This window comes from Narcine bancroftii, chromosome 9 (genome assembly GCF_036971445.1).
Source record: "Narcine bancroftii isolate sNarBan1 chromosome 9, sNarBan1.hap1, whole genome shotgun sequence".
In the NCBI taxonomy this organism is placed as follows: domain Eukaryota; kingdom Metazoa; phylum Chordata; class Chondrichthyes; order Torpediniformes; family Narcinidae; genus Narcine; species Narcine bancroftii.
Window position 1 is genome coordinate 32,382,439 of NC_091477.1, and position 123,448 is coordinate 32,505,886.

At 38.6% G+C, this 123,448-nt stretch overlaps 2 long non-coding RNA genes across 5 annotated transcripts; one reads left to right on the forward strand and one right to left on the reverse strand.

The window, feature by feature from the left end:
- Positions 1-3,577: 3,577 nt before the first annotated feature.
- Positions 3,578-25,176, reverse strand: LOC138742874 (uncharacterized). Of its 4 annotated transcripts, none has more exons than XR_011344474.1 (5): positions 24,851-25,057; positions 23,313-23,441; positions 9,251-9,415; positions 7,478-7,586; positions 3,578-3,759 (listed from the first exon to the last, which is right to left on the reverse strand). It is a non-coding gene; the product is annotated as an uncharacterized lncRNA (long non-coding RNA). The 4 variants fall into 4 exon arrangements; XR_011344472.1 differs by lacking the exons at positions 3,578-3,759; positions 24,851-25,057 and adding exons at positions 4,780-5,692; positions 25,084-25,176; XR_011344471.1 differs by lacking the exon at positions 3,578-3,759 and adding an exon at positions 4,780-5,692.
- Positions 25,177-27,133: 1,957 nt separating this feature from the next.
- LOC138742876 (uncharacterized) lies at positions 27,134-120,176 on the forward strand. The gene is made up of 3 exons (XR_011344476.1): positions 27,134-27,503; positions 27,592-27,678; positions 120,115-120,176. It is a non-coding gene; the product is annotated as an uncharacterized lncRNA (long non-coding RNA).
- Positions 120,177-123,448: the final 3,272 nt, after the last annotated feature.

Genomic DNA, 123,448 nt, shown 5'->3' on the forward strand with positions numbered 1-123,448 from the left:
AGTAGAAATCTATGATGAACCAAATGCATCTCAAGAATCAGAATCTGCTCCATCTCCACATTCTGTCCTCTTGTTTTCCAACAAATTCAATATCAAGGTGGCAGATTTGTCTCCAATTCCATGCAGTTAGTGTTTTTTTTAAAATAATCTCAGGAGGAAACACAAATAAGGCATTTTTCTTTGCTAGATACCCCTGAGAAGAAATGAATAGAGCCCTTCAGTGTGGTGAACTTACTTCCAAGTGCTCAAAATATGAAGCTTTTCCTTTGGAAAGGCAAACATTTTTTTTAATTTGATGGTTTTTTTTAAATTTTACAGATCAAGATTTGTCTTTTTTTTCTCATTTCTTTCATCTTTACATCAAAATGTATATTAATATTTTTTCCCATTATGGAAGCAAAATGGAATACAACTTTTGGATAGGAAAGAAAAAAATTCCTTTGAAGTTATAAATGTCAACAGGGAATCAACAAGACTATTTAATAGACTGAACAATAATCATTGTGTAATCAATAGAGAGTAAAACTTTATGGCTAAAGTAATCTGTTTCAGAACTTCTCTCACAAGATATTTCAATGGGGAAAATCAGACAAGATCAGGCAAACAGCAGAGATTTCGTTGTGTCAGCTCTTCACCTGGATTAGCATTACCCAGGCATCTTATAAAATTGTGCCCTTAAATTTCATTGATTGAAAATAGTTTGAGCCACTTTCGAGCACTCACTGAATCAGGAATTTACTAATTTGAGGTAGAACAGTGATTGAGTATGTGGCTGATATCTACTTGGATCCACTGTCACTTCCCTGTGTCCCCTCTCAAAGCTTCCTTGCTGTGTTTGCAATAGCAATGAGCTAATTTCGAAAGGCTCTCAGATAAACATTCACCCTCTACCTTTTCCAAAGCCCACCTCACTGACAAAAGGCAAAGGAGGAAAAACCCAACCCCAACCAACCAATTTTCCCCTGCAACCGCTGCAACCGTGTCTGCCTGTCCCGCATCGGACTTGTCAGCCACAAACGAGCCTGCAGCTGACGTGGACATTTACCCCCTCCATAACTCTTCGTCCGCGAAGCCAAGCCAAAGAATGTTATCACATGTGTACATAAATCTTGCTTAGAAACTTTAGTATCACTGATGAAACTGAAACTCAGAAGCAGAATTCAACACAAATCCATTACATCAGGGACGAGCACTTGCATTGGTTGACAGAAAAATGAGTGAAAATCAATTGGGTTGCAATGGAAGCAGAAAAACCAATAATAATTTACCTCCATCAATGGTAGGTCCACAATATATTTATTGGACATATCACTGAAAACCAGCCATCTGTTCCCCACTGACTGGTGAAATTGCTTACACCATCTGCATCTTATCAATCAGGAGAGATTGTGTGATGAGGGAGAAGAGGAGGTGAGGAAGAAACATAGATGACCAACTTGGCCCCACTGTTGGCCCCAGAGAGAACTTGCAAACTCTGCACTGACAGATCCCAGGTCAGGATTGAAACTTAGAACCCCTTAACTGAAAGGCTGCAGCATCAACTGATGAACCACAGTGATTTAGCATAAGGTCAAAGGGATGCAACCTTTTACCAATTTTGAAGAATCACACAGGCTATAATTTGTTGCTCATCTCAAATTGGCCACAAGATGGTGACCACTTGCCTTCTTGAACCATCATAGACCCTTGGTTAAGGTCCAGCGACATGACGTTGGGGAGAAAGCTCTCGGAACCAGACAGTGGACAGTGATGACATGTTTTGAGGCCAGATGCTGTGTGACATGTAGGAGAAACTATACGTATTAGTATTCCCATACATCCACTCCCCTTGTTAGTAGAGATCATGGGTGGGGAGGTGCAATCAGCAAGTATTGGCAGTGCACTTTGCAGATAACACACACTGCAGAAATGGCTGCCTGTTTAATCCTGACACTGGGTGCTGTCTGTGTAGAGTTGACACATTCCTCTCCCCTCCATGATCAAGCAGTGGGGTTGATCCAATACCATCAATGCCTGATTGAGATAATCATCTGCAGTAAAATTCCTGTTATCTGGAATTCAAGCAACTGGGAGCCTCAAGCCATTGGCAAAAATATTGTGGAAAATAATGAGGTAAAAAATACAGGTTTAAAATTGGTGTACCTTGCCGTTTGCTTGAGATTGTGTCTTGTGTTGATAAACTATCAGAAAATTCACTTATTTAGCATCAACCAATCGGTGCCGTATACTAGGGTTTTTACTCCACTTTTATCTATTCTTGAGTTGTTGAGATACAAAAGAAGTGTGCCACCCCATCCTGGATGGTGTTGAGCTCCTTGTGTGTTATTTGCACTACTGTCATCTAGGAAAGTGGAGAATATTCCATCACAACTCCCAATGTATTCCTTGTGAATGATGAAAAAGCCTTGGAATATCAGGAGATGAATTGTTTTCCACAGATAAACCAGCCCCGGACCTGTTCTTGCAGCTATAGTATTAATGTTATTGATCCTGTTGAGTTCCAGATTTTTGCTGATGTAGATCTTGACAATGGTAACACAAATGAATGTTAAGGGTAGATAGCTAAAGTTTCTCTTATTGGAGATGACTGCTGACATGAATATGGCTAACCACATCAGTTTATGCCTGCATGTTGTCTTGGTCTTGATCCATGCAGGCACCAGTTGCTTCATTTGCTGAGGCGCTACAAATAAATTTGACCATAGGCTAAGATGGTTGGTTCTGAAACAGTCCTGAGGAACACCTGCAGTGGCACCTTGGACAATTGACTCCAAGAACCAGGATCATTGTATTTGTGCAAGGTGCGGCTCTGACCACAAGAATGCCTCCCCTCTGATGCCTATTGACCTTTACTTTACCAATATGCTTTGCTATTCATTTTATTTTAAATTTCAAGATACAACACAGTACCAGACCCTTATGGCCCAAGATCCCACACCACCCAATTTCACACATATGATCAAATAACCTTATAACCCCCTATGTCTTTGGAACACTGGAGGAATAGAGAATTCAAACCTAGGTTACTAGCGCTGCAATGGTGTCGTGCCAATTGCTACACCATGTCATCATACTCGGTCAAATGCTCCCTTGATGCGAAGGACAATCAATCTCACCTCATCTCTCCTCTAGAGTTCAGCTCTTTAAGTACAAGTCTGCACTGAGGTCTGAATGTGAATAGTTCCTGCAAAACCCAAACAGGGCATTGAGGAGAAGGGATTGGTTAAGTATAGTTTGAGATACTGGCATCTAGATAGGTCCAGCAATAAGTGAGTATCAGAATGCCAGAGAATTAAAGGCAATAATGCACGAAGTTTGATGCATGTGTTGCAGATGTGGTGAGTGAAGAGCTTGGACACATATTCTAGCCAGGGGCCTGGGAAGGTTGGGGGAGGAAAAGGCAATGAGTTTGCTGTTCTGTCTTATTACAGTTCTGTCACGAATCAGCCTGAAGAAAAATTGCCAAAGAGTGGCTTTTACCCAGGAAACAATTTTAAAGAAGATACACCAATAAGACAAGAGATCGTGAACACCATAGCATTAACTTTTTTTAATGTGCACAAAGTCAAAAGCTCTTCAGCCATGATCAGCTTCAGTGCAGTGGCTGCCACTACTCTTTGCCTTCAAATGCCCAAAATTTCATACATGACATCAAAAGAAAAATAACATATAATTTAAGAAATAACATCACAATATTCGAACAAATTTGGGAACTGTACATGGAACACACAGAGAAGTCCTACCGCGGACCTCCACCACCTAAAATGACAGAATGAGAAGACGAAATGAATTGACCCAGTATGTAAAAGTAGAAGACACAAATTTCTTGTTTATTTTCATTGTGTGATGACATTGTTTAATGGGTTTAATGTATCATATATGTTGAACGTTGAGTGGGTGGGGAGGGGGGTAAAGGAGGGAGGGAAGGGAGACAGGGAAGAAAATGACACTGTGTATATTCAAGAGGGAAATGTTTGTGTGTATTTTGGTCAGTATGGTTCATAGTGTAAAAAATTTTTTAAAAAGATGACTGTTGACTCTGAGGCATGCACCTATGCTCGGTGTATATGCATCATATCCAAGGAGAATGGAGTCAAATTTCCAGCCATGTGCTCCTCACTTACCAAGGATTTGATTGTATTCATAATATTCACACATTGTACAAAAATGCCACAAACCAGATGATTGGCACCCAGTATCTCTCTTTTTACTCTTTCAAAACCTTCACTGCATAAACACACCTTAATTATGCAATGCTATGCCTCAAAGAGTGCCTTTCAAAAGCCAATAGCTTTTAGCTTGCTTTGTTTTAATCCCTCTATTGCAGAGGCGGCAGCTTGTCATTCACCACCTACTCTCATACTTTCTGCATTCAAATTCCTTGCGTGACACCATTGGCAATTTAATCCCCTGATTGTTGATTTCCTCCACCATCTTATCACCATAGGATGTGGATAGAATGCACAATACATCTTCCACAAAAATAAGCCATTAATTGTGATGAACTGAAAAGTTGTAAGCAAAAAAGCAGCAGGATGGCTTTCTTTTGAGGTGGAGGGATGCATGCCTTCTCTTTAATTCATATTTCATAACAGTTAATATTTAATATGCTTGAGGAACTGGAGAAAAAGTTGGATTGTGGTGAAAAATGTGCAGTGGAAACAACATGCCTACAGCGCATACTTCTTTCTGAAAGCATGCAATCCAACCGGACAGGTAATGCATGGAGCATGAATATACAAGTATAATTTAACATTCAAATTCAAGCAAATTGACATCCATGGCTCTAGGGAAAATATTGCTACTCAAATCATTTTCTAGGTATTGTTTACTTCTGGCAATTATTTGGCAAAAAGGTAAATGTTCAGAGTGGAGAATGTTAATGTGAAAATGGTATACTTAGATGCAAAAATAAAATATCGATCATGTGAATGGGAAAACAAACTATTTGGAAATGCGACAATGTCCACTTCAAATGGCCATAGTGATCGTATTCTATACAACTCCTGCTTTCCTCTGTGGGATGGTGGATTTAAGTTTTCAATGAATAGCGTATACAGTACTTCATTGCCACACACTTTCAGACTATAGAATTGCTTGGCTGGAAATTTATGTCCTATTTATGCCTGGAAGAATAATCATTTTGCTTGCATCAATTCACTTATTGAAACTAATTGCACACTGATGGACTAATCATCACCAATGGTTTACATCCAGCTGGGTTCCTTCCTAATCTCACCCTCACATTTATCTACCTTAATATTTTGAGAAAAGTTTCAATTATGCAGCAATGATCTGTATCTGTCAACAAATATACAAATATATATTGCTCAGTCTAGTCAATGTTAATAACAAGTGACCTTCTTGAAACTCCATTACCCCACACCTGCACATTTAAAGGACATGATATTTTGTGTCACAAGTTGCTGGAAGTACTGGTACATTCAAATTGCATGTCATTTCCTCCAGGATATTTGAGATCAGAGGGAATAAGACTAACAATATGCATTTTCTTAACCGGTCATAGAATAATCAATGCTCTGAACAAGGAGAGAATGAGTTCAATATCAATTCAGCTGCAGAAAGAGAGGAAAGCAATATTTTATTGCAATAAAGAAAATAGTTTATTTTTTATGTCTGGTAATGCATGTGGAATAAACTTGTAGAGATGAACTTATGTCATTCAGAAAGTCTGTAAAATTGAATAAGAACCAAGTTAACAGAAAAACACCAACATTTCATGAAAGATCTAGCACAAAAGGTTCTTGTTTTCATCTTCCACAGAGTTTACAAGGATCTAGGAACTGAATTTGCAATGTCAATATTTGATGTGGATAACTGATGCAAAGTTGGAAAATAAAACTTCTCAGCAACTATGATCATTTTATTTTTCTCCCAACAGACACTTTCTCCTGTTCATTTGAATGGGACTGCTGCACTTGTGACTGGTGTAAATGAGCACAGGCTCACCAAACAGGCATCATGGCCTAATAGCTGGAAAGTATCCAAAGTTCCTTTGCCTCATTTGACTACAAGGAGTCTACCTGTGCAAAGCAGTTTCTGCTGGTAGCTCAGGAAACAGATCAGATGATGCCTCTGCCCAGGTCATTGCTGGAAATGGAAACTTAGATGAAGAAATAGGGCTCCAGCGATGGCATTGGGTCAAAGCACCTGGGCTATTGCACCCATTCATTACAAACTTAATCTCATTAGTAAAGAAGATGTGAATGTAGAGTGAATTACAATTTTATGCAACGAAACAATTACAGTTGGCTCTAACTAAATCATAATAAAATTACACAGAATGAAAAGCATCCAGTTCACAATTACAGGAAAACGAATGCAGCTTCTGTGAAACCAGCACGATATAAATATAATCTTTTATCTACAATATCAATTATCTTGAATGTGCACAATTTTAAAGTGTTGTAAAAAAAAAACCAACTTTTATTACTGGAATATTTTCTGAAATGAACCTAATCAGTCTCATTAGTTAAATGTTCTATTTATAATGGCAGGGTAACAAGAAAATGTCCTCCAGCATATTTATTACAGACTTAAGTGAGAAAATATTTTAGATCGCCTGTAGAAGTCAAGTATATTGAATTAAATCCATCTTCAATTTGTCACTTTGCATTTTCACCATGATTTTTTTTTCTTTAACTCATCCATAAAGGTTAGAAAGGGCCAGTGGAAGAGGATAATGCAAACATTATTTAAAACTGTCGTGTAAACTTTCACATAAATAGCATACCAGTATTGTGCCTAACTGTTAAATATTGGATGCAAATTTAGAGGAAATCCCAGCCCAATATGCAAAATCTGATTCAAAATTATCAAGGAACTATGTTTCACAAGGGTATTTTTTTTTTAAACCAAATACTATTGGTTCTTTTTAATCTTAAAGATTTCCCACTTTCTCTTCAATGTGCCATTTTCTGGGAGATTTGATTACTAAAATAAACCAAATTTTGCACAATAATGATGGTGTAAATGTTTAAAAGATTTTATTTTTGTGCTGAGTTATTTCAGATTTTCAATTTTATTATTGTTCAAATGGTTCTGAATGTTTCTACCCATTAACTTGTATCTTGGCACATGTTAACAGGTAGGGAAATCTCAGCAGATGCCAGAATCATTTTGGCAGTCAAGTCTCCTTTATGTGTTCACTCCCAATACAACTGTTAGACAAGGGGAAAGTCTGACAGAACATTGACTTAACATTAGCAAGTAGTTGCAGCTTAAATAACATTGGCGTACATTGTGTAGACAATGAAGGGTATAGTTTGAGAGCATAAGAAATTGAAGGGTGAGCTATTTGGCCTCATGCCCCTCCTTTATGCTTCAAGACTACTTTCCTGCACTAATTTACTTAAACAGGAAAGTCAGCACATGTTGTGATTGTAGTGTAATACACAAAAGTGCTGAAGAAACTTCGGTCATCCAGCATTTTCCTTAACAACCTCAGCATACTAACCTGCACAGTCCTCTTGAGTAAAGTTTTGCATAGACTCACTGTTCTCTCTGTGATAAAAATTTCTTTTCATCTCACAATCTGAATGGCTGATCCTTTATTCTGGCTGACTCTACAAAATGAGAATTTGGTGAAAGAAACACGAACAGTAATTCAGATCACTTTGAAGACTTAAATGCCAAAGAAACAATTCATCAATAGTGGTAAATATGCCTCAAGCTTTACTTTAACCCTGCTGGATGCATGAAATAACTTTTCTTGATTATTCAGTACGTTAGATTTAAAGTGTGCTAAAATTCTCATATGCTCCCACTTGGTAATGCTGAAACCATCACAAACTCTCAGTTTCCAAACTCCAGCTTTTTGTGCATCCCTTTTTCTGCTGGAGTGGATTTAGACAGGAGCACAAATCTGAGAGGCTAAAGAGGAAGATGATGAATGTGTATATTGGAATGTTTTCTGGATTTATTTAAAGTTTAGAATCAGTGGTTCTCAACCTTTTTCTTTCCAAGCACATACCACTTTAAATAATCCCTATGCCATCAGACCTCTATGATTAGAAAGAAATTGCTTAAGTTAGTATGCGAGTGGGAAGGAAAAGTTGAGAATCACTGCTCTTAACCCAATTGCTACTGAAATATTTTGATGAATAATTGTCATTGGCCCATTTCCTTTGGTCATTGGCCCATTTCCTTTGGAGTTATGAAACCATGCACATAATGAGTCCATTAGGTACAAATAAAACAATGGTTTTCAAACTTTTTCTTTCCACCCATATACCACCTTAAACAATCCCTTACTAATCGCAGAGCACCTACAGCATAGGAAATACTTAAAATGGTATGTGAGTGGAAAGAAAAAGGTTGGGAACCACTGGTTTAGATGAATGAGGGACATCTTATTGAAGCACAAGATCCTTGGAGATCATAACAAGGAAGATATTGAAATCTTTCTACCAATGGGAGAATCTCAAAGGTAGGGTTTGGGGAAGAATGGTCATAAAGTAAAGGGATAGTCATTTAAACTTGAAGTGTGATCATAGTGAATGTCAGAGCAGGCTTGAGGGGTCAAGTGGCTGTTTCCTACTTCCTTGTATTTCATGACAGCCGCAGACTTAATATCAAGGAGCAGGAAGAAACCTGTCAACACTATACAGGGAATTGGTACCCATTCATTCCAGTATCAAAGTGATGGGCAACTCCATTCATCTTTCTCATACACTATGATGTCGCACTAGATAGCAGAGGCTGCAAATCTCACTGCTGCACATACCACTAAGTAATTCCTATGCCATCGGTGCTCTGTGATTAGTAAGGAATTGCTTAAGGTGCTATGTGAGTGGGAAGGGAAGATTGAGAATCACTGCTCTAAACCCAATTGTTACTGAAATATTTTGCTTCAGAAAAATTGTCATTGGCCCATAAGGGTTATTGCAATGGAATATCAGGGTGCTGTTCAGGAAAGTTTGCTGCCTTTAGATTAAAGCAGCATCACTTCTACAACAGATCATTAAGACAAGTAGTAAAAATTCAGGATTGAATGGTGCCTATTCAAAACAAAGTTTATGGAGGAATTTCTTGAGCCAGAGAACGGTGAACCTCTGGAATTTTGTACCATGGGCAGCTGTGGAGGCAAAGATTGATAGGTAAAGGAGTGGAGCTGGGTGGGAAAATGGATGACCTCATGATGGAATGGCGAGTAGACTCGATGAGCCAAATGGCCTACTTCTGCTCCTATATCATATGGTCTTATGGTCTAATACATTCTTTCACATGCCTTTTGTAGGACACCTCTTGCCACGGATAGAAGTTGGGTGTAAATTGTGCTCAGCAGTTTGGATCCATATTATCACAAACAATGTTTGTGTCTTGAACTAACACTGTCCTTTTTTTTTTATTATTGGAATTGCTTCTTGAAATATCTTGCTTGAATTTTCAGCACCTTAAAGAAAAATAAAGCCCATAAACATGACAGACAATGAAGCATTTGCTATTTAGAAATGAAATGGCATAATCACCAAACCTGAACTCACTAAATTGATATTTTCTTCAGTTATTTCAAAGTTTTCAGCATTCATCTCAATGAGCCGCAATGTGGAATGATAGTTAGAGACAAATTCATTCCAGAAGATTGTGCCATGTAAAGATGACTACAAACAAAAACTTAATTGCAACCAGTAAGTTTTTGTAATTTATGAAAGACAAAATGCTTAGCTTAGACTTAAAGAAACACTAAGAAAGATAATGTTTGGATATTTTTATGATCTTTCTGTTCAAGATTATTTAATCTCTGCCTCACTAACATTCCACTAATTCACACTTCAAATGCACATGAACATATTGCATGCAATCTTAGGACTTAAATGACAACAGAGCTAAAAAGAAGAACTTGGATTAATGATCCATCAACTAATCCAAAGTTATTAGTTATTTGGTCCTGCAGAAATTATATGTAAAGTAATTCAAACCATCTGCCTTTAATGAGAACAAATAGTTATTTTAGATTCAAATGTCAGAAATTGCAGAATTGTGACCGTTTCTCAGGCCATCATGCAAACCAACCTCCTCCCCATGAACATCGCTTCACATCCTGCTACTTAGGGAAACAGCCAATATTTTTAATATCTCACCCAGACCACACTCTTATCCCCTCTCTTGCTCTTGTCGGACAGAAGACAGTAGTTTGAAAACAAACATCACCAGATTCAAGGACAATTTCTTCCACAACATTAGCAGACTATTGAACTCATCTCAGGCATAATTCCAATGTCATCCATAAATTTGCCGATTACACGATGGTTGTTGGCAGAATCACAAATGGCAATAAGGAAGCATACAGGAGGGAGATAGATCAGTTCATTGAATGCTTGTACTCAACGTTAGCAAAGCCAAGGAGATGATTGTGAACATCAGGAAGAAGTCAGGAGAACATGAACCAGGCTCATCGAGGGCTTAGCAGTGGAGAGGGTCAATAACTTCAAATTCCTGGGTTTCAACATCTCTGAGGATCTGTCCTGGAGCCTCCATGTTAATGCAATCACAAAGAATGCTCACCAGCAGCTATATTTTGTGAAGTGTTAAAGGAGATTTGGTATGTCACCAAAGACCCTCAAAAACTTCTACAGAAGTACTATGGAGAGCATTCTCGCTGGTTGCATCACTGGTACAGAGGTGCGAATGATCAAGACAAGAAAAAACTCCAGAGGATTGTTAACTCGGCCTGCGACATCATGGGCACCAGACTTCACTCCATTGAGGACATCTACAAGAGGCGGTGTCTTAAGAGAGCAACCTCTATCCTCAAGGACCTCATCACCACCCAGGTCATTGCCTCTTCACTGCTACCTCATGAAAAAGGTACAGGGGCCTAAAGATGAGCACTCAGTGCCACAAGGACAGTTTCTTCCCTGCTGCCATCAGATTCCTGAATGATCAATAAACCAAAGACACCACTTTACTTTGACTTTTCATGCACTATTTTTTATTTATTTTTGTCAGGTGATTTATATCAATGTGATGCCTCTGCAAAACAACAAATGTTGTGACTTGTTCATGACAATAAATTTTGATTCTGATCTCTCATAAATAAAATTGCACTACTTAATTTTTTCATTACAACACCAAACATTGAATTTTTGTTCTATTTTGTTATATAGAGATACGAGTTAACCTGCTTGGATAGCATGCAGAACATTATTTTCATTGTACTTGGTATGCATGATAATCAACAATTCAATTCAGTGGAGCTGGACAAACAAAAAATACATTTCCTATTATAAGATACAAATAGGAATGATAGATCATGAGAATTTATTCTCATTAATACAAGTAAAATTGTACTGAAAGCTGCTCTATAGTAGACTTAATAGTTCAATGAGGAGGTAAAGAGTTCAGCTAAAGAAATTATTCAAATTCTGAAACATCAAAGCCAGCTTGACAATGAACAGTGTTTTGAACAGGAGTACATTTTTTAAAAAAGCTTTCAAATTGTCATGAGAAGTTTTGTTTTGCCTCAGTGTTTGGTTGTTTAATATTTGTTTTCCAGACAACCTCTTAATTACAATGCAATTGGGAGGTCAGTTCACTAGCTCGAGTGGTTCCTTTTTTATGGTATCTAATCAATGACTTGCTGCCTTATACTGCAAGCAAATATTCTGTTGATCACCATTGTAGTGGTTCTCAACCTTTTTCATTCCACTCACATACCACTGAGTAATTCCTATCAATGCTCTGTGATTAGTAAGGAATTGCTTAAGGTGGTATGTGAGTGGGAAGGTTGAGAATCACTGCTCTAAACCCAATTGTTACTGAAATATTTTGCTTGAGAAAAATTGTTATTGGCCCATTTCCTTTGGAGTTATGAAACCATGCACAGAACGAGTCAAATTAGGTACAATTAAAACAATGGTTTTAAAACTTTTTATTTCCACCCACATGCCACCTTAAGCAATCCCTTACTAATCGCAGAGCACCTACGACATAGGGAATACTTAAAGTGGATATGAGTGGAAAGAAAAAGTTGAGAACCACTGCCATAGAGGGATTATTGATTCAGTGTAGCAACATTCCTGAAATTACCCTGATAATTTCTCTTTATTAATGATACTCAGAGCTTCTTCGTGCCAAAATAAGGATCCTCCAACTACTTATCATATCATTTGATCCTGAAAAATGTCTGCTCTTGCAGATTTCACACTAATTTTTTAAATTTTGTTTGATAGAATTAGGTGTTTTAAATTAAAATAATAGAGCATATTTGAACTTGTTTTGAAAGAAAACATAAATAGCATCAAAGAACAATTTTTTTTCAAGCTGCAACCATAAGCCAGTAATTTATACCATCCGAAAGCAAAAAAAAATGCTACTCAACTCTCCGAAGAAATCAGAATATAACAAACGATTTATATGGAATTGCAATAGAGACATTCTCAGTATCCAACTCAACATCCAACAATTTTGTCTGTGTATTTTCAAAGACTGGAAGTTATTTCATACCATTGGTACATTCAAACTTTAGCCTGCATCTGTTCTTGTCCCTCAGGGAAGATTGAGTTAATGTTAGAACAAGACAGATGGGCTGTAGAGAGATTGGGCTCAATAGACTAAAATTTGAAAATATAAACTGACATTATACTGAACATTAGCTTTGCAGGAGAAGCCAGAGAGTGGTAGTAGATGTTTGCTTCTCTGACTTGAAGCCTAAGACAGGTAGCATGCCTCAGGGATCAGTGCTGGATCCATTGTTGTTTGTCATCTATGTCAACAAATCTGAATGTTACAAATGTGGTCTATTTGAACAAGAAGTATGCATGTAACAAAAAGATTGGAGGTGTAGTGGACAATGATCAAGGCTTTCAAAGCTTGTAGCAGTATCTGGATCAGCTGGAAAAATGGGCTGTGAAATGGCAGATCGATGTGAGGTGTGGCACTTTGGCAGGACAAACTAAGGACATACACAGTAAACAGTAGGGCACTGAGGAGTCCAATGGAACAGAGGGATCTGGGAACACAGATACCCAATTTCCTTAAAATGGTGTCACAAGTAAAGAGTGCTTTTGGCACAGTGGCCTTCATAAATCAAAGTATTGAGTGTAGGAGTTGGGATGTTCTGGTGAAGTTGTACAAGACATTAGTAAGACCAAATTTGGAGTATTTGTACAGTTTTGGTGACCTACCTGCAGAAAAGATATCATTAAGATTTAGAGTGCAGAGAAGATTGACAAGGATAATGCTGGGACATGAGGAACTGAATTACAGGAAAAGGTTAACCATGTTTGGACTTTGTTCCCTCATGCAAAGAAGAATGCAGGGAGATTTGATGGAAGTGCATAAAACAATGATGGGTATAGAGAAAGTAAATGCAAGTAGGTTCTTTTCCTCTGAAGTTAGGTGAGACAAGAACCAATGGACATTTGTTAAGGGTGAAAGATGAGATGTTTAGGGGAAACATTGAAGGAATTTCTTCACAGGGAGAGTGTGGAATGAGCTGCCAAATGAACTGGTGAATACAGGCTTTATTTTGACAATTAAAATTTTAAACAGGTACATGGATGGGGGTATGGAGGGCTGTGGTCTGGGTGCAGGTCACTGGGACCAGGGAGTGTAATAATTTGGCATTGACTAGATGGGCTGAAGGTCCTGTTTCTGAGCTGTAATGTTTGATGGTTATGAAAACTTTATGCATCACTTTATTTCATTGTCTTTCCCATTTTATTTCACTTTCTTTCTATTTTAATTTATCTTGCTCACTGATGTGAAACTAAGCATTCCTTTCCGCTACAGCTCAGAAAGCATACATCATTATCAAGTTTATTAGTCATTCCACAACATACAGGAGAAGAAATTAATCAGCATTTCAGGTTTTCACTCATTGTCACAAGTGGAAGGTTGTGAAAAACAAGCCATATTTTGAAAAGTAGAACAAGGGGAAAATGAGTGAGAAAAGACTTCAGTCATACCTAGAAAAAGAGACAGAATAACCTTTGAAATTCTAATATGGAAAACAAGATGCAGTTAAATGACTGACATCATGAGATGCATGAGAATAACAACACGAGACCATGAAGACAAAGAGAAATTAAAAGAGCACGTCAACTACAAAAAGGGGCTAGGTAGAAATGGACATGTGAAGAAAATACTGGAATTTAGAATTCACTTGGGTTTGATTCAAATTTCACCCCTCCTTGACCTTTAAAGGACCATCATCCTACTCCCACAACCAGATAATTTATGCCTTTTGCCCAAACTGTTCTGATTGTAGTTCATTTTAAAGTAACGTTTAGCTTTGACAAGGGTACAAGCCGAAACCATTTAAATCATACCTGTTTATTTTTCAGATATGCCTGATCTGAATAATCTAGCATGACAGACCATTTGCAGCATTAAAACCTTATTGTTGTACAATATTTTATCATGACATACTGTTCAGCAAAAGAGATTTGCACACTTGGTAAATGAAAAATCTGTTCATTAATGTAGGTTTAAGTGAACAGTTGACGATAGACTTATTATTGTGTTTGTACAAAATTATTCATTATTAACGACTGACAAGCAGGACTTCAATCAAGTTCATATTTATGACCAAACGCAAGTTAATATTGGTAATCCAACAATTAGGATTTAGCAGAAAACTAACAGTGCCAAATATTAATTGAATTTTCTATGTACATGAAGCATTATGCATCAAAAAGATCACACACAACATTTCAGTCTTCATTTCCAAAACATTTATTTGAATTATAACCTTGGAAGGATTATAAATTTGTCTTTGGTTTTTTTGTGGCAAACATTCAAAGGGTCTGACAATTGGGAGAGTAGTACAATAAAGCAATGAGAGTTTAGCACCATAAATTTAACTTGAATTTCTGGGCCTTGACAGTCATGCGAAATAATAAAATCATTCATTCAATGACTTGGCAGTGGTGCAACATGTGCAACTTGCAAATTCTTTCATTATACCAATGTGGGTTATGCAAATAAAGAATGTGAGTAAAACAAATGGGTTTCTCTTCAGATTGATAACAATTGTTTCAAGGTCTTCTAGTAGTCAATAAAAGGGAAATTATAAAATTAAAAACATTTGAAAACCCCACATACATTTCCTCAAATATTTTACAACAAATTAACCAAAACTTTGGAGACAGCATATTAGAAAATGGAATCACATCAAATACACATTTCAATTAAACTTTGGTTGGTTTAAAAGTATTCAGCCAGAAAATTACTAACTTTTTAATTGCTTAGAACAAAAAGAAAGGAATTTTCCAATAAAGTAACAATGAAATATGCTTTTGGAACTATCAGAAAAGGCCAGTGGTGCCTCTCAGCATCCAAACCAGGCGAGTGCGGGCATGCAGCAAGTGGTTCAAGTTTTGTACAGAATGGTTTAGACCGTTTTATATTCTAATGGACATATCTTTATCACAGGTCACCTGTTAGTAATTGTGTTGGACTGTTCTCACATACCACCATTGTGCATGCATTTCTTGCTCCAAGCCACAATGCACACAAGCCATGGCATCAACATTTAATATCTACATTAATGTTCTCCTTACTGGCTTTCGAGGAAATGCAGCAAAGGTTAACTCGACCATCAAAATAGGAGAGATTTAGCAGAATATGTCCGTATTTAGAGTTTAGAATGTAGTTGGACTTGTTCATTAAAACAAAGTTCGAGCAGCGCTGGGCAGAATGGAAGAAGGAAGGATGCTTCCGCTGGCTGGAGTATCGAAAATAAAGGATTAACAATCTCAGGGTTATGGAATAAGACAGTTAGGACCAAGAAGAGACATTGCCTCACTCAAAATGGTGAACCTGCAGAATTTTCCACCAAATAATGGAGTAGAGGGCAAGTTATTGGATCCATTTTGGAGGAGTTCTACACATAAAATGGGTGTAGGATGACGGAGTATGGTACTGAATAGAGAATTATATTAAATGGTGGAGCAGTCTCAAAAATCAACATGGCCACTTCCTCCTTTTCCTTCCCCCCCCCCCCCCATGTTTCTTTGGGTCCACTTCAGAGGTTTGGAGCAATGCTTGACATGCATCATATTGAACTAATCTAAGTACTCCCGTCCACATAAATGTTTGGAGTTCAAACACCCACTGATGGCTGTATTAGCATTTCAGTTATGACACCCATCAGCATTGATCAGAACAATTGTAAATCATGGCAACAATTGTTCTCTGCCCTGGCCCACCTTCCCACACAACAACCCCCCCCCCCCACCACCAATTATGATAACCAGTGTCATATTGTGTCTGTATCTTTTATCCTATTCCAGCCTAGAAAAAGAATGTTCACTCCATGTATATATTGAAAAATAAATACAATGCTGGAGAAACTCAGCAGATTGAACCACTTACTTTATATGGCTAAGATAAAGATACATAATCAATGTTTTGGGCCTGAGCCCTTCACAAAGGTATAACCAAAATGTAGACAGGCACCTGAATAAAATTGTGGGGGGAGGGACAGGGGAGGAGCACAGGCAAGAAGTAATACTGTAGGTGGATAAGAGAGGGAAGGCATAACAGCAAACAGGGGGAAGGGTGATGCCCCTGTGAATGGATAGGGAAGGGAGTGGAGAGCTGTAGGAAAGGAGACAGAGGGATAGGAAAGAGAGGGTGAATGGTGAGTGGTGTAGCTAGCAGAGTCCAGTCAATGTTAATGCCATCCAATTGGAGAGTGCCCAGAAGGAATATTATCTGTTGCTCTTCGTTGAGTTCAGAATAGGTTTGACAGGTTCAAAGAGAATCAAGGCTGCACATGTGTTATTAACAAACAGTGGGCTTTATTTATGTACAGGGAAATTCACAAAAGGGCACACACTCACACAGACTAAGCTAGAATAATACACAAATAACTACACATCTGGTGCAAATGAATCACTGCTAAACATTCTCAACTCCTGTTTGGGAACACAAGGGTTAAGCACACAATGCCCACCACTCCTCTCTATCTCCAGCAATCATAAAAGTAAATTAATTACAGCTAACAAATATATCAAATGAACCTTGTCTCCAGCATTTCCCACAGCTCAGAATCCAGGATGGGTCCATCACAGTCAGCCCTCGGGAGGTGCCTGTGGCCCAGAGTTTAGTGATGGTCTCCATGCAGCAACAAGAACAAAGAGAGGGAGAGAAATGCAGAGCCCATCCTTGTGACCTTCGAGGACCAATCACATGTCAGCCTCACCTGTAGGCAGATCTTACCATTGATTGGCAGGTGAGGCAACTTCCAACTAGATTCCAGCCAGAGGGCCACATGACACTGCAATTCACATTCCAGCAAGGTTCCAGTCAGAAGTCACATGACCCTCCACAATTCACACTACATTCCATCCCTTGGAAGTCACCATACCAATCTAATTATAGGCTCGTACCCAGTGGACACATTTACATTACATGCAGCCCACACCCACTGCTGACCCATCAACTTCTCCCCAGGTCCACCAGATTCCTCATGGGGAATTCTGTTCAAGGTACTGGCCCCTGTCTCATTTAATTTTTTTCCACAGACTCACGTGGTGAGCGAGTGGTTTTCCCCGACTGGCCCAGAATTTAAGTGCAGCACTTCTTATCGACAACATCACCTCTGTCTGCATGCAGTTAGTCCAACGCCATCCTGACTCTACCTTTTGCCTAAGTGCTACAGTGACCTCATTGCCCAGTGTCTCCACCATGGTGGCCATTTATCCTGCTGCTCCTCTAGATTTGTAAGGCATATGGTGGCACACATCCCAGATAGCAGCTGCCATACCATTCCATGTATCGGACCAGCAGCCATGCATCCAGGACATACCATTTAGTCCACAAACAGCACCCACCTTCACTGGGATATCATCTCCAGCCACTCTCATGTTGGGATACTGTTCCTGCTCGAACTCTCACCAATTGCTTGGACCAGAGCTGATTACGCCATCTGCACAAACATTCCCAAGACCTGCGCACCATTTGGGGACTCACTCGGAGAGGAGGGACATTGCATTGGCCACATTGTGCATAGGGAAAGACCTGCCCTTGAGCCACCCACCCCACTGAGGATCACCATATACGAGGTTGTTTCTGGTGTGTGATGAAGTTGGCTAGTGATCATTACCTCCCCAACACAGGAATCTTAAAACACCTGGAGCCGGACAATTCTTCTCCCCCACCCCCCCAGTCTCTTTTTTTCAGTGTCAACAGGACCAGGATTCATGGCAGCCCTTCGGTAGCATTCAAATTGATGGGGGGGTGTGTGTGTGTGTGTGTCTCTGTCTGTGTGTGTGTGTGTCTCTGTCTGTGTGTGTGTGTGTCTCTGTCTGTGTGTGTGTGTGTCTCTGTCTGTGTGTGTGTGTGTCTCTGTCTGTGTGTGTGTGTGTCTCTGTCTGTGTGTGTGTGTGTCTCTGTCTGTGTGTGTGTGTGTCTCTGTCTGTGTGTGTGTGTGTCTCTGTCTGTGTGTGTGTGTGTCTCTGTCTGTGTGTGTGTGTCTCTGTCTGTGTGTGTGTGTCTCTGTCTGTGTGTGTGTGTGTCTCTGTCTGTGTGTGTGTGTCTCTGTGTGTGTGTGTGTCTCTGTGTGTGTGTGTCTCTGTGTGTGTGTGTCTCTGTGTGTGTGTGTGTGTCTCTGTCTGTGTGTGTGTGTGTGTCTCTGTCTGTGTGTGTGTGTGTCTCTGTCTGTGTGTGTGTGTGTGTCTCTGTCTGTGTGTGTGTGTGTGTCTCTGTCTGTGTGTGTGTGTGTGTCTCTGTGTGTGTGTGTGTGTCTCTGTGTGTGTGTGTGTGTCTCTGTGTGTGTGTGTGTGTCTCTGTGTGTGTGTGTGTGTCTCTGTGTGTGTGTGTGTGTCTCTGTGTGTGTGTGTCTCTGTGTGTGTGTGTCTCTGTGTGTGTGTGCGCACAATAGGCCACACACAACAGGGAGTTCACACACAAATGATGGCTTTCCCAGTCCATGCACTACATAACCCCCCACCCCCATGCCCCCCCCCATGCCCCCCCCCCAACCACCATGCCCCTTTCCTGGCCAAGAGACTCAATGCTCCACCTGACCACAGGCCTCTCCATCTGACCACCTCTCACTAAGTGTGCACCACAGGAAACATACACACAATAGGTAATCCACATGCACATTTCATTTCAGGGAAAAGTTAAATGGGTTAGTATTGTGCAAAAACATAGTGACCACAAGGTCTAGTTGAAACTTCTTAAACACTGCTCACAGCACCAAATGTCGTTTTCAGAATAGTTCCAACGATTTCAAAGAGAATCAAGGCTGGACACATATTTACAAACAGTGGTCTTTATCTAATTCACAAGGGAATTCATAAAAGGGCACACACTCACACAGAATAACCTGGATTAATACACAAGTAACTACACATCTGGTGCAATTAAAATCACTGCTAAACATTCTCAATTCTTGTTTGGGAACACAAGGGTTAAACACACAATGCCCACCACTCCTCTCTACCTCTAGCAATCATAGCACACAAATAAATCGTAAATTAATTACAACTAACAAGTATATTAAATGAACCTGGTCTGCAGCATTCCCCATAGTTTGGGATTCAGGACAGGCCCATTACAGTTGGCTTTTTTTTGGAGCTGACTGTGGGCTCCAGCCTGGAATTCAGTGAGGGTTTCCATGAAGCAGCAGGAAAAGAGAGAGGGAGAGAAACTCCACACTGCTTTTTCAATGCAGAGCCTGTCCACGTGATCTGCAAGGACCAATCGCCCTGACAGCCTCACCTATGGGCAGATCTAATCCTTGATTGGCAGATGTGATCACCTGATCTCAGGCTTACTAGAGAGGCCACATGACCATCCATAATCCACATTCCAACCAGGTTCTATGCAGAGAATTCACATGACCTTCCCCAATCCATCCAGGTTCCAGGCAGAGAGGTCACATGACCCTCCATAATTCACACTACACTCCTCTAATTTGCAAGTGACCTTGGTTTGGCAGTGCAAGAGGCTACAGACAGACATGTCGACATGGGAGTTGGGCACAGATTTTAAATGGTTGGGACACTGGCAGTTCCCAGTCATTGATGTGGACAGAGCAAAGATGTCGTTGAAGTGATCTCATCGTCTGCATCTAGTCTCCCTGATGCAGGGAAGACCACAGTGGGAACACCAGTTGCAGTAGATGACTCCTGCAGATACACACATGAAGCATTATTTCACTTTTCCGGCCCCAAAATATTGGTCTTGTAACTTTATCTTTGCTATATGAAATATGAGGTTTGACCTATTGAACTTCTCCGGCTTTTTATTTTTTACTTCAATCACGGTGTTTGCAGACTTTTGTGTTTTACTCCATTGTAGCAACTGTGTCGCAGTAGAGAAATGATCAGTGGAGTCGAAGTTCAGTAAAAGTCGTTACTCAAATAGTCACCTGCAGCTTTTTAAAACCCCCATGTTCCAAATGACATCATCGCATTGTGACATAATGTCATTACTCAAATAGTCACCTGCAGCTTTTTAAAACCCCCGTGTTCCAAAGTGACATCATGTCGTTACTCAAATAGTCACCTGCAGCTTTTTAAAAACCCCCCATGTTCCAAATGACATCATCGCATTGTGACATCATGTCGTCACTCGGAACCTCCCGAGCCGGTTCAATTAAGCATCCTGTGAGCTGCTACACCATGTATACTTTGGTTCTGTTCCATCCTTAAAGAACGATGTAAAAAAAATGGTTCAGAAGCTGGTAGGTGTGTGAGAGGAAGAATCTTTCTATTGATCATTAAGCAAATGATAAAGTGAATAGTTCCAAACAACAGAAAGTTTTACAGCATTCTAATTACTGAACTACATTGAAGTAGAGGGGCAAGCATTCCATAACATTCTAAGGCAGATTCGACACTACGACAACCGATGGAAAATCTGTGCAGAAGCTGATGATCCTGCGATATCTGACTCTGAAGACAATGTCAAAACTTTGTTCAAGAGGGAGAACCCTCACAAGGTATCAGGCCCTGATAGCATACCTGACAGGGTACTGAAATTCTGTGCCAACCAACTAGCCGGAATGCTCATGTAAATTTTCACTCTCTCATTGCTATAGTCTGAGATTCCTACTCATCCCCGGAGCCCCATGAAGAGCAGAGTGAGCTGCCTCAATGATTATTGCCCAGTAGCACTCTCATCGACTGTGATGAAATGCTTTGAGGTTGGTCATGGCCAGTATTAGCTCATATCCAAGTAAAGATCTGGGCCCACTGCAATTCACCTGCTGCCACAATCACTCCACAGCAGGTGCAATATCACTAGCTCTCCACAAAGCTCAAGATCACCTTGACTACTGAAAATCGTAGATCAGGATACTCTTCATCGACTGCATCCCCCTCAGCAACTTCCACAGTCAACGTCTCCTCCTCACTGACAATCAACACAAGCACACCTCTAGGATATATGCTCAGTCCCCTGCTCTACTCATTCTACAAACATAACTGTGTGGCTAGGCACTATTCAAATGCCATCTCCAAATTTACCAATGACACCACTGTTGTTGGTAGAATCACAAACAGCAATGAGGTAGCATACAGGAAGGAGATAGGTTAGCTAGTTGAGTGGTGTCATAATAACCTTGCACTCAACATTAGCAAAACTAAGAGGCTGATTGTGGATTCAGGAGAGGGAAATCAGGATAACGTGAACCACTCATCATCGAGAGCTCAACAGTGGAAAAGGTTAAAAAATTCAAATTCCTGGGTGTTTACATCTCTGAAGATCTGTCCTGGGGCCTCCATGTCGATGCAATCACGAAGAAGGCTCACCAGCAACTATATTTGTTGAGGAGTTTAAGGAGATTTTTTTATGCCACCAAAGACTCTTGCAAGTTTCTACAGGTGTAACATGGAGAGCATCCTGTCTGGTTGCATCAATGTCTGGTTTGGAAGTGCCAAAGCACATGACAGAGAAAAAACGACAGAGAGTTGTGAATTCGGCCAGTGCCATCATGGGCATCAGTCCATTTCATCGAGGACATCCACAAGAGGTGGTGTCTTAAGAAAGCACCCTCTGTCCTCCAGGATCCTCACCACCCAGAACATGCCCCCTCCACACTGTTACCATCAGGGAGGAGGTACAGGAGCCTAAAAAAAAGGGCACCCAGCGGCACAAGGACAGCTTCTTCCCCTCTGCTATCTGATTTCTGAATGAACAATAAACCACAGAAACTACCTCACTTCTCTTCTTTTGCACTAATTTACTTAATTTTAAATGTAATTTATGCAAAATTTGTACTGTTTTGTGACATATTCATGACAATAAATTCTGATTCTGATTCTGACAAGGTTTTCTGGACTAAAATCCGACTAAATCAAAGACTTATTTTCTCTGTTAAAATAGTAACTCATGTGTAAAGGTCAAAATTGATTCTGTTATTCCATTCTTTAAGTAAAAAATATTTAATAAATTAAATCTGGAATACTTTGGAGGATAAAAACGCTTCCTAATTTCTCGTTTTCCTTTTTATGTAAAATTTTGCCATATTTTATTCACTGTATCGCCCTCTTTGCCATCTCATAGATTCAGTACCCAGCCAAGTCAGTTTGTTGCTGGGTAACTAACTGCATAGTGGATACTGATTGGATTAGATCGTCATGCATCCAATGAGCAGCTGAACCATTGGAGCAGATGCTATTGGTGAAGTAATCAGTCTGACTCATCTCACATTGGTATCCTGACATCCATCACAATGAAACATAGAGACAACCTGAATAATTAGATCATCTGAATTCCACATTACATGATCGAGTCTCTTCACAATTTACACCAGGCTATTTATATGATTGTTTTCTTTTCCTCTTGACTATATATTAGTACTAAGCCTAGTATTTGAAAAGGATCCATTTATAGCCATGTCACAACCTATGGTCAAGGCATTTAATAAGAGTTTGTATTGCGCCAGGAAATTTTGTATGAATCAAATTCCATGGCAACACGACGGAGAATGTTACTTTTCTGTCAAATAAACATGCACAAACGAGGTCATGCATTCACTTCAAATGATTCTGTTCTGGTATATCAAGTTTAATATTCTCAGTCATTCCAAGAAATTAGTGAAGAAAATGTTGTGGTTCATCTACAGTAATTAAATTTAACACATTTTAAAGCATATTCAGGAAAATGCTAACTGCGTTTCTACATTTATTTTTAAAACATAAATTATAACACAAAAATATGTTAGCATTGAAATCATGAGAGAATTAAAGTTTTAGAAGTGGTTGTTCTCATATCTGAACAATCTCACTCTGTCTTGAAAAAAGGTGTAATGTACATAACCATCGTTAACCAAAATGGGGGCACCGATATCTCCGAGCAATACCTAATACAGGCAAAACTCTCCTCACCATCAAGAAAATCGATATGGAATGCAGGTGTCAGCTCCAAGAATCCACATCACTTGCTGCTGCCATCAGGAAAGAGGTATAGGTACCATCAGTTTCAGGTATTGTCGCCACCCCTCCTCCACCAGACTCCTGAACAACAAACTCAATCAGAGACTCATTTAAGGACTGTGACTTTGCACATTATTTATGACTGAAATTTGTTTTCTGTATTTGCACAGTTAATTTGTTTACATTTCTTTATTTGTTTACACTTCTCTCTTTTGCAGACATAGGTTTTTCTTGTGTACATTTACACGACCAATACCTGCCTGGCCCACAGGGAAAAGATTCTCAGAGTCACGTATGAAGTCTGACAATAAATTGTCACATGTTTTTGCTTGAAATTAAGTTCATCAAGCTCAAGAAGCTAAACTTCTTGTCAGGTCAGGTGGTGAATTTTTGTCAACTTATGATGTCATGTTGATGCTAAAAAAAAAAGTTCAGTTTTTGGATCTTTTCAGTATTCAGAACTTTCCTTAGGGGAACCGGACCAGTTCTAAAATAGGGATGGTAAAGAGAGAGTGGTTTTCAGCCATAGGTAGTTTGTCAGAGTATCACAATTGCTAAACAGTCAAGGAGCTTTTACTTAGAGCTACAGTATAATTCCAGTATTATATATTGGTAGTCCTTGGTTCGAAGAAGACACGTTGTTGTATAGTTCATCTGTGGACACGAAGGTGACTTTGCAGTCCCAGTCTGGAAGCACAGAGTCTAGCACAATTGACTGAGATGAATCACATAACAGAAACCTGTGCCTGATGGAGTTTTAAGTGAACAGGCATTGCACAACAGTGACCCCACTCTCTTGGCAGAAGAGAACCTTGATCCAGTGGCAAAGACAACCATTACAGCTAAAGGCCTTTCTTGCTGCAGTGGATGACCAGGATGCCTAAGTGTCTTGTCTTGGTCTTAGCACTCCACAACACCTGCTGGCTCTGCCTTCTTGACTGCTGGACCATTAATCAGTCTCTTCCGCTCAATCCACCAGGGCCAGATTTCACACACTGTGATAAACAGATCTTCTACCTCACCAAGGGTTGAAGACCCCGTCGGCTACCTTCACCTGGTTTTGCCTGTCTGTCTAGATGGTTTACCGGGGTGTGACCACTGCATGTGCTACAGCTACTTGGAGCCACATGTGAGAGCTGAGCATCGGGGTGGGGGGGGGGGGGGGGGGGGGGGGGGGGAAACAGACGACCAAAGATGGATAAAATGCCTGAAAAGGACACAGCAGCCCCCCCACCATCTGAGGTGCTACCCCTCCCTAGACACCCCATACACCCCACTTGGAGAAACCTCATACCTGTATCAGGAACTCCTTCATCATACAAGTACATAGTAACTAGAAGCAACTAGTTCAGATAGAGAGTCCCCTTACCCCACACAGTTACTTCCTCAATTTCCTGCTACAAACCTGTCCCACCCCATCCCTACCATTCCATGACCACCACAGCAGACATAACTGAAAGTCGTGAAGAATCTGAGAAGGTTGTCCTTACATTTTTTTCAGACTGTGCAGCAGTTAATGAAAAACTGATTAACTTTACTGTTTTGATCACCAACACCAGGTGCTTTCCAACTGCCTTGTAAAATAGGGTTACCCAGGCAATTTTCCCAGTTAGTGCCCAACACACAAGGCAACTTGAAAGGGTCTGACCCAGTCAGCATCGTCCAAAGTCAACCAGGTCCCTGCCCTACCTCGAAGGTAGTCAGAGAACCCAGTTAAACTTACCCAGGATTCGTTGACCAGGTTACTCCTATGACATTAGCACTTACACGCTGATGTCACAGGGAAAGCCCAGCTGAAGTGTCTGCAGTGATGGTGGTGTTGGGGGGGTGGGGGGCGAGGTGTTGCTGCCAGGGCCCGCGGTGGAGAAGTGGAGGGGGTGAGAGGTCACTGCCATGGGGGGGGGGAGGGAAGAAAGGTCAATGTCATGGTGGGTGGTGGGGGGGTGGCAGAGAGGTCACTGCTGTGGGGGAGAGAGAGGAGAGGGGTCCACTGCTGCAGGGGAGAGATAGGGATCGGCTGCCGCATGGGGAGAAAGTGGAGTCAGCTGCCGCAGGGGAAAGTGAGGGGAGGGGTTAGATGCCATGGGAGAGAGAAAAGAGTCATCTGCCACAGGGGAGAGAGAGAGGTCGGCTGCCGCAGGGGCGAGAGAGGGGTAGGCTGCCGCGGGGGAGAGGAGAGGGGTCAGCTGCCGTGGGGGAGAGAGAGGGTCGACTGCCGCGGGGGCAGAGGGGTCAGCTGCCACATGTTGGGGAGGAGAGTAATTGATAGTGGGAGGGAGACTGACAGCTGGTGGGGGGGGGCACTGACAGCTGGTGGAGGTGGGGAGACTGACAGCTGGTGGGAGGGACAGGGGAGACTAATTTGCATGACACATCACTTACTGCATCATCGTGGGGATGGGATCCCCCTTAAATCGATGGTTGGCAATATACTGGGGTTATCCTCCTCTCAGCTCAAAAGGTGCTGGAGACACCTTTACCCCACTAATCGCACCCGGGCCCTCGGAGGGCTACCCGGGTGCTGCAGCTTAAAAATACCTATTATCTTAGGAAAGGAGAAAACTTTACCAAGTAATTTTCATCAGAAATTCCAGACAGGCAACCTCACCTAAAAGGCTTCAGATTATGCATAACAATCTCTTGAAAGGCTGCATCACATCCTTTCGATAAACAAATAGGTCAATATTTAAATAATTATTTGATTCAAAAGGCTGCCAGTCAAATTTTAAAAATGATATGGCATGCATTTATTTGAATTGAGCTTTCTGGATACATTGTCAAGCACCTGCTTAAGGCCACCAGATCATTTATTTCAATTAAGTTTGTGTTATTGTTTTTGCAAATTATGCTAATCTTTTACCATTAAATATCAGTTATTGATATTAAATTGACGTCAAGACAGGTTTATTAGTACCTGACTACATAAGTACAACCTGACAAAACAGTGTTTTCCAGTCCTCAGTGCAAAACATGCAGACAGACAAGTAGACATCTCACACATCGAGGCAAACAATACACATGCAAAACAAGTATTTCATATAGATAGATAGATTTTTCATGAATATGAGAGTATCAGATGGTTAGTGTTAGCAGTTCCTTTGGTCATTCAGCATTCTCAATGCCCGGTGGTGCTGGCTCTGAAGATCCTGTACCTCTTCGCAGATGGGAGAAGCTGAAAGATGCTGTGCACAGGGTAGAAGGGATCCTTGATGATTTTGTGTGCTCTCTTCAGACAACAGTCCCAGTAGATCACATCATTGAGGGTGAGGAAGACTCCAGTGATCCTCTCTGCCATTCTTATGGATTGCCTCCAATCCATTTCTCTGTAGTAACCATACTACGCTGTGATGCAGCCAGCCAGGATGCTCTCAATAGAGCTCCTATAGAAAGGTGACATAATGGTGGCCAGTAGCCCTGCCCGCTTCAGTAACCTCAGGAAGTGCAGGAGCTCTTGCACCTTCCTGACAAGTGAGGAGATGTTGAGTGTCCACAATAGGTCATTAGTTAAGTGAACTCCAAGAAACTTGATGTTCTCCACTCACTCGACTACAGAATTGTTGACATGTAGTGGAGGGAGCTCATTTCTGGTCCTCTTGAAGTCCATGATCATCTCCTTCACCTTGTCCATATGGAGACTCAGATTCATGAGATTTTCAACCTCTTCTCTGTAGTTAAACTCATCATTATTGCTGATGAGGCCATCTACTGTTGTGTCATCTGCAAACTTGATGACACTACTGATGCAGTCATGGGTCAGTAGTGTGAGTAGGAGCAGGCTGAGCACACAGTACTCAGTGTGATGATGCTTGACATTCTGCAACCAGTCTGGATATACCGTGGTCTTTCCATTAAGAAGTCCAGGATCCTCTTACAGAGTGGGTGTTGAGTCCCAACGAAGACAGCTTCTCCACCAGCCTCTGGGGAATTATTGCATTAAATGCCAAGCTGAAGTCAATGAACAGCAGCCTGGCCCTTTGAGGCATCATTCTCCAGGTGGGTCAAGACGGACTGAAGCGAGAAAGTTATAGTATCGTCTGTGGAATGGATTCTTCTATAGGTCAATTGAAATGGTCCAACATCTCTGGGAGATGTGCTTTGATGCATTCCATCACCAGACCCCCAAAGCATTTCATAATGGTGGAGGTCAGTGGAACAGGGCAGTAGTCATTGAAACCTGTTATTGTTGCCCTCTTGGGTACCTGGATGATGGTGGCTGTCTTGAACTTTACAGGAACATTGGACTGCTGCAGTGAGGTGTTGAAAATGTCTATGAAGACCTCCGTCAATTGGTTTGCACAGTCCTTCAGTACCTAACCAGGTATGTTGCTATAAGTGAGGAAACAGGTTTGGTAGGTATCAAAGGCAAGGACTCTGGACACAGAGTTTTGATAGTAAATAATTTTATTTACAGAAGACAAACATGGGAAAATGGCAACAGCAACACACACAATTTACAGCAGCCATGGGAAAATCGGATCAGCAATAAAACAATGCAGATAATTAATAACAAACATTGGAAAAAGGTTCTGATGGCAAAAAAGCAGCGCGTACAGTTTAATAGCAATCGTGGGAAAAAGTTGCGTCGGCAATAAACAAAGCATGGCTTAATAGCAAGTGTAGGAAAGGTAATTGCGGCAATAAAAATCACGCATTCCATTAATAACAAACATGGGAAAACTGTGGGAACAAAGGACACACAATGAAAAAGGAAAAGTCTATACAATATACCACCACACCTTGATTCAGTGCAGGCCCACCTTGATGCTACCAGGGACACTAATTAAACCCTTTTAAATAGTGCGCTTCTCACCAACAATTTCTCCAGTGCCCTTCCATGGTTCTTGACCTGGAGTGAAGCAGGGTGGTCCCAAGCTGGGAAAGAGAGAGAGAAGAAAACACACGAGGCACCTTTATAGTGCTGGAGCGCTGGGCGGGGGGGGGGGGGGGGGTGGGGTTCAACCAAGGGCTCCAATGGCTCAGTGCCAGGAAGGTTAATCCATTTATAACTAGTGGCACAAGGTTAAGTACAGGCAGGCTGGAGAGTCCAACCCAGGTAATTTTCTCAGTGCCAGGAAGGCTAGGTGCCAGTAAGGCTAAGCTGATTACAAAGGAATTTAAATTGGCCAACAGCAAGGTGTGCACCAATGAGTGGAGCAGAACCAAATCTTGATTGTCAGGTGGTATGTCCTCAGACAAGGTAGTAGGCAGTGCTGTCATGTGACAGCCATGACCCTTCACAATACAGTTGTCTGGTCCCACTGCCTTGTGTGGGCTTAACTTGGAAAGGGTTTTCCTCAACTCGGCAGCGACTATGCAGGAGGCCCATTCTTCAGAGGGACATGGAGCTTTCTTTGTTTTTCTTATCAAATTGTGATCTAATATATAGCAGTTATTTTTATTTATTTCACTCAAATTACATGTACAATTTGAAGGATCATTGACAAGGTAGTGCATCCTTTTATACCTATTTATTTCTACGTTAGTGAGGAACAATCAAAATTATTAATCAATATTTTCACATCATAGTTGTTGAGACATCCTTATGTCAATATATCAGCACTACCTTCTCCTTGTTCATTGACACTAAGATCACGGAACAGCTATCTTTCTCCAAAAGGAGCTTCGTTATTGGCAGATGTATATTGCCAGTCTGCAGTTAAATTTTATTGTCATCTGATTGTACATATACAAATTATAACCTGACGAAACAGTGCAACTCCAGACCATAATGCACACAGATACACAGTACATCCGACACACAAACAACATACAGTATATACATATACAACATGAGTGCAGCATGAAGTTAAATATAAAAGGCCTTAGTTGATTGCTTTGACCTCCTAAGCATTTTATGAACTCATCCTTTTCTGTAATTATCTCTTTCATACATCCAAATTGTTTTTAACAATTAACATTTGATGGAAGTATTTTGATGTGAGCACACATGCTCAAAGTTGTTTCCTGTGGAGAAAGTGGAAGTTTCACCCAGCATTATATTGCAGGAGTTGGCATGTGGCTTGAAATGCTGCAGATTTCAAATTAATAACACATTTCAACTCCAACTCAAACTATTTTCCTGAATGTTCTTGTTGTAAGGTGATTTTAAAAATTTTGATTACCACAATGAATGTGTGTTTTTTTTTCAAACATGGACTTATTTTGGAAAATTGCAACAATGAACTCCAAATTTTCCAGAATCACATAATTAGTCAACCATACATACTAAACCACTAAAATTACCCTTTACTGTGAACAGAAATTCTGAATGGGCTTTCAGACTTTTTGGTTGAGACATCAGTATTTGGCTCAGGTGAGCAAGTAACTGCCAGGCTCCAAAATTCCAAAATTGTCTTTGTGAAAGTGGAATTATTTGCAATAATTAGACAATTTATCTGTGTAAATTTTTTTTAAATTATTGCATTATTATGGAGTCCAGAGGACCCCAAACACCAGCAGCAATAGATATGCACCACAACACAAGGTTACTTAAACAAAAGTAGTTGTTAATTATATTTGAACAAGAAAACAGAATTAAACTTTAACTTATTTCTTAACCTACCTAACCCACTTAACCACCCCCCCCCCTAATACAAAGCACAGGTTTGTGTAATGTATGTTTAAGATTAGAAAAGTTCTTTAGATCACAGTCCAATCTCACTGGTTGCAGGCAATTCTTGTACTGTGCACAGAAGTTAGCATTAACAAAGTTCACCAGTCTTTGGTGCTTAACAGGCAAATGGTTACCACTCAGGAGGGTTCTTGCTGGTTTTCAGAGAGATTTGTTTTCCAGGACATCCGCAACTGATTCCTTCTCAATCAGTCTTGCTGATGAAACTTACCCCTTCAGGGTTCTCCAGATGATCTCTTTCTTTCAAGTCACCTTTCAGACAGCCAGCCTTCTCCTTTGATCAGACAGTCTTTCAAAAGTTTGCCAGCTTTGTCTTCTGGAACTGATTTCTGTGACTCCTTCTCTCTCTGTTTCACACCCTCCCTCTCTGAGAGCAAAACTGTTCTCTGCCTACCTGCAAAAATCACATGCTCTCCCAGGCAAGCTGTATTCTGCAACTTTGTTGCTCACATTGCAAAAAGCATTCTGCAAAAGTCCTGCAAATATTCTGTGTTTTAAAATGTGTGTGTGCAAGCTGCTCGAGTAATTCATCCCAAGCCACCTCAAAATACTCTGTCACAGCGACTAGTGATATAGATACAGGTGCTCCCCTTCAAAGGATGGTCCGACTTATGACTTTTTGAATGGTTCAAATGCGTACCTTCAATTTTGAATTCCTATCTGTTCCCGCACTTGCAATATGTGGTAAGCGACTCCCTCATGATGTTGGGCAATGGCAGCATCGCGCGAGAGCATTGTACAGCATACTATCTTCCAATGCTGACTCAACCATACTCGCAATCTCTGTAGCGATCATGCAAATAAGTGCACTGTGAACAACCCATCAAAAATAGTAGGTGCAATATTCTTTATCGACTTAGGATTTTTGTTCGACTTACGATGAGTTTTCCAGAATGCAACCCTATGCAAGTGATGTAATTTGATGGCTGTTACACTCTCCAGCAGCAATTGGGAGGCACACTCTTCTTTCTTTGGCTTGGCTTCGCGGACGAAGATTTATGGAGGGGGTAAAAAGTCCACGTCAGCTGCAGGCTCGTTTGTGGCTGACCAGTCCGATGCGGGACAGGCAGACACGATTGCAGCGGTTGCAAGGGAAAATTGGTTGGTTGGGGTTGGGTGTTGGGTTTTTCCTCCTTTGCCTTTTGTCAGTGAGGTGGGCCCTGCGGTCTTCTTCAAAGGAGGCTGCTGCCCGCCAAACTGTGAGGCGCCAAGATGCACGGTTTGAGGCGTTATCAGCCCACTGGCGGTGGTCAATGTGGCAGGCACCAAGAGATTTCTTTAGGCAGTCCTTGTACCTTTTCTTTGGTGTACCTCTGTCACGGTGGCCAGTGGAGAGCTCGCCATATAATACGATCTTGGGAAGGCGATGGTCCTCCATTCTGGAGACGTGACCCATCCAGCGCAGCTGGATCTTCAGCAGCGTGGACTCGATGCTGTCGACCTCTGCCATCTCGAGTACCTCGACGTTAGGGGTGTGAGCGCTCCAATGGATGTTGAGGATGGAGCGGAGACAACGCTGGTGGAAGCGTTCTAGGAGCCGTAGGTGGTGCCGGTAGAGGACCCATGATTCGGAGCCGAACAGGAGTGTGGGTATGACAACGGCTCTGTATACGCTTATCTTTGTGAGGTTTTTCAGTTGGTTGTTTTTCCAGACTCTTTTGTGTAGTCTTCCAAAGGCGCTATTTGCCTTGGCGAGTCTGTTGTCTATCTCATTGTCGATCCTTGCATCTGATGAAATGGTGCAGCCGAGATAGGTAAACTGGTTGACCGTTTTGAGTTTTGTGTGCCCGATGGAGATGTGGGGGGGCTGGTAGTCATGGTGGGGAGCTGGCTGATGGAGGACCTCAGTTTTCTTCAGGCTGACTTCCAGGCCAAACATTTTGGCAGTTTCCGCAAAGCAGGACGTCAAGCGCTGAAGAGCTGGCTCTGAATGGGCAACTAAAGCGGCATCATCTGCAAAGAGTAGTTCACGGACAAGTTTCTCTTGTGTCTTGGTGTGAGCTTGCAGGCGCCTCAGATTGAAGAGACTGCCATCCGTGCGGTACCGGATGTAAACAGCGTCTTCATTGTTGGGGTCTTTCATGGCTTGGTTCAGCATCATGCTGAAGAAGATTGAAAAGAGGGTTGGTGCGAGAACACAGCCTTGCTTCACGCCATTGTTAATGGAGAAGGGTTCAGAGAGCTCATTGCTGTATCTGACCCGACCTTGTTGGTTTTCGTGCAGTTGGATAATCATGTTGAGGAACTTTGGGGGACATCCGATGCGCTCTAGTATTTGCCAAAGCCCTTTCCTGCTCACGGTGTCGAAGGCTTTGGTGAGGTCAACAAAGGTGATGTAGAGTCCTTTGTTTTGTTCTCTACACTTTTCTTGGAGCTGTCTGAGGGCAAAGACCATGTCAGTGGTTCCTCTGTTAGCGCGAAAGCCGCACTGTGATTCTGGGAGAATATTCTCAGCGACACTAGGTATTATTCTATTTAGTAGAATCCTAGCGAAGATTTTGCCTGCAATGGAGAGCAACGTGATTCCCCTGTAGTTTGAGCAGTCTGATTTCTCGCCTTTGTTTTTGTACAGGGTGATGATGGTGGCATCACGAAGATCCTGAGGCAGTTTACCTTGGTCCCAACAAAGCTTGAAAAACTCATGCAGTTTGGCATGCAGAGTTTTGCCGCCAGCCTTCCAGACTTCTGGGGGGATTCCATCCATACCTGCTGCTTTGCCACTTTTCAGTTGTTCGATTGCCTTATATGTCTCATCCAGGGTGGGAACCTCATCCAGCTCTAGCCTTAGGGGCTGTTGAGGGAGCTGGAGCAGGGCGGAATCTTGGACTGAGCGGTTGGTACTGAAAAGAGATTGGAAGTGTTCTGACCATCGGTTGAGGATGGAGATCTTGTCGCTGAGGAGGACTTTGCCGTCTGAGCTGCGCAGCGGGCTTTGGACTTGGGGTGAGGGGCCGTACACAGCCTTTAGAGCCTCGTAGAAACCCCTGAAGTCGCCAATGTCCGCGCTGAGCTGTGTTCGTTTGGCGAGGCTAGTCCACCACTCATTTTGGATCTCCCGGAGTTTGCGCTGAAGATGGCTGCATGCGCGACGGAAGGCTTGTTTCTTCTCTGGACAGGACGGCTTTGTAAGGTGAGCCTGGTGGGCAGCTCGCTTCTTTGCCAGCAGCTCCTGGATTTCCTGGCTGTTTTCGTCAAACCAGTCCTTGTTTTTCCTGGAGGAGAAGCCCAGTACCTCTTCAGTGGATTGCAGTATGGTAGTCTTCAACTGATCCCAGAGGGTTTCAGGGGACGGGTCCGTGAGGCGGGTTGCAACGTCGAGCTTTGCTTTGAGGTTTGCCTGGAAGTTTCCTCTCGCTTCGTCTGACTGCAGTTTTCCAACATTGAACCTCTTTCTGGGGGCTTTATTGTTCCTGGGCTTTGGCTTGAAGTGAAGGTTGAGCTTGCAGCGAACCAGCCGGTGGTCAGTGTGGCATTCCGCGCTAGGCATGACCCTGGTGTGGAGCACATCTTGTTTGTCACTTTCTCGCACCAGGATGTAGTCCAGGAGGTGCCAGTGTTTGGATCGGGGATGCATCCAGGTGGTCTTAAGGCTGTCCCTCTGCTGAAAAAGGGTGTTTGTAATGACAAGCCGCTGTTCTGCGCAGAGCTCCAACAGGAGGCGCCCATTGTCGTTGCACTTGCCGACGCCATGCTTGCCCAGGATTCCTGGCCAGGTTTCTGAGTCTTTGCCGACACGAGCGTTGAAGTCGCCCAGGATGACAACCTTGTCGGCTGTAGGGGTACGTTGGATGAGGTTGCGCAGGTCGGTGTAGAACTTGTTCTTTTCTGCTGGTTCCGCCTGGAGGGTTGGAGCATAGACACTGATGAGGGTGATGTGACGCTTGTTTTGAAGTGGGAGTCGCATGGACATGATTCGGTCCGAGAGGCCTGTCGGAAGGTTTTCGAGTTTGGAGGCAATGAAGCTCTTGACCATGAAGCCTACACCAGATAGGCGTCGTTCATCCGAAGGCTTGCCAGACCAGTAGAGTGTGTAGCCCGCGCCGCGTTCTTGGAAGCTGCCTACATCTGCCAGGCGGACTTCACTGAGAGCGGCTATGTCGATGTCAAGTCTGAGGAGTTCATGTGCAATGAGGGCAGACCGACGTTCAGGTCGATGGCTGTCAGTCTTATCTAGCATGGTTCTGATGTTCCAGCATGCTAGCTTGAGTTTGTGAGCATCTTTTGAGGGGGAGGACGTGGAGGGGGAGGACGTGGAGGGGGAGGACGTGGAGGGGGAGGACGTGGAGGGGGAGGACGTGGAGGGGGAGGACGTGGACCTGTCCTCGGGCCTGCGCAAAGGAGCTTTTAGGTGGAGTGCAGTGCGCGCAGTACTGGCCCCACCCTTTACACCCATGGTTCGTGTGCCGTGGCCAAGCAAGCTGGGACGTGGCAGCGAGGTCCTTGGGTCGTAGGTTTTATATCGGAGTGGCCTTCTCCTATGCAGGTTTCTTACCCGGGCTGGAGGGGCCTGCCTCCCCTCCTAGGTCGGTCCATACTGCCCGGACCGGGGCCTCCGTCTGCCTCACTCGACCGAGGCCGGGGCACTAATGAATAAGTTTAACACAAAATTTATTAACCAAACTAACAATATTAGATTTAACTCAATAAACGTAACACCTGAACACCAGCCTTAATGGCAACTCTATATCCAAAACAGACTATTAGACTTGGGAAAAAAACAGACCATTACAGTCCAGGCTGAAATGCCCCAAAAATCACCAAAATTCCAAAAAACCAAAAAAAAACGTCAGTCATGTCAAGTCTGTCAGGGGAATATAAAACTGCCTTGGGGTTTGAATTGGGCTACCACCACCCTTTATCCAGGTATTTTCACAATAACTTCCTAGTCACTATATTAGGTTCACGCCTCCAAAGCCTACTTTAGGGTTCACAAGTGCCTTTCTGGGAAAGTCCCCTTCTTTGGAAGGCACTGGTCAGTCCTGCACACTCCACCGACTAACCTCTCTCAAAACTAGTGCGCTGGGCTTTTTAAACTGCCCAGCACTACCTCCAGCTCTCCCCATTGATGGAGAGGTTCACAGCTGTAGGCTCGCTCTCCTGCGAGCCCACAGACTTTTAGCATGTTGCTCCCATGCTGTTGCAGCTGTCAAAATTTCCCAGTGGTAACTTAGCGCTACTACAAATCCCCAGCAGTAAATTCAGTCCAGTCGTCAGTCAAAAATCAAAATAGTCAAGGTCCATAACATTGACCACCCTGTCATTTTTTTTTTAATTGAGCAATACATTTGGTTTCATTTAAAAGGGACAAACAAAACATAGAGAAAGGTGTGTTCATTTATTCATTTAGTTATTAATAGTTTAAATTATGGCTACGATAAGAGAAAAAAATTGCACTTCAACCCTCTTTTTCAATTTGAGTTTGTAATGCAACAACAAATAAAGGCAGAATACAATTAAGCAAGAATTATTCTCCTACAATTTAATTTACCTAAGGCATTTTCAAATAATGTTTCTGTACTTTACAAAATAATAGCTACAAAATAATTTGTTCAGAATGCCTCCGATTTCCAAGATTAGTTTCACTAATGGTGTTACTTATAACAACAAGCACTGCAATTATGTTCAGGTAATGCGTCAAGAGTAAGTTATTCAGCAAACTTGTAGATGACATTGGAATTGTGCCACACAGTGGTCGGGAGAATCACAAGCAGTAATGAGGAAGTGAACAGGAGGGAGGTAGATCAGCTCGTTGAATGGTGTAACGATAACAGCCTTGCATTCAATGTCAGCAAAACCAAGGACTTCAGGAGGAAGTCTGAGGAAAATGACCCAGTCCTTATCTAGGGCTCAGTGATGGAAAGGGTCAAGAACTTCAAATTTCTAGGTGTCAAAATCTCCGAGTATCTGTCCTGGAGCCTCCATGTTGATGTCATCACAAAGAAGCCTCGCCAGCTGCTATACTTGGTGAGGTGTTTGAGGAGATTTGATTTGTTCAGTATGTCACCAAAGATTCTCTTAAACTACAGGTGTACCATGGAGAGCATTCCGGCGGGTTGCATCACTGCCTGGTATGGAGGTGCCAACTCTCAGGACAAGCATCACAGGCAGCAGACTTAATTTGATCAAGGACATCTACATAAGGCAATGTCTTTAATTTTAAAAAAAAGCAGCCTCTACCCTCAAAGGCACCCACCACCCAGGCCACACCCTCTTCACTCTGCTGCCATCAGGACAAAGGTACAGGAGCCTAATGATGAGCACGCAATGGCACAAGGACAGCTTCTTCTCCACTGCCATCAGATTCCTGAATAATCAATGAACCAAAGACTTTTTTCCACTATGATTGTTATTATTATTTTATTTTATATGGTAATGTCATCAGATGGTGGTAAGATGGTAGTAATATGGTAATGTCATCAGATGGTGGTAAGATGGTAGTAATATGGTAATGTCATCAGATGTTGATAATATGGTAATGTCATAAGATGGTGGTAATATGGTAATGTCATCAGATGTTGATAATATGGTAATGTCATCAGATGGTGGTAATATGGTAATGTCATCAGATGGTGGTAAGATGGTAATGTCATCAGATGTTGATAATATGGTAATGTAATCAGATGCTGGTAATATGGTAATGTCATCAGATGGTGGTAATATGGTAATGTCATCAGATGGTGGTAAGATGGTGGTAATATGGTAATGTCATCAGATGGTGGTAAGATGGTAATGTCATCAGATGTTGATAATATGGTAATGTCATCAGATGGTGGTAATATGGTAATGTCATCAGATGGTGGTAATATGGTAATATCATCAGATGGTGGTAAGATGGTGGTAATTGGTAATGTAATCAGATGGTGGTAATATGGTAATGTCATGAGATGGTGGCAATATGGTAATGTCATCAGATGGTGGTAAGATGGTGGTAATATGGTAATGTCATCAGATGTTGATAATATGGTAATGTCATCAGATGTTGATAATATGGTAATGTCATCAGATGGTGGTAAGATGGTAATGTCATAAGATGTTGATAATATGGTAATGTCATAAGATGGTGGTAATATGGTAATGTCATCAGATGTTGATAATATGATAATGTCATAAGATGGTGGCAATATGGTAATGTCATAAGATGTTGATAATATAGTAATGTAATCAGATGTTGATAATATGGTAATGTCATAAGATGGTGGTAATATGGTAATGTCATCAGATGTTGATAATATGGTAATGTCATAAGATGGTGGTAATATGGTAATGTCATCAGATGTTGATAATATGGTAATGTCATCAGATGGTGGTAATATGGTAATGTCATCAGATGGTGGTAATATGGTAATGTCATCAGATGTTGATAATATGGTAATGTCATAAGATGGTGGTAATATGGTAATGTCATCAGATGGTGGTAAGATGGTAATGTCATCAAATGTTGATAATATGGTAATGTCATCAGATGGTGGTAATATGGTAATGTCATCAGATGGTGGTAATATGGTAATGTCATCAGATGGTGGTAAGATGGTGGTAATATGGTAATGTGATCAGATTGTGGTAAGATGGTAATGTCATCAGATGTTGATAATATGGTAATGTCATCAGATGGTGGTAATATGGTAATGTCATCAGATGGTGGTAATATGGTAATGTCATCAGATGGTGGTAAGATGGTGGTAATATGGTAATGTCATCAGATGGTGGTAATATGGTAATGTCATGAGATGGTGGCAATATGGTAATGTCATCAGATGGTGGTAAGATGGTGGTAATATGGTAATGTCATCAGATGTTGATAATATGGAAATGTCATCAGATGTTGATAATATGGTAATGTCATAAGATGGTGGTAAGATGGTGGTAATATGGTAATGTCATCAGATGTTGATAATATGGTAATCTCATCAGATGGTGGTAATATGGTAATGTCATCAGATGGTGGTAATATGGTAATGTCATAAGATGGTGGTAATATGGTAATGTCATGATATGGTGGCAATATGGTAATGTCATGAGATGGTGGCAATATGGTAATGTCATCAGATGGTGGTAAGATGGTGGTAATATGGTAATGTCATCAGATGTTGATAATATGGTAATGTCATCAGATGTTGATAATATGGTAATGTCATCAGATGGTGGTAAGATGGTAATGTCATCAGATGTTGATAATATGGTAATGTCATAAGATATTGATAATATGGTAATGTCATAAGATGGTGGTAATATGGTAATGTCATCAGATGTTGATAATATGATAATGTCATAAGATGGTGGCAATATGGTAATGTCATAAGATGTTGATAATATAGTAATGTAATCAGATGTTGATAATATGGTAATGTCATAAGATGGTGGTAATATGGTAATGTCATCAGATGTTGATAATATGGTAATGTCATAAGATGGTGGTAATATGGTAATGTCATCAGATGTTGATAATATGGTAATGTCATCAGATGGTAGTAATATGGTAATGTCATCAGATGGTGGTAATATGGTAATGTCATCAGATGTTGATAATATGGTAATGTCCTAAGATGGTGGTAATATGGTAATGTCATCAGATGGTGGTAAGATGGTAATGTCATCAAATGTTGATAATATGGTAATGTCATCAGATGGTGGTAATATGGTAATGTCATCAGATGGTGGTAATATGGTAATGTCATCAGATGGTGGTAAGATGGTGGTAATATGGTAATGTCATCAGATTGTGGTAAGATGGTAATGTCATCAGATGTTGATAATATGGTAATGTCATCAGATGGTGGTAATATGGTAATGTCATCAGATGGTGGTAATATGGTAATGTCATCAGATGGTGGTAAGATGGTGGTAATATGGTAATGTCATCAGATGGTGGTAATATGGTAATGTCATGAGATGGTGGCAATATGGTAATGTCATCAGATGGTGGTAAGATGGTGGTAATATGGTAATGTCATCAGATGTTGATAATATGGAAATGTCATCAGATGTTGATAATATGGTAATGTCATAAGATGGTGGTAAGATGGTGGTAATATGGTAATGTCATCAGATGTTGATAATATGGTAATCTCATCAGATGGTGGTAATATGGTAATGTCATCAGATGGTGGTAATATGGTAATGTCATTAGATGGTGGTAATATGGTAATGTCATGAGATGGTGGCAATATGGTAATGTCATCAGATGGTGGTAAGATGGTGGTGATATGGTAATGTCATCAGATGTTGATAATATGGTTATGTCATCAGATGTTGATAATATGGTAATGTCATAAGATGTTGATAATATGGTAATGTCATCAGATGTTCATAATATGGTAATGTCATAAGATGGTGGTAATATGGTAATGTCATCAGATGTTGATAATATGGTAATGTTATAAGATGGTGGCAATATGGTAATGTCATCAGATGGTGGTAAGATGGTAATGTCATCAGATGTTGATAATATGGTAATGTCATAAGATGTTGATAATATGGTAATGTCATAAGATGGTGGTAATATGGTAATGTCATCAGATGTTGATAATATGGTAATGTCATAAGATGGTGGCAATATGGTAATGTTATCAGATGTTGATAATATGGTAATGTCATCAGATGTTGATAATATGGTAATGTCATCAGATGGTGGTAATATTGTAATGTCATCAGATGGTGGTAATATGGTAATGTCATCAGATGTTGATAATATGGTAATGTCATAAGATGGTGCTAATATGGTAATGTCATCAGATGTTGATAATATGGTAATGTCATCAGATGGTGGCAATATGGTAATGTCATAAGATGTTGATAATATGGTAATGTCATCAGATGTTGATAATATGGTAATGTCATAAAATGGTGGTAATATGGTAATGTCATCAGATGTTGATAATATGGTAATGTCATAAGATGGTGGTAATATGGTAATGTCATCAGATGTTGATAATATGGTAATGTCATAAGATGGTGGTAATATGGTAATGTCATCAGATGTTGATAATGTGGTAATGTCATCAGATGTTGATAATATGGTAATGTCATAAGATGGTGGTAATATGGTAATGTCATCAGATGTTGATAATATGGTAATGTCATCAGATGGTGGTAAGATGGTAATGTCATCAGATGGTGGTGATATGGTAATGTCATCAGATGGTGGTGATATGGTAATGTCATCAGATGGTGGTAATATGGTAATGTCATCAGATGGTGGTAAGATGGTAATGTCATCAGATGGTGGTAAGATGGTAATGTCATCAGATGGTGGTAAGATGGTAATGTCATCAGATGGTGGTAATATGGTAATGTCATCAGATGGTGGTAAGATGGTAATGTCATCAGATGGTGGTAAGATGGTAATGTCATCAGATGGTGGTAAGATGGTAATGTCATCAGATGGTGGTAAGGTGGTAATGTCATCAGATGGTGGTAAGATGGTGGTAATATGGTAATGTCATCAGATGGTGGTAATATGGTAATGTCATCAGATGGTGGTAATATGGTAATGTCATCAGATGGTGGTAATATGGTAATGTCATCAGATGGTGGTAAGATGGTGGTAATATGGTAATGTCATCAGATGGTGGTAATATGGTAATGTCATCAGATGGTGGTAAGATGGTGGTGATATGGTAATGTCATCAGATGGTGGTAATTTGGTAATGTCATCAGATGGTGGTAAGATGGTAATGTCATCAGATGTTGATAATATGATAATGTCATCAGATGGTGGTAATATGGTAATGTCATCAGATGGTGATAAGATGGTGGTAATATGGTAATGTCATCAGATGGTGGTAAGATGGTAATGTCATCAGATGTTGATAATATGGTAATGTCATCAGATGGTGGCAATATGGTAATGTCATCAGATGGTGGTAAGATGGTGGTAATATGGTAATGTCATCAGATGGTGGTAATATGGTAATGTCATCAGATGTTGATAATATGGTAATGTCATCAGATGGTGGTAATATGGTAATGTCATCAGATGGTGGTAATATGGTAATGTCATCAGATGGTGGTAAGATGGTAATGTCATAAGATGGTGGTAATATGGTAATGTCATGAGATGGTGGCAATATGGTAATGTCATCAGATGTTGATAATATGGTAATGTCATAAGATGGTGGTAATATGGTAATGTCATCAGATGTTGATAATATGGTAATGTCATCAGATGGTAGTAATATGGTAATGTCATCAGATGGTGGTAATATGGTAATGTCATCAGATGTTGATAATATGGTAATGTCATAAGATGGTGGTAATATGGTAATGTCATCAGATGGTGGTAAGATGGTAATGTCATCAAATGTTGATAATATGGTAATGTCATCAGATGGTGGTAATATGGTAATGTCATCAGATGGTGGTAATATGGTAATGTCATCAGATGGTGGTAAGATGGTGGTAATATGGTAATGTCATCAGATTGTGGTAAGATGGTAATGTCATCAGATGTTGATAATATGGTAATGTCATCAGATGGTGGTAATATGGTAATGTCATCAGATGGTGGTAATATGGTAATGTCATCAGATGGTGGTAAGATGGTGGTAATATGGTAATGTCATCAGATGGTGGTAATATGGTAATGTCATGAGATGGTGGCAATATGGTAATGTCATCAGATGGTGGTAAGATGGTGGTAATATGGTAATGTCATCAGATGTTGATAATATGGAAATGTCATCAGATGTTGATAATATGGTAATGTCATAAGATGGTGGTAAGATGGTGGTAATATGGTAATGTCATCAGATGTTGATAATATGGTAATCTCATCAGATGGTGGTAATATGGTAATGTCATCAGATGGTGGTAATATGGTAATGTCATTAGATGGTGGTAATATGGTAATGTCATGAGATGGTGGCAATATGGTAATGTCATCAGATGGTGGTAAGATGGTGGTGATATGGTAATGTCATCAGATGTTGATAATATGGTTATGTCATCAGATGTTGATAATATGGTAATGTCATAAGATGTTGATAATATGGTAATGTCATCAGATGTTCATAATATGGTAATGTCATAAGATGGTGGTAATATGGTAATGTCATCAGATGGTGGTAAGATGGTAATGTCATCAGATGTTGATAATATGGTAATGTCATAAGATGTTGATAATATGGTAATGTCATAAGATGGTGGTAATATGGTAATGTCATCAGATGTTGATAATATGGTAATGTCATAAGATGGTGGCAATATGGTAATGTTATCAGATGTTGATAATATGGTAATGTCATCAGATGTTGATAATATGGTAATGTCATCAGATGGTGGTAATATGGTAATGTCATCAGATGGTGGTAATATGGTAATGTCATAAGATGTTGATAATATGGTAATGTCATAAGATGGTGCTAATATGGTAATGTCATCAGATGTTGATAATATGGTAATGTCATCAGATGGTGGCAATATGGTAATGTCATAAGATGTTGATAATATGGTAATGTCATCAGATGTTGATAATATGGTAATGTCATAAAATGGTGGTAATATGGTAATGTCATCAGATGTTGATAATATGGTAATGTCATAAGATGGTGGTAATATGGTAATGTCATCAGATGTTGATAATATGGTAATGTCATAAGATGGTGGTAATATGGTAATGTCATCAGATGTTGATAATATGGTAATGTCATCAGATGTTGATAATATGGTAATGTCATAAGATGGTGGTAATATGGTAATGTCATCAGATGTTGATAATATGGTAATGTCATCAGATGGTGGTAAGATGGTAATGTCATCAGATGGTGGTGATATGGTAATGTCATCAGATGGTGGTGATATGGTAATGTCATCAGATGGTGGTAAGATGGTAATGTCATCAGATGGTGGTAAGATGGTAATGTCATCAGATGGTGGTAAGATGGTAATGTCATCAGATGGTGGTAAGATGGTAATGTCATCAGATGGTGGTAATATGGTAATGTCATCAGATGGTGGTAAGATGGTAATGTCATCAGATGGTGGTAAGATGGTAATGTCATCAGATGGTGGTAAGATGGTAATGTCATCAGATGGTGGTAAGATGGTGGTAATATGGTAATGTCATCAGATGGTGGTAATATGGTAATGTCATCAGATGGTGGTAATATGGTAATGTCATCAGATGGTGGTAATATGGTAATGTCATCAGATGGTGGTAAGATGGTGGTAATATGGTAATGTCATCAGATGGTGGTAATATGGTAATGTCATCAGATGGTGGTAAGATGGTGGTGATATGGTAATGTCATCAGATGGTGGTAATTTGGTAATGTCATCAGATGGTGGTAAGATGGTAATGTCATCAGATGTTGATAATATGATAATGTCATCAGATGGTGGTAATATGGTAATGTCATCAGATGGTGATAAGATGGTGGTAATATGGTAATGTCATCAGATGGTGGTAAGATGGTAATGTCATCAGATGTTGATAATATGGTAATGTCATCAGATGGTGGCAATATGGTAATGTCATCAGATGGTGGTAAGATGGTGGTAATAAGGTAATGTCATCAGATGGTGGTAATATGGTAATGTCATCAGATGTTGATAATATGGTAATGTCATCAGATGGTGGTAATATGGTAATGTCATCAGATGGTGGTAATATGGTAATGTCATCAGATGGTGGTAAGATGGTAATGTCATAAGATGGTGGTAATATGGTAATGTCATGAGATGGTGGCAATATGGTAATGTCATCAGATGGTTGTAAGATGGTGGTGATATGGTAATGTCATCAGATGTTGATAATATGGTTATGTCATCAGATGTTGATAATATGGTAATGTCATAAGATGTTGATAATATGGTAATGTCATCAGATGTTGATAATATGGTAATGTCATAAGATGGTGGTAATATGGTAATGTCATCAGATGTTGATAATATGGTAATGTTATAAGATGGTGGCAATATGGTAATGTCATCAGATGGTGGTAAGATGGTAATGTCATCAGATGTTGATAATATGGTAATGTCATAAGATGTTGATAATATGGTAATGTCATAAGATGGTGGTAATATGGTAATGTCATCAGATGTTGATAATATGGTAATGTCATAAGATGGTGGCAATATGGTAATGTTATCAGATGTTGATAATATGGTAATGTCATCAGATGTTGATAATATGGTAATGTCATCAGATGGTGGTAATATGGTAATGTCATCAGATGGTGGTAATATGGTAATGTCATCAGATGTTGATAATATGGTAATGTCATAAGATGGTGCTAATATGGTAATGTCATCAGATGTTGATAATATGGTAATGTCATCAGATGGTGGCAATATGGTAATGTCATAAGATGTTGATAATATGGTAATGTCATCAGATGTTGATAATATGGTAATGTCATAAAATGGTGGTAATATGGTAATGTCATCAGATGTTGATAATATGGTAATGTCATAAGATGGTGGTAATATGGTAATGTCATCAGATGTTGATAATATGGTAATGTCATAAGATGGTGGTAATATGGTAATGTCATCAGATGTTGATAATATGGTAATGTCATCAGATGTTGATAATATGGTAATGTCATAAGATGGTGGTAATATGGTAATGTCATCAGATGTTGATAATATGGTAATGTCATCAGATGGTGGTAAGATGGTAATGTCATCAGATGGTGGTGATATGGTAATGTCATCAGATGGTGGTGATATGGTAATGTCATCAGATGGTGGTAATATGGTAATGTCATCAGATGGTGGTAAGATGGTAATGTCATCAGATGGTGGTAAGATGGTAATGTCATCAGATGGTGGTAAGATGGTAATGTCATCAGATGGTGGTAAGATGGTAATGTCATCAGATGGTGGTAAGATGGTAATGTCATCAGATGGTGGTAAGATGGTAATGTCATCAGATGGTGGTAAGATGGTAATGTCATCAGATGGTGGTAAGATGGTGGTAATATGGTAATGTCATCAGATGGTGGTAATATGGTAATGTCATCAGATGGTGGTAATATGGTAATGTCATCAGATGGTGGTAATATGGTAATGTCATCAGATGGTGGTAATATGGTAATGTCATCAGATGGTGGTAAGATGGTGGTAATATGGTAATGTCATCAGATGGTGGTAATATGGTAATGTCATCAGATGGTGGTAAGATGGTGGTGATATGGTAATGTCATCAGATGGTGGTAATATGGTAATGTCATCAGATGGTGGTAAGATGGTAATGTCATCAGATGTTGATAATATGGTAATGTCATCAGATGGTGGCAATATGGTAATGTCATCAGATGGTGGTAAGATGGTGGTAATATGGTAATGTCATCAGATGGTGGTAATATGGTAATGTCATCAGATGTTGATAATATGGTAATGTCATCAGATGGTGGTAATATGGTAATGTCATCAGATGGTGGTAATATGGTAATGTCATCAGATGGTGGTAAGATTGTAATGTCATGAGATGTTGATAATATGGTAATGTAATCAGATGGTGGCAATATGGTAATGTCATCAGATGGTGGTAAGATGGTGGTAATATGGTAATGTCATCAGATGGTGGTAAGATGGTAATGTCATCAGATGTTGATAATATGGTAATGTCATCAGATGGTGGCAATATGGTAATGTCGTCAGATGGTGGTAAGATGGTGGTAATATGGTAATGTCATCAGATGGTGGTAATATCGTAATGTCATCAGTTGGTGGTAAGATGGTGGTAATATGGTAATGTCATCAGATGGTGGTAAGATGGTAATGTCATCAGATGGTGGTAAGATGGTAATGTCATCAGATGGTGGTAAGATGGTAATGTCATCAGATGTTGATAATATGGTAATGTCATCAGATGGTGGCAATATGGTAATGTCATCAGATGGTGGTAATATCGTAATGTAATCAGATGGTGGTAATATGGTAATGTCATCAGATGGTGGTAAGATGGTAATGTCATCAGATGGTGGTAATATGGTAATGTCATCAGATGGTGGTAAGATGGTAATGTCATCAGATGGTGGTAAGATGGTAATGTCATCAGATGGTGGTAAGATGGTAATGTCATCAGATGGTGGTAATATGGTAATGTCATCAGATGGTGGTAAGATGGTAATGTCATCAGATGGTGGTAAGATGGTAATGTCATCAGATGGTGGTAAGATGGTAATGTCATCAGATGTTGATAATATGGTAATGTCATCAGATGGTGGTAAGATGGTAACGTCATCAGATGTTGATAATATGGTAATGTCATCAGATGGTGGCAATATGGTAATGTCATCAGATGGTGGTAATATGGTAACGTCATCAGATGCTGATAATATGGTAATGTCATCAGATGGTGGTAAGATGGTAATGTCATCAGATGGTGGTAAGATGGTAATGGCATCAGATGGTGGTAGGATGGTAATGTCATCAGATGGTGGTAAGATGGTAATGTCATCAGATGTTGATAATATGGTAATGTCATCAGATGGTGGCAATATGGTAATGTCATCAGATGGTGGTAATATGGTAATGTCATCAGATGGTGGTAAGATGGTAACGTCATCAGATGTTGATAATATGGTAATGTCATCAGATGGTGGCAATATGGTAATGTCATCAGATGGTGGTAATATGGTAATGTCATCAGATGGTGGTAATATGGTAATGTCATCAGATGGTGGTAAGATGGTAATGTCATCAGATGGTGGTAATATGGTAATGTCATCAGATGTTGATAATATGGTAATGTCATCAGATGGTGGCAATATGGTAATGTCATCAGATGGTGGTAATATGGTAATGTCATCAGATGGTGGTAAGATGGTAATGTCATCAGATGGTGGTAATATGGTAATGTCATCAGATGGTGGTAAGATGGTAATGTCATCAGATGGTGGTAAGATGGTAATGTCATCAGATGGTGATAAGATGGTAATGTCATCAGATGTTGATAATATGGTAATGTCATCAGATGGTGGCAATATGGTAATGTCATCAGATGGTGGTAAAATGGTAATGTCATCAGATGGTGGCAATATGGTAATGTCATCAGATGGTGGTAATATGGTAATGTCATCAGATGGTGGTAAGATGGTAACGTCATCAGTTGTTGATAATATGGTAATGTCATCAGATGGTGGCAATATGGTAATGTCATCAGATGGTGGTAATATGGTAATGTCATCAGATGGTGGTAAGATGGTAACGTCATCAGTTGTTGATAATATGGTAATGTCATCAGATGGTGGCAATATGGTAATGTCATCAGATGGTGGTAATATGGTAATGTCATCAGATGGTGGTAATATGGTAATGTCATCAGATGGTGGTAATATGGTAATGTCATCAGATGGTGGTAAGATGGTAATGTCATCAGATGGTGGTAATATGGTAATGTCATCAGATGTTGATAATTTGGTAATGTCATCAGATGGTGGTAAGATGGTAATGTCTTCAGATGGTGGGAATATGGTAATGTCATCAGATGGTGGTAAGATGGTAATGTCTTCAGATGGTGGGAATATGGTAATGTCATCAGATGGTGGTAAGATGGTAATGTCATCAGATGGTGGTAATATGGTAATGTCATCAGATGTTGATAATTTGGTAATGTCATCAGATGGTGGTAAGATGGTAATGTCTTCAGATGGTGGGAATATGGTAATGTCATCAGATGGTGGTAAGATGGTAATGTCATCAGATGGTGGTAATATGGTAATGTCATCAGATGGTGGTAAAATGGTAATGTCATCAGATGGTGGTAATATGGTAATGTCATCAGATGGTGGTAAGATGGTAATGTCATCAGATGGTGGTAAGATGGTAATGTCATCAGATGGTGGTAAGATGGTAATGTCAACAGATGGTGGTAATATGGTAATGTCATCAGATGGTGGTAAGATGGTAATGTCATCAGATGGTGGTAATATGGTAATGTCATCAGATGGTGGTAAGATGGTAATGTCATCAGATGGTGGTAATATGGTAATGTCATCAGATGGTGGTAAGATGGTAATGTCATCAGATGGTGGTAATATGGTAATGTCATCAGATGGTGGTAAGATGGTAATGTCATCAGATGGTGGTAATATGGTAATGTCATCAGATGGTGGTAAGATGGTAATGTCATCAGATGGTGGTAATATGGTAATGTCATCAGATGGTGGTAAAATGGTAATGTCATCAGATGGTGGTAAGATGGTAATGTCATTAGATGGTGGTAAGATGGTAGTGTCATCAGATGGTGGTAAGATGGTAATGTCATCAGATGTTGATAATATGGTAATGTCATCAGATGGTGGCAATATGGTAATGTCATCAGATGGTGGTAATATGGTAATGTCATCAGATGTTGGTAATATGGTAATGTCATCAGATGGTGGTAAGATGGTAATGTCATCAGATGGTGGTAATATGGTAATGTCATCAGATGGTGGTAAGATGGTAATGTCATCAGATGGTGGTAATATGGTAATGTCATCAGATGGTGGTAAGATGGTAATGTCATCAGATGGTGGTAATATGGTAATGTCATCAGATGGTGGTAAGATGGTAATGTCATCAGATGGTGGTAAGATGGTAATGTCATCAGATGGTGGTAAGATGGTAATGTCATCAGATGTTGATAATATGGTAATGTCATCAGATGGTGGTAAGATGGTAATGTAATCAGATGGTGGTAAGATGGTAATGTCATCAGATGGTGGTAAGATGGTAATGTCATCAGATGTTGATAATATGGTAATGTCATCAGATGGTGGCAATATGGTAATGTCATCAGATGGTGGTAAAATGGTAATGTCATCAGATGGTGGTAATATGGTAATGTCATCAGATGGTGATAAGATGGTAATGTCATCAGATGGTGGTAAGATGGTAATGTCATCAGATGGTGGTAAGATGGTAATGTCATTAGATGTTGATAATATGGTAATGTCATCATATGGTGGCAATATGGTAATGTCATCAGATGGTGGTAAGATAGTAATGTCATCAGATGGTGGTAATATTGTAATGTCATCAGATGTTGATAATATGGTAATGTCATCAGATGGTGGTAATATGGTAATGTCATCAGATGGTGGTAAGATGGTGGTAAGATGGTAATGTCATCAGATGGTGGTAAGATGGTAATGTCTTCAGATGGTGGGAATATGGTAATGTCATCAGATGGTGGTAATATGGTAATGTCATCAGATGGTGGTAAGATGGTAATGTCATCAGATGGTGGTAAGATGGTAATGTCATCAGATGGTGGTAAGATGGTAATGTCATCAGATGTTGATAATATGGTAATGTCATCAGATGGTGGCAATATGGTAATGTCATCAGATGGTGGTAATATCGTAATGTAATCAGATGGTGGTAATATGGTAATGTCATCAGATGGTGGTAAGATGGTAATGTCATCAGATGGTGGTAATATGGTAATGTCATCAGATGGTGGTAAGATTGTAATGTCATCAGATGGTGGTAATATGGTAATGTCATCAGATGGTGGTAAGATGGTAATGTCATCAGATGGTGGTAATATGGTAATGTCATCAGATGGTGGTAAGATGGTAATGTCATCAGATGGTGGTAAGATGGTAATGTCATCAGATGGTGGTAAGATGGTAATGTCATCAGATGTTGATAATATGGTAATGTCATCAGATGGTGGTAAGATGGTAACGTCATCAGATGTTGATAATATGGTAATGTCATCAGATGGTGGCAATATGGTAATGTCATCAGATGGTGGTAATATGGTAACGTCATCAGATGTTGATAATATGGTAATGTCATCAGATGGTGGTAAGATGGTAATGTCATCAGATGGTGGTAAGATGGTAATGGCATCAGATGGTGGTAGGATGGTAATGTCATCAGATGGTGGTAAGATGGTAATGTCATCAGATGTTGATAATATGGTAATGTCATCAGATGGTGGCAATATGGTAATGTCATCAGATGGTGGTAATATGGTAATGTCATCAGATGGTGGTAAGATGGTAACGTCATCAGATGTTGATAATATGGTAATGTCATCAGATGGTGGCAATATGGTAATGTCATCAGATGGTGGTAATATGGTAATGTCATCAGATGGTGGTAATATGGTAATGTCATCAGATGGTGGTAAGATGGTAATGTCATCAGATGGTGGTAATATGGTAATGTCATCAGATGTTGATAATATGGTAATGTCATCAGATGGTGGCAATATGGTAATGTCATCAGATGGTGGTAATATGGTAATGTAATCAGATTGTGGTAATATGGTAATGTCATCAGATGGTGGTAAGATGGTAATGTCATCAGATGGTGGTAATATGGTAATGTCATCAGATGGTGGTAAGATGGTAATGTCATCAGATGGTGGTAATATGGTAATGTCATCAGATGGTGGTAAGATGGTAATGTCATCAGATGGTGGTAATATGGTAATGTCATCAGATGGTGGTAAGATGGTAATGTCATCAGATGGTGGTAAGATGGTAATGTCATCAGATGTTGATAATATGGTAATGTCATCAGATGGTGGTAAGATGGTAATGTCATCAGATGGTGGTAATATGGTAATGTCATCAGATGGTGGTAAGATGGTAATGTCTTCAGATGGTGGGAATATGGTAATGTCATCAGCTGGTGGTAAGATGGTAATGTCATCAGATGGTGGTAATATGGTAATGTCATCAGATGGTGGTAAAATGGTAATGTCATCAGATGGTGGTAATATGGTAATGTCATCAGATGGTGGTAAGATGGTAATGTCATCAGATGGTGGTAAGATGGTAATGTCATCAGATGGTGGTAAGATGGTAATGTCATCAGATGTTGATAATATGGTAATGTCATCAGATGGTGGCAATATGGTAATGTCATCAGATGGTGGTAATATGGTAATGTAATCAGATGGTGGTAATATGGTAATGTCATCAGATGGTGGTAAGATGGTAATGTCATCAGATGGTGGTAATATGGTAATGTCATCAGATGGTGGTAAGATGGTAATGTCATCAGATGGTGGTAATATGGTAATGTCATCAGATGGTGGTAAGATGGTAATGTCATCAGATGGTGGTAATATGGTAATGTCTTCAGATGGTGGGAATATGGTAATGTCATCAGATGGTGGTAAGATGGTAATGTCATCAGATGGTGGTAAGATGGTAATGTCATCAGATGTTTATAATATGGTAATGTCATCAGATGGTGGCAATATGGTAATGTCATCAGATGGTGGTAATATGGTAATGTCATCAGATGGTGGTAAGATGGTAACGTCATCAGATGTTGATAATATGGTAATGTCATCAGATGGTGGCAATATGGTAATGTCATCAGATGGTGGTAATATGGTAATGTCATCAGATGGTGGTAATATGGTAATGTCATCAGATGGTGGTAAGATGGTAATGTCATCAGATGGTGGTAAGATGGTAATGTCATCAGATGTTTATAATATGGTAATGTCATCAGATGGTGGCAATATGGTAATGTCATCAGATGGTGGTAATATGGTAATGTCATCAGATGGTGGTAAGATGGTAACGTCATCAGATGTTGATAATATGGTAATGTCATCAGATGGTGGCAATATGGTAATGTCATCAGATGGTGGTAATATGGTAATGTCATCAGATGGTGGTAATATGGTAATGTCATCAGATGGTGGTAAGATGGTAATGTCATCAGATGGTGGTAATATGGTAATGTCATCAGATGGTGGTAAGATGGTAATGTCATCAGATGGTGGTAATATGGTAATGTCATCAGATGTTGATAATTTGGTAATGTCATCAGATGGTGGTAAGATGGTAATGTCTTCAGATGGTGGTAATATGGTAATGTCATCAGATGGTGGTAAGATGGTAATGTCATCAGATGGTGGTAATATGGTAATGTCATCAGATGGTGGTAAGATTGTAATGTCATGAGATGTTGATAATATGGTAATGTAATCAGATGGTGGCAATATGGTAATGTCATCAGATGGTGGTAAGATGGTGGTAATATGGTAATGTCATCAGATGGTGGTAAGATGGTAATGTCATCAGATGTTGATAATATGGTAATGTCATCAGATGGTGGCAATATGGTAATGTCGTCAGATGGTGGTAAGATGGTGGTAATATGGTAATGTCATCAGATGGTGGTAATATCGTAATGTCATCAGTTGGTGGTAAGATGGTGGTAATATGGTAATGTCATCAGATGGTGGTAAGATGGTAATGTCATCAGATGGTGGTAAGATGGTAATGTCATCAGATGGTGGTAAGATGGTAATGTCATCAGATGTTGATAATATGGTAATGTCATCATATGCTGGCAATATCGTAATGTCATCAGATGGTGGTAAGATGGTAATGTCATCAGATGATGGTAATATTGTAATGTCATCAGATGTTGATAATATGGTAATGTCATCAGATGGTGGTAATATGGTAATGTCATCAGATGGTGGTAAGATGGTGGTAAGATGGTAATGTCATCAGATGGTGGTAAGATGGTAATGTCTTCAGATGGTGGGAATATGGTAATGTCATCAGATGGTGGTAATATGGTAATGTCATCAGATGGTGGTAAGATGGTAATGTCATCAGATGGTGGTAAGATGGTAATGTCATCAGATGGTGGTAAGATGGTAATGTCATCAGATGTTGATAATATGGTAATGTCATCAGATGGTGGCAATATGGTAATGTCATCAGATGGTGGTAATATCGTAATGTAATCAGATGGTGGTAATATGGTAATGTCATCAGATGGTGGTAAGATGGTAATGTCATCAGATGGTGGTAATATGGTAATGTCATCAGATGGTGGTAAGATGGTAATGTCATCAGATGGTGGTAATATGGTAATGTCATCAGATGGTGGTAAGATGGTAATGTCATCAGATGGTGGTAATATGGTAATGTCATCAGATGGTGGTAAGATGGTAATGTCATCAGATGGTGGTAAGATGGTAATGTCATCAGATGGTGGTAAGATGGTAATGTCATCAGATGTTGATAATATGGTAATGTCATCAGATGGTGGTAAGATGGTAACGTCATCAGATGTTGATAATATGGTAATGTCATCAGATGGTGGCAATATGGTAATGTCATCAGATGGTGGTAATATGGTAACGTCATCAGATGTTGATAATATGGTAATGTCATCAGATGGTGGTAAGATGGTAATGTCATCAGATGGTGGTAAGATGGTAATGGCATCAGATGGTGGTAGGATGGTAATGTCATCAGATGGTGGTAAGATGGTAATGTCATCAGATGTTGATAATATGGTAATGTCATCAGATGGTGGCAATATGGTAATGTCATCAGATGGTGGTAATATGGTAATGTCATCAGATGGTGGTAAGATGGTAACGTCATCAGATGTTGATAATATGGTAATGTCATCAGATGGTTGCAATATGGTAATGTCATCAGATGGTGGTAATATGGTAATGTCATCAGATGGTGGTAATATGGTAATGTCATCAGATGGTGGTAAGATGGTAATGTCATCAGATGGTGGTAATATGGTAATGTCATCAGATGTTGATAATATGGTAATGTCATCAGATGGTGGCAATATGGTAATGTCATCAGATGGTGGTAATATGGTAATGTCATCAGATGGTGGTAAGATGGTAATGTCATCAGATGGTGGTAATATGGTAATGTCATCAGATGGTGGTAAGATGGTAATGTCATCAGATGGTGGTAATATGGTAATGTCATCAGATGGTGGTAAGATGGTAATGTCATCAGATGGTGGTAATATGGTAATGTCATCAGATGGTGGTAAGATGGTAATGTCATCAGATGGTGGTAAGATGGTAATGTCATCAGATGTTGATAATATGGTAATGTCATCAGATGGTGGTAAGATGGTAATGTCATCAGATGGTGGTAATATGGTAATGTCATCAGATGGTGGTAAGATTGTAATGTCATGAGATGTTGATAATATGGTAATGTAATCAGATGGTGGCAATATGGTAATGTCATCAGATGGTGGTAAGATGGTGGTAATATGGTAATGTCATCAGATGGTGGTAAGATGGTAATGTCATCAGATGTTGATAATATGGTAATGTCATCAGATGGTGGCAATATGGTAATGTCGTCAGATGGTGGTAAGATGGTGGTAATATGGTAATGTCATCAGATGGTGGTAATATCGTAATGTCATCAGTTGGTGGTAAGATGGTGGTAATATGGTAATGTCATCAGATGGTGGTAAGATGGTAATGTCATCAGATGGTGGCAATATGGTAATGTCATCAGATGGTGGTAAGATGGTAATGTCATCAGATGGTGGGAATATGGTAATGTCATCAGATGGTGGTAATATGGTAATGTCATCAGATGGTGGTAAGATGGTAATGTCATCAGATGGTGGTAAGATGGTAATGTCATCAGATGGTGGTAAGATGGTAATGTCATCAGATGTTGATAATATGGTAATGTCATCAGATGGTGGCAATATGGTAATGTCATCAGATGGTGGTAATATCGTAATGTAATCAGATGGTGGTAATATGGTAATGTCATCAGATGGTGGTAAGATGGTAATGTCATCAGATGGTGGTAATATGGTAATGTCATCAGATGGTGGTAAGATGGTAATGTCATCAGATGGTGGTAATATGGTAATGTCATCAGATGGTGGTAAGATGGTAATGTCATCAGATGGTGGTAATATGGTAATGTCATCAGATGGTGGTAAGATGGTAATGTCATCAGATGGTGGTAAGATGGTAATGTCATCAGATGGTGGTAAGATGGTAATGTCATCAGATGTTGATAATATGGTAATGTCATCAGATGGTGGTAAGATGGTAACGTCATCAGATGTTGATAATATGGTAATGTCATCAGATGGTGGCAATATGGTAATGTCATCAGATGGTGGTAATATGGTAACGTCATCAGATGTTGATAATATGGTAATGTCATCAGATGGTGGTAAGATGGTAATGTCATCAGATGGTGGTAAGATGGTAATGGCATCAGATGGTGGTAGGATGGTAATGTCATCAGATGGTGGTAAGATGGTAATGTCATCAGATGTTGATAATATGGTAATGTCATCAGATGGTGGCAATATGGTAATGTCATCAGATGGTGGTAATATGGTAATGTCATCAGATGGTGGTAAGATGGTAACGTCATCAGATGTTGATAATATGGTAATGTCATCAGATGGTTGCAATATGGTAATGTCATCAGATGGTGGTAATATGGTAATGTCATCAGATGGTGGTAATATGGTAATGTCATCAGATGGTGGTAAGATGGTAATGTCATCAGATGGTGGTAATATGGTAATGTCATCAGATGTTGATAATATGGTAATGTCATCAGATGGTGGCAATATGGTAATGTCATCAGATGGTGGTAATATGGTAATGTCATCAGATGGTGGTAAGATGGTAATGTCATCAGATGGTGGTAATATGGTAATGTCATCAGATGGTGGTAAGATGGTAATGTCATCAGATGGTGGTAATATGGTAATGTCATCAGATGGTGGTAAGATGGTAATGTCATCAGATGGTGGTAATATGGTAATGTCATCAGATGGTGGTAAGATGGTAATGTCATCAGATGGTGGTAAGATGGTAATGTCATCAGATGTTGATAATATGGTAATGTCATCAGATGGTGGTAAGATGGTAATGTCATCAGATGGTGGTAATATGGTAATGTCATCAGATGGTGGTAAGATTGTAATGTCATGAGATGTTGATAATATGGTAATGTAATCAGATGGTGGCAATATGGTAATGTCATCAGATGGTGGTAAGATGGTGGTAATATGGTAATGTCATCAGATGGTGGTAAGATGGTAATGTCATCAGATGTTGATAATATGGTAATGTCATCAGATGGTGGCAATATGGTAATGTCGTCAGATGGTGGTAAGATGGTGGTAATATGGTAATGTCATCAGATGGTGGTAATATCGTAATGTCATCAGTTGGTGGTAAGATGGTGGTAATATGGTAATGTCATCAGATGGTGGTAAGATGGTAATGTCATCAGATGGTGGTAAGATGGTAATGTCATCAGATGGTGGTAAGATGGTAATGTCATCAGATGTTGATAATATGGTAATGTCATCATATGGTGGCAATATGGTAATGTCATCAGATGGTGGTAAGATGGTAATGTCATCAGATGGTGGTAATATTGTAATGTCATCAGATGTTGATAATATGGTAATGTCATCAGATGGTGGTAATATGGTAATGTCATCAGATGGTGGTAAGATGGTGGTAAGATGGTAATGTCATCAGATGGTGGTAAGATGGTAATGTCTTCAGATGGTGGGAATATGGTAATGTCATCAGATGGTGGTAATATGGTAATGTCATCAGATGGTGGTAAGATGGTAATGTCATCAGATGGTGGTAAGATGGTAATGTCATCAGATGGTGGGAAGATGGTAATGTCATCAGATGTTGATAATATGGTAATGTCATCAGATGGTGGCAATATGGTAATGTCATCAGATGGTGGTAATATCGTAATGTAATCAGATGGTGGTAATATGGTAATGTCATCAGATGGTGGTAAGATGGTAATGTCATTAGATGGTGGTAATATGGTAATGTCATCAGATGGTGGTAAGATGGTAATGTCATCAGATGGTGGTAAGATGGTAATGTCATCAGATGGTGGTAAGATGGTAATGTCATCAGATGGTGGTAATATGGTAATGTCATCAGATGGTGGTAAGATGGTAATGTCATCAGATGGTGGTAAGATGGTAATGTCATCAGATGGTGGTAAGATGGTAATGTCATCAGATGTTGATAATATGGTAATGTCATCAGATGGTGGTAAGATGGTAACGTCATCAGATGTTGATAATATGGTAATGTCATCAGATGGTGGCAATATGGTAATGTCATCAGATGGTGGTAATATGGTAACGTCATCAGATGTTGATAATATGGTAATGTCATCAGATGGTGGTAAGATGGTAATGTCATCAGATGGTGGTAAGATGGTAATGGCATCAGATGGTGGTAGGATGGTAATGTCATCAGATGGTGGTAAGATGGTAATGTCATCAGATGTTGATAATATGGTAATGTCATCAGATGGTGGCAATATGGTAATGTCATCAGATGGTGGTAATATGGTAATGTCATCAGATGGTGGTAAGATGGTAACGTCATCAGATGTTGATAATATGGTAATGTCATCAGATGGTGGCAATATGGTAATGTCATCAGATGGTGGTAATATGGTAATGTCATCAGATGGTGGTAATATGGTAATGTCATCAGATGGTGGTAAGATGGTAATGTCATCAGATGGTGGTAATATGGTAATGTCATCAGATGTTGATAATATGGTAATGTCATCAGATGGTGGCAATATGGTAATGTCATCAGATGGTGGTAATATGGTAATGTCATCAGATGGTGGTAAGATGGTAATGTCATCAGATGGTGGTAATATGGTAATGTCATCAGATGGTGGTAAGATGGTAATGTCATCAGATGGTGGTAAGATGGTAATGTCATCAGATGGTGATAAGATGGTAATGTCATCAGATGTTGATAATATGGTAATGTCATCAGATGGTGGCAATATGGTAATGTCATCAGATGGTGGTAAAATGGTAATGTCATCAGATGGTGGCAATATGGTAATGTCATCAGATGGTGGTAATATGGTAATGTCATCAGATGGTGGTAAGATGGTAACGTCATCAGTTGTTGATAATATGTTAATGTCATCAGATGGTGGCAATATGGTAATGTCATCAGATGGTGGTAATATGGTAATGTCATCAGATGGTGGTAAGATGGTAACGTCATCAGTTGTTTATAATATGGTAATGTCATCAGATGGTGGCAATATGGTAATGTCATCAGATGGTGGTAATATGGTAATGTCATCAGATGGTGGTAATATGGTAATGTCATCAGATGGTGGTAATATGGTAATGTCATCAGATGGTGGTAAGATGGTAATGTCATCAGATGGTGGTAATATGGTAATGTCATCAGATGTTGATAATTTGGTAATGTCATCAGATGGTGGTAAGATGGTAATGTCTTCAGATGGTGGGAATATGGTAATGTCATCAGATGGTGGTAAGATGGTAATGTCTTCAGATGGTGGGAATATGGTAATGTCATCAGATGGTGGTAAGATGGTAATGTCATCAGATGGTGGTAATATGGTAATGTCATCAGATGGTGGTAAAATGGTAATGTCATCAGATGGTGGTAATATGGTAATGTCATCAGATGGTGGTAAGATGGTAATGTCATCAGATGGTGGTAAGATGGTAATGTCATCAGATGGTGGTAAGATGGTAATGTCAACAGATGGTGGTAATATGGTAATGTCATCAGATGGTGGTAAGATGGTAATGTCATCAGGTGGTGGTAATATGGTAATGTCATCAGATGGTGGTAAGATGGTAATGTCATCAGATGGTGGTAATATGGTAATGTCATCAGATGGTGGTAAGATGGTAATGTCATCAGATGGTGGTAATATGGTAATGTCATCAGATGGTGGTAAGATGGTAATGTCATCAGATGGTGGTAATATGGTAATGTCATCAGATGGTGGTAAGATGGTAATGTCATCAGATGGTGGTAATATGGTAATGTCATCAGATGGTGGTAAAATGGTAATGTCATCAGATGGTGGTAAGATGGTAATGTCATTAGATGGTGGTAAGATGGTAGTGTCATCAGATGGTGGTAAGATGGTAATGTCATCAGATGTTGATAATATGGTAATGTCATCAGATGGTGGCAATATGGTAATGTCATCAGATGGTGGTAATATGGTAATGTCATCAGATGTTGGTAATATGGTAATGTCATCAGATGGTGGTAAGATGGTAATGTCATCAGATGGTGGTAATATGGTAATGTCATCAGATGGTGGTAAGATGGTAATGTCATCAGATGGTGGTAATATGGTAATGTCATCAGATGGTGGTCAGATGGTAATGTCATCAGATGGTGGTAATATGGTAATGTCATCAGATGGTGGTAAGATGGTAATGTCATCAGATGGTGGTAAGATGGTAATGTCATCAGATGGTGGTAAGATGGTAATGTCATCAGATGTTGATAATATGGTAATGTCATCAGATGGTGGTAAGATGGTAATGTCATCAGATGGTGGTAAGATGGTAATGTCATCAGATGGTGGTAAGATGGTAATGTCATCAGATGTTGATAATATGGTAATGTCATCAGATGGTGGCAATATGGTAATGTCATCAGATGGTGGTAAAATGGTAATGTCATCAGATGGTGGTAATATGGTAATGTCATCAGATGGTGATAAGATGGTAATGTCATCAGATGGTGGTAAGATGGTAATGTCATCAGATGGTGGTAAGATGGTAATGTCATTAGATGTTGATAATATGGTAATGTCATCATATGGTGGCAATATGGTAATGTCATCAGATGGTGGTAAGATGGTAATGTCATCAGATGGTGGTAATATTGTAATGTCATCAGATGTTGATAATATGGTAATGTCATCAGATGGTGGTAATATGGTAATGTCATCAGATGGTGGTAAGATGGTGGTAAGATGGTAATGTCATCAGATGGTGGTAAGATGGTAATGTCTTCAGATGGTGGGAATATGGTAATGTCATCAGATGGTGGTAATATGGTAATGTCATCAGATGGTGGTAAGATGGTAATGTCATCAGATGGTGGTAAGATGGTAATGTCATCAGATGTTGATAATATGGTAATGTCATCAGATGGTGGCAATATGGTAATGTCATCAGATGGTGGTAATATCGTAATGTAATCAGATGGTGGTAATATGGTAATGTCATCAGATGGTGGTAAGATGGTAATGTCATCAGATGGTGGTAATATGGTAATGTCATCAGATGGTGGTAAGATTGTAATGTCATCAGATGGTGGTAATATGGTAATGTCATCAGATGGTGGTAAGATGGTAATGTCATCAGATGGTGGTAATATGGTAATGTCATCAGATGGTGGTAAGATGGTAATGTCATCAGATGGTGGTAAGATGGTAATGTCATCAGATGGTGGTAAGATGGTAATGTCATCAGATGTTGATAATATGGTAATGTCATCAGATGGTGGTAAGATGGTAACGTCATCAGATGTTGATAATATGGTAATGTCATCAGATGGTGGCAATATGGTAATGTCATCAGATGGTGGTAATATGGTAACGTCATCAGATGTTGATAATATGGTAATGTCATCAGATGGTGGTAAGATGGTAATGTCATCAGATGGTGGTAAGATGGTAATGGCATCAGATGGTGGTAGGATGGTAATGTCATCAGATGGTGGTAAGATGGTAATGTCATCAGATGTTGATAATATGGTAATGTCATCAGATGGTGGCAATATGGTAATGTCATCAGATGGTGGTAATATGGTAATGTCATCAGATGGTGGTAAGATGGTAACGTCATCAGATGTTGATAATATGGTAATGTCATCAGATGGTGGCAATATGGTAATGTCATCAGATGGTGGTAATATGGTAATGTCATCAGATGGTGGTAATATGGTAATGTCATCAGATGGTGGTAAGATGGTAATGTCATCAGATGGTGGTAATATGGTAATGTCATCAGATGTTGATAATATGGTAATGTCATCAGATGGTGGCAATATGGTAATGTCATCAGATGGTGGTAATATGGTAATGTAATCAGATGGTGGTAATATGGTAATGTCATCAGATGGTGGTAAGATGGTAATGTCATCAGATGGTGGTAATATGGTAATGTCATCAGATGGTGGTAAGATGGTAATGTCATCAGATGGTGGTAATATGGTAATGTCATCAGATGGTGGTAAGATGGTAATGTCATCAGATGGTGGTAATATGGTAATGTCATCAGATGGTGGTAAGATGGTAATGTCATCAGATGGTGGTAAGATGGTAATGTCATCAGATGTTGATAATATGGTAATGTCATCAGATGGTGGTAAGATGGTAATGTCATCAGATGGTGGTAATATGGTAATGTCATCAGATGGTGGTAAGATGGTAATGTCTTCAGATGGTGGGAATATGGTAATGTCATCAGCTGGTGGTAAGATGGTAATGTCATCAGATGGTGGTAATATGGTAATGTCATCAGATGGTGGTAAAATGGTAATGTCATCAGATGGTGGTAATATGGTAATGTCATCAGATGGTGGTAAGATGGTAATGTCATCAGATGGTGGTAAGATGGTAATGTCATCAGATGGTGGTAAGATGGTAATGGCATCAGATGTTGATAATATGGTAATGTCATCAGATGGTGGCAATATGGTAATGTCATCAGATGGTGGTAATATGGTAATGTAATCAGATGGTGGTAATATGGTAATGTCATCAGATGGTGGTAAGATGGTAATGTCATCAGATGGTGGTAATATGGTAATGTCATCAGATGGTGGTAAGATGGTAATGTCATCAGATGGTGGTAATATGGTAATGTCATCAGATGGTGGTAAGATGGTAATGTCATCAGATGGTGGTAATATGGTAATGTCTTCAGATGGTGGGAATATGGTAATGTCATCAGATGGTGGTAAGATGGTAATGTCATCAGATGGTGGTAAGATGGTAATGTCATCAGATGTTTATAATATGGTAATGTCATCAGATGGTGGCAATATGGTAATGTCATCAGATGGTGGTAATATGGTAATGTCATCAGATGGTGGTAAGATGGTAATGTCATCAGATGTTGATAATATGGTAATGTCATCAGATGGTGGCAATATGGTAATGTCATCAGATGGTGGTAATATGGTAATGTCATCAGATGGTGGTAATATGGTAATGTCATCAGATGGTGGTAAGATGGTAATGTCATCAGATGGTGGTAATATGGTAATGTCATCAGATGGTGGTAAGATGGTAATGTCATCAGATGGTGGTAATATGGTAATGTCATCAGATGTTGATAATTTGGTAATGTCATCAGATGGTGGTAAGATGGTAATGTCTTCAGATGGTGGTAATATGGTAATGTCATCAGATGGTGGTAAGATGGTAATGTCATCAGATGGTGGTAATATGGTAATGTCATCAGATGGTGGTAAAATGGTAATGTCATCAGATGGTGGTAATATGGTAATGTCATCAGATGTTGATAATATGGTAATGTCATCAGATGGTGGTAATATGGTAATGTCATCAGATGGTGGTAATATGGTAATGTCATCAGATGGTGGTAAGATTGTAATGTCATGAGATGTTGATAATATGGTAATGTAATCAGATGGTGGCAATATGGTAATGTCATCAGATGGTGGTAAGATGGTGGTAATATGGTAATGTCATCAGATGGTGGTAAGATGGTAATGTCATCAGATGTTGATAATATGGTAATGTCATCAGATGGTGGCAATATGGTAATGTCGTCAGATGGTGGTAAGATGGTGGTAATATGGTAATGTCATCAGATGGTGGTAATATCGTAATGTCATCAGTTGGTGGTAAGATGGTGGTAATATGGTAATGTCATCAGATGGTGGTAAGATGGTAATGTCATCAGATGGTGGTAAGATGGTAATGTCATCAGATGGTGGTAAGATGGTAATGTCATCAGATGTTGATAATATGGTCATGTCATCATATTGTGGCAATATGGTAATGTCATCAGATGGTGGTAAGATGGTAATGTCATCAGATGATGGTAATATTGTAATGTCATCAGATGTTGATAATATGGTAATGTCATCAGATGGTGGTAATATGGTAATGTCATCAGATGGTGGTAAGATGGTGGTAAGATGGTAATGTCATCAGATGGTGGTAAGATGGTAATGTCTTCAGATGGTGGGAATATGGTAATGTCATCAGATGGTGGTAATATGGTAATGTCATCAGATGGTGGTAAGATGGTAATGTCATCAGATGGTGGTAAGATGGTAATGTCATCAGATGGTGGTAAGATGGTAATGTCATCAGATGTTGATAATATGGTAATGTCATCAGATGGTGGCAATATGGTAATGTCATCAGATGGTGGTAATATCGTAATGTAATCAGATGGTGGTAATATGGTAATGTCATCAGATGGTGGTAAGATGGTAATGTCATCAGATGGTGGTAATATGGTAATGTCATCAGATGGTGGTAAGATGGTAATGTCATCAGATGGTGGTAATATGGTAATGTCATCAGATGGTGGTAAGATGGTAATGTCATCAGATGGTGGTAATATGGTAATGTCATCAGATGGTGGTAAGATGGTAATGTCATCAGATGGTGGTAAGATGGTAATGTCATCAGATGGTGGTAAGATGGTAATGTCATCAGATGTTGATAATATGGTAATGTCATCAGATGGTGGTAAGATGGTAACGTCATCAGATGTTGATAATATGGTAATGTCATCAGATGGTGGCAATATGGTAATGTCATCAGATGGTGGTAATATGGTAACGTCATCAGATGTTGATAATATGGTAATGTCATCAGATGGTGGTAAGATGGTAATGTCATCAGATTGTGGTAAGATGGTAATGGCATCAGATGGTGGTAGGATGGTAATGTCTTCAGATGGTGGTAAGATGGTAATGTCATCAGATGTTGATAATATGGTAATGTCATCAGATGGTGGCAATATGGTAATGTCATCAGATGGTGGTAATATGGTAATGTCATCAGATGGTGGTAAGATGGTAACGTCATCAGATGTTGATAATATGGTAATGTCATCAGATGGTGGCAATATGGTAATGTCATCAGATGGTGGTAATATGGTAATGTCATCAGATGGTGGTAATATGGTAATGTCATCAGATGGTGGTAAGATGGTAATGTCATCAGATGGTGGTAATATGGTAATGTCATCAGATGTTGATAATATGGTAATGTCATCAGATGGTGGCAATATGGTAATGTCATCAGATGGTGGTAATATGGTAATGTCATCAGATGGTGGTAAGATGGTAATGTCATCAGATGGTGGTAATATGGTAATGTCATCAGATGGTGGTAAGATGGTAATGTCATCAGATGGTGGTAATATGGTAATGTCATCAGATGGTGGTAAGATGGTAATGTCATCAGATGGTGGTAATATGGTAATGTCATCAGATGGTGGTAAGATGGTAATGTCATCAGATGGTGGTAAGATGGTAATGTCATCAGATGTTGATAATATGGTAATGTCATCAGATGGTGGTAAGATGGTAATGTCATCAGATGGTGGTAATATGGTAATGTCATCAGATGTTGATAATTTGGTAATGTCATCAGATGGTGGTAAGATGGTAATGTCATCAGATGGTGGTAATATGGTAATGTCATCAGATGGTGGTAAGATTGTAATGTCATGAGATGTTGATAATATGGTAATGTAATCAGATGGTGGCAATATGGTAATGTCATCAGATGGTGGTAAGATGGTGGTAATATGGTAATGTCATCAGATGGTGGTAAGATGGTAATGTCATCAGATGTTGATAATATGGTAATGTCATCAGATGGTGGCAATATGGTAATGTCGTCAGATGGTGGTAAGATGGTGGTAATATGGTAATGTCATCAGATGGTGGTAATATCGTAATGTCATCAGTTGGTGGTAAGATGGTGGTAATATGGTAATGTCATCAGATGGTGGTAAGATGGTAATGTCATCAGATGGTGGTAAGATGGTAATGTCATCAGATGGTGGTAAGATGGTAATGTCATCAGATGTTGATAATATGGTAATGTCATCATATGGTGGCAATATCGTAATGTCATCAGATGGTGGTAAGATGGTAATGTCATCAGATGATGGTAATATTGTAATGTCATCAGATGTTGATAATATGGTAATGTCATCAGATGGTGGTAATATGGTAATGTCATCAGATGGTGGTAAGATGGTGGTAAGATGGTAATGTCATCAGATGGTGGTAAGATGGTAATGTCTTCAGATGGTGGGAATATGGTAATGTAATCAGATGGTGGTAATATGGTAATGTCATCAGATGGTGGTAAGATGGTAATGTCATCAGATGGTGGTAAGATGGTAATGTCATCAGATGGTGGTAAGATGGTAATGTCATCAGATGTTGATAATATGGTAATGTCATCAGATGGTGGCAATATGGTAATGTCATCAGATGGTGGTAATATCGTAATGTAATCAGATGGTGGTAATATGGTAATGTCATCAGATGGTGGTAAGATGGTAATGTCATCAGATGGTGGTAATATGGTAATGTCATCAGATGGTGGTAAGATGGTAATGTCATCAGATGGTGGTAATATGGTAATGTCATCAGATGGTGGTAAGATGGTAATGTCATCAGATGGTGGTAATATGGTAATGTCATCAGATGGTGGTAAGATGGTAATGTCATCAGATGGTGGTAAGATGGTAATGTCATCAGATGGTGGTAAGATGGTAATGTCATCAGATGTTGATAATATGGTAATGTCATCAGATGGTGGTAAGATGGTAACGTCATCAGATGTTGATAATATGGTAATGTCATCAGATGGTGGCAATATGGTAATGTCATCAGATGGTGGTAATATGGTAACGTCATCAGATGTTGATAATATGGTAATGTCATCAGATGGTGGTAAGATGGTAATGTCATCAGATGGTGGTAAGATGGTAATGGCATCAGATGGTGGTAGGATGGTAATGTCATCAGATGGTGGTAAGATGGTAATGTCATCAGATGTTGATAATATGGTAATGTCATCAGATGGTGGCAATATGGTAATGTCATCAGATGGTGGTAATATGGTAATGTCATCAGATGGTGGTAAGATGGTAACGTCATCAGATGTTGATAATATGGTAATGTCATCAGATGGTGGCAATATGGTAATGTCATCAGATGGTGGTAATATGGTAATGTCATCAGATGGTGGTAATATGGTAATGTCATCAGATGGTGGTAAGATGGTAATGTCATCAGATGGTGGTAATATGGTAATGTCATCAGATGTTGATAATATGGTAATGTCATCAGATGGTGGCAATATGGTAATGTCATCAGATGGTGGTAATATGGTAATGTCATCAGATGGTGGTAAGATGGTAATGTCATCAGATGGTGGTAATATGGTAATGTCATCAGATGGTGGTAAGATGGTAATGTCATCAGATGGTGGTAATATGGTAATGTCATCAGATGGTGGTAAGATGGTAATGTCATCAGATGGTGGTAATATGGTAATGTCATCAGATGGTGGTAAGATGGTAATGTCATCAGATGGTGGTAAGATGGTAATGTCATCAGATGTTGATAATATGGTAATGTCATCAGATGGTGGTAAGATGGTAATGTCATCAGATGGTGGTAATATGGTAATGTCATCAGATGGTGGTAAGATTGTAATGTCATGAGATGTTGATAATATGGTAATGTAATCAGATGGTGGCAATATGGTAATGTCATCAGATGGTGGTAAGATGGTGGTAATATGGTAATGTCATCAGATGGTGGTAAGATGGTAATGTCATCAGATGTTGATAATATGGTAATGTCATCAGATGGTGGCAATATGGTAATGTCGTCAGATGGTGGTAAGATGGTGGTAATATGGTAATGTCATCAGATGGTGGTAATATCGTAATGTCATCAGTTGGTGGTAAGATGGTGGTAATATGGTAATGTCATCAGATGGTGGTAAGATGGTAATGTCATCAGATGGTGGTAAGATGGTAATGTCATCAGATGGTGGTAAGATGGTAATGTCATCAGATGTTGATAATATGGTAATGTCATCATATGGTGGCAATATGGTAATGTCATCAGATGGTGGTAAGATGGTAATGTCATCAGATGGTGGTAATATTGTAATGTCATCAGATGTTGATAATATGGTAATGTCATCAGATGGTGGTAATATGGTAATGTCATCAGATGGTGGTAAGATGGTGGTAAGATGGTAATGTCATCAGATGGTGGTAAGATGGTAATGTCTTCAGATGGTGGGAATATGGTAATGTCATCAGATGGTGGTAATATGGTAATGTCATCAGATGGTGGTAAGATGGTAATGTCATCAGATGGTGGTAAGATGGTAATGTCATCAGATGGTGGGAAGATGGTAATGTCATCAGATGTTGATAATATGGTAATGTCATCAGATGGTGGCAATATGGTAATGTCATCAGATGGTGGTAATATCGTAATGTAATCAGATGGTGGTAATATGGTAATGTCATCAGATGGTGGTAAGATGGTAATGTCATTAGATGGTGGTAATATGGTAATGTCATCAGATGGTGGTAAGATGGTAATGTCATCAGATGGTGGTAAGATGGTAATGTCATCAGATGGTGGTAAGATGGTAATGTCATCAGATGGTGGTAATATGGTAATGTCATCAGATGGTGGTAAGATGGTAATGTCATCAGATGGTGGTAAGATGGTAATGTCATCAGATGGTGGTAAGATGGTAATGTCATCAGATGTTGATAATATGGTAATGTCATCAGATGGTGGTAAGATGGTAACGTCATCAGATGTTGATAATATGGTAATGTCATCAGATGGTGGCAATATGGTAATGTCATCAGATGGTGGTAATATGGTAACGTCATCAGATGTTGATAATATGGTAATGTCATCAGATGGTGGTAAGATGGTAATGTCATCAGATGGTGGTAAGATGGTAATGGCATCAGATGGTGGTAGGATGGTAATGTCATCAGATGGTGGTAAGATGGTAATGTCATCAGATGTTGATAATATGGTAATGTCATCAGATGGTGGCAATATGGTAATGTCATCAGATGGTGGTAATATGGTAATGTCATCAGATGGTGGTAAGATGGTAACGTCATCAGATGTTGATAATATGGTAATGTCATCAGATGGTGGCAATATGGTAATGTCATCAGATGGTGGTAATATGGTAATGTCATCAGATGGTGGTAATATGGTAATGTCATCAGATGGTGGTAAGATGGTAATGTCATCAGATGGTGGTAATATGGTAATGTCATCAGATGTTGATAATATGGTAATGTCATCAGATGGTGGCAATATGGTAATGTCATCAGATGGTGGTAATATGGTAATGTCATCAGATGGTGGTAAGATGGTAATGTCATCAGATGGTGGTAATATGGTAATGTCATCAGATGGTGGTAAGATGGTAATGTCATCAGATGGTGGTAAGATGGTAATGTCATCAGATGGTGATAAGATGGTAATGTCATCAGATGTTGATAATATGGTAATGTCATCAGATGGTGGCAATATGGTAATGTCATCAGATGGTGGTAAAATGGTAATGTCATCAGATGGTGGCAATATGGTAATGTCATCAGATGGTGGTAATATGGTAATGTCATCAGATGGTGGTAAGATGGTAACGTCATCAGTTGTTGATAATATGTTAATGTCATCAGATGGTGGCAATATGGTAATGTCATCAGATGGTGGTAATATGGTAATGTCATCAGATGGTGGTAAGATGGTAACGTCATCAGTTGTTTATAATATGGTAATGTCATCAGATGGTGGCAATATGGTAATGTCATCAGATGGTGGTAATATGGTAATGTCATCAGATGGTGGTAATATGGTAATGTCATCAGATGGTGGTAATATGGTAATGTCATCAGATGGTGGTAAGATGGTAATGTCATCAGATGGTGGTAATATGGTAATGTCATCAGATGTTGATAATTTGGTAATGTCATCAGATGGTGGTAAGATGGTAATGTCTTCAGATGGTGGGAATATGGTAATGTCATCAGATGGTGGTAAGATGGTAATGTCTTCAGATGGTGGGAATATGGTAATGTCATCAGATGGTGGTAAGATGGTAATGTCATCAGATGGTGGTAATATGGTAATGTCATCAGATGGTGGTAAAATGGTAATGTCATCAGATGGTGGTAATATGGTAATGTCATCAGATGGTGGTAAGATGGTAATGTCATCAGATGGTGGTAAGATGGTAATGTCATCAGATGGTGGTAAGATGGTAATGTCAACAGATGGTGGTAATATGGTAATGTCATCAGATGGTGGTAAGATGGTAATGTCATCAGATGGTGGTAATATGGTAATGTCATCAGATGGTGGTAAGATGGTAATGTCATCAGATGGTGGTAATATGGTAATGTCATCAGATGGTGGTAAGATGGTAATGTCATCAGATGGTGGTAATATGGTAATGTCATCAGATGGTGGTAAGATGGTAATGTCATCAGATGGTGGTAATATGGTAATGTCATCAGATGGTGGTAAGATGGTAATGTCATCAGATGGTGGTAATATGGTAATGTCATCAGATGGTGGTAAAATGGTAATGTCATCAGATGGTGGTAAGATGGTAATGTCATTAGATGGTGGTAAGATGGTAGTGTCATCAGATGGTGGTAAGATGGTAATGTCATCAGATGTTGATAATATGGTAATGTCATCAGATGGTGGCAATATGGTAATGTCATCAGATGGTGGTAATATGGTAATGTCATCAGATGTTGGTAATATGGTAATGTCATCAGATGGTGGTAAGATGGTAATGTCATCAGATGGTGGTAATATGGTAATGTCATCAGATGGTGGTAAGATGGTAATGTCATCAGATGGTGGTAATATGGTAATGTCATCAGATGGTGGTCAGATGGTAATGTCATCAGATGGTGGTAATATGGTAATGTCATCAGATGGTGGTAAGATGGTAATGTCATCAGATGGTGGTAAGATAGTAATGTCATCAGATGGTGGTAAGATGGTAATGTCATCAGATGTTGATAATATGGTAATGTCATCAGATGGTGGTAAGATGGTAATGTCATCAGATGGTGGTAAGATGGTAATGTCATCAGATGGTGGTAAGATGGTAATGTCATCAGATGTTGATAATATGGTAATGTCATCAGATGGTGGCAATATGGTAATGTCATCAGATGGTGGTAAAATGGTAATGTCATCAGATGGTGGTAATATGGTAATGTCATCAGATGGTGATAAGATGGTAATGTCATCAGATGGTGGTAAGATGGTAATGTCATCAGATGGTGGTAAGATGGTAATGTCATTAGATGTTGATAATATGGTAATGTCATCATATGGTGGCAATATGGTAATGTCATCAGATGGTGGTAAGATGGTAATGTCATCAGATGGTGGTAATATTGTAATGTCATCAGATGTTGATAATATGGTAATGTCATCAGATGGTGGTAATATGGTAATGTCATCAGATGGTGGTAAGATGGTGGTAAGATGGTAATGTCATCAGATGGTGGTAAGATGGTAATGTCTTCAGATGGTGGGAATATGGTAATGTCATCAGATGGTGGTAATATGGTAATGTCATCAGATGGTGGTAAGATGGTAATGTCATCAGATGGTGGTAAGATGGTAATGTCATCAGATGTTGATAATATGGTAATGTCATCAGATGGTGGCAATATGGTAATGTCATCAGATGGTGGTAATATCGTAATGTAATCAGATGGTGGTAATATGGTAATGTCATCAGATGGTGGTAAGATGGTAATGTCATCAGATGGTGGTAATATGGTAATGTCATCAGATGGTGGTAAGATTGTAATGTCATCAGATGGTGGTAATATGGTAATGTCATCAGATGGTGGTAAGATGGTAATGTCATCAGATGGTGGTAATATGGTAATGTCATCAGATGGTGGTAAGATGGTAATGTCATCAGATGGTGGTAAGATGGTAATGTCATCAGATGGTGGTAAGATGGTAATGTCATCAGATGTTGATAATATGGTAATGTCATCAGATGGTGGTAAGATGGTAATGTCATCAGATGTTGATAATATGGTAATGTCATCAGATGGTGGCAATATGGTAATGTCATCAGATGGTGGTAATATGGTAACGTCATCAGATGTTGATAATATGGTAATGTCATCAGATGGTGGTAAGATGGTAATGTCATCAGATGGTGGTAAAATGGTAATGGCATCAGATGGTGGTAGGATGGTAATGTCATCAGATGGTGGTAAGATGGTAATGTCATCAGATGTTGATAATATGGTAATGTCATCAGATGGTGGCAATATGGTAATGTCATCAGATGGTGGTAATATGGTAATGTCATCAGATGGTGGTAAGATGGTAACGTCATCAGATGTTGATAATATGGTAATGTCATCAGATGGTGGCAATATGGTAATGTCATCAGATGGTGGTAATATGGTAATGTCATCAGATGGTGGTAATATGGTAATGTCATCAGATGGTGGTAAGATGGTAATGTCATCAGATGGTGGTAATATGGTAATGTCATCAGATGTTGATAATATGGTAATGTCATCAGATGGTGGCAATATGGTAATGTCATCAGATGGTGGTAATATGGTAATGTAATCAGATGGTGGTAATATGGTAATGTCATCAGATGGTGGTAAGATGGTAATGTCATCAGATGGTGGTAATATGGTAATGTCATCAGATGGTGGTAAGATGGTAATGTCATCAGATGGTGGTAATATGGTAATGTCATCAGATGGTGGTAAGATGGTAATGTCATCAGATGGTGGTAATATGGTAATGTCATCAGATGGTGGTAAGATGGTAATGTCATCAGATGGTGGTAAGATGGTAATGTCATCAGATGTTGATAATATGGTAATGTCATCAGATGGTGGTAAGATGGTAATGTCATCAGATGGTGGTAATATGGTAATGTCATCAGATGGTGGTAAGATGGTAATGTCTTCAGATGGTGGGAATATGGTAATGTCATCAGCTGGTGGTAAGATGGTAATGTCATCAGATGGTGGTAATATGGTAATGTCATCAGATGGTGGTAAAATGGTAATGTCATCAGATGGTGGTAATATGGTAATGTCATCAGATGGTGGTAAGATGGTAATGTCATCAGATGGTGGTAAGATGGTAATGTCATCAGATGGTGGTAAGATGGTAATGGCATCAGATGTTGATAATATGGTAATGTCATCAGATGGTGGCAATATGGTAATGTCATCAGATGGTGGTAATATGGTAATGTAATCAGATGGTGGTAATATGGTAATGTCATCAGATGGTGGTAAGATGGTAATGTCATCAGATGGTGGTAATATGGTAATGTCATCAGATGGTGGTAAGATGGTAATGTCATCAGATGGTGGTAATATGGTAATGTCATCAGATGGTGGTAAGATGGTAATGTCATCAGATGGTGGTAATATGGTAATGTCTTCAGATGGTGGGAATATGGTAATGTCATCAGATGGTGGTAAGATGGTAATGTCATCAGATGGTGGTAAGATGGTAATGTCATCAGATGTTTGTAATATGGTAATGTCATCAGATGGTGGCAATATGGTAATGTCATCAGATGGTGGTAATATGGTAATGTCATCAGATGGTGGTAAGATGGTAACGTCATCAGATGTTGATAATATGGTAATGTCATCAGATGGTGGCAATATGGTAATGTCATCATATGGTGGTAATATGGTAATGTCATCAGATGGTGGTAATATGGTAATGTCATCAGATGGTGGTAAGATGGTAATGTCATCAGATGGTGGTAATATGGTAATGTCATCAGATGGTGGTAAGATGGTAATGTCATCAGATGGTGGTAATATGGTAATGTCATCAGATGTTGATAATTTGGTAATGTCATCAGATGGTGGTAAGATGGTAATGTCTTCAGATGGTGGTAATATGGTAATGTCATCAGATGGTGGTAAGATGGTAATGTCATCAGATGGTGGTAATATGGTAATGTCATCAGATGGTGGTAAAATGGTAATGTCATCAGATGGTGGTAATATGGTAATGTCATCAGATGTTGATAATATGGTAATGTCATCAGATGGTGGTAATATGGTAATGTCATCAGATGGTGGTAATATGGTAATGTCATCAGATGGTGGTAAGATTGTAATGTCATGAGATGTTGATAATATGGTAATGTAATCAGATGGTGGCAATATGGTAATGTCATCAGATGGTGGTAAGATGGTGGTAATATGGTAATGTCATCAGATGGTGGTAAGATGGTAATGTCATCAGATGTTGATAATATGGTAATGTCATCAGATGGTGGCAATATGGTAATGTCGTCAGATGGTGGTAAGATGGTGGTAATATGGTAATGTCATCAGATGGTGGTAATATCGTAATGTCATCAGTTGGTGGTAAGATGGTGGTAATATGGTAATGTCATCAGATGGTGGTAAGATGGTAATGTCATCAGATGGTGGTAAGATGGTAATGTCATCAGATGGTGGTAAGATGGTAATGTCATCAGATGTTGATAATATGGTCATGTCATCATATTGTGGCAATATGGTAATGTCATCAGATGGTGGTAAGATGGTAATGTCATCAGATGATGGTAATATTGTAATGTCATCAGATGTTGATAATATGGTAATGTCATCAGATGGTGGTAATATGGTAATGTCATCAGATGGTGGTAAGATGGTGGTAAGATGGTAATGTCATCAGATGGTGGTAAGATGGTAATGTCTTCAGATGGTGGGAATATGGTAATGTCATCAGATGGTGGTAATATGGTAATGTCATCAGATGGTGGTAAGATGGTAATGTCATCAGATGGTGGTAAGATGGTAATGTCATCAGATGGTGGTAAGATGGTAATGTCATCAGATGTTGATAATATGGTAATGTCATCAGATGGTGGCAATATGGTAATGTCATCAGATGGTGGTAATATCGTAATGTAATCAGATGGTGGTAATATGGTAATGTCATCAGATGGTGGTAAGATGGTAATGTCATCAGATGGTGGTAATATGGTAATGTCATCAGATGGTGGTAAGATGGTAATGTCATCAGATGGTGGTAATATGGTAATGTCATCAGATGGTGGTAAGATGGTAATGTCATCAGATGGTGGTAATATGGTAATGTCATCAGATGGTGGTAAGATGGTAATGTCATCAGATGGTGGTAAGATGGTAATGTCATCAGATGGTGGTAAGATGGTAATGTCATCAGATGTTGATAATATGGTAATGTCATCAGATGGTGGTAAGATGGTAACGTCATCAGATGTTGATAATATGGTAATGTCATCAGATGGTGGCACTATGGTAATGTCATCAGATGGTGGTAATATGGTAACGTCATCAGATGTTGATAATATGGTAATGTCATCAGATGGTGGTAAGATGGTAATGTCATCAGATTGTGGTAAGATGGTAATGGCATCAGATGGTGGTAGGATGGTAATGTCTTCAGATGGTGGTAAGATGGTAATGTCATCAGATGTTGATAATATGGTAATGTCATCAGATGGTGGCAATATGGTAATGTCATCAGATGGTGGTAATATGGTAATGTCATCAGATGGTGGTAAGATGGTAACGTCATCAGATGTTGATAATATGGTAATGTCATCAGATGGTGGCAATATGGTAATGTCATCAGATGGTGGTAATATGGTAATGTCATCAGATGGTGGTAATATGGTAATGTCATCAGATGGTGGTAAGATGGTAATGTCATCAGATGGTGGTAATATGGTAATGTCATCAGATGTTGATAATATGGTAATGTCATCAGATGGTGGCAATATGGTAATGTCATCAGATGGTGGTAATATGGTAATGTCATCAGATGGTGGTAAGATGGTAATGTCATCAGATGGTGGTAATATGGTAATGTCATCAGATGGTGGTAAGATGGTAATGTCATCAGATGGTGGTAATATGGTAATGTCATCAGATGGTGGTAAGATGGTAATGTCATCAGATGGTGGTAATATGGTAATGTCATCAGATGGTGGTAAGATGGTAATGTCATCAGATGGTGGTAAGATGGTAATGTCATCAGATGTTGATAATATGGTAATGTCATCAGATGGTGGTAAGATGGTAATGTCATCAGATGGTGGTAATATGGTAATGTCATCAGATGTTGATAATTTGGTAATGTCATCAGATGGTGGTAAGATGGTAATGTCATCAGATGGTGGTAATATGGTAATGTCATCAGATGGTGGTAAAATGGTAATGTCATCAGATGGTGGTAATATGGTAATGTCATCAGATGGTGGTAAGATGGTAATGTCATCAGATGGTGGTAAGATGGTAATGTCATCAGATGGTGGTAAGATGGTAATGTCATCAGATGTTGATAATATGGTAATGTCATCAGATGGTGGCAATATGGTAATGTCATCAGATGGTGGTAATATGGTAATGTCATCAGATGGTGGTAATATGGTAATGTCATCAGATGGTGGTAAGATGGTAATGTCATCAGATGGTGGTAATATGGTAATGTCATCAGATGGTGGTAAGATGGTAATGTCATCAGATGGTGGTAATATGGTAATGTCATCAGATGGTGGTAAGATGGTAATGTCATCAGATGGTGGTAATATGGTAATGTCTTCAGATGGTGGGAATATGGTAATGTCATCAGATGGTGGTAAGATGGTAATGTCATCAGATGGTGGTAAGATGGTAATGTCATCAGATGTTTATAATATGGTAATGTCATCAGATGGTGGCAATATGGTAATGTCATCAGATGGTGGTAATATGGTAATGTCATCAGATGGTGGTAAGATGGTAATGTCATCAGATGTTGATAATATGGTAATGTCATCAGATGGTGGCAATATGGTAATGTCATCAGATGGTGGTAATATGGTAATGTCATCAGATGGTGGTAATATGGTAATGTCATCAGATGGTGGTAAGATGGTAATGTCATCAGATGGTGGTAATATGGTAATGTCATCAGATGGTGGTAAGATGGTAATGTCATCAGATGGTGGTAATATGGTAATGTCATCAGATGTTGATAATTTGGTAATGTCATCAGATGGTGGTAAGATGGTAATGTCTTCAGATGGTGGGAATATGGTAATGTCATCAGATGGTGGTAAGATGGTAATGTCATCAGATGGTGGTAATATGGTAATGTCATCAGATGGTGGTAAAATGGTAATGTCATCAGATGGTGGTAATATGGTAATGTCATCAGATGGTGGTAAGATGGTAATGTCATCAGATGGTGGTAAGATGGTAATGTCATCAGATGGTGATAAGATGGTAATGTCATCAGATGTTGATAATATGGTAATGTCATCAGATGGTGGCAATATGGTAATGTCATCAGATGGTGGTAAAATGGTAATGTCATCAGATGGTGGCAATATGGTAATGTCATCTGATGGTGGTAATATGGTAATGTCATCAGATGGTGGTAAGATGGTAACGTCATCAGTTGTTGATAATATGGTAATGTCATCAGATGGTGGCAATATGGTAATGTCATCAGATGGTGGTAATATGGTAATGTCATCAGATGGTGGTAAGATGGTAACGTCATCAGTTGTTGATAATATGGTAATGTCATCAGATGGTGGCAATATGGTAATGTCATCAGATGGTGGTAATATGGTAATGTCATCAGATGGTGGTAATATGGTAATGTCATCAGATGGTGGTAATATGGTAATGTCATCAGATGGTGGTAAGATGGTAATGTCATCAGATGGTGGTAATATGGTAATGTCATCAGATGTTGATAATTTGGTAATGTCATCAGATGGTGGTAAGATGGTAATGTCTTCAGATGGTGGGAATATGGTAATGTCATCAGATGGTGGTAAGATGGTAATGTCTTCAGATGGTGGGAATATGGTAATGTCATCAGATGGTGGTAAGATGGTAATGTCATCAGATGGTGGTAATATGGTAATGTCATCAGATGTTGATAATTTGGTAATGTCATCAGATGGTGGTAAGATGGTAATGTCTTCAGATGGTGGGAATATGGTAATGTCATCAGATGGTGGTAAGATGGTAATGTCATCAGATGGTGGTAATATGGTAATGTCATCAGATGGTGGTAAAATGGTAATGTCATCAGATGGTGGTAATATGGTAATGTCATCAGATGGTGGTAAGATGGTAATGTCATCAGATGGTGGTAAGATGGTAATGTCATCAGATGGTGGTAAGATGGTAATGTCAACAGATGGTGGTAATATGGTAATGTCATCAGATGGTGGTAAGATGGTAATGTCATCAGATGGTGGTAATATGGTAATGTCATCAGATGGTGGTAAGATGGTAATGTCATCAGATGGTGGTAATATGGTAATGTCATCAGATGGTGGTAAGATGGTAATGTCATCAGATGGTGGTAATATGGTAATGTCATCAGATGTTGGTAATATGGTAATGTCATCAGATGGTGGTAAGATGGTAATGTCATCAGATGGTGGTAATATGGTAATGTCATCAGATGGTGGTAAGATGGTAATGTCATCAGATGGTGGTAATATGGTAATGTCATCAGATGGTGGTAAGATGGTAATGTCATCAGATGGTGGTAATATGGTAATGTCATCAGATGGTGGTAAGATGGTAATGTCATCAGATGGTGGTAAGATGGTAATGTCATCAGATGTTGGTAAGATGGTAATGTCATCAGATGTTGATAATATGGTAATGTCATCAGATGGTGGTAAGATGGTAATGTCATCAGATGGTGGTAAGATGGTAATGTCATCAGATGGTGGTAAGATGGTAATGTCATCAGATGTTGATAATATGGTAATGTCATCAGATGGTGGCAATATGGTAATGTCATCAGATGGTGGTAAAATGGTAATGTCATCAGATGGTGGTAATATGGTAATGTCATCAGATGGTGGTAAGATGGTAATGTCATCAGATGGTGGTAAGATGGTAATGTCATCAGATGGTGGTAAGATGGTAATGTCATTAGATGTTGATAATATGGTAATGTCATCATATGGTGGCAATATGGTAATGTCATCAGATGGTGGTAAGATGGTAATGTCATCAGATGGTGGTAATATTGTAATGTCATCAGATGTTGATAATATGGTAATGTCATCAGATGGTGGTAATATGGTAATGTCATCAGATGGTGGTAAGATGGTGGTAAGATGGTAATGTCATCAGATGGTGGTAAGATGGTAATGTCTTCAGATGGTGGGAATATGGTAATGTCATCAGATGGTGGTAATATGGTAATGTCATCAGATGGTGGTAAGATGGTAATGTCATCAGATGGTGGTAAGATGGTAATGTCATCAGATGGTGGTAAGATGGTAATGTCATCAGATGTTGATAATATGGTAATGTCATCAGATGGTGGCAATATGGTAATGTCATCAGATGGTGGTAATATCGTAATGTAATCAGATGGTGGTAATATGGTAATGTCATCAGATGGTGGTAAGATGGTAATGTCATCAGATGGTGGTAATATGGTAATGTCATCAGATGGTGGTAAGATTGTAATGTCATCAGATGGTGGTAATATGGTAATGTCATCAGATGGTGGTAAGATGTTAATGTCATCAGATGGTGGTAATATGGTAATGTCATCAGATGGTGGTAAGATGGTAATGTCATCAGATGGTGGTAAGATGGTAATGTCATCAGATGGTGGTAAGATGGTAATGTCATCAGATGTTGATAATATGGTAATGTCATCAGATGGTGGTAAGATGGTAACGTCATCAGATGTTGATAATATGGTAATGTCATCAGATGGTGGCAATATGGTAATGTCATCAGATGGTGGTAATATGGTAACGTCATCAGATGTTGATAATATGGTAATGTCATCAGATGGTGGTAAGATGGTAATGTCATCAGATGGTGGTAAGATGGTAATGGCATCAGATGGTGGTAGGATGGTAATGTCATCAGATGGTGGTAAGATGGTAATGTCATCAGATGTTGATAATATGGTAATGTCATCAGATGGTGGCAATATGGTAATGTCATCAGATGGTGGTAATATGGTAATGTCATCAGATGGTGGTAAGATGGTAACGTCATCAGATGTTGATAATATGGTAATGTCATCAGATGGTGGCAATATGGTAATGTCATCAGATGGTGGTAATATGGTAATGTCATCAGATGGTGGTAATATGGTAATGTCATCAGATGGTGGTAAGATGGTAATGTCATCAGATGGTGGTAATATGGTAATGTCATCAGATGTTGATAATATGGTAATGTCATCAGATGGTGGCAATATGGTAATGTCATCAGATGGTGGTAATATGGTAATGTAATCAGATGGTGGTAATATGGTAATGTCATCAGATGGTGGTAAGATGGTAATGTCATCAGATGGTGGTAATATGGTAATGTCATCAGATGGTGGTAAGATGGTAATGTCATCAGATGGTGGTAATATGGTAATGTCATCAGATGGTGGTAAGATGGTAATGTCATCAGATGGTGGTAATATGGTAATGTCATCAGATGGTGGTAAGATGGTAATGTCATCAGATGGTGGTAAGATGGTAAAGTCATCAGATGTTGATAATATGGTAATGTCATCAGATGGTGGTAAGATGGTAATGTCATCAGATGGTGGTAATATGGTAATGTCATCAGATGTTGATAATTTGGTAATGTCATCAGATGGTGGTAAGATGGTAATGTCTTCAGATGGTGGGAATATGGTAATGTCATCAGCTGGTGGTAAGATGGTAATGTCATCAGATGGTGGTAATATGGTAATGTCATCAGATGGTGGTAAAATGGTAATGTCATCAGATGGTGGTAATATGGTAATGTCATCAGATGGTGGTAAGATGGTAATGTCATCAGATGGTGGTAAGATGGTAATGTCATCAGATGGTGGTAAGATGGTAATGTCATCAGATGTTGATAATATGGTAATGTCATCAGATGGTGGCAATATGGTAATGTCATCAGATGGTGGTAATATGGTAATGTAATCAGATGGTGGTAATATGGTAATGTCATCAGATGGTGGTAAGATGGTAATGTCATCAGATGGTGGTAATATGGTAATGTCATCAGATGGTGGTAAGATGGTAATGTCATCAGATGGTGGTAATATGGTAATGTCATCAGATGGTGGTAAGATGGTAATGTCATCAGATGGTGGTAATATTGTAATGTCTTCAGATGGTGGGAATATGGTAATGTCATCAGATGGTGGTAAGATGGTAATGTCATCAGATGGTGGTAAGATGGTAATGTCATCAGATGTTTATAATATGGTAATGTCATCAGATGGTGGCAATATGGTAATGTCATCAGATGGTGGTAATATGGTAATGTCATCAGATGGTGGTAAGATGGTAACGTCATCAGATGTTGATAATATGGTAATGTCATCAGATGGTGGCAATATGGTAATGTCATCAGATGGTGGTAATATGGTAATGTCATCAGATGGTGGTAATATGGTAATGTCATCAGATGGTGGTAAGATGGTAATGTCATCAGATGGTGGTAATATGGTAATGTCATCAGATGGTGGTAAGATGGTAATGTCATCAGATGGTGGTAATATGGTAATGTCATCAGATGTTGATAATTTGGTAATGTCATCAGATGGTGGTAAGATGGTAATGTCTTCAGATGGTGGTAATATGGTAATGTCATCAGATGGTGGTAAGATGGTAATGTCATCAGATGGTGGTAATATGGTAATGTCATCAGATGGTGGTAAAATGGTAATGTCATCAGATGGTGGTAATATGGTAATGTCATCAGATGGTGGTAAGATGGTAATGTCATCAGATGGTGGTAAGATGGTAATGTCATCAGATGGTGGTAAGATGGTAATGTCATCAGATGTTGATAATATGGTAATGTCATCAGATGGTGGCAATATGGTAATGTCATCAGATGGTGGTAAAATGGTAATGTCATCAGATGGTGGTAATATGGTAATGTCATCAGATGGTGGTAAGATGGTGGTAAGATGGTAATGTCATCAGATGGTGGTAATATGGTAATGTCATCAGATGGTGGTAATATGGTAATGTCATCAGATGGTGGTAAGATGGTAACGTCATCAGTTGTTGATAATATGGTAATGTCATCAGATGGTGGCAATATGGTAATGTCATCAGATGGTGGTAATATGGTAATGTCATCAGATGGTGGTAATATGGTAATGTCATCAGATGGTGGTAATATGGTAATGTCATCAGATGGTGGTAAGATGGTAATGTCATCAGATGGTGGTAATATGGTAATGTCATCAGATGGTGGTAAGATGGTAATGTCATCAGATGGTGGTAATATGGTAATGTCATCAGATGGTGGTAAGATGGTAATGTCATCAGATGGCGGTAATATGGTAATGTCATCAGATGGTGGTAAGATGGTAATGTCATCAGATGGCGGTAATATGGTAATGTCATCAGATGGTGGCAATATGGTAATGTCATCAGATGGTGGTAATATGGTAATGTCATCAGATGGTGGTAAGATGGTAACGTCATCAGTTGTTGATAATATGGTAATGTCATCAGATGGTGGCAATATGGTAATGTCATCAGATGGTGGTAATATGGTAATGTCTTCAGATGGTGGGAATATGGTAATGTCATCAGATGGTGGTAAGATGGTAATGTCATCAGATGGTGGTAATATGGTAATGTCATCAAATGGTGGTAAAATGGTAATGTCATCAGATGGTGGTAATATGGTAATGTCATCAGATGGTGGTAAGATGGTAATGTCATCAGATGGTGGTAAGATGGTAATGTCATCAGATGGTGGTAAGATGGTAATGTCATCAGATGTTGATAATATGGTAATGTCATCAGATGGTGGCAATATGGTAATGTCATCAGATGGTGGTAATATGGTAATGTCTTCAGATGGTGGGAATATGGTAATGTCATCAGATGGTGGTAAGATGGTAATGTCATCAGATGGTGGTAATATGGTAATGTCATCAGATGGTGGTAAAATGGTAATGTCATCAGATGGTGGTAATATGGTAATGTCATCAGATGGTGGTAAGATGGTAATGTCATCAGATGGTGGTAAGATGGTAATGTCATCAGATGGTGGTAAGATGGTAATGTCATCAGATGTTGATAATATGGTAATGTCATCAGATGGTGGCAATATGGTAATGTCATCAGATGGTGGTAAAATGGTAATGTCATCAGATGGTGGTAATATGGTAATGTCATCAGATGGTGGTAAGATGGTGGTAAGATGGTAATGTCATCAGATGGTGGCAATATGGTAATGTCATCAGATGGTGGTAATATGGTAATGTCATCAGATGGTGGTAAGATGGTAACGTCATCAGTTGTTGATAATATGGTAATGTCATCAGATGGTGGCAATATGGTAATGTCATCAGATGGTGGTAATATGGTAATGTCATCAGATGGTGGTAATATGGTAATGTCATCAGATGGTGGTAATATGGTAATGTCGTCAGATGGTGGTAAGATGGTAATGTCATCAGATGGTGGTAATATGGTAATGTCATCAGATGTTGATAATTTGGTAATGTCATCAGATGGTGGTAAGATGGTAATGTCTTCAGATGGTGGGAATATGGTAATGTCATCAGATGGTGGTAAGATGGTAATGTCTTCAGATGGTGGGAATATGGTAATGTCATCAGATGGTGGTAAGATGGTAATGTCATCAGATGGTGGTAATATGGTAATGTCATCAGATGTTGATAATTTGGTAATGTCATCAGATGGTGGTAAGATGGTAATGTCTTCAGATGGTGGGAATATGGTAATGTCATCAGATGGTGGTAAGATGGTAATGTCATCAGATGGTGGTAATATGGTAATGTCATCAGATGGTGGTAAAATGGTAATGTCATCAGATGGTGGTAATATGGTAATGTCATCAGATGGTGGTAAGATGGTAATGTCATCAGATGGTGGTAAGATGGTAACATCATCAGATGGTGGTAAGATGGTAATGTCAACAGATGGTGGTAATATGGTAATGTCATCAGATGGTGGTAAGATGGTAATGTCATCAGATGGTGGTAATATGGTAATGTCATCAGATGGTGGTAAGATGGTAATGTCATCAGATGGTGGTAATATGGTAATGTCATCAGATGGTGGTAAGATGGTAATGTCATCAGATGGTGGTAATATGGTAATGTCATCAGATGGTGGTAAGATGGTAATGTCATCAGATGGTGGTAATATGGTAATGTCATCAGATGGTGGTAAGATGGTAATGTCATCAGATGGTGGTAATATGGTAATGTCATCAGATGGTGGTAAAATGGTAATGTCATCAGATGGTGGTAAGATGGTAGTGTCATCAGATGGTGATAAGATGGTAATGTCATCAGATGTTGATAATATGGTAATGTCATCAGATGGTGGCAATATGGTAATGTCATCAGATGGTGGTAATATGGTAATGTCATCAGATGTTGGTAATATGGTAATGTCATCAGATGGTGGTAATATGGTAATGTCATCAGATGTTGATAATTTGGTAATGTCATCAGATGGTGGTAAGATGGTAATGTCTTCAGATGGTGGGAATATGGTAATGTCATCAGATGGTGGTAAGATGGTAATGTCATCAGATGGTGGTAATATGGTAATGTCATCAGATGGTGGTAAAATGGTAATGTCATCAGATGGTGGTAATATGGTAATGTCATCAGATGGTGGTAAGATGGTAATGTCATCAGATGGTGGTAAGATGGTAATGTCATCAGATGGTGATAAGATGGTAATGTCATCAGATGTTGATAATATGGTAATGTCATCAGATGGTGGCAATATGGTAATGTCATCAGATGGTGGTAAAATGGTAATGTCATCAGATGGTGGCAATATGGTAATGTCATCTGATGGTGGTAATATGGTAATGTCATCAGATGGTGGTAAGATGGTAACGTCATCAGTTGTTGATAATATGGTAATGTCATCAGATGGTGGCAATATGGTAATGTCATCAGATGGTGGTAATATGGTAATGTCATCAGATGGTGGTAAGATGGTAACGTCATCAGTTGTTGATAATATGGTAATGTCATCAGATGGTGGCAATATGGTAATGTCATCAGATGGTGGTAATATGGTAATGTCATCAGATGGTGGTAATATGGTAATGTCATCAGATGGTGGTAATATGGTAATGTCATCAGATGGTGGTAAGATGGTAATGTCATCAGATGGTGGTAATATGGTAATGTCATCAGATGTTGATAATTTGGTAATGTCATCAGATGGTGGTAAGATGGTAATGTCTTCAGATGGTGGGAATATGGTAATGTCATCAGATGGTGGTAAGATGGTAATGTCTTCAGATGGTGGGAATATGGTAATGTCATCAGATGGTGGTAAGATGGTAATGTCATCAGATGGTGGTAATATGGTAATGTCATCAGATGTTGATAATTTGGTAATGTCATCAGATGGTGGTAAGATGGTAATGTCTTCAGATGGTGGGAATATGGTAATGTCATCAGATGGTGGTAAGATGGTAATGTCATCAGATGGTGGTAATATGGTAATGTCATCAGATGGTGGTAAAATGGTAATGTCATCAGATGGTGGTAATATGGTAATGTCATCAGATGGTGGTAAGATGGTAATGTCATCAGATGGTGGTAAGATGGTAATGTCATCAGATGGTGGTAAGATGGTAATGTCAACAGATGGTGGTAATATGGTAATGTCATCAGATGGTGGTAAGATGGTAATGTCATCAGATGGTGGTAATATGGTAATGTCATCAGATGGTGGTAAGATGGTAATGTCATCAGATGGTGGTAATATGGTAATGTCATCAGATGGTGGTAAGATGGTAATGTCATCAGATGGTGGTAATATGGTAATGTCATCAGATGTTGGTAATATGGTAATGTCATCAGATGGTGGTAAGATGGTAATGTCATCAGATGGTGGTAATATGGTAATGTCATCAGATGGTGGTAAGATGGTAATGTCATCAGATGGTGGTAATATGGTAATGTCATCAGATGGTGGTAAGATGGTAATGTCATCAGATGGTGGTAATATGGTAATGTCATCAGATGGTGGTAAGATGGTAATGTCATCAGATGGTGGTAAGATGGTAATGTCATCAGATGTTGGTAAGATGGTAATGTCATCAGATGTTGATAATATGGTAATGTCATCAGATGGTGGTAAGATGGTAATGTCATCAGATGGTGGTAAGATGGTAATGTCATCAGATGGTGGTAAGATGGTAATGTCATCAGATGTTGATAATATGGTAATGTCATCAGATGGTGGCAATATGGTAATGTCATCAGATGGTGGTAAAATGGTAATGTCATCAGATGGTGGTAATATGGTAATGTCATCAGATGGTGGTAAGATGGTAATGTCATCAGATGGTGGTAAGATGGTAATGTCATCAGATGGTGGTAAGATGGTAATGTCATTAGATGTTGATAATATGGTAATGTCATCATATGGTGGCAATATGGTAATGTCATCAGATGGTGGTAAGATGGTAATGTCATCAGATGGTGGTAATATTGTAATGTCATCAGATGTTGATAATATGGTAATGTCATCAGATGGTGGTAATATGGTAATGTCATCAGATGGTGGTAAGATGGTGGTAAGATGGTAATGTCATCAGATGGTGGTAAGATGGTAATGTCTTCAGATGGTGGGAATATGGTAATGTCATCAGATGGTGGTAATATGGTAATGTCATCAGATGGTGGTAAGATGGTAATGTCATCAGATGGTGGTAAGATGGTAATGTCATCAGATGGTGGTAAGATGGTAATGTCATCAGATGTTGATAATATGGTAATGTCATCAGATGGTGGCAATATGGTAATGTCATCAGATGGTGGTAATATCGTAATGTAATCAGATGGTGGTAATATGGTAATGTCATCAGATGGTGGTAAGATGGTAATGTCATCAGATGGTGGTAATATGGTAATGTCATCAGATGGTGGTAAGATTGTAATGTCATCAGATGGTGGTAATATGGTAATGTCATCAGATGGTGGTAAGATGTTAATGTCATCAGATGGTGGTAATATGGTAATGTCATCAGATGGTGGTAAGATGGTAATGTCATCAGATGGTGGTAAGATGGTAATGTCATCAGATGGTGGTAAGATGGTAATGTCATCAGATGTTGATAATATGGTAATGTCATCAGATGGTGGTAAGATGGTAACGTCATCAGATGTTGATAATATGGTAATGTCATCAGATGGTGGCAATATGGTAATGTCATCAGATGGTGGTAATATGGTAACGTCATCAGATGTTGATAATATGGTAATGTCATCAGATGGTGGTAAGATGGTAATGTCATCAGATGGTGGTAAGATGGTAATGGCATCAGATGGTGGTAGGATGGTAATGTCATCAGATGGTGGTAAGATGGTAATGTCATCAGATGTTGATAATATGGTAATGTCATCAGATGGTGGCAATATGGTAATGTCATCAGATGGTGGTAATATGGTAATGTCATCAGATGGTGGTAAGATGGTAACGTCATCAGATGTTGATAATATGGTAATGTCATCAGATGGTGGCAATATGGTAATGTCATCAGATGGTGGTAATATGGTAATGTCATCAGATGGTGGTAATATGGTAATGTCATCAGATGGTGGTAAGATGGTAATGTCATCAGATGGTGGTAATATGGTAATGTCATCAGATGTTGATAATATGGTAATGTCATCAGATGGTGGCAATATGGTAATGTCATCAGATGGTGGTAATATGGTAATGTAATCAGATGGTGGTAATATGGTAATGTCATCAGATGGTGGTAAGATGGTAATGTCATCAGATGGTGGTAATATGGTAATGTCATCAGATGGTGGTAAGATGGTAATGTCATCAGATGGTGGTAATATGGTAATGTCATCAGATGGTGGTAAGATGGTAATGTCATCAGATGGTGGTAAGATGGTAATGTCATCAGATGGTGGTAAGATGGTAAAGTCATCAGATGTTGATAATATGGTAATGTCATCAGATGGTGGTAAGATGGTAATGTCATCAGATGGTGGTAATATGGTAATGTCATCAGATGTTGATAATTTGGTAATGTCATCAGATGGTGGTAAGATGGTAATGTCTTCAGATGGTGGGAATATGGTAATGTCATCAGCTGGTGGTAAGATGGTAATGTCATCAGATGGTGGTAATATGGTAATGTCATCAGATGGTGGTAAAATGGTAATGTCATCAGATGGTGGTAATATGGTAATGTCATCAGATGGTGGTAAGATGGTAATGTCATCAGATGGTGGTAAGATGGTAATGTCATCAGATGGTGGTAAGATGGTAATGTCATCAGATGTTGATAATATGGTAATGTCATCAGATGGTGGCAATATGGTAATGTCATCAGATGGTGGTAATATGGTAATGTAATCAGATGGTGGTAATATGGTAATGTCATCAGATGGTGGTAAGATGGTAATGTCATCAGATGGTGGTAATATGGTAATGTCATCAGATGGTGGTAAGATGGTAATGTCATCAGATGGTGGTAATATGGTAATGTCATCAGATGGTGGTAAGATGGTAATGTCATCAGATGGTGGTAATATTGTAATGTCTTCAGATGGTGGGAATATGGTAATGTCATCAGATGGTGGTAAGATGGTAATGTCATCAGATGGTGGTAAGATGGTAATGTCATCAGATGTTTATAATATGGTAATGTCATCAGATGGTGGCAATATGGTAATGTCATCAGATGGTGGTAATATGGTAATGTCATCAGATGGTGGTAAGATGGTAACGTCATCAGATGTTGATAATATGGTAATGTCATCAGATGGTGGCAATATGGTAATGTCATCAGATGGTGGTAATATGGTAATGTCATCAGATGGTGGTAATATGGTAATGTCATCAGATGGTGGTAAGATGGTAATGTCATCAGATGGTGGTAATATGGTAATGTCATCAGATGGTGGTAAGATGGTAATGTCATCAGATGGTGGTAATATGGTAATGTCATCAGATGTTGATAATTTGGTAATGTCATCAGATGGTGGTAAGATGGTAATGTCTTCAGATGGTGGTAATATGGTAATGTCATCAGATGGTGGTAAGATGGTAATGTCATCAGATGGTGGTAATATGGTAATGTCATCAGATGGTGGTAAAATGGTAATGTCATCAGATGGTGGTAATATGGTAATGTCATCAGATGGTGGTAAGATGGTAATGTCATTAGATGGTGGTAAGATGGTAATGTCATCAGATGGTGGTAAGATGGTAATGTCATCAGATGTTGATAATATGGTAATGTCATCAGATGGTGGCAATATGGTAATGTCATCAGATGGTGGTAAAATGGTAATGTCATCAGATGGTGGTAATATGGTAATGTCATCAGATGGTGGTAAGATGGTGGTAAGATGGTAATGTCATCAGATGGTGGTAATATGGTAATGTCATCAGATGGTGGTAATATGGTAATGTCATCAGATGGTGGTAAGATGGTAACGTCATCAGTTGTTGATAATATGGTAATGTCATCAGATGGTGGCAATATGGTAATGTCATCAGATGGTGGTAATATGGTAATGTCATCAGATGGTGGTAATATGGTAATGTCATCAGATGGTGGTAATATGGTAATGTCATCAGATGGTGGTAAGATGGTAATGTCATCAGATGGTGGTAATATGGTAATGTCATCAGATGGTGGTAAGATGGTAATGTCATCAGATGGTGGTAATATGGTAATGTCATCAGATGGTGGTAAGATGGTAATGTCATCAGATGGCGGTAATATGGTAATGTCATCAGATGGTGGTAAGATGGTAATGTCATCAGATGGCGGTAATATGGTAATGTCATCAGATGGTGGCAATATGGTAATGTCATCAGATGGTGGTAATATGGTAATGTCATCAGATGGTGGTAAGATGGTAACGTCATCAGTTGTTGATAATATGGTAATGTCATCAGATGGTGGCAATATGGTAATGTCATCAGATGGTGGTAATATGGTAATGTCTTCAGATGGTGGGAATATGGTAATGTCATCAGATGGTGGTAAGATGGTAATGTCATCAGATGGTGGTAATATGGTAATGTCATCAAATGGTGGTAAAATGGTAATGTCATCAGATGGTGGTAATATGGTAATGTCATCAGATGGTGGTAAGATGGTAATGTCATCAGATGGTGGTAAGATGGTAATGTCATCAGATGGTGGTAAGATGGTAATGTCATCAGATGTTGATAATATGGTAATGTCATCAGATGGTGGCAATATGGTAATGTCATCAGATGGTGGTAATATGGTAATGTCTTCAGATGGTGGGAATATGGTAATGTCATCAGATGGTGGTAAGATGGTAATGTCATCAGATGGTGGTAATATGGTAATGTCATCAGATGGTGGTAAAATGGTAATGTCATCAGATGGTGGTAATATGGTAATGTCATCAGATGGTGGTAAGATGGTAATGTCATCAGATGGTGGTAAGATGGTAATGTCATCAGATGGTGGTAAGATGGTAATGTCATCAGATGTTGATAATATGGTAATGTCATCAGATGGTGGCAATATGGTAATGTCATCAGATGGTGGTAAAATGGTAATGTCATCAGATGGTGGTAATATGGTAATGTCATCAGATGGTGGTAAGATGGTGGTAAGATGGTAATGTCATCAGATGGTGGCAATATGGTAATGTCATCAGATGGTGGTAATATGGTAATGTCATCAGATGGTGGTAAGATGGTAACGTCATCAGTTGTTGATAATATGGTAATGTCATCAGATGGTGGCAATATGGTAATGTCATCAGATGGTGGTAATATGGTAATGTCATCAGATGGTGGTAATATGGTAATGTCATCAGATGGTGGTAATATGGTAATGTCGTCAGATGGTGGTAAGATGGTAATGTCATCAGATGGTGGTAATATGGTAATGTCATCAGATGTTGATAATTTGGTAATGTCATCAGATGGTGGTAAGATGGTAATGTCTTCAGATGGTGGGAATATGGTAATGTCATCAGATAGTGGTAAGATGGTAATGTCTTCAGATGGTGGGAATATGGTAATGTCATCAGATGGTGGTAAGATGGTAATGTCATCAGATGGTGGTAATATGGTAATGTCATCAGATGTTGATAATTTGGTAATGTCATCAGATGGTGGTAAGATGGTAATGTCTTCAGATGGTGGGAATATGGTAATGTCATCAGATGGTGGTAAGATGGTAATGTCATCAGATGGTGGTAATATGGTAATGTCATCAGATGGTGGTAAAATGGTAATGTCATCAGATGGTGGTAATATGGTAATGTCATCAGATGGTGGTAAGATGGTAATGTCATCAGATGGTGGTAAGATGGTAACATCATCAGATGGTGGTAAGATGGTAATGTCAACAGATGGTGGTAATATGGTAATGTCATCAGATGGTGGTAAGATGGTAATGTCATCAGATGGTGGTAATATGGTAATGTCATCAGATGGTGGTAAGATGGTAATGTCATCAGATGGTGGTAATATGGTAATGTCATCAGATGGTGGTAAGATGGTAATGTCATCAGATGGTGGTAATATGGTAATGTCATCAGATGGTGGTAAGATGGTAATGTCATCAGATGGTGGTAATATGGTAATGTCATCAGATGGTGGTAAGATGGTAATGTCATCAGATGGTGGTAATATGGTAATGTCATCAGATGGTGGTAAAATGGTAATGTCATCAGATGGTGGTAAGATGGTAGTGTCATCAGATGGTGATAAGATGGTAATGTCATCAGATGTTGATAATATGGTAATGTCATCAGATGGTGGCAATATGGTAATGTCATCAGATGGTGGTAATATGGTAATGTCATCAGATGTTGGTAATATGGTAATGTCATCAGATGGTGGTAAGATGGTAATGTCATCAGATGGTGGTAATATGGTAATGTCATCAGATGGTGGTAAGATGGTAATGTCATCAGATGGTGGTAATATGGTAATGTCATCAGATGGTGGTAAGATGGTAATGTCATCAGATGGTGGTAATATGGTAATGTCATCAGATGGTGGTAAGATGGTAATGTCATCAGATGGTGGTAAGATGGTAATGTCATCAGATGGTGGTAAGATGGTAATGTCATCAGATGTTGATAATATGGTAATGTCATCAGATGGTGGCAATATGGTAATGTCATCAGATAGTGGTAATATAGTCATGTCATCAGATGGTGGCAATATGGTAATGTCATCAGATGGTGGTAAGATGGTAAAGTCATCAGATGGTGGTAATATGGTAATGTCATCAGATGGTGGTAAGATGGTAATGTCATCAGATGTTGGTAAGATGGTAATGTCATCAGATGGTGGTAAGATGGTAATGTCATCAAATGGTGGTAATATGGTAATGTCATCAGATGGTGGTAAGATGGTAATGTCATCAGATGGTGGTAATATAGTAATGTCATCAGATGGTGTTAAGATGGTAATGTCATCAAATGGTGGTATGATGGTAATGTCATCAGATGGTGGTAAGATGGTAATGTCATCAGTTGGTGGTAAGATGGTAATGTCATCAGATGGTGGTAAGATGGTAATGTCATCAGATGTTGATAATATGGTAATGTCATCAGATGGTGGCAATATGGTAATGTCATCAGATGGTGGTAATATGGTAATGTCATCAGATGGTGGTAAGATGGTAATGTCATCAGATGGTGGTAATATGGTAATGTCATCAGATGGTGGTAAGATGGTAATGTCATCAGATGGTGGTAATATGGTAATGTCATCAGATGGTGGTAAGATGGTAAAGTCATCAGATGGTGGTAATATGGTAATGTCATCAGATGGTGGTAAGATGGTAATGTCATCAGATGGTGGTAAGATGGTAATGTCATCAGATGGTGGTAAGATGGTAATGTCATCAGATTTTGATAATTTGGTAATGTCATCAGATGGTGGCAATATGGTAATGTCATCAGATGGTGGTAATATGGTAATGTCATCAGATGGTGGCAATATGGTAATGTCATCAGATGTTGGTAAGATGGTAATGTCATCAGATGGTGGTAAGATGGTAATGTCATCAGATGGTGGTAATATGGTAATGTCATCAGATGGTGGTAAGATGGTAATGTCATCAGATGGTGGTAAGATGGTAATGTCATCAGATGGTGGCAATATGGTAATGTCATCAGATGGTGGTAATATGGTAATGTCATCAGATGTTGATAATATGGTAATGTCATCAGATTGTGGCAATATGGTAATGTCATCAAATGGTGGTAAGATGGTGGTAATATGGTAATGTCATCAGATGGTGGTAATATGGTAATGTCATCAGATGTTGATAATATGGTAATGTCATCAGATGGTGGTAATATGGTAATGTCATCAGATGGTGGTAATATGGTAATGTCATCAGATGGTGGTAATATGGTAATGTCATCAGATGGTGGTAAGATGGTAATGTCATCAGATGGTGGTAATATGGTAATGTCATCAGATGGTGGTAATATGGTAATGTCATCAGATGGTGGTAATATGGTAATGTCATCAGATGGTGGTAAGATGGTAATGTCATCAGATGGTGGTAATATGGTAATGTCATCAGATGGTGGTAAGATGGTAATGTCATCAGATGGTGGTAATATGGTAATGTCATCAGATGGTGGTAAGATGGTAATGTCATCAGATGGCGGTAATATGGTAATGTCATCAGATGGTGGTAAGATGGTAATGTCATCAGATGGCGGTAATATGGTAATGTCATCAGTTGGTGGCAATATGGTAATGTCATCAGATGGTGGTAATATGGTAATGTCATCAGATGGTGGTAAGATGGTAACGTCATCAGTTGTTGATAATATGGTAATGTCATCAGATGGTGGCAATATGGTAATGTCATCAGATGGTGGTAATATGGTAATGTCTTCAGATGGTGGGAATATGGTAATGTCATCAGATGGTGGTAAGATGGTAATGTCATCAGATGGTGGTAATATGGTAATGTCATCAGATGGTGGTAAAATGGTAATGTCATCAGATGGTGGTAATATGGTAATGTCATCAGATGGTGGTAAGATGGTAATGTCATCAGATGGTGGTAAGATGGTAATGTCATCAGATGGTGGTAAGATGGTAATGTCATCAGATGTTGATAATATGGTAATGTCATCAGATGGTGGCAATATGGTAATGTCATCAGATGGTGGTAATATGGTAATGTCTTCAGATGGTGGGAATATGGTAATGTCATCAGATGGTGGTAAGATGGTAATGTCATCAGATGGTGGTAATATGGTAATGTCATCAGATGGTGGTAAAATGGTAATGTCATCAGATGGTGGTAATATGGTAATGTCATCAGATGGTGGTAAGATGGTAATGTCATCAGATGGTGGTAAGATGGTAATGTCATCAGATGGTGGTAAGATGGTAATGTCATCAGATGTTGATAATATGGTAATGTCATCAGATGGTGGCAATATGGTAATGTCATCAGATGGTGGTAAAATGGTAATGTCATCAGATGGTGGTAATATGGTAATGTCATCAGATGGTGGTAAGATGGTGGTAAGATGGTAATGTCATCAGATGGTGGCAATATGGTAATGTCATCAGATGGTGGTAATATGGTAATGTCATCAGATGGTGGTAAGATGGTAACGTCATCAGTTGTTGATAATATGGTAATGTCATCAGATGGTGGCAATATGGTAATGTCATCAGATGGTGGTAATATGGTAATGTCATCAGATGGTGGTAATATGGTAATGTCATCAGATGGTGGTAATATGGTAATGTCATCAGATGGTGGTAAGATGGTAATGTCATCAGATGGTGGTAATATGGTAATGTCATCAGATGTTGATAATTTGGTAATGTCATCAGATGGTGGTAAGATGGTAATGTCTTCAGATGGTGGGAATATGGTAATGTCATCAGATGGTGGTAAGATGGTAATGTCTTCAGATGGTGGGAATATGGTAATGTCATCAGATGGTGGTAAGTTGGTAATGTCATCAGATGGTGGTAATATGGTAATGTCATCAGATGTTGATAATTTGGTAATGTCATCAGATGGTGGTAAGATGGTAATGTCTTCAGATGGTGGGAATATGGTAATGTCATCAGATGGTGGTAAGATGGTAATGTCATCAGATGGTGGTAATATGGTAATGTCATCAGATGGTGGTAAAATGGTAATGTCATCAGATGGTGGTAATATGGTAATGTCATCAGATGGTGGTAAGATGGTAATGTCATCAGATGGTGGTAAGATGGTAACATCATCAGATGGTGGTAAGATGGTAATGTCAACAGATGGTGGTAATATGGTAATGTCATCAGATGGTGGTAAGATGGTAATGTCATCAGATGGTGGTAATATGGTAATGTCATCAGATGGTGGTAAGATGGTAATGTCATCAGATGGTGGTAATATGGTAATGTCATCAGATGGTGGTAAGATGGTAATGTCATCAGATGGTGGTAATATGGTAATGTCATCAGATGGTGGTAAGATGGTAATGTCATCAGATGGTGGTAATATGGTAATGTCATCAGATGGTGGTAAGATGGTAATGTCATCAGATGGTGGTAATATGGTAATGTCATCAGATGGTGGTAAAATGGTAATGTCATCAGATGGTGGTAAGATGGTAATGTCATTAGATGGTGGTAAGATGGTAGTGTCATCAGATGGTGATAAGATGGTAATGTCATCAGATGTTGATAATATGGTAATGTCATCAGATGGTGGCAATATGGTAATGTCATCAGATGGTGGTAATATGGTAATGTCATCAGATGTTGGTAATATGGTAATGTCATCAGATGGTGGTAAGATGGTAATGTCATCAGATGGTGGTAATATGGTAATGTCATCAGATGGTGGTAAGATGGTAATGTCATCAGATGGTGGTAATATGGTAATGTCATCAGATGGTGGTAATATGGTAATGTCATCAGATGGTGGTAATATGGTAATGTCATCAGATGGTGGTAAGATGGTAATGTCATCAGATGGTGGTAAGATGGTAATGTCATCAGATGGTGGTAAGATGGTAATGTCATCAGATGTTGATAATATGGTAATGTCATCAGATGGTGGCAACATGGTAATGTCATCAGATAGTGGTAATATAGTAATGTCATCAGATGGTGGCAATATGGTAATGTCATCAGATGGTGGTAAGATGGTAAAGTCATCAGATGGTGGTAATATGGTAATGTCATCAGATGGTGGTAAGATGGTAATGTCATCAGATGTTGGTAAGATGGTAATGTCATCAGATGGTGGTAAGATGGTAATGTCATCAAATGGTGGTAATATGGTAATGTCATCAGATGGTGGTAAGATGGTAATGTCATCAGATGGTGGTAATATAGTAATGTCATCAGATGGTGTTAAGATGGTAATGTCATCAAATGGTGGTATGATGGTAATGTCATCAGATGGTGGTAAGATGGTAATGTCATCAGTTGGTGGTAAGATGGTAATGTCATCAGATGGTGGTAAGATCGTAATGTCATCAGATGTTGATAATATGGTAATGTCATCAGATGGTGGCAATATGGTAATGTCATCAGATGGTGGTAATATGGTAATGTCATCAGATGGTGGTAAGATGGTAATGTCATCAGATGGTGGTAATATGGTAATGTCATCAGATGGTGGTAAGATGGTAATGTCATCAGATGGTGGTAATATGGTAATGTCATCAGATGGTGGCAAGATGGTAAAGTCATCAGATGGTGGTAATATGGTAATGTCATCAGATGGTGGTAAGATGGTAATGTCATCAGATGGTGGTAAGATGGTAATGTCATCAGATGGTGGTAAGATGGTAATGTCATCAGATTTTGATAATTTGGTAATGTCATCAGATGGTGGCAATATGGTAATGTCATCAGATGGTGGTAATATGGTAATGTCATCAGATGGTGGCAATATGGTAATGTCATCAGATGTTGGTAAGATGGTAATGTCATCAGATGGTGGTAAGATGGTAATGTCATCAGATGGTGGTAATATGGTAATGTCATCAGATGGTGGTAAGATGGTAATGTCATCAGATGGTGGTAAGATGGTAATGTCATCAGATGGTGGCAATATGGTAATGTCATCAGATGGTGGTAAGATGGTTATGTCATCAGATGTTGATAATATGGTAATGTCATCAGATTGTGGCAATATGGTAATGTCATCAGATGGTGGTAAGATGGTGGTAATATGGTAATGTCATCAGATGGTGGTAATATGGTAATGTCATCAGATGTTGATAATATGGTAATGTCATCAGATGGTGGTAATATGGTAATGTCATCAGATGGTGGTAAGATGGTGGTAATATGGTAATGTCATCAGATGGTGGTAAGATAGTAATGTCATCAGATGTTGATAATATGGTAATGTCATCAGATGGTGGCAATATGGTAATGTCATCAGATGGTGGTAATATGGTAATGTCATCATATGGTGGTAATATGGTAATGTCATCAGATGGTGGTAAGATGGTAATGTCATCAGATGGTGGTAAGATGGTAACGTCATCAGATGTTGATAATATGGTAATGTCATCAGATGGTGGCAATATGGTAATGTCATCAGATGGTGGTAATATGGTAATGTCATCAGATGGTGGTAATTTGGTAATGTCATCAGATGGTGGTAAGATGGTAATGTCATCAGATGGTGGTAATATGGTAATGTCATCAGATTGTGGTAAAATGGTAATGTCATCAGATGGTGGTAATATGGTAATGTCATCAGATGGTGGTAAGATGGTAATGTCATCAGATGGTGGTAATATGGTAATGTCATCAGATGGTGGTAAGATGGTAATGTCATCAGATGGCGGTAATATGGTAATGTCATCAGATGGTGGTAAGATGGTAATGTCATCAGATGGCGGTAATATGGTAATGTCATCAGATGGTGGTAAGATGGTAATGTGATCAGATGGTGGTAATATGGTAATGTCATCAGATGGTGGTAAGATGGTAATGTCATCAGATGGTGGTAAGATGGTAATGTCATCAGATGGTGGTACGATGGTAATGTCATCAGATGGTGGTAAGATGGTAATGTCAACAGATGGTGGTAAGATGGTAATGTCATCAGATGTTGATAATATGGTAATGTCATCAGATGGTGGCAATATGGTAATGTCATCAGATGGTGGTAATATGGTAATGTCATCAGATGGTGGTAAGATGGTAATGTCATCAGATGGTGGTAAGATGGTAATGTCATCAGATGGTGGTAAGATGGTAATGTCATCAGATGGTGGTAAGATGGTAATGTCATCAGATGGTGGTAAGATGGTAATGTCATCAGATGGTGGTAAGATGGTAATGTCATCAGATGGTGGTAATATGGGAATGTCATCAGATGGTGGTAAGATGGTAATGTCATCAGATGGTGGTAAGATGGTAACGTCATCAGATGGTGGTAAGATGGTAATGTCATCAGATGTTGATAATATGGTAATGTCATCAGATGGTGGCAATATGGTAATGTCATCAGATGGTGGTAATATGTTAATGTCATCAGATGGTGGCAATATGGTAATGTCATCAGATGGTGGTAAGATGGTAATGTCATTAGATGGTGGTAATATGGTAATGTCATCAGATGGTGGTAAGATGGTAATGTCATCAGATGGTGGTAAGATGGTAATGTCATCAGATGGTGGTAAGATGGTAATGTCATCAGATGGTGGTAAGATGGTAATGTCATCAGATGGTGGTAAGATGGTAATGTCATCAGATGGTGGTAAGATGGTAATGTCATCAGATGATGGCAATATGGTAATGTCATCAGATGGTGGTAATATGGTAATGTCATCAGATGGTGGTAAGATGGTAATGTCATCAGATGGTGTTAAGATGGTAATGTCATCAGATGGTGGTAATATGGTAATGTCATCAGATGGTGGTAAGATGGTAATGTCATCAGATGGTGGTAATATGGTAATGTCATCAGATGGTGGTAAGATGGTAATGTCATCAGATGGTGGTAATATGGTAATGTCATCAGATGGTGGTAAGATGGTAATGTCATCAGATGGTGGTAAGATGGTAATGTCATCAGATGGTGGTAAGATGGTAATGTCATCAGATGTTGATAATTTTGTAATGTCATCAGATGGTGGCAATATGGTAATGTCATCAGATGGTGGCAATATGGTAATGTCATCAGATGGTGGTAAGATGGTAATGTCATCAGATGGTGGTAATATGGTAATGTCATCAGATGGTGGTAAGATGGTAATGTCATCAGATGGCGGTAATATCGTAATGTCATCAGATGGTGGTAAGATGGTAATGTCATCAGATGGTGGTAATATGGTAATGTCATCAGATGGTGGTAAGATGGTAATGTCATCAGATGGTGGTAATATGGTAATGTCATCAGATGGTGGTACGATGGTAATGTCATCAGATGGTGGTAAGATGGTAATGTCAACAGATGGTGGTAAGATGGTAATGTCATCAGATGTTGATAATATGGTAATGTCATCAGATGGTGGCAATATGGTAATGTCATCAGATGGTGGTAATATGGTAATGTCATCAGATGGTGGTAAGATGGTAATGTCATCAGATGGTGGTAAGATGGTAATGTCATCAGATGGTGGTAAGATGGTAATGTCATCAGATGGTGGTAAGATGGTAATGTCATCAGATGGTGGTAAGATGGTAATGTCATCAGATGGTGGTAATATGGGAATGTCATCAGATGGTGGTAAGATGGTAATGTCATCAGATGGTGGTAAGATGGTAACGTCATCAGATGGTGGTAAGATGGTAATGTCATCAGATGTTGATAATATGGTAATGTCATCAGATGGTGGCAATATGGTAATGTCATCAGATGGTGGTAATATGTTAATGTCATCAGATGGTGGCAATATGGTAATGTCATCAGATGGTGGTAAGATGGTAATGTCATCAGATGGTGGTAATATGGTAATGTCATCAGATGGTGGTAAGATGGTAATGTCATCAGATGGTGGTAAGATGGTGGTAATATGGTAATGTCATCATATGGTGGTAATATGGTAATGTCATCAGATGGTGGTAAGATGGTGGTAATATGGTAATGTCATCAGATGTTGGTAAGATGGTAATGTCATCAGATGTTGATAATATGGTAATGTCATCAGATGTTGATAATATGGTAATGTCATCAGATGGTGGCAATATGGTAATGTCATCAGATGGTGGTAAGATGGTAATGTCATCAGATGGTGGTAAGATGGTAATGTCATCAGATGGTGGTAAGATGGTAATGTCATCAGATGGTGGTAATATGGGAATGTCATCAGATGGTGGTAAGATGGTAATGTCATCAGATGGTGGTAAGATGGTAACGTCATCAGATGGTGGTAAGATGGTAATGTCATCAGATGTTGATAATATGGTAATGTCATCAGATGGTGGCAATATGGTAATGTCATTAGATGGTGGTAATATGGTAATGTCATCAGATGGTGGTAAGATGGTAATGTCATCAGATGGTGTTAAGATGGTAATGACATCAGATGGTGGTAATATGGTAATGTCATCAGATGGTGGTAAGATGGTAATGTCATCAGATGGTGGTAATATGGTAATGTCATCAGATGGTGGTAAGATGGTAATGTCATCAGATGGTGGTAATATGGTAATGTCATCAGATGGTGGTAAGATGGTAATGTCATCAGATGGTGGTAAGATGGTAATGTCATCAGATGGTGGTAAGATGGTAATGTCATCAGATGTTCATAATTTGGTAATGTCATCAGATGGTGGCAATATGGTAATGTCATCAGATGGTGGCAATATGGTAATGTCATCAGATGGTGGTAAGATGGTAATGTCATCAGATGGTGGTAATATGGTAATGTCATCAGATGGTGGTAATATGGTAATGTCATCAGATGTTGATAATATGGTAATGTCATCAGATGGTGGCAATATGGTAATGTCATCAGATGGTGGTAAGATGGTAATGTCATCAGATGGTGGTAATATGGTAATGTCATCAGATGGTGGTAAGATGGTAATGTCATCAGATGGTGGTAATATGGTAATGTCATCAGATGGTGGTAAGATGGTAATGTCATCAGATGGTGGTAATATGGTAATGTCATCAGATGGTGGTAAGATGGTAATGTCATCAGATGGTGGCAATATGGTAATGTCATCAGATGGTGGCAATATGGTAATGTCATCAGATGGTGGTAATATGGTAATGTCATCAGATGGTGGTAAGATGGTAATGTCATCAGATGGTGGTAATATGGTAATGTCATCAGATGGTGGTAAGATGGTAATGTCATCAGATGGTGGCAATATGGTAATGTCATCAGATGGTGGCAATATGGTAATGTCATCAGATGGTGGTAATATGGTAATGTCATCAGATGGTGGTAATATGGTAATGTCATCAGATGGTGGCAATATGGTAATATCATAAGATGGTGGTAATATGGTAATGTCATCAGATGGTGGTAATATGGTAATGTCATCAGATGGTGGTAATATGGTAATGTCATCAGATGGTGGCAATAGAGTAATGTCATCAGATGGTGGTAATATGGTAATGTCACCAGATGGTGGTAATATGGTAATGTCATCAGATGGTGGTAAGATGGTAATGTCATCAGATGGTGGTAATATGGTAATGTCATCAGATGGTGGTAAGATGGTAATGTCATCAGATGCTGGTAATATGGTAATGTCATCAGATGGTGGTAAGATGGTAATGTCATCAGATGGTGGTAAGATGGTAATGTCATCAGATGGTGGCAAGATGGTAATCTCATCAGATGGTGGCAATATGGTAATGTCATCAGATGGTGGTAATATGGTAATGTCATCAGATGGTGGTAATATGGTAATGTCATCAGATGGTGGCAATATGGTAATATCATAAGATGGTGGTAATATGGTAATGTCATCAGATGGTGGTAATATGGTAATGTCATCAGATGGTGGTAATATGGTAATGTCATCAGATGGTGGCAATAGAGTAATGTCATCAGATGGTGGTAATATGGTAATGTCATCAGATGGTGGTAATATGGTAATGTCATCAGATGGTGGTAAGATGGTAATGTCATCAGATGGTGGTAATATGGTAATGTCATCAGATGGTGGTAAGATGGTAATGTCATCAGATGCTGGTAATATGGTAATGTCATCAGATGGTGGTAAGATGGTAATGTCATCAGATGGTGGTAAGATGGTAATGTCATCAGATGGTGGCAAGATGGTAATGTCATCAGATGGTGGCAATATGGTAATGTCATCAGATGGTGGTAATATGGTAATGTCATCAGATGGTGGTAATATGGTAATAACATCAGATGGTGGCAATATGGTAATGTCATCAGATGTTGGTAATATGGTAATGTCATCAGATGGTGGTAATATGGTAATGACATCAGATGGTGGTAATATGGTAATGACATCAGATGGTGGTAATATGGTAATGTCATCAGATGGTGGTAATATGGTAATTACATCAGATGGTGGTAAGATGGTAATGTCATCAGATGGTGGCAATATGGTAATGTCATCAGATGGTGGTAATATGGTAATGTCATCAGATGGTGGTAAGATGGTAACGTCATCAGTTGTTGATAATATGGTAATGTCATCAGATGGTGGCAATATGGTAATGTCATCAGATGGTGGTAATATGGTAATGTCATCAGATGGTGGTAATATGGTAATGTCATCAGATGGTGGTAATATGGTAATGTCGTCAGATGGTGGTAAGATGGTAATGTCATCAGATGGTGGTAATATGGTAATGTCATCAGATGTTGATAATTTGGTAATGTCATCAGATGGTGGTAAGATGGTAATGTCTTCAGATGGTGGGAATATGGTAATGTCATCAGATAGTGGTAAGATGGTAATGTCTTCAGATGGTGGGAATATGGTAATGTCATCAGATGGTGGTAAGATGGTAATGTCATCAGATGGTGGTAATATGGTAATGTCATCAGATGTTGATAATTTGGTAATGTCATCAGATGGTGGTAAGATGGTAATGTCTTCAGATGGTGGGAATATGGTAATGTCATCAGATGGTGGTAAGATGGTAATGTCATCAGATGGTGGTAATATGGTAATGTCATCAGATGGTGGTAAAATGGTAATGTCATCAGATGGTGGTAATATGGTAATGTCATCAGATGGTGGTAAGATGGTAATGTCATCAGATGGTGGTAAGATGGTAACATCATCAGATGGTGGTAAGATGGTAATGTCAACAGATGGTGGTAATATGGTAATGTCATCAGATGGTGGTAAGATGGTAATGTCATCAGATGGTGGTAATATGGTAATGTCATCAGATGGTGGTAAGATGGTAATGTCATCAGATGGTGGTAATATGGTAATGTCATCAGATGGTGGTAAGATGGTAATGTCATCAGATGGTGGTAATATGGTAATGTCATCAGATGGTGGTAAGATGGTAATGTCATCAGATGGTGGTAATATGGTAATGTCATCAGATGGTGGTAAGATGGTAATGTCATCAGATGGTGGTAATATGGTAATGTCATCAGATGGTGGTAAAATGGTAATGTCATCAGATGGTGGTAAGATGGTAGTGTCATCAGATGGTGATAAGATGGTAATGTCATCAGATGTTGATAATATGGTAATGTCATCAGATGGTGGCAATATGGTAATGTCATCAGATGGTGGTAATATGGTAATGTCATCAGATGTTGGTAATATGGTAATGTCATCAGATGGTGGTAAGATGGTAATGTCATCAGATGGTGGTAATATGGTAATGTCATCAGATGGTGGTAAGATGGTAATGTCATCAGATGGTGGTAATATGGTAATGTCATCAGATGGTGGTAAGATGGTAATGTCATCAGATGGTGGTAATATGGTAATGTCATCAGATGGTGGTAAGATGGTAATGTCATCAGATGGTGGTAAGATGGTAATGTCATCAGATGGTGGTAAGATGGTAATGTCATCAGATGTTGATAATATGGTAATGTCATCAGATGGTGGCAATATGGTAATGTCATCAGATAGTGGTAATATAGTCATGTCATCAGATGGTGGCAATATGGTAATGTCATCAGATGGTGGTAAGATGGTAAAGTCATCAGATGGTGGTAATATGGTAATGTCATCAGATGGTGGTAAGATGGTAATGTCATCAGATGTTGGTAAGATGGTAATGTCATCAGATGGTGGTAAGATGGTAATGTCATCAAATGGTGGTAATATGGTAATGTCATCAGATGGTGGTAAGATGGTAATGTCATCAGATGGTGGTAATATAGTAATGTCATCAGATGGTGTTAAGATGGTAATGTCATCAAATGGTGGTATGATGGTAATGTCATCAGATGGTGGTAAGATGGTAATGTCATCAGTTGGTGGTAAGATGGTAATGTCATCAGATGGTGGTAAGATGGTAATGTCATCAGATGTTGATAATATGGTAATGTCATCAGATGGTGGCAATATGGTAATGTCATCAGATGGTGGTAATATGGTAATGTCATCAGATGGTGGTAAGATGGTAATGTCATCAGATGGTGGTAATATGGTAATGTCATCAGATGGTGGTAAGATGGTAATGTCATCAGATGGTGGTAATATGGTAATGTCATCAGATGGTGGTAAGATGGTAAAGTCATCAGATGGTGGTAATATGGTAATGTCATCAGATGGTGGTAAGATGGTAATGTCATCAGATGGTGGTAAGATGGTAATGTCATCAGATGGTGGTAAGATGGTAATGTCATCAGATTTTGATAATTTGGTAATGTCATCAGATGGTGGCAATATGGTAATGTCATCAGATGGTGGTAATATGGTAATGTCATCAGATGGTGGCAATATGGTAATGTCATCAGATGTTGGTAAGATGGTAATGTCATCAGATGGTGGTAAGATGGTAATGTCATCAGATGGTGGTAATATGGTAATGTCATCAGATGGTGGTAAGATGGTAATGTCATCAGATGGTGGTAAGATGGTAATGTCATCAGATGGTGGCAATATGGTAATGTCATCAGATGGTGGTAATATGGTAATGTCATCAGATGTTGATAATATGGTAATGTCATCAGATTGTGGCAATATGGTAATGTCATCAAATGGTGGTAAGATGGTGGTAATATGGTAATGTCATCAGATGGTGGTAATATGGTAATGTCATCAGATGTTGATAATATGGTAATGTCATCAGATGGTGGTAATATGGTAATGTCATCAGATGGTGGTAATATGGTAATGTCATCAGATGGTGGTAATATGGTAATGTCATCAGATGGTGGTAAGATGGTAATGTCATCAGATGGTGGTAATATGGTAATGTCATCAGATGGTGGTAATATGGTAATGTCATCAGATGGTGGTAATATGGTAATGTCATCAGATGGTGGTAAGATGGTAATGTCATCAGATGGTGGTAATATGGTAATGTCATCAGATGGTGGTAAGATGGTAATGTCATCAGATGGTGGTAATATGGTAATGTCATCAGATGGTGGTAAGATGGTAATGTCATCAGATGGCGGTAATATGGTAATGTCATCAGATGGTGGTAAGATGGTAATGTCATCAGATGGCGGTAATATGGTAATGTCATCAGTTGGTGGCAATATGGTAATGTCATCAGATGGTGGTAATATGGTAATGTCATCAGATGGTGGTAAGATGGTAACGTCATCAGTTGTTGATAATATGGTAATGTCATCAGATGGTGGCAATATGGTAATGTCATCAGATGGTGGTAATATGGTAATGTCTTCAGATGGTGGGAATATGGTAATGTCATCAGATGGTGGTAAGATGGTAATGTCATCAGATGGTGGTAATATGGTAATGTCATCAGATGGTGGTAAAATGGTAATGTCATCAGATGGTGGTAATATGGTAATGTCATCAGATGGTGGTAAGATGGTAATGTCATCAGATGGTGGTAAGATGGTAATGTCATCAGATGGTGGTAAGATGGTAATGTCATCAGATGTTGATAATATGGTAATGTCATCAGATGGTGGCAATATGGTAATGTCATCAGATGGTGGTAATATGGTAATGTCTTCAGATGGTGGGAATATGGTAATGTCATCAGATGGTGGTAAGATGGTAATGTCATCAGATGGTGGTAATATGGTAATGTCATCAGATGGTGGTAAAATGGTAATGTCATCAGATGGTGGTAATATGGTAATGTCATCAGATGGTGGTAAGATGGTAATGTCATCAGATGGTGGTAAGATGGTAATGTCATCAGATGGTGGTAAGATGGTAATGTCATCAGATGTTGATAATATGGTAATGTCATCAGATGGTGGCAATATGGTAATGTCATCAGATGGTGGTAAAATGGTAATGTCATCAGATGGTGGTAATATGGTAATGTCATCAGATGGTGGTAAGATGGTGGTAAGATGGTAATGTCATCAGATGGTGGCAATATGGTAATGTCATCAGATGGTGGTAATATGGTAATGTCATCAGATGGTGGTAAGATGGTAACGTCATCAGTTGTTGATAATATGGTAATGTCATCAGATGGTGGCAATATGGTAATGTCATCAGATGGTGGTAATATGGTAATGTCATCAGATGGTGGTAATATGGTAATGTCATCAGATGGTGGTAATATGGTAATGTCATCAGATGGTGGTAAGATGGTAATGTCATCAGATGGTGGTAATATGGTAATGTCATCAGATGTTGATAATTTGGTAATGTCATCAGATGGTGGTAAGATGGTAATGTCTTCAGATGGTGGGAATATGGTAATGTCATCAGATGGTGGTAAGATGGTAATGTCTTCAGATGGTGGGAATATGGTAATGTCATCAGATGGTGGTAAGTTGGTAATGTCATCAGATGGTGGTAATATGGTAATGTCATCAGATGTTGATAATTTGGTAATGTCATCAGATGGTGGTAAGATGGTAATGTCTTCAGATGGTGGGAATATGGTAATGTCATCAGATGGTGGTAAGATGGTAATGTCATCAGATGGTGGTAATATGGTAATGTCATCAGATGGTGGTAAAATGGTAATGTCATCAGATGGTGGTAATATGGTAATGTCATCAGATGGTGGTAAGATGGTAATGTCATCAGATGGTGGTAAGATGGTAACATCATCAGATGGTGGTAAGATGGTAATGTCAACAGATGGTGGTAATATGGTAATGTCATCAGATGGTGGTAAGATGGTAATGTCATCAGATGGTGGTAATATGGTAATGTCATCAGATGGTGGTAAGATGGTAATGTCATCAGATGGTGGTAATATGGTAATGTCATCAGATGGTGGTAAGATGGTAATGTCATCAGATGGTGGTAATATGGTAATGTCATCAGATGGTGGTAAGATGGTAATGTCATCAGATGGTGGTAATATGGTAATGTCATCAGATGGTGGTAAGATGGTAATGTCATCAGATGGTGGTAATATGGTAATGTCATCAGATGGTGGTAAAATGGTAATGTCATCAGATGGTGGTAAGATGGTAATGTCATTAGATGGTGGTAAGATGGTAGTGTCATCAGATGGTGATAAGATGGTAATGTCATCAGATGTTGATAATATGGTAATGTCATCAGATGGTGGCAATATGGTAATGTCATCAGATGGTGGTAATATGGTAATGTCATCAGATGTTGGTAATATGGTAATGTCATCAGATGGTGGTAAGATGGTAATGTCATCAGATGGTGGTAATATGGTAATGTCATCAGATGGTGGTAAGATGGTAATGTCATCAGATGGTGGTAATATGGTAATGTCATCAGATGGTGGTAATATGGTAATGTCATCAGATGGTGGTAATATGGTAATGTCATCAGATGGTGGTAAGATGGTAATGTCATCAGATGGTGGTAAGATGGTAATGTCATCAGATGGTGGTAAGATGGTAATGTCATCAGATGTTGATAATATGGTAATGTCATCAGATGGTGGCAACATGGTAATGTCATCAGATAGTGGTAATATAGTAATGTCATCAGATGGTGGCAATATGGTAATGTCATCAGATGGTGGTAAGATGGTAAAGTCATCAGATGGTGGTAATATGGTAATGTCATCAGATGGTGGTAAGATGGTAATGTCATCAGATGTTGGTAAGATGGTAATGTCATCAGATGGTGGTAAGATGGTAATGTCATCAAATGGTGGTAATATGGTAATGTCATCAGATGGTGGTAAGATGGTAATGTCATCAGATGGTGGTAATATAGTAATGTCATCAGATGGTGTTAAGATGGTAATGTCATCAAATGGTGGTATGATGGTAATGTCATCAGATGGTGGTAAGATGGTAATGTCATCAGTTGGTGGTAAGATGGTAATGTCATCAGATGGTGGTAAGATCGTAATGTCATCAGATGTTGATAATATGGTAATGTCATCAGATGGTGGCAATATGGTAATGTCATCAGATGGTGGTAATATGGTAATGTCATCAGATGGTGGTAAGATGGTAATGTCATCAGATGGTGGTAATATGGTAATGTCATCAGATGGTGGTAAGATGGTAATGTCATCAGATGGTGGTAATATGGTAATGTCATCAGATGGTGGCAAGATGGTAAAGTCATCAGATGGTGGTAATATGGTAATGTCATCAGATGGTGGTAAGATGGTAATGTCATCAGATGGTGGTAAGATGGTAATGTCATCAGATGGTGGTAAGATGGTAATGTCATCAGATTTTGATAATTTGGTAATGTCATCAGATGGTGGCAATATGGTAATGTCATCAGATGGTGGTAATATGGTAATGTCATCAGATGGTGGCAATATGGTAATGTCATCAGATGTTGGTAAGATGGTAATGTCATCAGATGGTGGTAAGATGGTAATGTCATCAGATGGTGGTAATATGGTAATGTCATCAGATGGTGGTAAGATGGTAATGTCATCAGATGGTGGTAAGATGGTAATGTCATCAGATGGTGGCAATATGGTAATGTCATCAGATGGTGGTAAGATGGTTATGTCATCAGATGTTGATAATATGGTAATGTCATCAGATTGTGGCAATATGGTAATGTCATCAGATGGTGGTAAGATGGTGGTAATATGGTAATGTCATCAGATGGTGGTAATATGGTAATGTCATCAGATGTTGATAATATGGTAATGTCATCAGATGGTGGTAATATGGTAATGTCATCAGATGGTGGTAAGATGGTGGTAATATGGTAATGTCATCAGATGGTGGTAAGATAGTAATGTCATCAGATGTTGATAATATGGTAATGTCATCAGATGGTGGCAATATGGTAATGTCATCAGATGGTGGTAATATGGTAATGTCATCATATGGTGGTAATATGGTAATGTCATCAGATGGTGGTAAGATGGTAATGTCATCAGATGGTGGTAAGATGGTAACGTCATCAGATGTTGATAATATGGTAATGTCATCAGATGGTGGCAATATGGTAATGTCATCAGATGGTGGTAATATGGTAATGTCATCAGATGGTGGTAATTTGGTAATGTCATCAGATGGTGGTAAGATGGTAATGTCATCAGATGGTGGTAATATGGTAATGTCATCAGATTGTGGTAAAATGGTAATGTCATCAGATGGTGGTAATATGGTAATGTCATCAGATGGTGGTAAGATGGTAATGTCATCAGATGGTGGTAATATGGTAATGTCATCAGATGGTGGTAAGATGGTAATGTCATCAGATGGCGGTAATATGGTAATGTCATCAGATGGTGGTAAGATGGTAATGTCATCAGATGGCGGTAATATGGTAATGTCATCAGATGGTGGTAAGATGGTAATGTGATCAGATGGTGGTAATATGGTAATGTCATCAGATGGTGGTAAGATGGTAATGTCATCAGATGGTGGTAAGATGGTAATGTCATCAGATGGTGGTACGATGGTAATGTCATCAGATGGTGGTAAGATGGTAATGTCAACAGATGGTGGTAAGATGGTAATGTCATCAGATGTTGATAATATGGTAATGTCATCAGATGGTGGCAATATGGTAATGTCATCAGATGGTGGTAATATGGTAATGTCATCAGATGGTGGTAAGATGGTAATGTCATCAGATGGTGGTAAGATGGTAATGTCATCAGATGGTGGTAAGATGGTAATGTCATCAGATGGTGGTAAGATGGTAATGTCATCAGATGGTGGTAAGATGGTAATGTCATCAGATGGTGGTAAGATGGTAATGTCATCAGATGGTGGTAATATGGGAATGTCATCAGATGGTGGTAAGATGGTAATGTCATCAGATGGTGGTAAGATGGTAACGTCATCAGATGGTGGTAAGATGGTAATGTCATCAGATGTTGATAATATGGTAATGTCATCAGATGGTGGCAATATGGTAATGTCATCAGATGGTGGTAATATGTTAATGTCATCAGATGGTGGCAATATGGTAATGTCATCAGATGGTGGTAAGATGGTAATGTCATTAGATGGTGGTAATATGGTAATGTCATCAGATGGTGGTAAGATGGTAATGTCATCAGATGGTGGTAAGATGGTAATGTCATCAGATGGTGGTAAGATGGTAATGTCATCAGATGGTGGTAAGATGGTAATGTCATCAGATGGTGGTAAGATGGTAATGTCATCAGATGGTGGTAAGATGGTAATGTCATCAGATGATGGCAATATGGTAATGTCATCAGATGGTGGTAATATGGTAATGTCATCAGATGGTGGTAAGATGGTAATGTCATCAGATGGTGTTAAGATGGTAATGTCATCAGATGGTGGTAATATGGTAATGTCATCAGATGGTGGTAAGATGGTAATGTCATCAGATGGTGGTAATATGGTAATGTCATCAGATGGTGGTAAGATGGTAATGTCATCAGATGGTGGTAATATGGTAATGTCATCAGATGGTGGTAAGATGGTAATGTCATCAGATGGTGGTAAGATGGTAATGTCATCAGATGGTGGTAAGATGGTAATGTCATCAGATGTTGATAATTTTGTAATGTCATCAGATGGTGGCAATATGGTAATGTCATCAGATGGTGGCAATATGGTAATGTCATCAGATGGTGGTAAGATGGTAATGTCATCAGATGGTGGTAATATGGTAATGTCATCAGATGGTGGTAAGATGGTAATGTCATCAGATGGCGGTAATATCGTAATGTCATCAGATGGTGGTAAGATGGTAATGTCATCAGATGGTGGTAATATGGTAATGTCATCAGATGGTGGTAAGATGGTAATGTCATCAGATGGTGGTAATATGGTAATGTCATCAGATGGTGGTACGATGGTAATGTCATCAGATGGTGGTAAGATGGTAATGTCAACAGATGGTGGTAAGATGGTAATGTCATCAGATGTTGATAATATGGTAATGTCATCAGATGGTGGCAATATGGTAATGTCATCAGATGGTGGTAATATGGTAATGTCATCAGATGGTGGTAAGATGGTAATGTCATCAGATGGTGGTAAGATGGTAATGTCATCAGATGGTGGTAAGATGGTAATGTCATCAGATGGTGGTAAGATGGTAATGTCATCAGATGGTGGTAAGATGGTAATGTCATCAGATGGTGGTAATATGGGAATGTCATCAGATGGTGGTAAGATGGTAATGTCATCAGATGGTGGTAAGATGGTAACGTCATCAGATGGTGGTAAGATGGTAATGTCATCAGATGTTGATAATATGGTAATGTCATCAGATGGTGGCAATATGGTAATGTCATCAGATGGTGGTAATATGTTAATGTCATCAGATGGTGGCAATATGGTAATGTCATCAGATGGTGGTAAGATGGTAATGTCATCAGATGGTGGTAATATGGTAATGTCATCAGATGGTGGTAAGATGGTAATGTCATCAGATGGTGGTAAGATGGTGGTAATATGGTAATGTCATCATATGGTGGTAATATGGTAATGTCATCAGATGGTGGTAAGATGGTGGTAATATGGTAATGTCATCAGATGTTGGTAAGATGGTAATGTCATCAGATGTTGATAATATGGTAATGTCATCAGATGTTGATAATATGGTAATGTCATCAGATGGTGGCAATATGGTAATGTCATCAGATGGTGGTAAGATGGTAATGTCATCAGATGGTGGTAAGATGGTAATGTCATCAGATGGTGGTAAGATGGTAATGTCATCAGATGGTGGTAATATGGGAATGTCATCAGATGGTGGTAAGATGGTAATGTCATCAGATGGTGGTAAGATGGTAACGTCATCAGATGGTGGTAAGATGGTAATGTCATCAGATGTTGATAATATGGTAATGTCATCAGATGGTGGCAATATGGTAATGTCATTAGATGGTGGTAATATGGTAATGTCATCAGATGGTGGTAAGATGGTAATGTCATCAGATGGTGTTAAGATGGTAATGACATCAGATGGTGGTAATATGGTAATGTCATCAGATGGTGGTAAGATGGTAATGTCATCAGATGGTGGTAATATGGTAATGTCATCAGATGGTGGTAAGATGGTAATGTCATCAGATGGTGGTAATATGGTAATGTCATCAGATGGTGGTAAGATGGTAATGTCATCAGATGGTGGTAAGATGGTAATGTCATCAGATGGTGGTAAGATGGTAATGTCATCAGATGTTCATAATTTGGTAATGTCATCAGATGGTGGCAATATGGTAATGTCATCAGATGGTGGCAATATGGTAATGTCATCAGATGGTGGTAAGATGGTAATGTCATCAGATGGTGGTAATATGGTAATGTCATCAGATGGTGGTAATATGGTAATGTCATCAGATGTTGATAATATGGTAATGTCATCAGATGGTGGCAATATGGTAATGTCATCAGATGGTGGTAAGATGGTAATGTCATCAGATGGTGGTAATATGGTAATGTCATCAGATGGTGGTAAGATGGTAATGTCATCAGATGGTGGTAATATGGTAATGTCATCAGATGGTGGTAAGATGGTAATGTCATCAGATGGTGGTAATATGGTAATGTCATCAGATGGTGGTAAGATGGTAATGTCATCAGATGGTGGCAATATGGTAATGTCATCAGATGGTGGCAATATGGTAATGTCATCAGATGGTGGTAATATGGTAATGTCATCAGATGGTGGTAAGATGGTAATGTCATCAGATGGTGGTAATATGGTAATGTCATCAGATGGTGGTAAGATGGTAATGTCATCAGATGGTGGCAATATGGTAATGTCATCAGATGGTGGCAATATGGTAATGTCATCAGATGGTGGTAATATGGTAATGTCATCAGATGGTGGTAATATGGTAATGTCATCAGATGGTGGCAATATGGTAATATCATAAGATGGTGGTAATATGGTAATGTCATCAGATGGTGGTAATATGGTAATGTCATCAGATGGTGGTAATATGGTAATGTCATCAGATGGTGGCAATAGAGTAATGTCATCAGATGGTGGTAATATGGTAATGTCACCAGATGGTGGTAATATGGTAATGTCATCAGATGGTGGTAAGATGGTAATGTCATCAGATGGTGGTAATATGGTAATGTCATCAGATGGTGGTAAGATGGTAATGTCATCAGATGCTGGTAATATGGTAATGTCATCAGATGGTGGTAAGATGGTAATGTCATCAGATGGTGGTAAGATGGTAATGTCATCAGATGGTGGCAAGATGGTAATCTCATCAGATGGTGGCAATATGGTAATGTCATCAGATGGTGGTAATATGGTAATGTCATCAGATGGTGGTAATATGGTAATGTCATCAGATGGTGGCAATATGGTAATATCATAAGATGGTGGTAATATGGTAATGTCATCAGATGGTGGTAATATGGTAATGTCATCAGATGGTGGTAATATGGTAATGTCATCAGATGGTGGCAATAGAGTAATGTCATCAGATGGTGGTAATATGGTAATGTCATCAGATGGTGGTAATATGGTAATGTCATCAGATGGTGGTAAGATGGTAATGTCATCAGATGGTGGTAATATGGTAATGTCATCAGATGGTGGTAAGATGGTAATGTCATCAGATGCTGGTAATATGGTAATGTCATCAGATGGTGGTAAGATGGTAATGTCATCAGATGGTGGTAAGATGGTAATGTCATCAGATGGTGGCAAGATGGTAATGTCATCAGATGGTGGCAATATGGTAATGTCATCAGATGGTGGTAATATGGTAATGTCATCAGATGGTGGTAATATGGTAATAACATCAGATGGTGGCAATATGGTAATGTCATCAGATGTTGGTAATATGGTAATGTCATCAGATGGTGGTAATATGGTAATGACATCAGATGGTGGTAATATGGTAATGACATCAGATGGTGGTAATATGGTAATGTCATCAGATGGTGGTAATATGGTAATTACATCAGATGGTGGTAAGATGGTAATGTCATCAGATGGTGGTAATATGGTAATGACATCAGATGGTGGTAATATGGTAATGACATCAGATGGTGGTAATATGGTAATGTCATCAGATGGTGGTAATATGGTAATGACATCAGATGGTGGCAATATGGTAATGACATCAGATGGTGGTAATATGGTAATGTCATCAGATGGTGGTAATATGGTAATGACATCAGATGGTGTTAAAATGGTAATGACATCAGATGGTGGTAATATGGTAATGTCATCAGATGGTGGTAATATGGTAATGACATCAGATGGTGGTAAGATGGTGGTAATATGGTAATGTCATCAGATGTTGATAATATGGTAATGTCATCAGATGGTGGTAATATGGTAATGTCATCAGATGGTGGTAATATGGTAATGTCATCAGATGGTGTTAAGATGGTGGTAATATGGTAATGTCATCAGATGTTGATAATATGGTAATGTCATCAGATGGTGGTAATATGGTAATGTCATCAGATGGTGGTAATATGGTAATGTCATCAGATGGTGGTAAGATGGTGGTAATATGGTAATGTCATCAGATGTTGATAATATGGTAATGTCATCAGATGGTGGTAATATGGTAATGTCATGAGATGGTTTCAATATGGTAATGTCATCAGATGGTGGTAAGATGGTGGTAATATGGTAATGTCATCAGATGTTGATTATATGGTAATGTCATCAGATGGTGGTAATATGGTAATATCATAACATGGTGGCAATATGGTAATGTCATCAGATGGTGGTAAGATGGTGGTAATATGGTAATGTCATCAGATGTTGATAATATGGTAATGTCATCAGATGGTGGTAATATGGTAATATCATAAGATGGTGGTAATATGGTAATATCATAAGATGGTGGCAATATGGTAATGTCATAAGATGGTGGCAATATGGTGGTAATATGGATGCTTGCACTATGATGTTGTTGCAAAACACTGAATTTCATGACTTGTTCACGACTATAAATCCTGATTCTGAAAAGGCTTCTGACTAGCAAAAAGTAATATCCGGTGTTCCATTGTTACCATATCAAGGCTTTGCATTATTTTAGAAACAGTGTAATGTCCATGGTTATCAGTTTATTCAAGGTTTAATATGTATATAACTCTTCAATGACTTTCATTTAGCTATTTTAGTGTTACAAATAAAATGTTGATTAGCACTAATGAAATAAATATATTATAATCTGTAAAACTGAATCAAAGTATACATGAAGGTACAGACTAATAATGTTTGGGGATATTCTAACTTTATCTCATTTTATTTCAGCTTTTAGCAAGCTATCGTAATATTCCTGCAAATATGAGGGCATGCATGGCAGATTCCTGCTCTGTACATGACCTGGAGAATTCTCTTGTGAAAGTGCAATTGTTTTCCACATAAATTATTGTTTCAGTTGATGATTTTACCACCTTTATAACTGACTAAATAACAATAAAACATTTAAGATGTTTTCATTCTGCACCTTGCAAATGAATCAATATTGAATCCCATGTTATGTGCAGTTATCACAAACCAACAATATTTGGTCAGCAAAGAAAATTATTGTTTTTGTCATATCATAGAAAACTGCAGGTCAATGCTGCCTCTATTATTTCAATGGCAAGACTTGTTCAAATGAACATTTTGCACTCCATTTCTGATAAATTGCTGTCACTCAGAAAACAGCTCACATGGACTGTTTCAGAGACACCGATGAATACTTTGCCACATTTCTAATAGGAGTATGCTTGCATCAAGTCAAGTTTATTGTCATCTGATTACACAAGTAAAACTCAACAAAGCAGCATTCTCCAGTCTTCGGAGCAAAGCGCACACACACCAGTCATGACAGGCATACAGACAAACAATATGTACGCAGAATGGGTATGGATATATATAAATAAATATTGTTTCGTAAATCTGAGAGTCTTTGATGGTCGGGGCGCTCTGTTCCTTTGGTCATTCAGCACTCTTGCTGCCCATGGGAAGAAGCTGTTCCTCAACCTGGTGGAACTGGCTCTGATACTCATGTGTCCCTTTCCCGACGGAAGCAGCCGAAAGATGCTGTGAACAGGGTGGAAGAGGGAGAGCTTCAATGATTTTGCCCCCCCTCTCCCCCCCCACCCCCACTTCAGACAACAATCCCGGTAGGTCATGTTGATGAGGGAGGGTGGAGGGAGGAGGATTAGTCCAGTGATCCTCTCTGCCACTCTTATGATCCCTGTGGATTGACCTCCAATCCGACGCTTCTGCAGCAAGCGTACCACACTGTGATGCAGCCAGCCAGGACACTCTCAACTGAGCTTCTGTAAAAGATAAAACTCTGATGTAGTTCTGTGCACTTTTTTGACATTTGTATCAGATTTCCTAACGAAACTCCTTGCAACAATTTTTTCAGGTGATGTGTGAACTCAATTAAAAATACTGAAAGCAACCATTTTACAACTATTCTTATCAGCCTAGCCTGAAAAAATATCCTTGCTGATCTGATAGGTCTTTGCTCTAACAAAAGTTCACTGCACATTAACATGCAGAGTGGTGCCACATAATGCCACTTCAATAAACAATGCAAGGATAATCGTTAGCAAGTTCACTATTTACATATTTTAGAATTCTCTTTGCTTATAGTCAAATATATAAACTTAATAGATAGTGAAGCTAAAATAAAATGACGTAAGAAATAGGAAAAGGACATTTAATTAATTGCTCAATATCTATTTTGTCGTGCTTTCACCAGAATGATTTAAAATGCAAATGAAGGACTTTTTGATACAAGTGTTAAGAGCTCAGCAATTAACAGCTGAATTCCTTTAATTTGATGTGAAATTAGATCCGGATTCTAAATGTTTTCACTTTGATCCTCCAAACATCAATCTGAACAAAAGCCACGTGTCCATCATTGGGTCTGAAAATGTGAAATAGATTGGCTGTAAAACAAAATATATTCTTAATTATAGAAGTATTAAGAGGAAAAAAATAGGAAATGCTTTACCAAATATCAATTTTACTTTTATATTATTGCTTTATAAAAGTTAACAATAAGATGTGTCATAATCTGAAGTATCATTATATATGGGAAACAAGGACTTTTTTTAAATCTTATGTCTTCAAAAACATATTTTAAGGTAATATTTCTCCACTGTGACTTAGTGGGTTTGTCTACATTTGGAAATTAGAATTTAGAGGTAGATTTTCAAAGCTTGCAGAGGGATCTGGACCAACTGGGAGAATGAGCCAAAATAAATGGCAGATGGAGTTTAATGCAGTCAAGTGTGAGGTGATGCATTTTGGAAGGGAAAACCAAGGTAGGACATATGCAGTGAATGGTAGGGCACTGAGGAGTGCAGAGGAGCAAAGAGATCTGAGAATACAGATACATTATTCCCTGAAAGTGGTGTCGCAGGTGGACAGGGTTGTAAAGAAAGCTTTTGGTACCTAAGCCTTTATAATTCAAAGTATTGAGTATAGGAGTTGGGATGGTATATTGAAGTTGTTTAAGGCATTGGTAAGGCCAAATTTGGAATATTGTGTGCAGTTCTGGTCACCTAACTACAGGAAGGATATCAATAAGATTGAAAGAGTTCAGAGAAATTTACTAGGATGTTACCGGGACTTCAAGAGTTGAGTTACAGGGAAAAATTAAACAGATTAGGACTTTATTCCTTGGAGCGAAGAAGAATGAGGGGAGATTTGTTAGAGGTTTACAAGATTATGAGAGGTATAGACAGAGTAGATGTGAGCTGGCCTTTTCCACTTAGATTGGGGAAGATAAATATAAGAAGTCATAGTTTTAAGCTGAAAGGATAAAGGTTTAAGCGGAAACATTATAGAAAAGTACTTCACTCAGAATTGTGAGAGTGTGGGATGGGCTGCCATCTGATGTGGTGAATGTGGGCTCGATCTTGAGTTTTAAGAATAGATTGGAGAGATACATGGATGGGAAAGATCTTGATGGTTATGGAATGGGAACAGGTCAATGGGACTAGCAGAGTGGTGGTCAGCAGAGATTAGAAGGGCCAAAATGAGCTGTTTTCTGTGCTGTAGCATTCTATGGTTCTGTGGCTCAACTTTTCTTCAAGATCATTATAAACATAGTTCAATTCAGAGAACATATTGCTCTGACATCGAAGTATCCGATCTTATCTTTACTAATTTGTTTTCCCTCAGCTGGTCTATTTGGAAATTGATTGATTCCTGCATGATGAAAAATTTACAGAAACTGGTTCTAAAATTACTGTTTACTCATTTGTTCCAGGCTAATATGTTCTCAAATTCAATTTTCCACAAACAGTTTTAATGGAATATTAGGAATAGATATGTTCTTATCATTCAACATTTATAACTGATCTGCCACTGTAACATCATCTATTTTCTAAAGAGCAAAAAAAAACTATTTTCTCATGCCCCTCACAAGAACAAAATGATCCTCCACTGTACTGCCTTCAGAGTCTACATGCTTTATTAGTATTTGAACTACTTCAGATTTATATCCAATCAGTCATATTGGACAGAATGGGATTTTGTGTGGTTTCATCCAGCAATGATGACAGATCATTGGAATATCCCAAAGTTACCTCTTTTTAACCCGAGTTCTTTGGCTGTTTCATTTGTTGAATGCTGCTCTTTATTGGTTGAACATATTTGGCATCAAATTTCCTGAGCCAATGAAGTAGCCTTCAGTTTGTCCTCAACTATTTTAAAATGGGTTATGGAATGTTAGGGGCAGAAATTGTCCTTTTCTAATAATTTTCCTTTTAAAATTAGACAAACAGCACGGTCCAACCCACCAGCCCATGCCGCCCAAATATGCCAATTAAACTACAACTCCCATACATTTTTTTTTTGCGTGAGGTTTAAATGTAGCACAGTTGCATTTTTCTCCATTCCAAAAAGTCACCAAAATAAGTTATTAGAAGTGAAACACAATGACAACTTCAAGCATTAACATTTGCTACAAGAGGTAGTTTTCTATCCAAGGCTAAAGGCAAAATTTCCCTTCTAAAGGTTTCCATCCATAAAACAAATAGATTACAGACTAATGCTGCAGTTCAGGAGCTGGACTCTTGTTTTCATTGGTTGTTTTCTCCCCAGTTGACATTTTAATTATCCTATCAAGAGAATTCTACAAATTAATACATAAACACAAGGTAGAGCTCATTTTCAACAGTTTCAATATATAAATATTTACAAAGAAGGGAAGGAATAATCCAACCATTAAAATCATGTATGTGCTCTCTCAAAATAGCTCTGACTCTGCAGTAGATAAAGGTTTCTTACTCCTGCAGAAATCTCATTGTTTTGTCTGATCTAAAATTGGATCTTGATGTTACATTTATACTTAAGTTTTAGTACTGATGTAAAGAATAAATTAATTTTCAGTTTTAGGAGACAAAAGAGATTAATGAACTTTTAAAAATCCATTTTCAGACGTCATTTTACTCATCCAGGATTAAGAAATTGATTAAATTTCATGTTTATATTTAGAATGAAGCTCACTTCATCTCATTTTTAAAAAAAATCTCATCTGAGAGTCATTGTGATTATTAATATACAGTAAAAGTCCTAAAATCAGGACTGCTTGGGGATTTTCAGGATTCTCAGGCATGTGATGGATTATATTATATTATACATTGTATATAGATATGTTTTTGAAGGAGATAGGTTGTGGGGGTAGTGTAGGTTACAAACAAACACAAACACTTCACAAAACAGATCTCATTTTAAATGCCAGAGCTTTGCTTAAACCAGACAGTCCAGGTTCCGAGTGCCTTTGCAAAAACTTTGCAAGTAGGTGTTAATTGGGCCTGCTGTGAAATGATGGATTATTGTTTTAAAAGCAACAGATGAACAGACCTAGAAGTTTGGGTCTGGTTGAAACCCCATTATTTTGAAGAACGGTTGTGAGTTCTGAGTTCAGCCTGTTGAAACCCCTTGTGGCCCATACAAGAGGAAATGGCTGGCAAGAGAGTTTCATCTGAAATAAGGGAAACCAAAGGAACTCTGTGGTGACCTGCCGAAAAAGAGGTTTTCATTTGGAAAACTTTGATGAGGCAAGTTTCTTCGGCAAGACACTGAAGTGATTGATGGAAGTTAGTCATTTTGTAGGTGTCCAACGAGCAACAAATCGCTCTCTGAAACAGACAAGAACCTTCCTAAGCGGTAACCATTTAAGCACCAGATCTTGGTGAAAATTCATAAATGTTAAATTCTGTGCACAGTATAAAAATTGCCTGATACTGGTGAACTTGGAGGGGTGAGAAATGAGATTGGACTTCACTACATTTACACTTTACAGCAAGATATTGGAATATTATCATAAATGGACAGTTCAAAATACTGTATTTTATTTTTGTCAATTTGATATGATATTTATGAAAAATAAATCAGTGTTTATGATTTCCCATTTATAACTCCTCTATGTAATTTTTGACATGAATTTCAAGATACTTGGCATGAACTAAAAAATTGAAGTTTTGGATATTTTATCATGTTTCTAAATAAAACAAATAATCTGAATCCATTAACAACAATATTTAACGTCTCAAAATAATCATAATGAAGGTTTTGGATCAAAGTAAGCTTTTTGTTATAGCACAATTTATTGTTTTGTTTCTTTTCAAATGCAAGAACTTTTTTAATGATGTATATACACATTTCTTGCAAATCTCCATTTTCTCTTACTTGTTCAATCATGATATGTGGACCTTTTCACTTTCCTATCTAATTATATAGGACATTTTAGTCTTATCAGGTTTTAATATAAACCAAAGCATTATTTCATTTGTATATTTCACAATACTTCATGATAGAAATCATTAATTTATAATTAGCCTTGTTTCTTTTTGCTGGATGGAATTTCTATCATTGAATTATTTACTCTTAACAGAAAATATGACACCATTTAATTTACAATAAGAAACATCACTGAAGTGTTTCTATTTCTAATGAAGGAAATTCAACCACACTATTCCCACAAAGCATTGAGTTTATTATTTTAATAATGAAAGATGAAATCTCATAGTCGATTATCTATCTAACATTTTTTTTACATTCCTCACAATTACAGGAAAAAAAATCCCAGATTCTGCCATGACTCTACTTTCTCAGCTTTAACAGATAAATGACACAACAAAAATTAAATGCAGCCTGGGACAATTTTATTACATTCATCTTCATCTCTTTGCATTGGGTAACAACTATGAGCTATATAATACTTCTGGTAAACTTCTTCATACATGCACTTGCTCATAATCAATTGTGCTATTAATGTGAAAATCACATTGGCCTGCGGTATTGAGTTTCCTATCTTTTTAAAAGTTTAAAAAAGGGACAACTATCACAGAATTTTAAATATCATTGAAGATATTTCTAAATAGGAGTTAATGTTTAACTTCTGTGCTTTGGAATTTGCTCTAAATAATGTTCAAGGAAGCCAGCCTAATTAATTTATTGACAATTAAAGGTTTTAAGGCAGATGTTGGCCCTGCAATCTTCCAATAGCTTATCCTCAAGGCAAAGGCAAGCATATGTAGTTGTCAAAAATGACTAGTGATCTAAATGAACAGTGGAAAAAGCTAGCTAGTCTTCTACCATTGTTGAATCTTCAATAAATAGGACATGCCAATCTTATAGACTTTGTCAACACCAGAAATCTGAGCACATTTTAAAAGCTTCTTCAATTCTTCAGACTGCTCTAAATATTAACTACAAATCAAAATTAGCCCACTGTGTCTGTTTGCAAATTAAACAAGTAGGCTTGAAAAACCACAAACATATTCCAATATATCACTTTGTAAGCTCTTTGTTTAATCAAGAAATACTTTGGTCCTCCCACCATACTGTCATCTGAAACCTCATTCTCCTTTTGGAAATGTATTGCTTAATTGATGAACTTGGCCATGAACAATTTATTTCCCCCCCCCCCCCCCACCTTCCTCCCACATTTAAGTTGAGGATTTTTTTTCCTTTTAGAAGCCAAAATGCTTTGCCTTCAGCCTTGGATTTGTTTTTTTTACACCAGAAAAAGATACCAAATATACAATAACATGTTGATAGGAAACAATAATGCAATCTTTCTAAATTGTAAGGCCATTGGGGTGCTTTCTACTGTTAAAGTTACTATATAAATACAAGTTGTTGCTGTAAAACAGATTTGCTATTAACAGAGATTTACAAAAATGTTATAGATGCTATTGTGGAACTTTAACAGTCTTTTCTTCGTTCTGCTATGATAACCTCAACTAATATTTCAAGAAATGCTAACTTAACTTAGCTTGTACCCATTCCATTTTCTTAATTCACCATTCTGAATTATATAATTTTGAAAAGCACAAAACCAATTTCAATTCCAGTTGCATCAGACAACAAATACTACATACAATAAAAAGCCTTATGGCCTCTATGCTTCCATTCAGTCATCAGATAGTGTCTCAAATCTATATTTATTGTAGATTTAGTTCCATTGTTAAACCAATTGGGGTTATAATGCAAAAATTCTATTTTTCCCCTTGGGTGGAAATGTTAATATCAGTTAGCTTTATTATACCATTACCAGTTTTCAATTCAGACTATTTTTAAATTGGCTTTGTTCTAATTGTTTCATTATTTTTAATAATTTACTATAATTTTGCTGAATAGGTAATTTTATAAAGTTAGATGTTATCAATAAGAATATAGCAAGCAGTTTTGATAATCAACAATAACAGTTATTTAAGGGCTTCTTGATGGTGGATCTTTCTTTGTCAGCAATTCCTCAAAAATCAGCCTTTCTAGCAATATCACTTTCAAGCTGTTGTGTAATGAAAATTAGATTCCCCTCTGAATAGAAAATGCTTGCTCCCCAGGAGCAAGATTTACCAGGGTTCAATAATTCTAAGCAATATGTTTCAACGTGTATTCTGTGGCAAATGATGTGCAGACAAACAGGATTTCAAAATCACAAATGCATTCAAACCTCCTCTTAGCACTGTGCCCACATTTCCACAGTGATAAAATGTGTTTGTGTTATTTTCTAAAGTCTATTAAGGATATGCAGTTCGCATAATTAGTTTTCACAGCTTAGTAATAGATGAAATCTTCCATGCAGTGATACACTGGTTATCAAATCCTGTTAATATTCAGTGATTCTGATGCAAACAGGACAAACAAAACTTTGAGCTGAAAACATCATTTTTTTGGTATGTTCATAAAAAAGTTAAACATATACTGTATAAAGTTGATAAAATGGAAAACAATGAAAAGTGAACAGATTCCTAGAAGTGCATTCTATGACCATAATCAAATATGGATTAACCTTCCATTGAAAGAAATAGAAATAATTGCCAGCAAATAAATTGCCTTTTTTTAAAAAACTTTATTTAAGATTTTATAACATGAATAACATATAGGATTACATTAAAAAAAAATTAAGAATAAAATAATAAAATTACAATACAGTATCAGTAATCTAAATAAACTATACCCTCCCCAATAATTATTACACATTAATAACCCAACTCAAATTAGTCCAACCCCCCTTTCCCCCAAAATAAAGAGTGAAGAATTAATAAAATTAATAATATGTGAGAAAAAAACCCACTTACAAAAAAAACAAAAACATAACCGATTAAAATACTAACAAAAAGAGAAGTAATTAATACTAAGATATCAGACTTAAAAAAACATATTTAAATCAAACTTAAATGCATATATTTAACAAACAGTTAAGATGAAACATATATTTAACTCAAACTTAATATAAAAAATTAGTAAAGTTAGTAACACTGTCTATCAAAAATTCTTAATCAATAATCAATTCTTTAAAAAGTTGTAGCATGAGAAAAAAAGATGAAAAAAAACTTTCTCTATAGAGATAAACCTTCACCAAATATCAACTAACTTCACATCTATCATCATATTAGTCACATAAACCACCATCTTAAAACAAAATTCAAACCTCATTAAGCATTGTACAATTCAATTTTAGTACTCTTCCACCATTTTTCCCTTTTACTCTTGAATAATTATCCAATAAAAGCTCCAATACCACATTTAAATATCCCCAATCATTACGTTAAAATTCAGATATCCAAATAATTTAAAAAAATCTACAACATAATCTATATCTTCAACAAATGGAGCATAAACCACAAACAAAATTCAAGCCTCATTAAGAATTATACAATTCAATTTATAACTTTCACCATTATTCCCTTCGTTCTATAACTAAAATAGCAAAATAATATACACCAGAATTACCACTCCTTTCACCTTAAAGTTAAAGAAAAAATATTTTTAAAAAACTTATCCATCCCATTCACATTTACTGAATAAACTTTACAAAAAAAAACATCAATTTTTAGTTTTTTTAAACAATCAAATACTTTCTTATACTTTTTTTTTATAAACACAAAAAAAACCTT